The sequence below is a fragment of the Populus alba genome, chromosome 2, assembly GCF_005239225.2.
Source record: "Populus alba chromosome 2, ASM523922v2, whole genome shotgun sequence".
Lineage (NCBI taxonomy): Eukaryota > Viridiplantae > Streptophyta > Magnoliopsida > Malpighiales > Salicaceae > Populus > Populus alba.
In genome coordinates this window covers 18,489,355-18,633,533 of record NC_133285.1, presented here as the reverse complement: position 1 = coordinate 18,633,533, position 144,179 = coordinate 18,489,355, and the positions used below count along the sequence as shown (strand labels likewise).

At 31.8% G+C, this 144,179-nt stretch overlaps 11 protein-coding genes across 18 annotated transcripts in view; 6 read left to right on the top strand and 5 right to left on the bottom strand.

Annotated features, from left to right (window-relative positions):
* LOC118044127 (mediator of RNA polymerase II transcription subunit 33B) overlaps positions 1-6,425 on the bottom strand; it is an 11,033-nt gene extending 4,608 nt beyond the window's left edge. For 2 of the 3 annotated variants that reach the window (XM_035052284.2, XM_035052285.2), the window contains exons 1-7: positions 6,019-6,425; positions 5,819-5,929; positions 4,481-4,825; positions 3,950-4,269; positions 3,757-3,848; positions 1,446-1,794; positions 708-915 (exon numbers count right to left, since the gene is read on the bottom strand). In XM_035052284.2, the coding sequence (XP_034908175.1) occupies positions 708-915; positions 1,446-1,794; positions 3,757-3,848; positions 3,950-4,269; positions 4,481-4,825; positions 5,819-5,929; positions 6,019-6,290 (1,697 nt within the window). In that variant the 5' untranslated portion in view covers positions 6,291-6,425. The remainder of the gene's footprint in view (positions 1-707; positions 916-1,445; positions 1,795-3,756; positions 3,849-3,949; positions 4,270-4,480; positions 4,826-5,818; positions 5,930-6,018) is intronic. The other variant, XM_035052283.2, reaches the window with a different exon arrangement.
* Positions 6,426-12,318: 5,893 nt separating this feature from the next.
* On the bottom strand, positions 12,319-15,689 carry LOC118044129 (RNA exonuclease 4). Of its 2 annotated transcripts, XM_035052287.2 has the most exons (8): positions 15,499-15,689; positions 15,151-15,302; positions 14,928-15,061; positions 14,585-14,790; positions 14,259-14,465; positions 13,464-13,544; positions 13,064-13,135; positions 12,705-12,841 (listed from the first exon to the last, which is right to left on the bottom strand). In XM_035052287.2, coding segments are annotated over exons 1-8 (897 nt in total). In that variant the 5' UTR covers positions 15,543-15,689; the 3' UTR covers positions 12,705-12,840. The 2 variants fall into 2 exon arrangements, with proteins under 2 accessions (XP_034908177.1, XP_034908178.1); XM_035052286.2 differs by lacking the exon at positions 13,064-13,135 and having other exon boundaries at positions 12,319-12,841; positions 15,499-15,684.
* A 26,913-nt stretch (positions 15,690-42,602) lies between these two features.
* On the top strand, positions 42,603-46,338 carry LOC118044130 (uncharacterized). The gene is made up of 3 exons (XM_035052288.2): positions 42,603-43,010; positions 44,914-44,994; positions 45,498-46,338. The coding sequence occupies exons 1-3, from the start codon at positions 42,676-42,678 to the stop codon at positions 45,988-45,990; spliced, it is 909 nt and encodes a 302-aa protein (XP_034908179.2). The 5' UTR covers positions 42,603-42,675; the 3' UTR covers positions 45,991-46,338.
* A 1,826-nt stretch (positions 46,339-48,164) lies between these two features.
* Positions 48,165-52,847, bottom strand: LOC118044131 (elongation factor Tu, mitochondrial). The gene is made up of 12 exons (XM_035052290.2): positions 52,553-52,847; positions 52,144-52,219; positions 51,967-52,059; positions 51,672-51,746; positions 51,097-51,201; positions 50,906-50,996; positions 50,595-50,800; positions 50,091-50,174; positions 49,809-49,874; positions 49,651-49,713; positions 49,054-49,294; positions 48,165-48,632 (listed from the first exon to the last, which is right to left on the bottom strand). Exons 1-12 carry the CDS (start codon positions 52,723-52,725, stop codon positions 48,562-48,564), a joined length of 1,344 nt encoding a protein of 447 aa, XP_034908181.1. The 5' UTR covers positions 52,726-52,847; the 3' UTR covers positions 48,165-48,561.
* A 2,317-nt stretch (positions 52,848-55,164) lies between these two features.
* LOC118044132 (GDSL esterase/lipase At1g54790) lies at positions 55,165-57,068 on the top strand. Its single transcript, XM_035052291.2, has 5 exons — positions 55,165-55,449; positions 55,529-55,729; positions 55,810-55,976; positions 56,386-56,656; positions 56,747-57,068. Exons 1-5 carry the CDS (start codon positions 55,209-55,211, stop codon positions 57,034-57,036), a joined length of 1,170 nt encoding a protein of 389 aa, XP_034908182.1. The 5' UTR covers positions 55,165-55,208; the 3' UTR covers positions 57,037-57,068.
* Positions 57,069-59,510: 2,442 nt separating this feature from the next.
* LOC118044133 (protoheme IX farnesyltransferase, mitochondrial) lies at positions 59,511-64,079 on the top strand. Its single transcript, XM_035052292.2, has 7 exons — positions 59,511-59,941; positions 60,284-60,416; positions 61,008-61,145; positions 61,236-61,369; positions 62,082-62,207; positions 62,550-62,653; positions 63,470-64,079. The coding sequence occupies exons 1-7, from the start codon at positions 59,604-59,606 to the stop codon at positions 63,841-63,843; spliced, it is 1,347 nt and encodes a 448-aa protein (XP_034908183.1). The 5' UTR covers positions 59,511-59,603; the 3' UTR covers positions 63,844-64,079.
* Positions 64,080-66,465: 2,386 nt separating this feature from the next.
* Positions 66,466-69,114, bottom strand: LOC118044134 (histone-binding protein MSI1). The gene is made up of 6 exons (XM_035052293.2): positions 68,559-69,114; positions 68,124-68,450; positions 67,845-67,997; positions 67,327-67,451; positions 67,052-67,147; positions 66,466-66,887 (listed from the first exon to the last, which is right to left on the bottom strand). Exons 1-6 carry the CDS (start codon positions 68,901-68,903, stop codon positions 66,659-66,661), a joined length of 1,275 nt encoding a protein of 424 aa, XP_034908184.1. The 5' UTR covers positions 68,904-69,114; the 3' UTR covers positions 66,466-66,658.
* Positions 69,115-88,608: 19,494 nt separating this feature from the next.
* LOC118044135 (3-ketoacyl CoA thiolase 1, peroxisomal) lies at positions 88,609-93,214 on the top strand. The gene is made up of 14 exons (XM_035052294.2): positions 88,609-88,856; positions 88,949-89,025; positions 89,166-89,250; positions 89,462-89,588; positions 89,754-89,852; positions 89,931-89,998; positions 90,080-90,187; positions 90,270-90,347; positions 90,440-90,572; positions 90,679-90,775; positions 91,610-91,733; positions 91,819-91,927; positions 92,192-92,275; positions 92,881-93,214. The coding sequence occupies exons 1-14, from the start codon at positions 88,782-88,784 to the stop codon at positions 92,988-92,990; spliced, it is 1,374 nt and encodes a 457-aa protein (XP_034908185.1). The 5' UTR covers positions 88,609-88,781; the 3' UTR covers positions 92,991-93,214.
* A 12,367-nt stretch (positions 93,215-105,581) lies between these two features.
* On the top strand, positions 105,582-110,366 carry LOC118044137 (uncharacterized). Of its 5 annotated transcripts, none has more exons than XM_035052299.2 (4): positions 105,582-105,735; positions 106,869-107,089; positions 108,899-110,023; positions 110,152-110,366. In XM_035052299.2, the coding sequence occupies exon 3, from the start codon at positions 108,909-108,911 to the stop codon at positions 110,001-110,003; it is 1,095 nt and encodes a 364-aa protein (XP_034908190.1). In that variant the 5' UTR covers positions 105,582-105,735; positions 106,869-107,089; positions 108,899-108,908; the 3' UTR covers positions 110,004-110,023; positions 110,152-110,366. The 5 variants fall into 5 exon arrangements, with proteins under 5 accessions (XP_034908190.1, XP_034908188.1, XP_034908187.1 ...); XM_035052297.2 differs by having other exon boundaries at positions 110,118-110,366; XM_035052296.2 differs by having other exon boundaries at positions 108,899-110,366.
* Positions 110,367-110,510: 144 nt separating this feature from the next.
* Positions 110,511-114,542, top strand: LOC118044136 (disease resistance protein RPM1). Its single transcript, XM_035052295.2, has one exon. It carries the CDS (start codon positions 111,455-111,457, stop codon positions 114,206-114,208), a length of 2,754 nt encoding a protein of 917 aa, XP_034908186.1. The 5' UTR covers positions 110,511-111,454; the 3' UTR covers positions 114,209-114,542.
* A 5,703-nt stretch (positions 114,543-120,245) lies between these two features.
* LOC118044139 (uncharacterized) lies at positions 120,246-124,422 on the bottom strand. The gene is made up of 6 exons (XM_035052300.2): positions 124,021-124,422; positions 122,513-122,770; positions 122,404-122,452; positions 121,739-122,024; positions 121,251-121,329; positions 120,246-120,612 (listed from the first exon to the last, which is right to left on the bottom strand). The coding sequence occupies exons 1-6, from the start codon at positions 124,363-124,365 to the stop codon at positions 120,430-120,432; spliced, it is 1,200 nt and encodes a 399-aa protein (XP_034908191.1). The 5' UTR covers positions 124,366-124,422; the 3' UTR covers positions 120,246-120,429.
* Positions 124,423-144,179: the final 19,757 nt, after the last annotated feature.

Here is a 144,179-nt window from a genome sequence, read left to right as displayed (position 1 = left end):
AAACCCTGGAAAATAAAGGGGAAAAGGAACAGATTAGTCCATCTACTTCTGATGTCTCTCAATTACACCTCTGATTGGCTTCAAACTTTCAATTTTGTTTAATTTTTCTCCTGACAAACTTCAATTTCAGCCCCAAATTTCAACGCCTTCTTTATTTTGGTCCTTGATCTCAGATTTTTTCAATTTAACCCCTAATTGCCATTAAACTTTCAAATCTCTTCAATTTCACCCCTGATTTCAATCAATTTGAGTCCCTAAAGTTTGATGCCTTTTACAAAATAATCCTTGATTGTGAATTTCTTCAATTGAACCCTTAATTGACCCCAAAACTTTTATTTTCTTTCAATTTGACTCCTGATTTGAATCAATTGACTTGGTAAAAATTAAATTTGTGTTGGTGTTTTGGGGCATGTTTCCATTGTGTTACACTTTTATCAGACCTATTTCGATTTTTCGGGATCAGATCTCAATCTTGATTGTGGGTTGCGTGACGACGTGATCATAAGGTTCGCATCAAGGGTTTAAATTGAATCAGTTTGGTTTGATTTGTTTGATAAGATTGAAATCAACCCTGAATAGAAACAAAAAATTTTGGGGATTTTTAATTGGTTTTTTCTCAATTTTATTTTTTTGGTTAATTTTTTTCAATTGTCTTGGTTTTTTAATTGTTCAGATACAGTTTTTAAACAATACCACTGGCAGCATACCTGGAAGCTGGAGTTGAAACCAAAATGTTTATCATTGAGTGGGTTAAAGGTGACCCGTTCATCAATGACGACCAGCCAAGTGTTTGACTGGGAACACTCCTAGGTACTTGGTTGGCAAGAGTCACATAGCCTGGCCATAAATATGCTGATGTGTCCAACATATTTCTTGCAATACAAGCCTCAACAATCAGGTGCCTCAAGTTTCCAGCTGGAAAGTAATAAAATGAAAAACAAGACTAGAATTCAGAGCCATGGAAAAACAATAAATACTGGCATCCAGGGCCAACAGGTTGAGAACAAAGAAAATAAAAGAAAACAATAAACCTAAAAGAGAAGTGGATAGATAACCATATTTTGAGAAGACAACAGATACAGGCCTACTGTAAAAATAAAGGAGAAAAAATAGTTCAAATTCTAGCGAGAACTACTATTTTGTTGTTTTTGTCACCCTCTAAAGTCTGAAATGAGGAAAAGGAAACAGTGATAGCAATTGAAAGGACTGATGTTAGAAAACAAATAAAGGTTCAATTAGCTCATCTAATAATTGTTTTTTTAAGAAACCCCCTATATACAAGGGAACTTTCTAAAATGTACAGAAACCTGCCGATTCATGTTATAACATTTTGGTAGCAGGGGAAATTGAACCTGTTTAGCAACATCATTGGAATTATATTGTTTCCACACCAAACACAACCTTTGATAATATGAACTGCAATGTTAAGGAATGAAATCACTTACAACAGTTGACTGGCATGTCATTTATACTCATGCTATAACCATTACTGACAGTGAGACCTGAGATAAACATTGTAGCTTTTGCGGCAGCTTGATTAGCTACTGAGCTAACAGGCTGAGGCGGAGTCAACAACCCCTCATAATCACCCAATAGCTGCAGGGAAGTAATTAGACCCTTTCGACGTTTCCCCTGTTTTTCTTTTCTTTGATTGGTAGGGCTCTGTAGCGTTTCATCAATCAATTCACTTTCCTCTTCCTCAATAATATTAGCCACTACAAGGGTTGTAATAGACAATAACATGGACAAGCATGTATCAAGGCGAGGTACTGGACCCTCACTAGGATTTCTTTCCTGAAATAACACAAATAGGTTATGTACTGAAAGATGCATAAATCATTAAAAGTCAAAGAAGGTTTGTGCAAAACTTACCAAAATAAGGGGAAAAAAAAACATGCAATTCTTTTGGAAGAAAAAGAATAATGCTTCCAGAAAATTGATTTCAGTTGATTCTCTAATTCAAGCTAGTACATTAAAAAGGTTTCAATTGTCTAGGACCACTTTGTATACTTTATTCTTAAATTTATCACTACAGAATCATTTTTTCTCTGCTCTAATCGAAAACATGTATTCTGTCTCATCCCTAAAATCCTGCTTTATTAATGCTTTGCATAACTTTAAATGAATACCACCAACTGTGTTTTTTTCTGGAGCTTAATGAAACCTACATGAACAACACATGAGAAATAATAAATAATGAAGCTTGTTTAAGAAGCTATATAATCTATATTCTTCAAAGAATAGCTATTCTATGACAAAAGCAAAAATGACTGATGGACGAACCAAAAATGATATAGAATATATCTATGGGAAAATTTAGAAATCTGGTTGTTAACTGGATTACATTTTGCAGTTTAGATATTAACTTTTATTTCTAGTCAATTGTCAAAAGTAGTTTTTAGGTATAAACTTTATTCTACTACCTACTTGGTAATTGGCTTTGGTGCCCATTAACTCAAGTTTAGCATCACAATTCCTTTCTAATTTTATCGTTCCATTGACTTCATCCCTTTCTTCGTATTTACACCGCATGTTATATCTCATTCTTGTGGGAGTGCTTTGTCAAGTATATACTCATTTGGTTTGTGAAAGGCATTAAACATTTCAGAAGCACTAGTTTAAGCCCTTGTTCAGTGTCAAATATACCAAATTGTTGTTTATGAAAGAAGATATATAAAAATTAGTGCCCTAGGGACTCAAACCTTTCTCTACTTTCATAACATAGGGTAGTAAAAGATTATTAAGAAAAATAAATTAAGGAACTGTGAAACTACTCTTTGCACAATCCAATAAAAATTTGAAAAATAAAAAATTTCATTGTTGAAGACATGAAAGACCGGTTTGCGTACATCAAAGTCAAGGGAAGCTAATATCCAGTGTTAGAATTTGAAGCAGCAGATTCTAATAGGAAGAGGTTGAGGAAAATGAAAGAGTGTCGAAGACAACATAAGTTGGAAGGAGAAAGATAACTAAAACATGAGAACAACACGGAAAACTAATTCAAGAAATTTTATACTTAACCATTACAAAGCACAAGACCAAGTTTTCTCCGACTACACTTGAATGATGATATATAAATTTCTATTCAAAAGTAAAATAATAGAGAATCTTTATATTCTTTTGTATTCATATTCATTTATTTAAGATAGAAAAAACACCTATCATCCATATCAAGTCAGTCTCATGTTGTTAAATAAAATTTATATTTGTAACTCCCTTCTTATAGTTCTTCTTTTTTCCTCCCTATCCCACCCATCCTCCCTTAATTTTTCTTCTCTTCCTTTACAATATTCTGTTTCCTATCCATTCTTCTCAAATGTTTTCTACCCAACATTCAGGCTCATAAAAATATAAGGGTGAGTTTACTTTCAGAATGTTTTTGTAATTCTCTACTTGATGTTTAGTTCCTTCTTATGACCATGGGGAAAAAAAAAAAGGAAGTTTACTAACTACTAGTTTTCTGAAACAGGAAAGGAAGATATTGTTTAGCTTGTCTTTAAAATAACTAGAGATCAAATAAGAAACAGGTGAACCAAACATGGCACTTTTTTTTTTTTGGCAAAGTAGAAAATATGGAGAAGTACTTGCTTTTAAGAAAACTTAAAAAAAGAAAACACACTTTTCCAAGGAAACTATTTTTATTTTAAATTTGTTCATTTTCTCCACTTTTTTATTCACTGAAAAGTTTTCTAGAAAACTGCAAAATTTTCCACATGACACCCATGGATTTTTTATCAAATTAGAACAAGCACCCACCCTTTGAACTAGCCGTAAAGCTGCAATCCATAAGCCTAGAAAAGTATCATGCCAAGTGGTGCGATTAACTGCTTGCAGAGCTTTGACCAAACCTGCAACATAAAATTGGAACAATAAATTTTCATTTATCACCTACAGTCCTACTCTATAGGTTTGTAAAATATTTCAGCATAAAACAAGAGATGAATCATACTGATAAGATTTTCTATAGCACTAGTTGTCGTCACTTGTGACCCATCCATAGTGTCTTCTAGAAATAGATCAATAGGTAACCAAACTGCAGACTGACTTGCCCCGCGGCATTGACCAACAGAAGATTTTAGAGACCCTGAAAACATGACTGCATGAAACTCATGTTGTGATATTGTTTTGCACTTTCGAGACAAAACCCTTCGGGTGTCAGATGTCAACTGCAGAAAAGCATCTGGAGTTATGTGTTTTGAGTTCCTCAAAGCTGCAGAATGCACAACAAGCAGTTGCAATTGCTCGATGAAGCCTCCCCAATGTGAAGGCCTAAAAGGATAAGAGAACATCTTTATTAATCGTGTTTCATTCATTAAATTTCTCCAATATCTAGTAGTAACCACCCTACAGTAAAGTTCAGAAGACCATGCCAGGTTAGGCATCATTTAGGTTGAGCATGGCAAACCACTTTAATGGCTTGTTCCCCACTTCTTCTTATAAAACACAAGTAAAACCAATCATGACACTATATATATCTTACATGTTTTGACGTGCCAAGTAAAGTAGCCTCGAGGTTAATTTATTTTTTAGAAACTCTCCAATTAGCTCGATAGCCATTGTAGTATTTACTTTGTGCAACTCGTGGTGCTCATTTCTCTTCTCACTAAAGTTCTCATGAGCATCTATTTCCATACCCTCCGGTCTGCATAGCCATCTAGAATTCTTTTCTGCACCTAGTTCAAGCAACCCTTCATCATCCAAGGAAGCATCAAGTAACTGCCACACGATTGAAACGACAAATTCAACCAGAAGAAGGCCAGGTTCACACAATTGCACGCCAAATATTTGGGAAAGATGAGCAACATCATCTATTGATTTCATGATCCTGTAATTGCAACTAAAAGATGTTAATATCTATAATAGAAGTTTAAAAGTACATCAAAAAAAAAAAAAAAAATGGCAGGATTCAGATTGTCTTTCAGGATTTTTGTTAGTCCTTAAGCAGGCAAAGAAAGATTCTTTATTGCAATAGTTATTTCTGCAGATTCTGTCAGAGAAAAAATAAAAAAGACAACTTTTAAATTCCACGGATGAGGCAATCACAATTGGCAGGATTGCTAGGACCTAAGAGTGTCCAAATTGAATGCATTCAAAGTCTGGATCCAAAAGTAAACATTAATGAAGCATCCGTTTAACAACATAAGCACAGAACAATCCCAATACTACAATTTTCTACATAATTGTTTCTGTATAGCATCCTAAATGTTTACATCATTGCATTGTGTTACAGTTTTAAGAGATACATCCACAAAGCGACCCATGCACATAGTTTGGTATAAAAAACAAGGAGCAACAGTATTTTTCAGCTTAAAACTGCAGTTAGTTCTTTGAGTTGCAGCCTTATAACCATCCATGGTCATGAAGAAGGTGAAAACACCAGTGCAACATCTGAGCAAAGGCTGTAAGATTGAATGAAACTACCACTGTCCACACAATCACCCAAGTCAGCCAACTCCTTGTGAAAGAGAATGGCTTAGAAACAACTCTTATTCCCATTTTCCATATTTTAACCCAAATGAGAGATAAAACCAAGCATAATGGTGATGATCCAACACGGCGCCTACTATTACTAAATCTCCTATTATTCCGTCTCGTCATCGTCTCTCTTTCAACATTCAATTTTTGTTTTATCCAGAAAAAGAAAAGAAGCCACCATGCATAACTAGAAAATTAAGACTTGCTATATCTGCCTATTCCAAACAACAATACCAAGTTTTAAGGAAAAAGGTCAGCATTTGCAAAATCATACAATTAATTAGCAGAAACAAGTAACGAAATCAGGCTAATGTCGTTATTCATAGAAATCCAAAACACTCACAATTGATAATTTGGGGCAGCGATTAGAGCTGAAAAGGAAAAGGCGTGTCTCTTTACGAGTTCCATATACAGCCTATATGCAGACGGGTGGAGCTGTCGATTCGGAACAACCCTGTAAATAAATAAAATTAAAATTAAATAAAATAAAATAACCCTTTTTGGCATAAAATTGAGATAATATCAATGAAGGTGATGGCCTGCCTGGTAGAGAGGAGAGCGAGGACGAGCAAAGGAGGGACCAGGTTGAAGGAGAGGGCCTTCTCGAGGAACTTCCACGTGATGGGCATGTGATTATCGAAGCAGATATGAGAGACTAATAGGTGAGCCAGCTCCATTGAGGGCAAATCAACGCGGGCAGAGTTGAGATTGGAGCTGAGTTGGATCGCCCACAGTTGCGGGTCGCAGTTCTTGACCTGAGCTGACTTGGTGAGTTCAAGTACCGAGTCCCATACAGTACAACTCACCGCCGCCATATCTCAACTCAATTCCTTTTAGGAAATTGGATTTGGATTCCCTGTTTGTTCGCGTTGCTTTGGACTCTGCTGCTGGAAAAGAAGGGAAAAAAAAACAGTGAAGGACCAAGGAAGGCTGGACTCAGACTCATACTCATACTCGAGAAGGCGGGCATGGCATAAAAAAATAATTATTTATTGATTTTTAAAATATTTTTTTATTTAAAATAATATTTTTTTATTTTAAAAAAATATTTTTAATATTAATACATCAAAATAATCTAAAAACATCCAAAAAATAATTTTAAAGTAGAAATAATTTTAAAAAATATGGTTGAACTACAATACCAAATATAGCCAAAGTGTAATATAAGTTTTGGGATTTTTACTTCTATTTTTCTTTTTAATTGACTTGAAGATGAAAGAAATAATAAATTATGTGTTTTTTTTTTTTAACTTTTACCATGTTGGTATTTACACTATATTGTGGGTTGTATTAATTTTTTTAATATAAAAAATAAAATAAAAAATTAATTTGAATTTTTAAAAAAAAAAATCATGATGACTAAAAATACTTGAAAAAACAAATATTAATAAACCAAAATGAAACATATCAAGACTACTAATTTAAAACATACCAAATACTTTAAAACAATTTTAACGTAGCATCTTTTTATAAAACTTATTAGGACGATAATATATTAGATTTAAGTTTAAATTTTATAATTTAATTCATCAAATCTACATTTCATATCATGAACTTCATTGAGTTTAATTTATTTTTTTACCTAAATATATGATAAAAATAAAAGAAAAAAAATTAAATGATGAAATTAAAAGAAAAGGTAAAGGGAAAAAAACTCAAGATAACATTTTTTTATATAGAAAAACTGAAATGGCTAAATCTGCAATCCATGTCTTAGATTTCATTAGGATAAATAACTTTGTTTTTAAAATTTATTTTTTACCTAAAAATAAAATAAAATAAATAAATGATGAAATTAAAAAAAATAAATAAATAACCACAGAAAAATAAACAAACAAGGTTGATGCAAGCTTGGTAGTGGCTCATCTCGGCATTAAAAAAAAAAAACTCATGTTATTGGGCCTTTTAGCCCTATTTTTTTTTTTAAGAGGACATGTTGTCTTTCCCTTAAAAATACAAAACATAAGATGGAGAGTACGTTGTCAACTGAGACAAATGATGTGTTATTTATTTATCTAGATTTCAACCACCACTATGGTGATTTGAAAATCAAGAAAGGGTTTTTTTCCCATTGAAATCTATTTTTCAACCCATTTGGACATAAAAACATTTAATAAACACTCTTAAAACATGAAAAAACTAATTTATCAACCAAACATATAAAAAAAAGATCTAAAAATCCAAAATCAAATTGAGTTAAAATATTATTTCTTGGCCTTCATATATTTTCTAAACAATATTGAAGTTAAAAACAACCTCCAGCAAACTTTTCTTATTACATGAAACTTGTAAACACCAAGTTTTACCATTTTAGTTGTTGGAATCGACCACAACTAATGACTTTCTATCTTCTCATTATAATTCAGTAACTTTCTCTCTCCTCTCTCAAATTCAAGGACTGAAAAATAGAAAAAAAAAATTGGACTAAAATTGAATTTTATAAAATTACAAATTGATGGTGATTGTGTTTGAATTTTAAAAGTAAGAGGATTAAAAAGAATATTTCATCCAAAATTCTATATTGGTCATAAGTATTCTCTGTGTTTAATACTTTGGTCCCCTATCATTTTTGTTTTTGTAAAGAAAAAAAAAAAAAACAAGACAAGCAACATGTCATTTGTTTACCTGGATTCTAGCTACCATTACGGTAGGCTGAAAATCGAGGTAGCTTTTATGTCTTAAAACCTATTTTTTCAACTCATATAGATCTTAAAAAAAAAAAAAAATCTAAGAAGCACCATTAGAACATGAAAAAACTAATTATCAACTTAGAAAACCCAAAAAAAGGTTAAAAATCCAAAATCAAACCAAGTTAAATTTTCCTTTCTCAACCTTGATATGTATTTTAGGCAATATTAAGATTCAGAACAGCCACCATCAAACTCTTCTAATTGAATGGAACTCATGGACACCAAATTTGACCTTTTTAGTGGTCAAAATTAACCTCAACCAATGACTTTCTCTCTCCTTGCTGAAATTCAATGATTTTCTTTATTCTCTCTCAAACTTAAGGATTAAAAATTAAGAAAATTAAATTTTATAAAATTACAATACTGTAAAAGTTGAAATTTGAAAGCAGGAAGATTAAAATAAATATTCCATCCAAAATTCTTGAGTGGCCATAAGTTTTCTTCGTGTTTAACACTTTGGTACCTATCATTGAATGTATATTTCATTAACAAGTTTTGACAATTTTTCCATCAAATTGGGCGTAGAAGGTTATAATAATAGTAATAATAATAATAAAAAGAAGTTTGCGGACAATGACAATTTTTTTTTCAATTTTACTATTCATTGCTACAGTGAAAACTTAAGACATTTTAGTATGTACTAGATTTGTGATCCATGTTATGCTAGTAACCGGTTCAAATTTTCCTAACTTCAAAAAAAAAAATTGTTCAAGCAATGCCAACATTTTAAAAGCAATAAGAAAAATTTTGAGACCCAGGTCATTAACTTGACTAAGTTAAATAAGTTTGGCCAATTTGATAATATAATTATAAAAAAAGGCATCAACAATAAATAAAGAAAAAAAATTAACAATATTTAAATACAAAAAATGAGTTGACAATATCATACTTAGGGAAGAAGACAATAAAAAAGCTTGTTAGAAACTCATGACGCTATGTTATGGACTCCGTCTCGCCACTAGGAAAAACTCACTGAGATGGTTCTAACATCACTACAAAAGGATGCGTGATGACAACAAAAAGACCTCACGTGTCGTAGGAGAAATGACCTAGAAAGCAAACCAAATAAATATATCATAAAGTGAGCATCTCATGATTATCCTTAATCAATTAATTTAATTTAATTCAAAAACAAATAACAAGAGCTTAAAAAAAGGCAAAAAAAAAAACAAAGAATGACAAATAAAAAGACTCGATATGATCCAAGTTATTTTTAAAATTAGTGAAGAATCCTATAGAAAAAATAAAAAGCAATAATGGAGCTTAATCTCAAATTAAATAAATATTAAAGGATGAAACTAAAAAAAAAAAAAGCTTATAAAAACAAAAAACAAAACAAGTAAACGTAAAGGAATCTCCTTAACTTGGGTTAATCTCCCAAACTTGCAATCTGTGAAATTCTAGACCTAAACTAAATCAAGAAGCTCAATTCTCAAGAAGATGAAATCAAGAAAAAAAATAAAAAAATATTAAGGTACAAAAAATAGCAATCAAAAGATTAGAAATTAAATTTAAAAGGAAAAAAAGACTGAAGGAAGATGAAGTGGTAAAAAAAATTCAATTTTAAAAATTATCTCAACTAAAAAATAAATAGCAATTAAAATAATTAAGATCAAATCTGATAGATAAAAAAAAATTAAAGAAGGGTAAAATTAAAAAAAAATTGAGTTTCATAAATCATTTAAAAAAAAGAAACAATAATAATAATAATAAAAAAAAAAAAACAAGAACCAAATATGAAAGAAGAACAAATTGAATAGTTGCTTTGAAAATTTGGACAGTTAGACGCGAAAATCAATAAGAAAAAGAAAAGAAAAGAAAAGAAAAAAGGTTATTAGCGCTAAACCATAGCTCTATTTGCCACATGCTCCCGCCGAGAATGGATAAGCCGCCAAGACAATTCCAATGACGCCCTAAAGCCATCTTTCAGTTGCTGAAACCCCCCTCATATGTTGCCCAAATGGCAGGACCATAACCTATAAGCTGATACTAGTAATGCACGAGTTAACCATGTTTTTAAAATAATATTTATATTTATCAAATTACCAAATTGCCTCTTAATTAATTTGATTCTAACAAAAAAAACAAATAGAATGAAAAAATATTAAAAAAAAAAACCATGAATCGTTAGTCTAGTAATTTTTTGCCCTCTCTGTTATCTTGAATCTAATAAAAACAATGAGGATGAAACTATGAAAAAGTCCCTGAATGATAATTTAATAATTTTTTGTTTTAAGAATAATTTAGTTATTTTATTATTTTTTTAAAAAAAATAAGAAAACAAAAAACCCCTTGAACATCACTTTAATTTTTTTTTTTTGCTGAATGTACCCATGAAAAGAACATATTAATTAATTTTGTTTGGGAAGGGCATTCAAAATTATACTGGTATGTGTCTTGATATTATTGAGCCTTTTTAATTTTTTTTTATTAATTAATATACATCTAAGGAATAAAATAAAATAAATAAAATCATGAATAGGATGAACCCTTTTGTTACCATAATTATTTAGCGGGTATAATCTCTATGTATATAGATCTCTCTCTCAAGAACTCTAATAAAATCAAATTAAAAATATTTGAAACAAAGAAGAGCAACTTGAAAACAAATATATGAATTATGTTTATTTTTATATTTTTAAAACATTTTTTAAAAAATTAATATTTTTATTTTTTTTATTTTAAATTAATATTTTTATAATACATTAATATCAAAAATAAATTTTTTAAAATATAAAATATAATTTTAATATAAATGTTGTTTTAAAAAATAATTATTATTGCATTTTCAAACACAATGATTGAGAATCATTGACGGTGACTGATTGAAGTTTTTGTTTGCCTATTAAATTGACCCTAATTTTCAAATATATATAATATATATATATATATATATAATATATATATATAATATATATATATATATATATATATATATTTCTAAGTGTGTAGAATAAAACCATCTTTTTCTATACCGTCCCCACAACACAAATCCTTTCTTTTCTCTTCCAGCATAAAATGTCTTCTTATTAAAAAGGAAGAACAAGATGGTCAACATTGATGGGCCCGATGGCGTATCTGTCAAGCATCTCTAATTCCAAGCCAGGTTTAAAAAAAGGAAAAGAAAAGGGTTCCAAGTTCACGGGAATTATATCGACCTACCTCCTCCTTCCATCTTCTGGTGGGTTGGTATCATGCCATTACCAGAATAGAGGATCTTGAAGATTTTCGTACGTGTCACGCTTGATAAAATATTAGAAACCCTCCCGTTTGCTTTAGATTTCAAGAAATATAAGCAAATATATTTCCATGTTTGTTTTTTGAAAAGTATTTTTTGAGAAACTATTTTTTAAATTTTTCTATGTTTGTTTATCATTAGAAAAATTGATCTACGGAAAACACTTTCTAATCAACCGGAAAACATTTTCCAGTCTACGGAAAATATTTCAATCAAAGAAAAATTTGGCTTGATTTTCAGGAAAGTATTTTCTTTTAGCTGTGTTTTTTCCAGAAAGTGGTTTCCAGGAAATCACTTTCCAAACTTTCTTGTGTTTGTTTGCCTTTAGAAAAGTTGGTTAATAGAAAACACATTCCAGTAAAAGGAAAATTTAGCTTGGTTTTCAGGAAAGTGTTTTCCTGAAAAATTTGGATGGAAAAACACTTTTCTGGAAGTTGTGAAAAATTTAGAAATATCATTATTTGCTGATTATATCAAATTTGATCCTCAAACTTTTAATTGTTATATATTTTTTGTTTTAAATATTTATTTTTCAATTTCATCTCTTAAAAAATTTATTTTTATATTAACTTTGATCTTTATTTTTATAATTGCTATTTGTTTTTTCCTTATTATTTTTTTATTGAAATTTTTTATATATCAAATTTGATCCTCATTCTTTTGATTGTTACTTATTTTATTTGAAATAATTTATGAAATGTTGATTATTATTATTTTAATTTCTTCATCTTTCTTTTTTTTTTTTTAATTTTTTAGATTTGATCTCTATTATTTTGATTATTATTTATTTTATTTGAGATAATTTATAATTTTTTTTTTCAATTTCATTCTCATTTAATTTGCTCCTCATTATTTTAATAAACTCGAGAAAAATAAAATATTAATAAGTTATTTTCTAGCTCATTTTCTATGACATAACCAAACACTAGAAAGTATTTTCCAACTTATTTTTCATTACACTACCAAATACTGGAAAATATTTTTTTGGAATTCACTTTTCCAGAATTCATTTTAAAAAAAAAAAACTACTTTCTTGCAAACAAACGGGCCTATTCTTCACTTTGCATTACAGCAAAAACTGTACACGAATCCTTCAAACCTAGCAGCACATCACGTCATTCCTATTTCTTTGAGCAGCAAAACATTGTCCCGCTGAGTGCACAAAGATCAACAGATGAGAAACTAAAAATCAGCTGTTAAGCCCTGCTGCTGTACTTAATCTAGACACCAACATTTGTAGTCTGACTTTGAGATCTGGTATAGCTCATCCGGGGTCATGTTCTCGAGTTCCTCTGCTTTCTGGGACTCAAAACCGCTGTCTGAATTTGGAGTTCCAATTCCTTTAACTTGATGATCTTGAGCACGCATTCTCTTGTACAGTCTCATAACAGAGACACAATCCACGTATGGATCATGTTCCCCTGTCTGGATATCATACCTGTGATGCAAAAAACTTCAGAGAGAGTAATTTCAACTAGCAAATACTGCCCATTAATATGAAGTGCCCGGTGATCATTCCAAAAACTAGAAAAACAGATCAACAAAAGGTTAAATGTTTGTTAAACTCTCCACAATGACCTATTATTTGTGAACCAATAATGACTTTCAAAAACAGTGTTTGCTGAAAGTAGTATCTGAGTTCTGGAAAGCCACAACATACTAGGCACAAAGAAGATATCTTCTTTCCCAAATCCTCTTTGACGAACATGATGAGAAATTCCAGTCTTTTCTGCTGTGAATTGAGGAAGAAATAGTTATCAACTATGTTTTGAGAAATATAGCGTTCGAGCATTGTAAATCCAAGTGTAATGAAATTGTCAAAATAAAAAAATCTTTTAACTTGGGAATTGATTTGCATAATTTTTAATTACATCTGAGTTGCATTTTACTTGAAAAAAAAAAAAGACAAGATAACACAAAAGCATCATTTCTTGTTCAAGTATTGGTTACTAATTAAAATAGTTAAACATATAAGGATTCAGCCATCGTACATGCAGGAGGGAAGATCCAATCACTATTAAGACATCACGAAAGAAACAAGAAAAGAAAGAGCAACTTGCCCAAGATATGTTTTGGTGAGGTACTTGAGCGAGTGGCTAACCAGGTTAGTTTTCAACAATGGTCGGTATTTTGCAGTATCCCTGCTCAAATCAAAATCAAAGTGCATTGTAACTATAAAATAAGGAAAGATGAGAACAAGAAGAACATGCACACAACATTTCAAATTACACGATCTCCAGAACAAGAAAAAAAAAAACTATTTGACTTGTTTTCTCAATTACCTAACATAATTTGGGCCAGTCCCCGAGGTTCTGTCTTGGCCTGTAGGGGGGGTCACTCCTAATATGGATACCAAGACAAGATTTGCCAGCAGTTGAAGATATACTACGGCACTCCTAGCATGGGGAAGGGAGTTTAAGACGAGGTAAACCTCACCACTATCTGGTCTTATGTTCATTTAGAATGTGTTCGGATACATCCCATGAAAGGCCAGAATGTTGCAAAACAACAGTAAAGTCACAAGAAAACTTACCAAACCTTCAATTATTATCAGTACTCAATGTGCAGCAAAAAGCTCCTATTAATATGAAGATTTGTTGGTTTATTCCAAGACACGTCAAAATGACCACCAAGTGTCATTCTTCCATCAGCAATTAGTAGTATTTTAGGATTTGCTTCACCTAGAAGTAGACTACATGGCGGATTAGTGGTATTATTCAATTATTCAAAGGTCAGATTTGTAAAGCAGTGATGCGGCTCAGTAATGTTTTTCAAGCCTGAATCATAGGTGTTGTTACAAACTGTAATGTTCCATCCCAAATTCCAATTTCAACCATCAGAAGAGTTTAATCTACCTCAGCAAGTGACCAGGATAGTTTATCCTCAAGCAATCCAAACCACGCTTCAACTCATGACCCACAAGCAGTCTAGCCTTTCCACTGTCTGACATTAGTCTCCTAGCAGATTCTCCATTGTACAAAATTTCCAGAATTCTGTCTTGTACTTCCTTATGAGACTTCGAATTTGTTAGATGCTCTTCAGTTAATCCAGTTATTTCATATCTGAAAACATGTGTATAAGTTTCAATTAAAAAAAAAAAGACTTTCCTAAATATATTCCCCCTCCCCTCCCCCTCATTGCTCTTTAAATAAAACCAAGGATTGTGTCAACACAGAAGTACCTATAATCAGTAACAGCACTTTGAGGTTGAACATATGCATGGAAAATAATATTTTCATCTTCATCAACCAGACACACCCTTGCGCAAAGATCAAGTGATCCATCGGTTCCACCACCAACTAATCCACAGTTGATAGCAATGGCTTTGGCACCTTTGGAGGTGTACTTTTCATCCACAGATCCAGCAGAAGGCAATATCTTTGTTCCCTGTGAAAAGAAAGAGGGAAATGGGTGACTTGAATTTTAGTAATTAATCATTTAAAATGTACAATAAATAAAATGAAAAGCACTACAAGATAGACAAGTTCCATTTTTGCATAAGAATTTACGAATCAACAACTTACAAGGGAAGCAGGAGCAGATAGGTGGCATATTTCTCTATGCTTGCCAAGAGAGCTGGGGCTATCATAGAGTTTCAAGCAGAGATCACAACCTTGGGCAGAGAAAGTCCTTGAACAACTAGCCCTTGATAATGGGCCTAAATAATTGGAGGAAAACATGAAAAAAAAAAAAAGCAGCAGTAAACTTTAACAGATAAAGCAATCAGAACATGGAATAGAATGATACCAGTAAGGTGATTCCTCAGAGATTCAAAAGATTTGCAGTGCTTTTGGCAGACCCCACATTTAGGCTGATGAGGTGTGTGGTAGGAAATCTTCATGTGCTCAACAAGGTGTTCTTTTTTCTTGAATTGCTTGTAGCATGCAAAGCACTTGTGCCTGCTTCCATGAAACAACATGAGGAATTAAACAATTTCATATACATGGAATGGACTTGGAGTTTCTGAAGAAGACAGCCCGAATTCATTATCAAGAAAAAGAAACCAATTATAAGAATAAATTATTGACAAATATGAAAGCGAGAATAAAAAAAAAATGATGCAGAATACAGCGAGAAAGAGGGAGCGAGAGAGACCTTTCGGTTCGCGATCTTGCTGGTGGGTCAGCTTCAGCATCCATGGCGATTCTTCTTAGGATCGGGCGTCACAGAGCCAGAAGAGGAGAAGGGGTTAGGATGGGTTTTTGATTATAGTATATTTAAAAAAAAAAAAAAAATAGATGAACAAATCGGAGTGCATTTCTTCACTGTTTAACTGGTTGATGAAGTTGCAAAAATCAAACTAGTCTTGAAATATAACTTTCAAGTTCGATGATTGGATAATTAATTAATTTTTATAATTTCATTTATTTCCTCTAGGCAATGTTAAGAGGTTAATGTAGTTAATAGTTTATACTTGTTATTTGGTAAGTTAAAAATATAGCTAATACTTGTAAAAAAAATTTATTTGATGAAGGTGAGAACTTTTCATGTTAAAAAAAAAAATTTTTTACAAAGAAAAAATACAAGAATATTTTAAAAAAGAGACACTTTTGAAAATATATATGTAGTAGATAATAAAGATTGTGAATTTTTGTTTTGAAAGTTTGATTGTGTAGTTATAACCCATGAGTTTTATCATTTTATGAAGAAAGGGTCTGAAGTGTACCTTCATAACATTTAAGAGCATCTCCAACGCATAAACCAGCCAAATACTAAATAATGTACTTTTAACTTTTACTTTTTCATTTCTTCACTCCAATAGAGTACCCAAACAAATAGCTATTTTAGCTATTTCTTCGCTGGCCAGCCATTTCTACATTTCCTTATAGAAATGGCTAAAACAAATAACTATTGGCCAATGGCTATTTTTATAGCCGTTGGCCAACAACTATTTTTTTTTCTTTAAATGCAAGAGGAAAGAACTTGTAGTTTTAAAATTTTATATTGTGCCTTACCCTTCTCTTAAATTTAGAAAAACAAGAATCAATTATTCTCCGATTAATTAATAACATCGATTTATGTTAATTAGTTGAAATTAAAAGGTATACTTGTTTAAAAAGTTTTTTCTATTTTTTCTTTTATATCTCTTGATTTTTTTAGATCTTTTGTTGTTAATTTAATATTTTGTGATGATTTTTATTTCTTTATTATTTTATGTTTTTAATATGGGTTAAGGAAGACAATTTTTATTTATTTATGTTGTTATCTTTGATAAAATTGACAGGAATTAATAATGGTAGTTGATATTGATAAAAAGATAAAGTGACATATTTAAAATTTATTTTTTATTGTCTGTTTTAATTTGAGGTCAATTATATTTTGTCTTGTTGAAAATGCAATTAAACTAGTATATCAATTCTCTTTTAGTTCCAAAAAAATGATCAAATTGTTATGTTAGGACAAGTAGGAGGCAATGCTTATTATTAATTTGCATGTATGGAAACTACAAAATTGCTAGACATTGAATGTGAGCTTCTTTTACACTCTCTTATAAGGTTTTAACTTGAGGTTTTGTTTTTTTTTTTTTTAATGTAGATGGATTCAGATTTTCCGAGCTCTTTTACCAATTTTCTTATGAGTGAGTCAGAAAATATTCTGTCTTAACCAAGTGATTCTAATCAATTAATTGATGACTTAACATACTCGAATTTAAATGTCCATTCGGCAAAAAAAGCACAAAGAAGTAAAAATTTCTCACCAGAGAAAGATTGTTTACTTATCTCTACATGACTAAATACAAGCAAGGATCCAATTAGAGGAGTTGAACAACAAATAAAACAATTCTGGGCTCGCGTAACATGCTTACTTTGTAGAGAATGGAGGAAACTTGAATAATTGTTCCCAAATAAGCATCTCAAGTAGATGACAAGTGATTAGTACTTAAAAGTGCATGTTTATCAAGGTTTTATTTCATCATTTTGCACTTGAAGTATCAATAACTCCTTAACTAAAGCATGTTTTATAATAACAACTTTGATATTATAAGATACCTTAATTTATGGTAAATGTTCATCTTAAATGCAGGCCGATCACATAAATAAAAGGATTGATTGATGAGTTTAAGTATTGAAAGTTAAAGGACAAAGAGATGGCCAAACTTAGAAAAGAGATGTCGGTGCAGTCCAAACCGGAACATTGCTCGGTAATTGGATCATATCTGGAGCTTTAGATCTCGGATTTAGGTCCATTTTATATGGATGGAAAGGTAAGACAAAGGCCTACAACGTTCATGAGGAGCCCAAGATCTAAGAAGGCCGTTTTGAAGTCCAAATTGAAGGAACAACGAAGAAGTCCGAAGCTGTCCTGCAGCCCAGACACTATTTAGTGTTCAGCCCATATCTTGAGTTCTAGAAGTCCAAATGACCTCATTTTTTTTTTTGTTGGAAAGCTGAGACAATTTCCTAGAACATTCATGAGGATTCTGGGCAAATTATGATGTTAGCAATGAAGTTTTGTTCAGACAAGAAGATAAGGATTGTCACCAAAGTCAAGATGTGGCCACCCACTAATCAATTAGTCAACAAATCAATAGTTCCAAATTTTGGCCTATAAAAGGAGGCACTTACCATGTATTTAGGGGCTTGGTTGTTCAGATCAAGTTCATGCTCTTTATTTCTCTCTTTATATTTTTTTGTAATTCTTAAGTTTTGCTTTCATTAATTTCTTGTTTATGCTTTTCATTTCCTTTCCTTTCCTTAGTTAACTTGTATTTTATTTATGTTTTTATTTTGTTTATTTATGTTTATTTTCTTCATTATGTTTGGCTAAGTTTATTATGTCAAGGTGAAAAGGTTACACTAATGGTGTAAGAACAAGTATGGTGTAAACTCAATATGGACCTTAATGTTTAATATTAACATGTCTTATCTTTTTATCTTACTAATTCTTAATACCTTGCTTGTTAAATGGTTAATCTAAATTTGTGTTGTATAATACTTGGTACAACAAATGCTTGGCACTCTCATAACCCAACCGTATGGTATTACCTACACCTGTGGCTATGAAAGGTACTTGATTTGTTGTTAACATCACTTAACATCATGAATTCCTGATAATATTTAAAAGTTTGGTGTTATGTAAATGAGATAATTAATATGATCATGTTAATAATTTATAATGAGCTATTAATGACAAATCATCTGATTGGAACCTCCCTCGTGTGTGGTTTCCAAATTGAGTAATAAGAGTTTATATTATACTTATTTGAAATACCATTGGTGGATCCTCTAACCTTGACATTTGTTTTTTATTATTGTTTAATCCTTACATTAATCTTCCATCTCAAAGTTCTCATTAATTTCTTCCTCCTCTTTTTATTATTATTGTTGTTGTTGTTGTTGTTGTTGTTGTTGTTGTTGTTATTGTTATTACTATTATTATTGTTATTATTTACATTCTGTTTATATTATATAATATATCTTTTTCATCTTTTCATAAATTCAGTATATAGGCTGGAAACCTGTGACCCGATCTTTAGATCATTCTCAGTTATAACAACGCCACGTACTGATTATTTATTGTCTGAAGTACTTGGCCGGTATTACCGCCTCTTGTTTATTTTATTTTGTATTATTATTATTATTATTGTTATTATTATTGTAAATTCTTGTTATTATTGTCTGAAGTACTTGGCCGGTATTACCGCCCTCTTGTTTATTTTATTTTGTATTATTATTATTGTTGTTGTTATTATTGTAAATTCTTGTTATTATTGTCTGAAGTACTTGGCCGGTATTACCGCCTCTTGTTTATTTTATTTTGTATTATTATTATTGTTGTTGTTGTTGTTTTAGTATTGTTATTTATAATTTGTACAATTAACCTCTCAGTGGTTCGACCCCGGTCTTGCCGGGTTATTTATTACTTCGACACTCCTGCACTTGGGAGAAGACATCAATATTTTCGTCGTGTCAAGTTTTTGGCGCCGTTGCCGGGGAGGTAATTTCTTGTACAAATCATAGTATTTATTTTGTTTTCTCTTTTCACTTTTCTTGTATTTAACTTTGTTTCTTTTTTTTTTTTTTTCTTTTTTGTTTCTTTTTCTTTTGTTTTCTTCTTCCTTTTATTCTCTTTCTACACGTGCATGAGTGTTTGGTCACGTACATTAAGTGGTAGACTTTCTAGGATATCCTCATCATTTTCAGAAAATATGGCCGAAGAAGATAACTAGTCACTTCATAATGAGAATAATGAGAATAATGAGAATAATGAGAATAACCGTGTTAGGACACTTAGAGACCACATGAATCCTACAAGAACAAGTGTACCCTCATGCATAGTTTTCCCTCCTGATGCATCCCATTTTAATTTTAAGCCAGGCATTATTCAACTTTTACCTTCTTTTCATGGCTTAGATCTAGAAAATCCATACTTGCATTTGAGAGAATTTGAAGAAGTTTGTAACACCTATAATAACTTAAATTGTAGCATGAACACCATTCGATTAAAGCTTTTTCCTTTTTCATTAAAAGATAAAGCTAAAACATGGCTACAAAATCTTAGGTCAGGATCCATTCGTGCTTGGGATGAAATGCAACAACAATTTTTAAAGAAGTTTTTTCCATCTCACAGAACCAATTCTTTCAAAAGACAAATCACCACTTTCACTCAAAAACCAAGTGAAACATTTTACCAATGTTGGGATAGGTATCGAGACTTGCTTAATACTTGCCCTCATCATGGTTTTGAAACATGGAGATTGGTTTCACAATTTTATGAAGGATTAACACCTAAAGATAGGCAAATGGTTGAATTGATGTGCAATGGAACTTTCGAAGATAAAGACCCTAATGAAGCAATGGAGTACCTAGACTTGCTAGCCGAAAATGCTCAAAATTGGGACACCACAGGTACTTATGAGGCACCAAATAAAACTCAACCTCATACATCTAGTGGAGGTATGCACAACCTTAGGGAAGATCATGACCTCCAAGCCAAGTTTGCATCTTTAGCTAGAAAAGTCGAAGCACTTGAATTGAAAAAAAGTGGTCAATTAAAATCTGTTCAAGATATTGTGTGTCAAATCTGTGAAACCAATGAACATTCAACAAATGATTGTCCAACTTTGCCTTCTTTTAAGGAATGCCTCCATGAACAAGCCCATGCTTTAAACAGTTTCCAAAGACCCAACCATAACCCATACTCCCAAACGTACAACCCTGGTTGGAGAAATCACCCAAATTTCAGTTGGAAGAGTGATAGAAATAATGCACAAACTTCACAGCCACCGTTTCAAGCACCTCATAATTTTCAAAATTCTCATGGATATGCACCTCCTTATGCTCCACCTCCTAGAAAAAATTTTGAGGAAACATTGCATGCATTTATTGAAAAGCAGGAGACAATCAACACTCAACTTGCTCAAAGCATGACAGATTTTAAAGATGCTCTTGCAAAATTAACATCTGCTCTCAGTTTCCAAGAGAAAGGTAAGTTTCCATCCCAACCACAACAAAATCCAAAAGGGCAATACAATGCAAATGCCAGTAGTTCTGGAAGCCAACACATGGATCAAGTCAAATCAGTCATCACTCTTCGTAGTGGTAAGGTTATTGAAAAACCCATTCTTGAACCTTGTGAGAAAGATGATGAGTCTATCTCTGAGGGTAAGGAAGGGGTTGAACCTGAACATTGCAAAGAGAAGGCTGATTCCTCGCCAGCACTTCCATTTCCTCATGCCATGACCAAACAAAGGAAAGTCAATCACAACTCTGAAATCTTTGAAATTTTCAAACAGGTAAGGATCAATATACCTTTGTTGGATGCTATTAAACAGGTACCTTCCTATGCTAAATTTTTGAAAGATCTGTGCACTGTGAAGAGAAAACTGAATGTGAAAAAGAAAGCCTTTTTAGCTGAACAAGTAAGTGCCATTCTTCAAAACAATAATGCTTTGAAATATAAAGACCCTGGTTGTCCTACAATTTCTTGCTTTATTGGAGAACATAAAATTGAAAGAGCCTTACTTGATCTTGGAGCTAGTGTGAATTTACTTCCATATTCAGTCTTTCAAAGTCTCAATCTAGGTGAGTTAAAACCAACCTCTATAACTCTTTTACTTGCTGATAGATCTGTAAAAGTGCCTAGAGGAATAGTTGAAGATGTGTTAGTACAAGTCGATAAATTCATTTACCCTGTAGATTTTGTTGTCTTGGATACACAACCTGTTGAAGCATGTAATTCAATTCCTGTCATTTTAGGACGTCCATTTCTTGCCACTTCTAATGCATTGATTAATTGTAGGAATGGACTGATGAAGCTATCATTTGGAAACATGACATTGGAGATGAATATTTTCAACATTTACAAGCAACTTGAAGATGATAATGATTTACAGGAAGTGGACTTTATTGAAAAATTAGTTCATGATCAATTTCAAACCACTTCCAGTGAAACTGAGATTGATGAATCTGATGATTTGCAAATGGTCTACTTTCAGGAATCAAAGGCATGCAATTGGAGACCACAAATTGAAGAATTGCCATCACGATCAATTGAGTCTATACCTTCAAGTGTTCAACCACCAAAACTTGATTTGAAGCCGTTACCAGTCAATCTCAAATACTCATTTTTGGGAGAAAATGAAACTTTTCCGGTAATAATCTCTTCCAAACTTAATGCACATCAAGAAGGTAAGTTATTAGAAACTCTGAAAATGCACAAAAATGCATTAGGATGGACCATAGCTGACATAAAAGGAATTAGTCCTTTGATTTGCACACACAGGATTTATTTGGAGGAAAATGCTAAACCATCTAGAGAAATGCAACGAAGACTTAATCCTAATATGAAAGAAGTAGTGAAAAATGAAGTCATTAAGCTTCTAGATAATGGAATCATTTATTCTATTTCTGACAGCAAATGGGTAAGTCCTACCCAAGTTGTACCCAAAAAGTCTGGAGTCACTGTGATAACAAATGAGAAAAATGAGTTAATTCCAACTCGGACTATTACTGGTTGGCGCATGTGCATTGACTATAGGAAAATTAATTCAATGACTAGAAAAGATCATTTCCCTTTACCTTTCATGGATCAAATCCTCGAAAGAGTTGCAGGTCATGAATTTTATTGTTTCCTAGATGGCTATTCAGGTTACAATCAAATTGAAATTGCATTGGAAGATCAAGAGAAGACTACTTTCACATGTCCATTTGGTACTTTTGCATATCGAAGGATGCCTTTTGGATTATGTAATGCACCAGCCACGTTTCAAAGATGCATGCTTAGCATATTCAGTGATATGGTTGAACGTTTTCTTGAAATTTTTATGGATGATTTTTCTGTTTTTGGTGATTCATTTGATGATTGTTTGACTAACTTAGAAAAGGTTTTGAGCAGGTGTGAAGAGAAGAATCTTGTATTGAATTGGGAAAAATGTCACTTTATGGTAACAAATGGCATTGTACTTGGTCCCATTGTTTCATCGAAAGGAATTGAGGTTGACAAATCTAAAATCGAGTTAATTGCCAACTTACCAACACCAAAATCTGTTAAAGATGTTAGATCATTCTTAGGACATGCTGGTTTTTACAGAAGGTTTATCAAAGATTTTAGTGTAATATCTAAGCCCTTGAGTAACCTTCTAACAAAGGATAATATTTTTGAATGGACTGAACATTGTGAAGAAGCCTTTGTTAATCTTAAAAACTTGCTTACTTCTGCTCCTGTCATTCAACCTCCTGATTGGTCATTACCTTTTGAAATAATGTGTGACGCTAGTGATTATGCCGTGGGTGCTGTCTTGGGACAAAGAAAAGATAAGAAACCTTATGTGATTTACTATGCAAGTAAAACTTTAAATAGTGCTCAAATGAATTACACCACCACTGAAAAAGAATTACTTGCAGTAGTATTTGCTTGTGATAAATTCAGATCTTATCTTGTTGGCTCACCTGTTGTTGTTTTTAGTGATCATGCAGCATTGAAATATCTTCTTTCTAAGAAAGATTCTAAGGCTAGATTGGTGCGGTGGATTTTGTTACTTCAAGAATTTGATATCACAATCAAAGACAAGAAAGGCACCGAAAATGTTGTTGCAGATCATTTGTCAAGATTAACAACAGATTCGAAATCTGACATCACACCAATCGATGACTACTTTCCCGATGAGTCTTTATTTTTCGTTTTTACGATGCCTTGGTTTGCTAATATTGTTAATTTTCTTGTTTCAGGACAATTGCCAGCTCATTGGAGTACCCAAGACAAAAGAAAGTTCTTGAACGAAGTGAAGAACTTTTATTGGGATGACCCTTATTTATTCAAATATTGTCCTGATCAAATATTTCGAAGATGCATTCCTGACAATGAGGTAAGTAGTGTCATTAAATTTTGTCATTCTGAGGCATGTGGGGGTCATTTCTCATCAAGAAAGACAACTGCAAAAATCTTACAAAGTGGATTTTACTGGCCCACCATGTTCAAAGACTCACATGCATTCTGCAAGACTTGTGAAAATTGTCAAAAGTTGGGATCTATTTCAAAACGTCACATGATGCCTTTAAATCCTATTCTTGTCATTGAGATCTTTGATTGTTGGGGTATAGATTTTATGGGTCCATTTCCTCCATCATTTGGTTTCTTGTATATATTGGTCGCAGTAGATTATGTTTCAAAATGGATATAGGCAATTCCAAGTAGAACCAATGATCACAAAACAGTGATAAAATTTTTGAAAGAAAACATTTTAAGTCGATTCGGAATCCCTCGAGCCATGATAAGTGATGGTGGAACACATTTCTGCAACAAGCCATTTGAATCTTTAATGAAGAAATATGGAATCACACACAAAGTTGCCACCCCTTATCACCCTCAGACAAGTGGACAGGTAGAACTTGCTAATAGGGAGATCAAACAAATCTTGGAGAAAACGGTGAACCCTAATCGGAAAGACTGGTCTTTAAGACTTAATGATGCACTTTGGGCTTATCGAACTGCATATAAAACATCATTAGGTATGTCACCTTATAGACTAGTCTATGAAAAACCTTGTCACTTGCCTGTGGAAATTGAACATAAAGCTTATTGGGCTATCAAAGCTTTCAATTCAAACATTGATGATGCTAGTCAGCTGCGAAAATTGCAAATAAATGAGCTTGAGGAAATAAGAAATGATGCATATGACAATTCAAGAATTCATAAAGCAAGAATCAAAGAGTTTCATGACAAGAAAACTGAGAAAAACATTCAATGTTGGTCAAAAAGTCTTGCTTTATAATTCTCGACTCCATTTATTTCCTGGAAAACTAAGATCAAGATGGAGTGGTCCTTTTATTGTGAAATATGTGTATCCATATGGGGCCTGTGATATCGAAAATCCAAAGAATGGCAATGTTTTCAAGGTAAATGAGCATCGGTTGAAAGTTTATTTTGACAATTTTTCAGTTGAAAATGACTCTATTGAATTGAGTGATCCTGTATATAAAGATTGATTCTTTTTCTCATATTGTTTTGTGTTTTGTTTTGGTATATCTTTTGTTTTGCTAGTTTCTCTCACCCCGGTCAAATGGCGGATAACGGTACTCCGTGACTTTTAAGTCGGTTCTTTCAGTTTCCCATGATAACTGATATCTGTGTATATAATTGTGCAATTCTCTGCTCTTTCTTCTTTCTTTGAATCTCTCCCCCAATTCTCAGTTGAAAATGGACACCACTCTTGAAAAATTGAAAAAGTATTTTCCCGCTCTGCCTCAGAATGCGATTACAAAAATTTACCGTGCTAGATGTGCAAGATTGAGGTTGTTAATGAAACATGGAATTCCTGAAGATATTCGCTGGATGATTGAAGCAAAGGTCCGATTATCAGGTGAGTCCTCCAATTCTTTCATTTCATACATGCCTGGAACAGGTAAAAGCACTTTTGCGAAGAAACGTCGTGCAAAACGACTGAAAGTCTGTCACCGATGTGCCAGATGGACTTGTAATGCGACATGTCGTTCTTTAGGAATGGTATCTGTAAACCGTGAAGATAAAATACAATTCATTAAGGATGGCCTGAGTAAGGGGTCTTTAGATAATCTTCTATTGACTCTTGAGACGCACCCTAGTGGAGATGTGCATCGTGCAATTTATGATTTATGGCCCCAATTCCATAAAGAACATGCTCGACTTAGTCTTGGGAATCTGACTAAAAAATACCCTTGCCAGTTTATAAGAAAGCTGGATGGGAAGCCTATCCCCGACCCATAGAGGGCGTTTAAGCCGTTCTTGGACGTAAAACCAAGGGAAGATGTGAGCCATAGTCACAACTACTTGTACATACATATGCTTTTTCAAAATAAATAATTAATAAAGAGAGAGAGAGAGAGTGTGTGTGTGTGTGTGTGTGTGAGAGAGAGACTACAGCTGGCCTACATATAGGTGGTATGATTGCATTTTCAATTTCTCATCTATAAATTCTTCTCTTCCTTCCCTTCATTTCTACTCAACCCATACATTCATCAAATACAGACGTGTGTAGAAATGGCAGGTTCCTCAAGTAATCACATAAACAAAATTTGTGTTTTTGGTGGATCCAGTCCTGGGAAAGAAAAAGAGTTTTTAGAATCAGCAAATCATCTTGGTCAAGTACTAGCTGAGCGAAAGATTCATTTAGTGTATGGAGGAGGCAACCTTGGGTTAATGGGGGGAGTGTCAATAACTGCATCTTTAGGAGGTAGTCAAGTTTTGGGGGTTGTCCCCAAAGCTTTAGCACAAGGGGACATCATTGGAAAAACAATTGGAGAGGAATTACAAGTCCCCACAATGTCTGATCGACTGAATGCAATGTTTAACCATGCTGATGCCTTCATTGCCTTACCAGGTGGTCTGGGCACATTGGAAGAAATCTTTCATATTTCCTCTTGGGCCCAATTGCACATTCACCATAAACCCATAGGTTTGTTTAATGTTAATGGTTTTTATGATAAGTTGTTGTCTTTTCTTGATCATGTTGTGGAACAAGAATTTCTAACATCTTCAGCACGACAAATCATAATCTCTGCTGGTACTGCTGAACAATTGATTGACCAACTACAATCTTTCATCCCTGAAATTAATCCCTCAATGAGTCGCATAAATTGGTCAACTCAGGAAAGCCGTAAAAAGCTTAAATTGGATTTGAGCCTTCGTTTGTAAAAACTTTGTGTCTTTTGGTTTTATTATTGTGTTTTGTTGTTTCTTCTATTTGTTTAAGTGTGTTTCAGGTTTGCCAGTGTTCGTTATTTCAGGTGATGTCTTCTATACTCTATCTTTCTACCTTAAAACATTGAGGACAATGTCTCATTTTGGTTGGGGGGAAAGGGTATATAAAAAAAAAAAAACTGTGTTTTCTATTTCATAAACTATTTGCAAAAACTGTTGTTGCTAGGATGGCAGAGTAAAAGGAGTTCTTTTGTTAAAGTGACTCTTGAGACGCATCTTAGTAAACATTCTTAACAAGGTCTATCATAATACTTCTTGAAATATCTAAGTTTACAAACTCTCATATTGTTAACACTTGATTCTGCTCATATGCTCATTTAACAAGTATTCTTAAATCTTCATTTTCACACACACACGCTTTAACATATGATTGTGGGTTGCACATTGGATTATTACATTATTTATGTTCTTTTGTTAAAGGTAACAACTAAGGGAAAGGGATAGTACATAATTTGCATAAAAAAAAAAGAAAAACAAAAGAAAAAATTTTTTGATAATAATGATGAATAAAAACGTAGATAAGTTTGGTTTCGTAGCCTCCCTAACCTAAGCAATTAAGCCCGAAGGGGTGTTTTAACACTTAATACCCTAAAGTCAACTGACTTGGGAGCTATTGGCCCAAAGCTTGTTACATGGGTTAAGGAGAAAAGCTTAAGGGAATCAAACATTGCACTATCTACGTATCAGTATCTGCAACCCGAGTTGTTAAGCTCGTAGGGGTGTCTCAACACCTAATGCCCTAAGACCAACTGGTCTGGGAGTCATTAGCCTAAAACTCGTTACATGGGTTAAAGATACATTATGTTTTAAGTTGTATGTGTATATAAATAAAATTAAAAAAAAAAAGAGAAAAAGAAAAAGAAAAAAAAAGAGTAATAATAATAATAATCCCAACCCAAGGAAGTTCACCTTAAACATTTGAACATAATATTGTTTTCTTCCAACAAAAGCCCCATCATCTATGTTTTCATATATTGAGCACGTAAAAGAAGGTTTATTAATATCTTGTTTAAGAAGTATGAAGCAGTAATATAAATTTAGTGAGAGTTTGTTTATCTGGATAGATTAATAGAAGTTGAATGATGAATGCCTTGCTTTGTGATACTTGCAAATTGTTTCTCTATTTTAACGCTTTAGATTACTAGGGACTAGTAATAAGCTGGTTGGGGGGTGTGATTAGTACTTAAAAGTGCATGTTTATCAAGGTTTTATATCATCATTTTGCACTTGAAGTATCAATAACTCCTTAACTAAAGCATGTTTTATAATAACAACTTTGATATTATAAGATACCTTAATTTATGGTAAATGCTCATCTTAAATGCAGGCCAATCACATAAATAAAAGGATTGATTGATGAGTTTAAGTATTGAAAGTTAAAGGACAAAGAGATGGCCAAACTTAGAAAAGAGATGTCGGTGCAGTCCAAACCGGAACATTGCTCGGTAATTGGATCATATCTGGAGCTTTAGATCTCGGATTTAGGTCCATTTTATATGGATGGAAATGTAAGACAAAGGCCTACAACTTTCATGAGAAGCCCAAGATCTAAGAAGGCCGTTTTGAAGTCCAAATTGAAGGAACAACGAAGAAGTCCGAAGCTGTCCTACAGCCCAGACACTATTTAGTGTTCAGCCCATATCTTGAGTTCTAGAAGTCCAAATGACCTCATCTTTTTTTTGTTGGAAAGCTGAGACAATTTCCTAGAACATTCCTGAGGATTCTGGGCAAATTATGATGTTAGCAATGAAGTTTTGTTCAGACAAGAAGATAAGGATTGTCACCAAAGTCAAGATGTGGCCACCCACTAATCAATTAGTCAACAAATCAATAGTTCCAAATTTTGGCCTATAAAAGGAGGCACTTACCATGTATTTAGGGGCTTGGTTGTTCAGATCAAGTTCATGCTCTTTATTTCTCTCTTTATATTTTTTGTAATTCTTAAGTTTTGCTTTCATTAATTTCTTGTTTATGCTTTTCATTTCCTTTCCTTTCCTTAGTTAACTTGTATTTTATTTATGTTTTTATTTTGTTTATTTATGTTTCTTTTCTTCATTATGTTTGGCTAAGTTTATTATGTCAAGGTGAAAAGGTTACACTAATGGTGTAAGAACAAGTATGGTGTAAACTCAATATGGACCTTAATGTTTAATATTAACATGTCTTATCTTTTTATCTTACTAATTCTTAATACCTTGCTTGTTAAATGGTTAATCTAAATTTGTGTTGTATAATACTTGGTACAACAAATGCTTGGCACTCTCATAACCCAACCGTATGGTATTACCTACACCTGGGGCTATGAAAGGTACTTGATTTGTTGTTAACATCACTTAACATCATGAATTCCTGATAATATTTAAAAGTTTGGTGTTATGTAAATGAGATAATTAATATGATCATGTTAATAATTTATAATGAGCTATTAATGACAAATCATCTGATTGGAACCTCCCTCGTGTGTGGTTTCCAAATTGAGTAATAAGAGTTTATATTATACTTATTTGAAATACCATTGGTGGATCCTCTAACCTTGACATTTGTTTTTATTATTGTTTAATCCTTACATTAATCTTCCATCTCAAAGTTCTCATTAATTTCTTCCTCCTCTTTTTATTATTATTGTTGTTGTTGTTGTTGTTGTTGTTGTTATTATTATTGTTATTATTTACATTCTGTTTATATTATATAATATATCTTTTTCATCTTTTCATAAATTCAGTATATAGGCTGGAAACCTGTGACCCGATCTTTAGATCATTCTCAGGTATAACAACGCCACGTACTGATTATTTATTGTCTGAAGTACTTGGCCGGTATTACCGCCTCTTGTTTATTTTATTTTGTATTATTATTATTGTTGTTGTTATTATTGTAAATTCTTGTTATTATTGTCTGAAGTACTTGGCCGGTATTACCGCCTCTTGTTTATTTTATTTTGTATTATTATTATTGTTGTTGTTGTTGTTTTAGTATTGTTATTTATAATTTGTACAATTAACCTCTCTGTGGTTCAACCCCGGTCTTGCCGGGTTATTTATTACTTCGACACTCCTGCACTTGGGAGAAGACATCAATATTTTCGTCGTGTCAACAAGAAATAAATAGAGAAGTCGGTAAATTTATTGGATTTGTTACTCAAATTGAAAATCGTCAGCAAAGTGGAATGACCAAAAAATCAAGGGTAATTTTAATATTCATTTCTATGTTAAATTGTTTAACACATATTTTAACATTATTTTATTTATTTATTTATTTACCAGATTAATGATGCTCGGCAAATGTATGCTTCTTATGTTGGCAAACGATTTCAACTAGAACATTGTTGGGTTATCTTAAGAAAAGAACCCAAATGACAATTTGAGTGTGCAAGTTAACATCAAGGTTAAAAAAGAAACAAAAAAATCATGTCAATGTAAGTCCGGCTTCATCAACTCCATCTACCCCTGATTCTGTTAGTTTAGGAGAAGATAGTGAACCATTGATTTATCAAGATAGACCAATCGGTCAGAAGGCTGCAAAGGAATGACTTAAACGTAGACAAGGAAAAGATAAAGTTGGGGAGGTATCTGTAACGAATCTCTTACAACAATTCAGGGATACTCTAGTTGAAATTGAGGATCAGAAGAAACAAGACAGGAAAATTATGTTAGAGCAACAAGCCATGATGATTCAACAAAGTCAAGAGAAACAAGAATTGGACAGGATTGAGAAAGAAGAACAAATTATGAAAATGGATATTTCTAATTTGGATCCAATTTTTGTAGCGTATTTTCAAAATAGAAAGTTAGAAATTATGCAAAAGAGGGGTTTTAATTTTTAATTAACTTTGATTGATTTATTGTAATGTAATGCATTTTTAATTAAATATGTAGAAAATTCTTGGTTATTTTAAATATATTGTTATGAAATTGATATCAATTCATAATACTTTTTTGAAGTTCCTCTAACACTTAACAATAATAAGTAGGATTAATTAACTTAAAAGATAACAACCATAATGAAAAAAAAAACATATAAAACTTGAAAATTATGATAACATAAGAAGTTCAAATCTAAATATTCTACTTGTTGCCATATTGTTCCCACAAATGTTCAATCAAATCTTCTTGTAGTTGAGAGCTAGTTGCTCTATCCTTAATTCGATTATGAGTTTGAAGAAAATCATGTAGTTCTGGTATTTCACCATGTGACACTAAAATTTCCTTGAAGGGTAAGAGAAAAACATTGGGAAAGAGCTTGTACTTAGAAATATTTCTAAGTGTCTCGTGGAAATCCAAAAAAAGTGAATCCATGTTTAGAAATTTCTAAGTAATTATAGGCTCTTTGGAGAGTATGAGCTTGTAGCTTTCCCAACCTTGTTATAGGGCTTAAGAGCCCCACACTAAAAGTGATGATTACATGATATTATTATTTGTACTAGAAAGACCAAGTCCATCATTTGGAGAGTGGTGCATATAGTATTGGGGAGATTACCTCTATCCCTTAAAGATTGATGCATATAATACTAAGAAGATCACATTTATTCCTTAGAGAGTGGTGCATATAGCATTAGGAAGACTACGTCCTTCCCATAAAGATTGATGCATATAGCATCGGGGAGATCACATTTATCCCTATGAGAGTGGTGCATATAGCATTAAGGTGATTTCATCCATCCTATAAAGATAGGCGCATATAGCACTGGAACAATCTCATCTATCCTTTGGAGATGATGCATATAGCATTGGAGAGACTACCTTTATTCTTTGGAGATGGTGCATATAACATTGGAAAGACTACCTTTATTCTTTGGAGATTGATGCATATAGCACCGGAGATCATATCTATCCCTTAGAGAGTGGTACATATAGCACTGGGGAGACTACGTTCATCCCATAGATATTGGTGCACATAGCATCAGGGAGACTACATCCATCCTATAGAGATTGATGCATATTGCACTGGAGAGACTTCGTCCATCCTTTAGATAATGGTGCATATAGCACTGGGAAGACTATGTTCATCCTTTGGAGATTGTTGGGGCTACTGCCTTTAAGGATCACTTGGAAAAAAAAAAGTTATTTTGAACAAGTTATTCATATTTAACAAACTTATATTTTTATAAAGAATTATACATCCTAAGGTAATTTGAGTGATAAGTATAAGAAAGGCTTCTTAAGAGGAAACATATCATGGATTTGGCACTAAAATGTTGGCTTTGGATACCTTGATTATTTCGCCTGGAAAATCATTAATGTTAGTTGTCCTTGTAAAAACAATGAGATTCATAAAGAAGTAAATGGGCTTCTTCAACTCGTATATGATTTTTCATGAATTGTTTACTTTAGATAAGCCTCTATTTAGTAAAACATAAAGTTTTCTCTAGAGGGCATGCTTCTTAACTTCTCTTATTAAAGCTTCTAAGGCTATTGACTTAATCAATTCTTCCACCTTGAACATCTCCGTATTGAATCTCCTCAAATATGCTTGTGTAGACTTGCTTTTTTATTAGGCAACATTGAAAAGCTTTATAGAGGTTTTTTGATGGGTATGCTAGTGTTAAAACATGTCTCTAGCTTGACACATAGGTCATTGAAACCTTTAATAAAGTTTGGTTTTTGGTTGTTATACCAAGCATGCACAGATCTTTTGAAGGCTGTAGGGAATAACTTGCACATTGAGTCATGGTCTTGGATGATCAACTCCAAGCTATTACGCGTATTTTTCATATGCTCCTTTAGGTTGGTCAAGTCATCATAGTTGCCCAAACTTATATTCATAGAAAGGTAGTCCTTAAGGATTTAAGTGTTCAATATATGTATGGACAAGGGAGAAACCCTCCACTAATGGACGCTATGAACATTCCCCTAGGTATGTTCATTTTCATGGGCGTGCTCGTGCACAAACTGTTTCCTAACCTTTTTTTTTTTTTTTTTCTGTTGGGCTCTTGGGAGCCTAGAGGGCTTGGTGTAGAATGACGATTACGATCACCAATGTCCATCCTATAATAACTAAGGGGAGTGTGTTTAGAGTGTTTGCTTTATGCATGAGTGTGGCAGTGGCATGAGTGATCCCTTGATGAGCTTTTATGAATAGTATTATATTCAATCTCCTCTAAGTAGTGTTATCGTCTGTGGGCTCTTTGTGCAACTAGTGGCCTTGGTGTTGAGGCATTATGAGTTGTTGAGGGTGTTAAGACTTGCTGAAGTGGCAAGGTTTGATTTTGCCTTTGGGTTGTCAACACTGTCAAGGTGAGAAATTGCACTTGACTAGTGAGTTGTTAAAGCTCTTGCTGGGTAGGAGTGTCCGGGGTAACAAGTTGATTTGTTCCACTTTTTAGCCCTAAGGGGCATTGGTTTTGTGCTAGGAAATGCCATAGAAATGCTAAAGACAAGTTTTAGGAAGAAATTAATAGCTTTTTGATTAGTTTCCTATAGACAACACCAATAATGAAGTCCTAGAAATCCAATTAGCTTAGGAATAAAGCTTTCAGGTTGGATGATCAGTTAATTAATTGAATCCAATTAGCTTAGGAATAGAGCTTTCGGGTTGGATGATCAGTTAATTAATTGATTCTAGCAATCTCATCCATTCTCTCTAGCCAAGGTAGTTGACAGCTTATACTTAGCGCTTGGTAGGCTAATTTAGCTTGTGACTGGTACCTGCAAAAGGTCTCTTTTGGTGAAGGTGGAGACTCTATGATGCTTAAAAAAATTATCTTTTTAAAAAGAGAAAATAAAATAATATTCTAAATAGAGACTCTCTAAAAATATATATTCAATAGATAATGAAGATTGTGAACCTTTATCTTGAAGTTCTTATGATGTATTTATAGCCCATGTGTCTTATTTTTTTGTGACGAGGAGGGTCTGGAGTGCCAAGAGAGGATAGTCATTCCCTTAGATGTACTAAGGAATGATGGTCATTCCATTGAGTGTGCCTAAGAAAAGGTTATCGTTACCTTGGACTTGGCTAACTGTCAAGTCCAAGTGCTTGAGTCTAACATGTTTGCTAGACCCATGTTACCTTAAACTTGATTGACTGCCAAGTCTAAGTGCCTTTAGTTTAGCATGTTTGTCAGACCCATATTATCTTATGCTCTTGAGTGTGCCAAATGAGGGTGGTCATTCCCTTGAGCTTTCTAAGGGAGGATGTGCATTCCCATGGGCATGCCAAAGACTTGGTATACTACCAAACCTGGCCTGCCTGGGGCTTGGCACACTATCAAGCTTAAAAGCTTCTGGGTGTTGTTGGCACTAGACCTAGCGTTCCCAGGGCTTGGCACGTTGTTAAGCCCCCACTCAGGACATGCTTATTATTTTTTTTTTTTGCATGTCCAAAGAAGGAGGGTCACAAGAGTTTTTTAGACCCGTTAAAAATAGGTTTATCATTAGTTAATAAACTGTGAGCATGCCTATCATAATATTCATATTATATCATTAATACCAATAAAGAAACTAGAACACGATGAACATTCATGGTAGTTCTCTTAGTGTAGAAATGATAGTGTTGAACTTTTGTTGAAGTTTTAGACTTCGTTTAATGTTTTGTTTTTATCGATTTTGATTGCTAGTGTTGAAATTGTTGGAATTTTGCAGAAGTTTAAGGTTTGTGACTCTCTTCTAAAGCATCTTTAATTCTTATTTTTTTAGGCTAAATAATATTTTTGTTAGTCTTCTCTTGTTACTATATGTTTAGTAATACAATATATTATGTTTTTAAATAATTATTTTAATATTTTTTTTATTTTTGATATCAGCATATCAAAACTATAACATATATAATATATATAATATTAATTTATTGTTTTCATATGAAAAGTATTTAAAAAAAACATGTTGATGCCTTATACATTTTTTTAGGTTGTGTTTTTAATATTAATAGTTATTAAGTGTGTTTTCAAGGTTATTTGTTTTGGTATCACCTTTTGAAATATGTCTAAATGGATAATTGTATTTTCTTAATCTTTTTGTACATGTTTTTAGTGTTATTTATATAATAATAAGACTGAGTTTTTTTATGCCTTATCCATTTCTTTATGCGTTAGTTATGAATATTTTTGTGGTTTGTTTGTGTTTTTATTTTAGGGGTTAGGTTATTAGTTTTTGTAGTTGTAGAGCTTTCAATTATATGATTTGCTTGATTGCATTTTCTTAATCATTGCGTATTAAATGTGCTATACTATTTTCAGTATCCAACCAATTATGGTTTTATTTTTAAAAAAAATGTGCTATTTTTTTTTACAAAGTGGTTGGTGTTTACTTGTTTTTAGTTATTGGTAACATTATTTCTTTGCCACCACAATTCTTTTCTTTATGTTCTCTCTCTTCAAGTGAGAAATCACCACCACCATAACTTTCCTCTTATACCAATTTTCCATCTCCATTAAACAAAAAACCCTTAAGCCCCTAATATTCATCACCATACCCATCACCCCTCCTTTGTTAGAAAAGGTTTGTACCTTTATAAAACACGCAATTTAAGAGTTAAGTAAAAAAAAAAAAAAAAAACTCCATTACACGATAATTTGAATTAAAAATTTTTTTATATAAGATTTCAGCTAAAGGAGGTTTAGGTGAAAAAATTGTATCCTCGAGTTTGGGTTATTGTGCTTTATGTAACTATTTTTTTGTTTTGTTTTCCTGACTTATTCATTTATAATTAGACTCTTAGAGTTATTATGGATGGTTTTTCAATTTATTTATGGCTGAAAATTTATATTGACTTGTATCAATCAACAATTGTTTGAAAAAAAAGGCAACACCACATGTAGTATTGCAACCTCACCTATGTTGTCAAAGCCCCTATACAAATTCAAAGCAACACAACCTATAGTATTGCAGCCCTACCTGTGTTATCATAGCTTCTATACAAATTCAAAGCAAATCCTTCTCCAATCTTGTAAATTAAACATCAAATTACATGAGCTTGAAGATAAAATTAAGATTGTCAAGTTACCATCTATATATATGTAGATGGTAACTTGGCAATCTTATATATATATTAAACTAATTAATTAATTTTCAGCTTTTTTTAGCAAAAAAAAACTTTTTTTTCTTATAATAAAACTACTAAAATAGGCTTACGAAGTGTTTGTCAAACACACCTTTAAATCAAAAGACCTTTAACTAAAAAACATGGCAAATCAAACAAGGTTTTAAACCATTGACTCAATTTTGACCCTACTAAGTCGCCCTGAAATTTTTGTTTCAGCCCTGAAATTTTTGTTTCAGCCATAAACCAAACCCAAAATCATGGTTTGGCCAAAAAACAATCTAAAAACAAAACCAAAGCCAAAAACGATTAAACTCCACAAAAAATACAAAAACTCAAAAATTCTTGAACAAAATAGATCATACAAAATATTGAAGAACATGAAGAATAATGAAACCTAAAACATGAAACCCAAATTAAACTAGTTATAGTCAAAACAAAGGCACATAAATCTAGAAAATCATGCAATGATTAATAATCTAGTATTCATTAACTTCAATTATCACTTAAAAATCACAATTTTGTCAAAATAAGTTTCAATTCAAAACCAAAATCGTAGGATTAAAAACCATCAAAACTTGTTATTGATGCAAATAAACTCTAGATTATTTACCAATCAAGCATAAAAAAGGGTTATGTGCAAAGAAATGGACCAAAACTGATCTGAATCAAGGGTCTAAGATAATATTCTTCCTAAGAACATGAAGAACATGCCCCAACCCAACAAGATGAAGTCCAAATTAGACCACATTGGTCAAACAAAAGGCACTTATATGTTAAAAATCATGCAAGGATCAATAATCTAATATCCATTCACTTCAATTATCAAAGAAATGTCATGATTTGGTCAAAATAGGTTTCAATTCAAAACCAAAATTTTAGGTTTAAATTCCATCAAAAACTTGTTATTCATACAAATAAACCTTTGATTATCTATTAACCAAGTATAACGAAGTTGTCTGTGTTAAGAAATAGACCAAAACTAGTTTGGTTTATGGGGTTAAGACAATGTTCTTCTGAAGAACACGAATAACATTGCCTAGAAAACCCAACAACATGCCTATAAAAGTCAGCCACTAGCAAGCCCTATAAATTGGTATTTTTGACCTCTAAAACATGCTTTCTTCGCTCCAACAGGTTACACTATCATTAATAAAAATGTTTAAATTAAAAAAAAAATAACAAATAACATCAAAAAAAAAAAAAAAACTACCAACTTAAAAAAGACTAGATGTTCATGCAATATGGATTCAAAATTGGTTTTTTAAACTAATTTTGGTCATGTACAACACAACCATGAAAAACATCCTTACTTAAACATGCATTGCTTAAATTAAAAAACAACTAAAACAACAATATATATATATATATATATATATATATATATATATATATTGCATAAACATCTAGTCTTTTTTAAGTTGGTAGTTTTTATTTTAATGTTATTTGTTAGTTTTTTTATTTAAACATTTTTATGAATGATAGTGTGACTTGTTGGAGTGAACATATATATATAACTTAAACAATAACATTATTATATAAAAAAAAAACATAAGAAAACTTAAAACTCAATATAAAAAAAAAACAACATTAAAGAGATGAATACACAATTATTTATTGAGTATTTGAAACCTCTTTTCTATAAAACAAAAACAATAAAAAAAACACCTCATGTAGGCAACAAAGATCTTTTTTGGATTAGAAAATATACCTAGAACAACTACTCTCTATTTTGCTTTTTTTTTGGAAAGTTTTGCTTCTCACCAACCTACTATCCTTTCAAAACTTAGGAAAAGTTTTTATATTAGGCTCCTGAACCTTTACACATAGATTTCTTATGAATATTTTCCCATCCCCCCCTTCACTTCTTCTTAGCTCTCTTCTTAAAGGGGTATTTATAAGATTTTGTTAAGATTTTAGGAGGTCTTGAATCTATTTCTAACCTTTTAATCTTGAGGTAGATGTTGTAAACCCTTGATAAGAACCCATTTAGGAGCCTTTGTGTATGAATACACAAAAAAAAAAATTTAATTTTTGCACAATTGCATTTCAATCATAGCTAATTGAGTTGTCCACTTTCAAGACCTCATTAGAGTAATTCTGACTTCATTTGTCACCTACGACCACTTAAAGTTGATAGAGGGGATTCACACCTTTCATTTGGATCCAACCTTGTGTAATTTAAAGGTCTGTAGCTCCACATTAATTCATTTAAAGTTTCCAACTTGATGAGCCAAAACTATCAAAACAAAGGTCAATCTACCGTTATATCCTTGTATCATTATACCCTTCTAATGATATCCTATTCTATTTGTATCATTATACCCTTCTAATGAGATTAATTTCTCATTCACCTATAATTTATTTATTTAAAACAAATTTCCAACAATCCCCTACATGAATGAAAACTATCTCACTAGTTTGAAAATGACTCAAAGATTTGTTGAGAGATACTGATTTAGTGGATTACTACATCAGGATAGGTAGCTTTTGGTTTTAAACATTCCTTAGTGAAATACTATCATGTTTACTCGACTAAATAATGAACACGATGTCTTAAACTATTCAGCTTTTTATATAAACCAAGATAATAGTACTCATGTAATTCCTTACCTAGAGATTTCATTTGGTTCTCACCATTATATTTATTTTAACTTTGAACAACTTTTGGATTCATCAGTGCTTTAGAGGATTCAACTTTTATCAAAATTCTTAAAAAAAAACGACCACATTTCTCACTCATATAGGTGATATTTCATTAAGAGTATTTTTCTATTTTCTATTTGGTGTACTAAGATATGAAAATCATTAATGTTATTACGTTTATGATGTATATATTTAGACTTACCATTATACATATTAATTTATGCCCTTCTAATTTGTTGAATGACTATTCTAATGGACATAAATGGTTGGCACTAATTTTTTCCTATATGGAATATCTTCTAAGAAATTCCAAATCCATTTAGTTTCCTTTATAACTTTATCAATAGTAATAAACTCTGGTTCTATCACAGATCTAGTGATACATATTTGTTTTATGAGTTTTTATGACACACCTAATCCACCAAGTGTAAAGACATATCCACTTGTGGATTTCAAATATTTAGTGTATGATATCCTATTCTATTTGTATCATTATACCCTTCTAATATTTTTAGGCAACCAATATAGTGTAGCTCATAATCAATGATGTACCTCAAATATTTAAGTACCTTTCATATTGCTTTTTAATGATCCATAGTTGGATTACTTAAAAATCTACTCAGTTTTCTAATTAAGTAAGCAATATCAAGTCTTGTGTAGTTCATAGCATGCATCAAGCTCCTAATTATTCAAGAATATTCTATTTTGTTTATTCCCTCGCCTTTATTTTTGGTTAGATAGACACTTATATCCATTGGTGTTTTCATAATGTTATTGTCACCTTTAGAAAATTATCAATAACTTTGTTATATGCGCGCGCGCAACGTGGTGAGATGTCATGATCGAGAAGTCATAACCTAGTTGTTTGGTTCAGAGTCACTAGAAGACCCAAATAGACTGGTCTTATATGAAATTCTAGGGTAAGGAACTGATTATTATTAAAGAAGATATTAGCATCTCTAACACACCTTACCTGAAGTAAATTGTTTGATATCATAATATCATGGATTCCCATCCATTTTTCCCTCGACTAAGTAGTTGTGGGTTAGAGAATTCATGACTTCAATACTTATATGTTGCCCTTTATTCCCATAATCGATTTTGTCGATGAAAGCTAAAGTGGTTAGAGCATCAACAAATTGGTTTTATTCTTGATATGACCTTAGCTTCTCATCTTTTGTTTGTCATTTTCTTTTTATTTAGCAAATTATCAGCATTGAATATCTATAGACATGAAGTTTCTTTTATCTTTAACGCTAATGCATCTTCTAATCCAAGGATGCAAGCTTCATACTCAACTATATTATTGGTGCACTCAAACTGCAACTTGATCAATACAGGATATTGCTTTCTGTTAGGAGAAATTATCACAACTTCTGCCCCATTGTCATATATATTTACTGCTCCGTTAAAATACATTGTCCACCAATCTAGTTATTCTTATTTTTCTACTACCAGCACGTCGTCTTCATCTGGGAAATTAAAATTTAAAGTCTCATAATATTCGATTGTATTGTCTACCAAATGATCAGCGATAACACTTTCTTTTACGGCTTTTCTTATCATGTGTACTATGTCATAATCAGCCAATATTACTTGCCATCTTACTATTCTGTTTGATAAATAATGTTTTTGAAAAATATATTTGAGAGAATCCAATTTCAAACTCAGCAATATAGTGTAATACAACATGTACTGTCAAAGTCGTTTGGAGCCCATACAAGCGCATAACAAAGATTATTTACCATTATGTATCTGGATTCATAATCTGTGAACTTCTTACTTAGATAATAGATTATTTTCCACCAAATTCATCATGTTGTTTGAGTACACATCTCATTGCTTTTTTTGTTGTTGTCAAATATAGAATCAATGGTCTGCCAAGCATGAGAGGCACCAACAAAGGTGGATTTTGTAAATATTGCTTGATTTTATTGAAAGTTTCTTGGCATTTCTCGTTCCATACCTCAGGATTTTTCTTTTGAAGGAGTCGGAAGATTGGCTCTCAAGTTGCTATCATTTGAGATATGAACTGAGCAATGTAATTCAAACGATTCTAGAACCCTTTTACTTTTTTTTTTTGTTCTAGAAGCTGGCATGGTCTGAATTACTTTTACTTTACCAGGGTTGACTTTAATATCTTAGCCACTCACCACAAATCCTAGCAGCTTTCTAGATTTTATCTTAAATAAGCATTTTATAAGTTCAGCTTCAACTGATACATTCTCAATTTTTTAAATAGTATTTTTAGATTTTAACAATATATTTTTTTTTTTTTTTTTTGGATTTAGAAATTATATAGCCCATATATACTTCAAATTTTTTATGTATTCTACTGTGGAACTGAGTTATCATTGTCTTATTAATAAATGGTTTCAATGTATTCTGAATGACATCATGTTAAAGCAAAAGGTTTCTTATGGAGTAATGAAAGTTATCTTAGCAACTTTGGATTTGCTTTACAAGTTGATACATGAAATTTATAATTTGAAACTTTATTTGGATCGAGTTTAGTTTTAAATTGAAAAATAGTTGATTAAAGGAATTGACTCATCCCATCATAACTAATCATACTAAAATAGAGGTAAATATCAGAGAATATTTTTTTTTATATATAAAAATAAAACGTCTATCGCGTCAATAAAAAAATATTATGAGGTTGACTAATAACCGAATTTTTATAAGTGATCCTAAATTAACTTCACAATTTAATAATCCGAATTTTTTTCCGGGATAGACCACTTGCCGACGGTGACTGACAACTATGGTTGTGTCTCTCTCTACCACGAATTCTTGACCCAGAAAATTTTTCCATCCAATTAAGTCCCACGAAAATGTATTTTCATCTGAGGGATGTCTTTTTATTTATTTGTGGGCAGGGGTGCTGCTCAAAAAAAAAAAAAGTGAGGAGAAGTCTATGGTGCTGTGAACTCTCAAAGGATAGTTATGGTTAAGCTTTGTTCGTCGGGCTTCTCACGTGCATACCTCCTGGTCTTGCTATTGTTTTTTCCCCAAGATCAGAAAAGGGTTATTCAAGGTATGATTGTTGCGTATAGCGCCGTTGTTGCTTCGTTTTATCAGATTATTGCTGTCTGTCCTTGTTTCTTGAATTAAGAAAAAGAAATATGTTGTGCAGATTGTGATTCATGCACGATGAATTAAGTAAAACACACACTAACTCGTACACACCCACACACCACAAGGACACCAGAGAGGAGCTTTTACTAGGTGGAGGAAGAGATCAACATCTGGACCTCTCGCCTCCGCCATGGGGTTCCATAAGAATCTGCCATCTATAATCAAATTGAATCCTCAAATTATGTTGTACCAAAATTGCCTCTTTTCTTTCATTTTCATCAGATTTATTTCAGTTGTCTGCGACTCAAAAATATCCTTTTCTTTTTATTGTTAATTTTAGTGCAAATATAAATCAATATAGTGATACCTGTTAGTTTACTCAAGGTTTTTGATTATTGACATATTCATGTGTGTTTCTGGCGAGGTTATAGTTGTGTAATAGTGTAGATGTCGTAGTGTCCTCTACAACCCCCATCTAATCCTTCCCGGATTCTATAAAAACTAAAATTATTATATTTAGATTGATATATTATCTAGGAAAACATTCTAGTGGGCTATTGCTATGATAAACCAATGCTTTTGTTCTGTGTTTTTGTTCCATCTCATGATTAGTGTTCTTCAACAATAGATGATAGCTAATGTTTCGTTGATGCAGGATTTTCAGCCCTATTTACCTAGTTGGGGAGCAAGACATGAGATAACAAGATCAAGTTCTCTTATGCTGAAATTACCTCAGCATGAACAACCATGGAGACCCATGAATAGGATCTACCCGTCTAATCAGTTTGCCGAGATTGGATTCAACAGTGGAAAAAATACCTATACTCATGATGTGTCAACGGTTTGCAACATTTTGGGCTCTTTTGCTGGATGGGATAATATGTAACATCATTTTCATGTCCTTTTGTGTCTTTCTTGTCTTCCTTTCTTTGAAGAGTTTGGTATTTGGGTTATTTTTCTTTCCTGTTTTTTCCTTTGTAAAAGATTCATGTCAGACCGAGCAAAAAGGTAAATCCATGCAGCAGACCTACTAGTTTGGTATTGAGGCTTAGTTTAGTTGAGTAGTTTTAGTAATAGTACCATCAGAACTTCTATTTATTAACTTACTATTTCTACTATTTTTATTATTATTGGAATATGAAACTTAAGCAACAAAAGCAATGAAAGGTTATGTAATTCTGTAACAGTTAATGGGATAAAATGGCATGTGAGTTATATGTTGTCCTTTCTTATGGACCGTTGAGCTAACTGTGTATGATATTGTTGCACAACACTCAAGTATTCCAAGGTAGCTTTTTTTTTTTTTGTTCCAGGAGTGCTTCGCCAGACTCTGTCCTTTTTATCATTGGGATTGTTGAAAAATGTACAAGACATGAGAAAGTCTTGCAGTTTCTTATGTCCAAGTCAAATAAATTAGAAAGAGATGGATTAGATTTATCTTTTCTATCTGAGTTGACTGGGCTACAAGCAGTGATGTTTGATGCACATCAGCAGTCACATTCTCCTCTTATTTACCCAAGTGACCAATTTGATTCCCTGAAATCTCTGGTGGACTTTCTGGGAGATATGGCCCACAGTTCAAAACTTATAGTTCTTCCAAATGGTCGGGTATCACTAACTGGTAGTGGGACGGAGATGAAGGATATCCTCTCTACAATTGCTGAATTTTACTTGTCTAGAAACTCAACCACGTGGAGAAAACAATCAATGCTCGTCCCCCATGTGAGCAGGTATGGATATTTAGACCTGGTTCTGTTTACTCAGAAGCATATGGCAGCTTTTTTTCTTGTTATGCTATTGAAAAATTCACCAAGTTCAACTTGAGTCCATTCCTTGTTCTCCCTTTCATTTTAATATTTTAAGTGTACTCCTCAATTGACTGTGTAATCTATGTTCTTGACATATTGACTCGATTATAGAACTTGCTGGTTGCTTCTAGAGTCTAGGTTGGCCAAAATAAAAGACACATCTTTTGAAGTGCATATTGAGAATGAAAAACTCGTTCCTGCAAAGGCTGCCATACACAATGGTAATCTTTCTCTTATATACATAAGGATTAACATCCTTGTTAGAAACCATTAGTTTTTTACCTAGACATCTTCCCAAATCTAAAGCTCAACACATCCAAAGCCCTGCCAATTACTTTAAACAAAAAAGATAGCATTATTGATGAAATGCAATAATCCCACTAGGATTGATATTAATGTCTTCTAAACCACCTCTTTATTGATCATCCCTCTCGATTATTCTAACACCTTTGTGAGTAAAAATGGAGATAATGGATCGCTATGACAAAACCTTGTTGCAGAAAGTACGAACTCAAGATCCCATGTTCAAAGTTGTTGACAATGCAATAAACACGGCCAAACTTTAATCCACTACGTCCACTTAATACCAAATTTCTTCTCTACACAATAGTTGAGAACACTCAATCATCCATAGTATGTCTTCTCAAAGTCCAATTTAAACACAATAAGCATGTTGCCTCTCCTCCCAGCATCTTCTACCATCTTATGTGACAGCAGGGAGATATCAAGTTTATACAACCCAGACTACTAATAAGGCAGTCTGAGAACGAAAGAGATTTTCCATGCACCACTGGTTTACTAGACTACCTTGGCCAATGCATAGTACCAACACGCTTGTCACCAAACTAATAGACATGAAATCCTTTACTCTGATTTGCATATACTTAATATGTATCAATTTAACTGTAGGCTTCATAATTCTCTTCACCACTTAATTACATTGAAACTCACAAAACACGTCCATCCATTTGTCCATAATAACTTCCCAACATCCACTGATAAATGCCAGAAAAAACAATCCAAGCCTAGGGCTTAATCTTTTGCCATTTCCACATTGTTTTTCACACTTTCCTCTCATCAAACCTCTTTTCCAAGTGTATTTTTTATTGTAAGAAGATGAAATTGTAAGAGTTAGTTCTAAATTCACTCATCGAGTCTCTTGAAGATTTGCAAGTTCTAAGAAGAAACCTTATGTAGGAGCTTTTGGAAGAATTAGATAATTGCCCCTAAGGATAAAGATTTTGGCCTGGAACAAATTTAAATAGGCCGCTTAGGTTATTCTACAGAACATGTTTTACCTTTGTATCAATCAATTTATGCTTTAGATATTTCTCTACACGCCCTAAGTATTTGTCTCTTGTTCCAATTTTAATATGCTTCAAATTTTAGCCATAATATTGCTGTTTAACATTGATTTCTCTTCACACCACATGCCAAATTCTTTCATGGTTTGCTGGGTTTATCTTGTGCAACTCCTGGCCTTTTTGTTCTATTATATCCCAGATCTTCGATATTTTGTCATTCCTTCATTTTCAGGAAGTTGGATTTAGGCAATTGTAATACAAATCTTATTCTTCACCATTGTTTTCTAGTTTCCCTTCTTTATTCTAGTTAAGTTTTTAGGTAAAAAATGTCTTGTGACACTTCTGTTGTGGACCTTTTTGTTTAAAGCTGCTGAAATTGACACAGAAACTCAATTTTTGCAACAAGATTCACCGTTGCTAATTTATTTTTTCAAGCTATTTTATAGCTGTTTTATATTCACTTCTAAATATCATCAAGCTATGGCTATAATACTTCTCTCTGCAATCATTTGATTGACCAGGCTTGATACAAGTAAAGTAGATGCTAACATTACGGGGTCTTCTTCCAAGGTCAGAGATGTGACAGCTGCTGCTTTGAAGAGGTATGAATCCATACATTGCAAAAACACTTCATTTGTCATTTCCTTTTTGCCAATCTCTTATGACAAGTCAACATGAAGTTGCCCATAATGAGAGCCTTTGTTCTGATTTTTGCTATCTCAAATTATATTGCTTTCTATCAACTATTAGTCTTGCATTTGAGGGTTTGAAATATTTAGGCGTGGATTGGGAGTGCTTTTGGGAGGGTTTTAGGTGGGTGAAGTGAGGCTAGATTCTTTGGATATGCAATGTTTGCATTACACTTTTGCATTTTGATAGATTGAAAATTCAATAATGTTTCAAGATGAGCATTTATCATTAAGATGATTACAGAGTTACACAAGTCCTCCACTTTCATAACATGGACTTCCTACAAGGTTACAACAGTACTGTTATTTACTTGTGCATACGCATAACATGCATCGTCTTCTGTAAATGTGGTGTTCTAGATGCCTACTTTACTTGTTTACATTCTTATTTAATACAGTATTATTTATTTTTGCAGTCCTGTGAAAATCAAGCCATCCCGAAAAAGGAAGAATACTAGAAAGGGAGGTAGAGAGAGTGATCTCTACAAAAGGAACTACTTCAATGCATGTGAGAGCCTTCTATCTTTGATGATGGACAGGCGACATGAGAAAACAGCAGCCTTGTCTCTGAAGAAATCTGGCCCTGAACTTCCTTTGCTTCTGAACCAGCTCTCTGTTGGCATTGCTGGGACAGGCCTTGCTCTTCTTTTTTCTGTCATCTGCAAGGTAGCTTGCAGGAGAGCACCCTTCAGTGCATGTAGGCTGTTCTGCACAGGCATCGGTTTCGGGCTGGTCTGGCTCTCTTGGGCTGTGAATAAATTGAAGGACACGGTTGTTTACGTTAGCAAACATGCAAGCAAGGTGGGTCTGAAGGATAAGGAAATAATTAGGATTGTGGATAAAAGTTTTCATGACATATACTTCAGAGCTGTAACAGTGATGGCAGTAGTAGTGCTGAGGCTTGTATGAGCATCAAGTGGTGAAGTTGTGAAACATGCTGCCATGGAAATGCCTAATGGTTTGGATAATATGATGGGTAGAGAGTGTAACTGCAAATTCTGTAGCAAGTGATGATTAAAGGGGCTCAGGTTTATTGCCATTGCACGTCAGTCTGCTGTTGCGTTTCAGCTTGAGCAATAAATACAGGGATGGGTCTGCCATGAACGGAGCTCATAATATGGATCGCTCTTCTAGTAGATTTTGTGATCGATTTTGTAAATGAAGGAGAAGTGAAGTGTAAGTCTGTATCAGAAAAACCTTAAAAAGCCACTGTAGAAATTTGTTAATAGAATTAAAGAGGTCCTATTTAACGTTGTTGTGTTAGATATATTAAGTTCAGTGCAAGTGTTGGGTAAAGAGGATCCCCTGGAACGTGGACTCAAGTAGCTGATGTTAGGTTTTTTGAAATACATAAACGTAGCGAAAAATACATGAACGATAGTGGAAATAAGAATTTTAAATATTTTTAGGAGTTTAAGATTTTTATTAAACAAATTTAAAATTGTTTAGAATTTATATTAAGATTATTTGAAAATTATAATTTATTCAAAATTAAATTGTGATAAATTATAAATTGTTTAAGTGTCCGGTAATTAATGATAATTTATACAAATTATTAGTGATAAATCTTATAAATCTTTTTAAAATAGAGATTATTATATTGTGTTAGGTTTTTTTTTTTTTGTATTATAATGTTTACATGTTGTACTTTTATCATTATTTTTTAGAAAATAATAGGCATAACATTTTATTTATAAGAAAACTTAAAAATTTTATAAATGATAAAATATCAATTTGCTCTTTAAATAATATCACATATATTATTTTATGAAAAAAATTAGAAATTTATTTAATCAAATTTCTATTTGATTTTTCTAGATCTAATATTATAATTCTTGTATTATTACAATCTAGTTTTTAATTTCTAAAATTTATTTATAATTAAATGAACATTTAATTAATTATTTAATTTTAATTTTTGAACAATAGTTCTATATGTATGACCTATTATGTTTCTAATAAGTGGATCCAAGTATAAGTTATAATTCTAAATAAAATAAGATTAAATAAATTAAACAATTTAATTTATTATCAATTTAATAATTGATTTATATTTAAAGATCAAGTGCAATTTCTAGCAACATATCATGAACTTTTAAATATTATGAAAGTCATAAGTAGTTTAACTTAATATTTTAGTGATTAATTTTTCGATGTAATTATAACATTAAGTATATATGCTTTGTCAAACCATATTAATTCTTAACAATTATAATTATTGATTATTTGAATTAGATTTTGAAATTCTTTTCAAAATTCATTCAATACTAGTTAAGGATTTCACAACTAATACTATTTAAGAATAGATAAAATATTTTCTCTAATTCATATAAGATAATGAATTCTCTCTTGATTACTTAAATGTTTTTATATAGTTTTAAGCTATACTCAATATCTACAAGTTTGTTATTCTCGATTAGAATAATGTGTGGTCAATATCAAATCATAACACTCTTTATATAAAATAACTTAGTGATCTCAACTCTAAGAATCACTTATACAATCACTTACACAATTATCATGAGATTCTTTTTATAGATATAATATGACCTCTTCATATAAAAAAAATTTATAGATAAGTTCAGTGCACATGTCATCTGATAAGCACCTGCATATTAATTTCAGAAATGTTTCGTATCTTAATTTATGAGAGGAAAAAATATAATATGTACTGATATCAACAACTCTAATTAATATTCAATTTTAAATTACAAATTTTATGATTATAACTTTATAAAATATTTATCTTATAAACCTTTAGTACCGTGGATTTTATCTTTACTTTCAATTCATTAATTATACATTAAATTCATTAAATAAATATAAATGAATAAAGAAAATTTTTATTAATAATAAATATGTAAATCGGTGATGTGTGAATCATTGCATTTTTTTTAATTCGCCTGATTCAGCTGCTTGCTTTAAGATCTATAGCCGTAAATACGATTTCTGATGCTTTATCATGAACATCTGAATTTTACTGTGAGATTGTTCTTGGCCACATTCTAGTTACGGGCACAAATCTTGAGCTGAACTTTTTACACTCTCAAGTGTCAGAGTAGAAATTGGACTGGACTCGGTAATTTACACTGATTATCACTACATTCAACCACTTCCTGAAACAAACTTTTACAGTCTCAGCCAGCCCTATTCACCCAAAAAATAGAGAGTTTTTCAAAGAAAGGTCAATCATAGGGTATTAGTCTAGAATCATTACTATTTTGACAGGGATATTATTGAAAAAGAAAAAAGAAAAGAAACAAAACAAAATGGTCTAAACATGTCGATTAATTGTCCGCGACTGATGTGGAATTACAGACAACAATCCACCGACTGTATCTTTTTAGCAGCACCTAGAAAAACATTGCGCATCGATGCAAGTCCAATAACCAACCACAAGGCTCTTTTTTTATATATATATCAAATAACAATCTCGCCTTCTAACCCGCCCCCTTTAGGATCCACCGTCACCACCACCACTCACTGAAGCACTTTTGAGACAACCCCTGCTCCAACTGTTCTACCTCCTTCCCTCAAGGCAAACCTTTGTCCTGCCATATCAAGAGCATGCAATGTATTCAATGCACAGTGACAAGGCTACAGCCCCTGGTCAGCATCAACAACGGCAATAACAACATATTTGTCGTGTGCAGAATTTCACACAAGCACTTTCAAGTACACAAGTCATTTGAAAAACAGAAATAAAATCAGTGCATGGACAAACCACGACTTTCTTTCAGACTTAAGACACAACAAGTTTCTTCATTCAGCCATGCAACAGTAGGTCTGATTGTAATATGTCAATTGCCAATTTCAGATTTGATGTGCCCAAGAATTTAACACAAAAGATAATAACAATCAAATGGAAAATGCCTTTTAAAGTTGCATGGCAGGAGCAGGTTATTGCGTCCAAGGAAGATCAATAGGTAACTTGAACCAGAAAATCAGAATGAGGGTTCTAGTTGAACACACCTTTTTCAAGAGGAACTGGTAAGATTAGCTCAAAGATTGCGGTCACGTTGTCCCCGGGCATGACCATCTTAACATTTTCTGGCAACTCTACTTTTCCAGTGATATCTGCAGTTCGCAAGTAAAACTGAGGTCTGTAGTTGGAGAAAAACGCAGTATGACGCCCTCCTTCATCCTTCGTGAGGGAGTATATTTCTGCCTCAAATCTCTTGTAAGTTTTCACAGTTCCAGGCTTGGCAATAACCTACATAATGAGTGGAAACAAGATAATAAAGGCAAGCCTATATTGATTCCAAACATCAATATACATCATATTTTTAATAAGATTCTTTCATGCGATTAATTCATTGATCAATAATGACCATAATGATGCCAACTGAAGTGGATATTAAATGAGATACCAATTTTACATAGTATCTACCACAAGGATCAGATATTTTTGGTTCAAAATTACACAGATCCAAGTAATAAGAATTTATGCACTTTATAAATTTGATAAAAACGATTCTAGAATGAATTTATAAATTTGATGAAATGAAATCTAGAATAAAATAATAAAACATTGTTTCCATTCTCTCATTAACCTTGCCTGCCACTTACCTGCCCTCGTTGCACATCTTCTCGTTTCAAACCACGAAGGAGAAGACCCACATTGTCTCCAGCCTAATAAGATAAACATACTCACCAGCCATTTAATAACCGCTGTAAAGAAGAATCTGAGGCCTAAATAGTAAATAGTGCTCAGGCTGTTGACTTACCTGTCCTTGATCCAATAATTTCTTGAACATCTCAACACCAGTCACTGTAGTTCTCTTAGGACCTTCCTGCAAATAAAAGTCTCAGTATAAGGAGCACAATAATATGCAGCGCACTCACTCAAATCTCACAGCCAGACTAAACTTAAGCATGACAGCCTCCAGACTTGTTGGTTAATATTCAAGGGAGTCTTACAGTAAATCACAGCTCAATAAATTTATGGATAGAAGTAAATGAGGATGCTTGACAAGCAATAAAAAAAAGAAGGTTAGATGAACTTTTACTTTTGATAGTCCCAAAATTTCAACTTCTTCACCAACTTTGATGGTCCCTTGTTCAACACGTCCAGTCGCAACCGTTCCACGTCCCTTCGATAAATGTAAACATTCAAATTAAAGGAGCAGCATTCCAGAGAGCACATCTTTTTTCATGTACAAGCAAAAAATATTTTACAAGAATATCAATTGAAGAATGAGACAGGCATTATGCCCAGTTTACTGCAAATATGGCATGACATGATGAAGAAAGGACATTCCAAGTCAAAACATCTAAAATAAAAAAACCATGGTGAGAGTTTTGTATGAAGAAAAGAAGGGAATTTACAGCACTATCAATTGGGTTACCTATTTGCTCACCAGCCTATTTCAGATTAGGAAAGAGTTTCCCACACAAACTAAGGAAATGAAATCCCAAAACAATGAAGAAAACACTAAAAGGTGCTGCAGTCATGCAGTTAATTCTTGAGAACAAATAATCTAGACACAATATGCATTATCTGCCTATTTTACCTGAATTGAGAAAACATCTTCTATTGGCATCAAGAAAGGCTTTTCAAGTTGACGCACAGGGTCAGGAATGTATTCATCCACAGCATCCATCAACTTTAAAATGGCTTTCTTGCCTATTTCCTCATTTGTACCCTGTAAAGCAGACAATGCCGATCCTCGAACAATAGGGATTTCATCTCCAGGAAACTTGTAGAAACTAAGTAGTTCTGTGAAAAAAAATGTTAGTGAAGAACTTGTGGCAAAAAGATAAAAAGAAAATCAAACAAAAGCAAGAATAACTTTCCATAAACATCATCTACAAAGGACAATACCTCGGACTTCCATTTCTACAAGCTCTATTAACTCTGGATCTGATACAACATCAACTTTATTCAGAAAGCACACGAGTGATGGTACACCAACCTAGCCAAAGCATTCGGAAAAGTATGTTCAAGGTTGGATCATCAAAAACATGTAGAAGGGAAAACTAAATATGCTTTAGATTCCAACAGAAGATGCCCACCTGGCGAGCCAGCAAAATATGTTCCTTTGTTTGTGGCATGGGCCCATCAGCAGCAGATACAACCAGAATTCCACCATCCATTTGAGCAGCTCCAGTAATCATATTCTGCAAATAATTAGATTCATCACTAGGTAAAGCATTCATAATACAGTTTAAGAGAATTCGATGACTTAACCAGCAAATTCTAAGGAATTGCTCAAAAATCTTGGATTTTTCTGAAAAAATTCAGAGATTGTCAAATCCGAAATAACTTCTCAATCCAAATTTCATAACATGACCAACACTTTCTTCACCGGTATTTCTAATGTATAACTGCCAGCAGTTTACATAGGTCCAGAAACAATAGTCAAAACATTATTCATGGATGTAAGGTTCCTGAAATGAACAAGAAATTATCCTTGTCATGCATTCATCAGTCTTGCTACATATTTCTAGAACCTCCCGCATCTTTAATTCTTTACAAACAATAATTGTGACAATGCAAATTGAGCCTAGCATGTTATGCAGCCAAAGAATCCAAAAATTGAAATGTATCTTCATTTTTCATTCAATAATAAACTAAATTCATGACTTACTTTAACATAATCTGCATGACCAGGGCAGTCCACATGGGCATAGTGACGCTTAGCAGTTTCATACTCCACGTGGGCCTGCAACATCAGATTAAAAGATAAGAACAAAAACCACATATATATGTTAAAAGGAAAAGGCAAGATCACAAAAATAATAATCCATACTTGGCATATCCAAAATGATAAATGCAGCACTAAGTAAAGTGTTATATAAAAATGAATTTAGTATATGAAATGCATGCAGAAAATAAGGTAAGGGAAGGGAAGGGGAGGGGAGGGGACGGCAGGTCATTCCAACCGTTGCAATTGTAATTCCTCTCTTTTTCTCTTCGGGGGCCTTGTCAATTTCATCAAAAGCAATGGCCTTGGCTTTCCCTTCTTCTGCTAGCACCTAAACACAAACAAACACTTAAGGTCCTACCCAATCGAATGTTCCAAACTTTCAGAACCAAGAAAATGCATGAGCAAACCAAACCTTTGTAATAGCAGCAGTCAAGGTAGTCTTGCCATGATCAACATGTCCAATTGTTCCCACATTCACATGAGGTTTACTGTCAGCACAAAAAAACAACAAATTATACAATCAACAATCTATTCAAGTCACTCCTTTTCTTCATTCTTTCACCAGCTACCCCATTCCTTCATCATCATTTTCCCCCTCTATTTCCTCATGGGTTAGCACAAAAATTCATCAATGTTGGCTTTCTCTTTTCACCCAGATAAACTTGAAACAAGGCTAAAAAACCAAAGAAAAAGAAAACAATATCACGAATTTTGTTTTTCTCCCTCGAATCTTTTGTCTACAAAAAGAGAGAATCTTCGGAAGAAAACCGAAAAAATTTCTAGAGAATAATAAAAGGAGGGAGAAAATAACGTAAACTTACGTTCTGGTGAAGGTGGCCATGGATCTCCACCATGGAGAAGAAGAGGTCCTGTCATTTGACGAGAGAAGAGATTCGGTAAGGGAGGATGGCGATCCTCGGCAGCAGCAGTAGAATTGTGAGGAGAATGGTAAAAGTCGCTTCGAATTAGGGTTTCTAAGGGCCAAAGAAGCCATCTGGGTTCTATTCAGAAACGAAATGTCAGAGAGAGAGAGAGAGATTTGCTGTTCCAGTGGCTTGGGGTTTTAGGGGTTTTGGTTCTTCCACTTTTTCATGTGAAAACTATGAGCCCGACCCGATTCTATAATTTTTGGCCCATTTCAGGCAGCCTGAGGCCTCATGCTCTTTGTTTGGGTTTAAAGGAGGTTTGAAAGAGTAGTTGGGATTGCTTAAAAGAATTTTATAATTTATTTTAATGGTTATAATTATTTTTTCAAGTGTTTTTTATTTGAAAATATTAAAATAATATTTTTTTATTTTTAAAAAAATTATTTTTAATATTAGAGTATCAAAATGATCTAAAAATATCAAAACATATTAAAACATTTTTGAAATACAAAAACAAATAGGGCCTTAGTAGATTGATACCCACGCTATGCTAGCATGCTTTAAAAAAAAAGAAGAGAAATTTAATTATTAAGTAATAGTCTCAACTAACTAAATAATTTTTCTTTATTTGAATCATATGGTAAAAAAAAAGGAAAAAATAATAAATAAAACACACACACATATATATATTGATTAATGAGGACCAAAATTTAAAAAACAAATACATTATCAATTTGGATAGACAATAATTTTTTTATAAAAGAGTTAAGAAAAAATCATAAGAGTAAGGATTAAATCGAAAATATCATTACGTGATTAAAAAAAAACTTAAACAAGTAGAATCTTTCAATGTATTTTTTTTACATAAAAAAATGATAAATGTAAAAAAAAAAAATTATGAATGTATTAAATTAAATAAATCATGAACTATTGTGTAGAAAATGAATTAAAAAAGTAATTAAAGATAAATAAAAATATAATTAAAAAAATCAAGAGACTAATGTAAATTAAAATATTTAACATCGTAACATGAGTTATTTATCTAGTTATGTTTAATGATTTTGCTTATAAAAACTAATTTGTAATAGAGATTGACACACATAAAATTTATTGAATAAAATTAAAAAAAAAATATTATGTAAGGTTGCATGTATTAAAAATATTATAAGAAAATAATACTTAATCTATATAAATTATACAAAAACAATTACATATAAATCATACTAAACTATATAAAAATTAAACACACCCAATATAATTAAAAACAAATTGCTATTCAACAAAGGCTAAAAAAAAGGATATTAATTAAAACATAAATTTAAAAATTATTTTCAAAAACACATATGAAAATCTATTAACATAAAAGGAATAATTAAAAAAAAAACAACAATGCTAGGTATTGTTGGGTCTGGTAAGCTAAGCCCGGTGCTTAATCCAATTAAAAAAAGACCTACGCACTAGCCTGCAAGGCCAGATCCAATCACCCAAGCCTTTATTTTTTTAGTTTGATGGTCCTTCGCCCTAGTAGCCTTAAACAAAAACAAATGGCATAATGTTTGGAAATCCCAAAATACAGTCTCTCCCCCCTCCAAAAACTCATAAAATATCTAGAAAACACTATAACAATCTTTTAAAACCAATCAATGTCCTCCAAAACCACAAAAAAAAAAAAAAAAAAAGCCTCAATACCCGAAATTAATCTAAAACTAAAATTTTTCTCTACCTCAAATATGTTTTTTATGTGTTTTCAAGATACAAAAATACCTAATCTTAACCCCTCTCCATTATATGGAATATTTTGACATAAAAATCTATCGTTTTTGTCACCGAAATCTTCCTCAATGACAACTTTTTTTCTTTAAGCCGGAATTCAACGACCTCTTCTCTTTTCTCCACCCAAAAAAGACTAAAAAAAAGAGAAAATTAAAGTTTGGTATCAAAATATATTTTTTAAAAAATATAGAAACTAATTACTTAATAGATTAAAAAAACGAGGAACGAAAATGAACTTTTAAAACAAATTTAAAATCCGTCATCTTTGTTACCCCTTTTTTTCGCTTTAATCCTCTTTTTTTCAACTAAACCTTCCTTCCCTAAAAAAAACATATAATTGGGTGTTGATTTGGGATTAAAAGAGCTTAATTGTGAAAAAGAAAACGTTTAAGGATTAAAATAAAAATTGAGCCTAGCATGACCACTACTTTGAATTTTTTTAGAGAGGCTTTACTCATGCATATTTGTGTGGCGTAGAGTATTTTTTTAAAAATATATATATATATATATATATATATATAATTTTTAATTTTTTTTATATAAGCATTTTAAATTTATAAATTAATAATAATAAAATCAATTTAAAATAAGGTAACATACATTTTTAAAAAAACATCTAAAAACATAAATTATCACGTTTCCAAACACCTACCTCAAGGAAAAAAAAAAAAAAGAGAATGAGGCAAGATATGGGTCATTATATGTATCTTTCACGACAAATTTGCTGTCTTCGCTTTTCAGCAAAGTCTAAGTCGGAGCAATTTGAGTATAATATAATATAAAGATCTGTGCACTTTTCTGATTGGCAATTATAGCTTCTGATCCCTTGCAAATTGCCATGGCTCTTAAGTTTTCTGCCATCTTTACATTAGTGGCCTTCATTTTCTCATTCCTGCCTACTGTTATTATCCCTTTGAAATTCAGCTATCCTGCCGTTTTCAATTTCGGCGATTCAAATTCAGACACCGGTGGTCTAGTTGCCGGTCTTGCCTTTCCCGTTGGGCCTCCCAATGGACAAACCTACTTCCAGCAGCCACAAGGGCGGTTCTGCGACGGCCGGTTGATCATCGATTTTTTAAGTAATGCATTTATCTCATCATCAACTTCTTGCTTCTTACATCTTTAATCCCCTACAATCGCATGCGCTTATTTTTGCAGTGGATGCCATGGACAGACAGTTTCTGAATCCATATTTGGATTCTGTGGGAGCTCCTAACTTTCAGAAGGGGTGTAACTTTGCAACAGGAGGATCTACTATACTTCCTGCAAATGCTGCTTCGACATCTCCCTTTTCACTTGGAGTTCAGGTGGCTCAGTTCGTCCGATTCAGGGACAGAGTTCTTCAATTGCTAGCCGAGGGTACTTTCGAGATCTTTCGACTGATTTTTAGCTTGTGCAGAGAATGCTTTTCGCTAATGGAGATATCTTAATTGTTCTAGACAAGGAATTTCAGAAGTTCCTCCCTCTAGAAGATTGTTTCATGCAAGGCCTTTACATGTTCGACATGGGTCAGAATGATATCGACGGCGCGTTTTATTCGAAATCAGAGGGCCAAGTGATAGCCTCTTTTCCAACCATTTTATCGGAGTTTGAAGCTGGAATCAAGGTTGTAATCCTTCATTCTGTTTGTTTGTTTTTTTTTTTTTTCAAAATAGTACTTGGAAGAATAGCTTATCGCCGCACTAATTTTTTTATCAAAGAACCATCTCAACCTAATAGTTTAAACTGTTAAGTAAGGTTCTAAGATATGATTTATATTATTTTTTAACACATCCCCTTAAGTAAAAGTTCTTTGGTCTTGAAACTTGCACAGGTTTACATTACTTGTGTTTAATTTTTATTAAATAAATAGAGATGGTGAGATTCGAACTCGTAACCGTTTGGTTATTAAAGCTCTGATACCATGTTAAAAAACCATCTCAACCCAATAACTTAAGCTGTTAAATAAGATCCCAAGATATGATTTATATTATTCGCTAACACTTTTATGTTCTGTAATTTTTGGTGTTCTACAGAGACTATATGCCACCGGTGCCCGGAATTTCTGGGTTCATAATATAGGACCTCTTGGCTGCTTGCCTAGAATCATTGCAACATTTGGGAAAAACCCATCAAAGCTTGACCAGCCTGTATGTGTTGATTCACATAACCGAGCAGCTAATGTTTTCAACTCACAACTGCTTGATCTTTGCACAAAGTTTCAGGGGCAATTCCCAGATGCGAATGTCACTTATGTAGACATTTTCTCAATAAAAATGAAACTCATTTCAGATTTTTCACAATATGGTAAGTAATAAGTTGTAGTTGGTTTCACTCAATCTCCCCACAACATTACCTTTTCATGCACTTGCAAAATCTGATGAACAATGCATCCAGGATTCAAACATTCGCTAGCAGCTTGCTGTGGATATGGCGGGCCGCCATTGAATTTTGACAACAGAATTGCTTGCGGTCAAACCAAGGTTCTTAATGGCAGCACAGTGACTGGGAGCCCTTGCAACGACACAGCTGAATATGTTAATTGGGATGGAAATCATTATACAGAAGCTGCAAATCGATATGTTTCGGAGCAAATATTGGCAGGAAATTACTCCAACCAATTGCCTCTCTCAATAAATACTCCTGCTCTTACAACATCCATGTTCGTCGACTCCAAACTATTATAATAAAGGATAATTGCAAAAAAAAAAAAAAAAAACTCCACTAGTTTTTTGAAGAAGACGTTAGTAACTGTAATCTCTGGATGATCTTCATACCCAAGACGACTCCTCCTGTCACAGCATCAATTCTGAAGAGAAGAAGAGAAGTTAGCTAGAGTGATGCTTTGAATTTAAACAAATGACCGTTGCCATGAAAACAAAAATGATGAAATGAATGTACCCTGTGATTCAGGAGATTCCAGCATCTCGTCTCTTCTCTCTCTCTCTCTCTCTCTCTCTCTCTCTCTCTCTCTCTCATGTTATTTTTCATTTTTTCTATCCTTCGGAGGAATACCTTTTCCTTCCACCCAAGTTTCTTCTATAATAGCTCCATCTAACTTTTCTATAGTTCCTCCTGGATTTAATCCAAGTTTGAACTCTAATTATCCAACTCGCTCCAATTGATACCAGAGCAGATCTTTGAACTCATAAGATAGCCTCTGATACAAGGTCCCAAGATCTTAAGAAGTTAGAGGATTCTCTAGAATAAGCTAACAAGGAGCAGTTCCTTAGAAGGTTATGGTCAGAAACTAGAAAACACCAGGTCCAATCTCATTAGGAAACCAGGTTGTTACATGGAATGATTATGTTGAGGCTATATTATAGATTTGGTGGCCAAAAAGATCCTTTAGAAGAGCTCAAAGACTTGAAACATGAGGGTGACTTAGAGACCTATATCCAGGATTTTGATATGCTTTGGAATAGAGCTGAGATTATTGAGAAAACAGGCTTTGGTTTTCTTTTTGTTTTTTTTTTGATTAACCTGGGGTGTTCGGGCCAGCTTGCGCGCACCACGACTAATCCCCAGGGCCTAACTGAACACCCTGCAAGCCCAGAAGGCAGGTAAGTCACCGCGGGAATGGCAGGAAGGTATACAAAGGGGTTCCAACCCGTGCGGTATAGAGAGGGAACAAACGCCTCCCCCACTAGCAGAACCCCCATGTACATGGGTGAGCTTGGGAGTCGAACCCAGGCAACTGAGGAGACTTCTGTCTCCCCAGCCGCTGGGCTGGGACCTCCCGCTCCTTTGGTTTTCTTTTTGGGAGGGTTGGAAGTGGATATAAAAAATTTGGTGAAAATGTTTGACCTCAAGACCTTGTATCAAGCTTACGAGATTAGCTAAAAGATATGAAAACCTGATATTAGCGAGATTAGCTCAATGGTCAAGGATTAAAACAGGAAAAAAAGAATCAGTACAAAAAACTCCAAAAAAAAATAAGCATCAGCAAACCAACCTTCTAACCTTGCGGGCCAAATCGTACAAACATGATAACGAAGGGAAATAAAAAAAATTATAAAAGTTAATTTTTAAACAAATTAAATATTAAAGGATAAAAAAAAAATCTCAAAGATATGACCTAAAATAAAAGATTCAATTTAATTTGGGCTAATTCGTCAAGCGTGTGGTCGTGTGGTCTAAGTTATAAGGTCAGGAAAATTTTATAACAAAAAAAACAAAATAAAACTCAATTTTTTAAATTCAAATCTAAAGTTTGGGTGAACAAGCAATATGACTTTAAAGAAAAACCATTGTTATACAAAATACATTCACCCTAGTCCCAACAATCCAATTGTTTTAATTAAAAAATAATATAAAGAAACAAAATAAATTCGGGTTAATCTTTAAAACTTGTATTCTAGATATGAGATCAAGATGAACTCAATAAAAAAACAAGCCTGAAAAAACTTATGAAGTTAAATCCCTAGTCAACAAAATATAGAAAGATAAAATAAAAAAATCATTGAAAAAAAAGGATAAAAAAATAAATAGTAATATAAAAAATAAAGATCAAATTTGACATAGAAATAAACTAAAACTAAAAGTTGATGGATACAATTAAAAAATAATTTCAATTAAAAAAAGATAAAAAAAAAATAAGAATTAAATTTGATATAAAAGCTAAATAAAATATAATACTAATAAATAAAATTAAAAAAAATCAATAAAAAAAAAATTAAACTGAAAAATTGCAACGAGCCTATTCCAATGCTTTCGTGAAAGCCACTTGGTGTTCCAATAATGCATCACGTGCTGCCTGAAAAGCACACATGCATCAGCTTATTTGCCATGCTAATATACTCTTGTACTTATATTTTTTTTAATTTCACTTTTAGTCTTTTTAACACTTAATTATTTTAATCCAGCCTAATTTTGTTTTTTTTAACAAATCCAAGCATCAATCGATTGCTAAAATTTTCCGTTGATATTTTTTTATGTTTTTTAATTTTAATTTTGCAGTATAATGCAATGCAATGGAGTCCAGTTTTGTAGAACATGAGAAATTTTGTAAACACCGCAGATCATGTGAACAAATTATTTTCTACAGGGGCTTATTTGCAGAGTTTGTGGAAACAGAGGGGGTCAAATTTGAGGGTAAGGAAAGAATTAAACGACATGTCGTTTGGGAAAGAACGAGCTTTTCCTTGGTGTATTCAAGCGATGAATCTTCTCGCCAATTTGTTGTTACAGAAGACAGCAGCTGGTTTTCCAAAAGAGAAAGAAAAGTCAGTCCCAACATTCCCCATCTGCCAAGATGTGGAGAAATACCTGCAAGCTGTTATCAAACCCTAATTATAATCATAATCATAATCATCTGAAATCCTCCTATTATTCCTCATCCAATTTCAATGCTGTCTTTGGATGGGCACCATCACTAGCAACTCACTATTGCTCATACCCATCCTCAGCCACTTCTGGTCCCTTAAAATTAGGGATTTCAAGTCACAAATCCGATGGAATTCGATCCTTTTCCTCAAGTTCTGCTGCCGGCCCTGCAGTTGTTGATCATCTGTCCCCGTCTCTGGCTTCGGCCGTGCAGTTGGGTCGCCACTACACTCGATGCTATTGGGAGCTCTCCAAAGCTCGCCTGAGGTCAGCTCTCTCTTTGCATGTTATATATGCCCAATTAATAATATTGTTCTACAACACATGTTTTAGGTTTAATCCATGTAATATTATCACATTCATGGGTTGGTGGTTTAGTCCACAGCAGTGATATTTGAAGATCCAATCTTACTAATATATATCACGAAGGTGAAGTTATTGTAAAATCCATTCTATAAATTCTAAAAGTTGATAATTTCTTAAGCCATGTCAAACCTTTTTTTTTTTTTTTTTGGGGGGGGGCGGCGGCGGTTTATATATAAATTTCTGTATCTAAATTGATAATGACCTCAACTCAAGCATGTATTTTACAAAATTTTGAGGCGACAGCATGTTAGTTGTGGCGACTTCTGGAACGGGATATGTCCTGGGGAGTGCTGGGAGTGCCGTTGATTTGGCTGGACTTTGTTGGACTTGTGCTGGTACTATGATGGTTGCTTCATCTGCTAATTCTCTTAATCAGGTTCTTTTTTCGCTACTTTCTCTTCAAATTTCTGCTTTCATCATTCATTTTGATGCCATTTTTTTTTTAATTTAGATTATCAAAATCGAAATTAATTATATCAGAAGCAATTAAAGCCCAACTAATACTATAGGGTATGGAGTGGTTCATGAAAGAAAGAAAGTGAGGCTCTTTTTTTTTTTGGTGACTTCTGTTAATTAGAGCATTCAGTATTACATGCCTGGCATATATAAAGTTTAACACCCAATTTGCTAAACCATTTCTGTTTGTGATCTTCTTTTCCTTCCTTTCTTTCTTTCTTTATTGGGATTAGGGTTTGGAGTTTGCCGTCATTTTTCTTAGTTGTCCTAGTGTAGGAAAGGGGAGGAAAAAAAAGAACTAAAAGAGAATTGTTTAAATTATGGGGTTAGTAAGAGCTCAACTGGAAGTGAAAGTGTACTGACTATATTAACCCATTTCCTTGGTTAATCTTGTATGGAGACTTAGTGTTGATTGCTGATAACATCATGGAACTTTAGCTCTCTTTTCACGTTTCAGCTAGACATTATTTTTTATAATCCTGCTAAGCTATTTTGTCTTTCATGGTGACAGGTTTTTGAGAAGAATAACGATGCCAAAATGAAAAGAACAAGGCTAAGACCATTACCTTCAAGGCGCTTGACAATACCTCATGCCCTCACCTGGGCATCTTCTGTTGGGGTAGCTGGCGCTGCTATACTAGCTTGCAAGGTGGCCACATAGATACACTTACCTACCCTTATGTAATTTCCTTTGAGAATAGTAACTAATGTTGCAGCTTCCATGACAAGGTTGTTGCAGGCTAATATGTTGGCAGCTGGGCTTGGAGTTTCCAATCTCATCCTCTATGCATTTGTCTATACACCACTGAAGCAGATTCACCCAGTCAACACATGGGTTGGGGCTGTTGTTGGTGCTATTCCACCACTTCTAGGGTAATTTTGTCCTCTTGTTTTTAATTTTCTTTTTCAAAGCATGTGGTTCTCTCAGAAACTTTTATAAGCACCTTTATTGATGGCTCCAAAAGTCTATGGCTTCCTCAATTTCTATATAAATGCTGTTGTCTGAGTAAATTTCCATATCTATTGTTGAAGCCTAAGACTGGGCTTCACCTAATCCATCAGGATTGCTCCCATAGCCTGGGCTGCATCCATAAGGATAACTAGGTCATTTGTTGACTGCATCAGGCTCAGCCTTAAGCCTCAGGGATCTGGGAAGTTCTAAAGATGGAGTCTAGTCATAGGCACTTATAAGCACTGCTTTTAGCAGAGAATCTTGGTTATGATTTAGAACATATGCAGCCTCTAATAGACTATGCTTTGAGTCTAGTTGCCTTGGTAATGATCTCATAACAATCCAAAATGAATAAGTCGCTTGAAATGAAACACACCTTGATGTTGCCCATAAGTGAAGAAATAATAAACAAGTTTTTTCTGTGAATATGCCTGAGGCAAGCAGCTAATTGGAACACATTCTAAGATGAAAGGGAAGAGATTGGACAGTTGTGGAAAGAGTTGCCAATCAGTAGTGGAGCTTCTCTCCTATCACCCCTAGGAAGATACAGAGAGAGATTGTTATTTATAAATGGAAAACACCTCAGTATTTTTATCTCCACTGAGAATATTGATTTCTTTTCTGATTTTTCAGGTGGGCTGCAGCTTCTGGCGAGGTTTCACTAAACTCCATGATTCTCCCTGCTGCTCTGTATTTTTGGCAAATACCCCATTTTATGGCCCTCGCATATCTTTGTCGCAGTGATTATGCTGCTGGAGGGTATGCTCCATGATCTTAAAGTACTTGTCTATGAAAGCAATCTATTGCCAATTTTAGTATAAAACCGCAGATGAAACTGTTCCCGGATCCATAATTTTCAACTTTCCTGCACTTTTGTGATTTTGATTTTGTAACTTGCAACTTGTCACTGCACATACCAAGTTTTAGAAAGAAATAGCTGTTGGGGATGTAGAAATTGTTTACACAGGAGTTGTCAAGATGGATTATTTAGGGGAAGATGGGTCCTTTGGGCTTGTGACTGGTGGTCCCAGACTCTTCGATGACATTTACTTGTCTTTTCCCTTATTTCCTCAATTTGTTTTCCATTTGTGGCATTTTCAGGTTCAAGATGTTCTCTCTTGCTGATGCTTCTGGTCGGAGAACTGCTGCAGTAGCACTGAGGAACTGCCTGTATCTGGTTCCATTGGGTTTTTTAGCCTGTGATTGTAAGTTCTAGTCAACTGAAGTGAAAAGACTTGTCTTCCCTTTTTGGTTGTGTCTTCTTATGTTCCTCCATTAAAAGATTCCCTAATGTTTGCAAGTGTAATGCAATCTTTCACATCAGTCATCAATGATTTTCTTTTCATTGTTTAACCTTTTAACTTCAAGTTTTTCCATCTTTTGTGATATCACTAGCATATTGAGAGTTATTTGGTTGACTGACTGTCAGGTTCATCCTATAACCCGATTTATGACTTTCTATGGTTATCATGTATCAAAATGCATGTTGGTGAACTTCATGGGATAGTTAGATATGTGATATCTTCAGGTTTCATGGTTTACGTTGAGGTTTACTTAAAGAGTGGGTATTGTTATAATGTTCACATAATACATAGTATTGAATTGGTTGTTCTATATGCCCAATCACATGCAAGGGGCAAATGGCTGTTTGTGGTAACAGCTGTCCTCAGAGAACTTTACATGTGGTTGATGTTGCATGACTTATTTTATGATTTCAGATATGCACAGTTGTTGACCATATTAACCATGTATACAGATGAATTTTAAGGTTCTATCCGTAATAGAATCAACTGCGCTAATGTGATTTTAAAGTTAACTTGGGATGCTTAATGAGTTTTGCCTAAAGTTTTCTTCCTTGACTTGTGCTGCATTACTGCATTGTTGAATAAATTTTATCCATTGAGTTTGGTTGCCAAGGACTGGCTTTCTGTTCTACCACTGTGGTGTGAATTAATGTATTTTTGTGGAGCATGTTTGGATACTGCCTGGGGATTTGAACTAATAATTGAACATGTTCGCAGGGGGTGTGACGTCCAGTTGGTTTTGTCTTGAATCATCACTTCTTACTCTAGCAATAAGTGCCCTAGCATTTTCATTCTATCTGAATCGAACAACACAGAATGCAAGGAGGATGTTTCATGCCAGCCTTTTGTACCTTCCTGTATTCATGTCCGGGCTACTTTTCCACCGTGTCTCCGATAATCAACAATGCATTTCCGAAGACAGTTTAGGTAGGATTACTGAGCTGGAACCTGTAGTGCAGGGCAGGGAAAACCTCAAGCATGGGAACCAGGAAACAAATTCCGCAATTGGCAAGCAAGCACGTGCACCTGTAGCATATGCTTCCGCAGCACCATTTCCTTTTCTTCCTGCACCTTCATACGCAACTTCCTAAGTTGTGGGTTTTGTGGATTTTGTATTAATTCAATAATAAGCAGGAAGGCAACCGGAAAGGTTTTATCCTGCGTCTGCTTCAGCATTCTTTTGAGTTGATTTCCTCTTCTTTAATGTGGGATTTTTGTATTTTGCTTTTTTCTCATCCTTTTAGTGGGTGGATTATTTTAAATTTTATGTTCAAAGTTAGGATCCATTCATTTGAAAGAATTGATTAAATATATCTTTTTATGTACCTATAGCTGTTTTATTGGATTTGAATTCATATCAATCCATATTGATTGTCTGCCTCCATTCATAATCTTTCTAGCAAATGTCTTTTTTTTTTTTTTTTTTTGGTTGGTTATAGAGCTTCCAAATCTTTTTTGCAGTAGATCTAGACCCTTTCCTTTCTTTCTTGTTTCACGGCATTTGTTGCCTTGGAACAGGAGAGTATAGGTGTGGACCAGCGTTTTTGGCGTGACGCCAGGCCTAGTTTTTTTTTTTTTTTTTTTTTTATTATTATTAAGAAAAAGGATTTCTATTAAGGTGCCACAAAAACATTTTAGAAAAGAAAAAAAAATTGACTCGGTTATAAACTCAACTGGATTAAATAAGTTGATTTTATTTTAATTAGAATAACAAAATAAACAATGACAATAAATATATCAATTTTTGGAAAAAAATAATCAAGATAACTTAAGGAAATTTTTTTTTAAAAAAATAAATAAATAATGGAGCTTAGTTCTCATCATGAAAAGATGAAATGAGATAAAAAAAAAATCTAAAAAATCAACTTTGATCAACCCAAGTTAGTATAATAAATTTATAACCACAGTAATCAGAGTCAAGCCAGTCTTGATTATCTTGTCAAACTCGCGGTTCAGACCATGAGATCGGACTAACTCAATAAAAAAAATTAAAATCACAATGCCCATTTTTCTTAAAAAAAATTGTTTGTTCACATCAACTTTTCAAATTTGTAACCTGAATCATTAGACCTGAAGCACTCAATTTGCAAAAACTATAAAGTTCAATTCTAATCAATCAAATATTAAAGGTTGAAATTGAAAAAAATAATTGCAATTATACAAAAGGATTAAAAACAAAACAAAAAATAAGGAGAATAAATATCAAAATTAAAATACAAAATAAACTTTATATTTAAACAAATGCTAAAATAGAAAAGAAAAATAACTTTCAAAAAAAAAAATCAAAAGAATGAGAATCAAATTAGTATTAATAATATACTATAAATTTAGATTGAATGATGAAATTGAAAACAAATAAAATTTTTATGAAAGGACCAAGAAAAAAAAATAGAAATCAAAAGAATATGAATCAAATTATTAAAAAATAATGTCGGATTGAAATTGAAGGATGAAATTAATAACAAATAAAACTTTTACAAAAAAATCAAGAAGAAAAAATTAGAAATCAAAATAATAAGGACTTAAATTGAAATACTAATAATAAAATGACAAAACTATCCACCCACCGCTAACACGTAATGCCCCCAAAAAAGAGGACACAACAATGCTTCCAATGACATAGTGAAATGTAGGTTTTGGCTATCAAGAAATTCCACATGTGCTTGTTGAAACACGCAGGGCGTCCCACATTGGCACGTGTTGTGCACACACTAGCCACCTTTTACTTTTTTATTTTTTATATTTGATTAAATATCAAATTACCTCCAACTAACCTGAAAAAAGTGAAAATAACCATTTTAAAAATATAAAAAAGCCCCTCGAGATCATTTTTATTTTTATTTATTTTAATGACATTTTGGTCATTTCACTATGTATTTTTTTTATTATTATTTTTATATTTAGTCAAATACTAAATTGTCTCTTAGCTTATCTAATAATTACAAAAAACCACTATGAAAAGATAATAATAAAAAAAAAAACCTCACTAAGGGCATTTTTACCTTTTTTTTTTTTTAAGCCTTTTAGTTTTTTTACTATATTAAAAAAAAAATCCCGGATGAATCATTTAATAACTAGTGAGTCACGTTAAAAAATCTAAATAGTATCAATATCAAGGTATTTGATTGTTTTTTTTTTTTTGTTTGAACGAAGATACCATTGTAGTATTGTACTGTTTGAATGAACAGTATGTGTCTATGGTATTTTTCAATCAATGAACAATTAGCTTTTGTTAATGGGCTTCCACTTCGGGTTCTGATCTCAAAACCACCCACAGCAGCATCAGACTCCCCAGAGCACCGGTGGTCGGCTTCTCAACAGAGAGCAGTTCGATTCAAACCATCACACATGAAGATTCAGCACAAAATTTCGGTCACAGCAGCTTCCAAATATGCACGGTGTTCGTTTTGTGTACTATTATTAGATTTAAGCTGAAGAAAGATGTTCATGTTGTAGTCATTGTGCCAAAGCAGAACTCAAAAGGCTTTTTTTCCAGGACCTGAGAAGAAGGTTCAAACTTAGTTTCCAGTATTAAGAACTTAAGTCGATGGAAAATGGAGTCTTTAACATAATTCACATGAAGAGACTAGAAAGAACAGCTGATTGACTGGAACTCCCAAGGTTAAATGATTTTCTCCAGCAGTAGCTTCATTTTTAAAACCAGATGACCTGGCGCAAAACTGCAGCAAACCATCCTCCAAACTCCACAAACAGAGCAAAAATTTTCTAAGATAATAATGCTATAAATGGGTCATTACACATCAGTTCGGCATCTTCAAAAGAGAGCATACACAGACGATCTATTGGAGGCCAACCAAATAAAGAGAAAAAGTCTAAAATACCAAAAGACCCTACAAGTACACCCCTTGTGTGATTGATAATATACTCTGAAAGCCTGGAAATACACTAGGAATCTTTAGTAGATTCATCTGCTGGTATATCATCTTCATCATGGTAGATATTCTCTGCCATCTGCCATATTTGAAGAATGTTATCTTCAGCTACACTAGCAATAACCCAATCATCACATGGGTTCCACGAAAAATCTGATATTTTACTCGTGTGACCACCATGAATGAAAAGCAATTCTGGTGGGCCATCTTCAGCATCCTCAGGTGTCTGCTCAATATCAATCCTGCAAAGGAAGCCTCACGTCAAATAAAGTTGATGTAGCTCAAAACAATCCTCACTTAGTCTTGTCTTATCAAAAAAATGCTCAAAGCAATCCTCAAATCTGGCAATCAGTAAACTTAAGAAATATCTCAATTAGCAGGTCACTGGGTTTCTTCATGGACAAACCTGCTAAGATCCCAGATCATGAGCCTTCTTCCAAGGCAACAAGAAGCTAAGATAGTCTCATTCTTGGGATTCCATCCGACTTGGAAAACCTCCTCCCTGTAGTCCATCACAGAAAAAATAAAGTACAGAAGATATTAAATAGTAAGTGTTTAGGTGAACAAGATGTAAATGCATCCATGCTGCATGTGAGGGTACTTGTACACATTACACACACTACACACTGATAAATGCCCAGAAGAGAATTGAAGAATGCCCCAGATGGGGAAGATGCTTACTTGTGACAGTTAAAGGTGTGAAGTGCAGTATTGATCTTCCGTATGTCAAATAACTTGACAGTCTTATCAGTAGATCCCGTGGCAACAATCCATTCATTGAAAGGATTAAAAGCCAAGCAGTTAACCTAAGACAACATCACGGAGTAAAACTTATCAATTAAACTAAAAAAGAAATATAAACTTCGTGCCATGTCAACACTGGAACAAAGCATGGTTTTTATAGTAAAAAACAAGTACTCGTCAGCTTTCTAAGCAACAAAAACATGCATACGTAGGAGAAATCTTTGTGAGAAACATGAGGTCACCTACAACATGTCATATGAAACCTTCTGATTATTGTAAGACGCAAGTCAAGATTTTTTAGCAATCAATAGGACGATTAGACACATCACTTCACATGGAACATGTCAAGTCAACAGGCTTCAGATGGTAGATGGATAAGGAAAAAAGCCAAGTCTCAGCCACTGAACAATGAGTGTATTAGTTCTCTGAGGAATCACAAAACAGTTATCGAATACCTCACTCTGGTGAGCAACAACAGAATGGACAGGCTTGGTCACAGACGGAGTTCGGAGATCCCATATAAGCAGGTATTGATCATCCCCAACAGAACCAAACAAGTGTTCATGTCTCAAATGCCATGCTACATCTTCTACAACACCTTCATGAACCTATTAGACCGCAGTAAGCTTTTTAATCATCATATATATATAAGAACTTAAGCTTTATTTGTCAATAAATTTTGAATTGCACAAGTGGAAACATTACACAGTGAGCAAATGGGCATGTATACCAACCTTAAAGATTTGCGTAGCATCAAGGGACTTGTTCTTGGGAGTGGCATTAATGTCCCACAGGCAAATCTGGGCATCATCAGAACCACTAAGCAAATAACCTTCTTTAAACTTACTCCAAGACAAACCATAGCCTTCAGTGTTGTGACCCCTCAATCTCAAATCGGGGGTGCATGCACCATCAAGAGGAGGCTTAGATGGGTGCTTGCTATAGTCAAAGACATAAACTTCAGCACTAACAGTCTTGGTAGCTATCATAAATGGGTTTTGTGGCATATACCGTGCCCTATTCACCTCCCCATCATGATTTATTTGCTGAATTATTTGCACCTTCAGAATTAAAAATTAAACACACCAACCAGTAACTAAATTAATTAATTAATTAATTCTGAGAAAGAAATAAGAAATAAATAAAATTGAAAACCAAAAGGAGAGAACCTTGCCATTGGCGGCGCCAAAGCCACCAAAATCGGAGCGGTCGTCGTCGTAGTGGCGGGCGTCGTTCTCGGCATCATCGAGAGGAAGCTGGACCTGGGCGAGCATAAGATAGTTAGGCTCGTTTTCGGAGGTGTGGGTACCAAGAATCATCTTTTGGACGGAGTAGTCCTTGCCAGGGGGCTCATCACGGTCTGGAAGCCATTCGACGGTGAGAGAAGGCCATTCGAGGGCATGAGTGATGACAAGATCGTAGAGGAAAGGAGTGTTCTTTTTCCATATCTTGTACTCTTCGTTTATCAATCGTTCCTCTATCTCTCCCCTCATTTCCTCTTCGTCTTTTCCCATCACCCCCTTCGATTCGGATTTGATTCACTCCTCTTTCTAGGGTTTCTTTCGTTTTGATTTAGGGATTTCTTTCTTTCTTTCTTTTCTGAGGGGGGGGGTGGTAACTTAATTCATTCCCGCCAAAAGATTATCTATATAGCAAAAGAAAAACAAACCCTAGCGCCAAGCCCGGGAGGTTTATAAGAGTACACGAGTGAGCGGTGAGCGAATGACTAACAGAATCGATTGATTACCTCGAAATTGTTGGGTGTACGTAACTGCTATACTATTTCTTTTTTATACATTAAAACAAAAACAACTAAATCAGCTGATTCTTTCACTTTCACCGCAGTATAAAAATGAAATTATTCTTATTAAAATAACTTTTTAAACATGTAGTTAGGTAAGATTTTTTTTTATGAGATATATTTGGCATTAAAAAAATAATTTGGGACAAAATAATTTTAGGCTGTCCTTCAGGGCATAAAATTTTGACATTTGAATTGGAGTTTTCTTTTATCTTTTCAAAAATAAATAAATAGTGAAGATGTAATCATGCTCCTAAAGGAAAATATAATTGTGTTTAGAGGCTTCTCCATCCTTTTTTTTTATTGAAACAGTGAAAATACAAAATTACCCTAAGTTTTAACAAAAAACAAAGCTACATGTAGATGTGTTTTTGTTTTTTCATATGATTTTATTGTAAATATTAGATGAGGTCAAAGGTAATTGGGTATTTATATGTATATAAAGTATTATTTATATTCTGAAATGGTTGATGCGTGCTGAGCACGTGCCAACAAGTGGGTGTCACTCTTGCCCTTTAGGTGACGCGTGCGATCCTAAAACATAATCAAACGCTACCTTCCAGGGCGGCGTTCAATACGCCTCACTGCCCCAGGTATAGAGATGAGACACGTGTGCCGAGGTGGCTTATAGAGGAGCTCTGGTCGATGGTTTTTCTCTCCCTCCCTCTCTCCCATCTTTCCTCTTAGAAAATCATGTTGCTCATTGCTAAAAAAGAAAGAAAAAAAAAAACCAAGAAGGTTTGGATGTTTTTCTATTAAGTTAACTTTGGTTCTTATTTTTTTTATTGTAATGTATTTAGCCTTCATTTGTTTGTTGAGTTAATTTTTTTTTTAATTTAATCTCTTTACAATTGATTTTTGTATCAGATTTCATCATCATTCTTTTAATTATAGTGTATCTAGTCTTAAATCATTTATCAAGTTTTTTTTTTTCAATTTTAACCATTTGCACTTGGTTTCTATATTAGATTTAGTCATTATTCTTTTAATTATAATGTATTTGGTCTTGAATCCTTTATTGAATTGATTTGTCTTTGAATTTCATCCCTTAACATTTTATTTTTATATCAAATATCGTCCTTATTTTTTGTGTTGTTATTTTTAGTTGTTCTTATCCTTTTCTACATTGAAATTGTTTTTCAATTTCATTTCTTATGATTTAGTTTTATTTTATTTTTGAAATTTAGTTCTCTTTCTTTTTAAATCTATATTTTTTAAATTGTTCTTTTAAAATTTACATTTTTAAAATCATTTTTTTATAATTATTTTTTCAAGTTCATCTCTAATTATTTTGGTTGGTTATGAGTTTTACATTGTTATTTTTTTCAGGTTTGACTTTTATGTTGTGATCCGGTCTCATGATCCATATTATAAAATTCTAAAGGTTGGACCAGGTTAGCTTCAATTATTTTTCATTATTTTTTTTTAAAAAAATCATTCACCATCATCGTGTTTGTTGGAAATTGATATTCTTTGTTTTTGTTTTTTGTTTTGTTTTGGATTCATTTGTTAATTTGAATTTTTTTCAATTTTGACCTTCAATTCAAGATTTTTATTTGTCTTCTTAATTTTTATCTTTGCAGATGAGGTCTTTATTTTCTTAGTTGCTATTTCTTTATCCTTCATTTTTTTATTTCACCATTCGACATTTTCAATTACTGGGATTTGATCTTCTAGGTTTTTCCCATTGTTTATAAGCCCTGCCCAGGAGTCAATTCAGGACAATGATCGGGTGACGAGTCAAACGGGTTGACTCGATTTAACCTAAGCCAATCAAACCTTTTTGTTTTATAAGAAAAAAAAATAATAATCAAAATGATACCATTTTGAAAACAAAAATGAAAATAGTTAATGGTTTTTTACCCTGTTTTGATTGGATTTTTCTCGACCTAACTGAATCATGGGTCAACCTGGGTTTTTGATAAGCTTACACTTGGTCAATTTTCCCCTAATTTCTTTTGAAGCTCGGCCCGATCACGGGTCAAGCTGTTGGGTCGAGCCAAGTTTTAAAATAGTTTTTTTCTGGATGTGATGCTTTTAGTTTAGTTAGTGCTTAAGGCCATGAGTTTGAAAAGTTTACATGGGTTGATATCATTTTCTTTCCCAATTATATCATTCACAGTTATTTGTTTTTAAAAAGGATCTTTGTTTATCCGGATGGCCTAGGTTTCTTAGATTTTAAGAAAATACATTTTGGTACCTAACTTCATTTTTCTTTTCTTTTTTTAGCCTTTTTTAAAGGAGAGAGAGGGAGTTGTTAGATTCCGACTTAGATAGAGAAAATTACCATTGGAAAAGATTACGACAACCAAAATGGTTGTTTTTTCTTTTTGTGTTAAAAGGTTCCATATGATAAAGGGTTACATTTAGGTGTTTTTTTTTACCTTAAAAACACGTAAAAAAATATATCTGAGCTTGGGAATAATTTTTGTTTCAAGTGGATTTCAGGTTTTGAGGTGGTTTTTTGGGTTTTTGATGGGATTGGTTTAACAAGGTCTTTATGGTGTTTTCTAGGTGTTTTTGGTCCAAATAGGTTGAAAATGGGTTTTTGGGTGAAAAAATAAAAGACCCTGTTTTTCCGACCATTGGATTGCACAAGGGATTTGTCGTCTACTAATGTGTGTTAGACATGTTTGTCATACCTAAATAACGTGGATCTGGTATATTTGCTATACCCAAGTAACGTGGATTGGTTTATTAGGTCTGACATGTTTGCTATACCCAAGACACCTAGACTTAGTGTCAGCCAAGTACAAAGTAACATAAGTGTGACATGTTTTCCAGACCTCAAACGCCTAGACTTGGCGATAGCAAAGTCCAAATTGCATGGACTTGGCAGGCAACCAAGTCCACATAACATGGATCTAGGATGTTCGTTATACCCAAAACACCTAGACTTGGTGCTAGCCAAGTCCAAAATGCATGGACTTAGTCAATTAGTCAAGTCCATAGTAATGTGGATCTAATATATTTGCCAAACCTAAGTTTACGTAGGTTAGACATGTTTGCCAAACCTAAGGAACCAAGCCAAGTCTAAAGTATGAACTTAACAATCAACTAAGTCCACATGATATGGGTCTGACATGGTTGCCAAACCCAAAGCTCCTGGACTTAGTGCACAAACAAGTCCACAATGTGTGGACTTGGCAAGACAACCAAGTCCAAAGTATATGGACTTGCAGTCAGCCAAGTCCACATGACATGGGTCTAGCATGCTTGCTAGATTCAAGGCCTATTGACTTGGCAGACAGCCAAGTCCAGATTGTGTAGCCTTGGTAGTCAGCTAAGTTTAAGTAGTATGGGTCTGACATGTTTATCAGACCTAAGATGTCTAGATTTGGCGATAATCCAAGTTTAAAGTGCATGGACTTGGCAGTCAACCAAGCACAAAGCAACATAGGTCTAGCATGCATGCTAACCTAAGGTGTCTGAACTTGGCAATCAACAAAGTCCAAAGTAACGCGGGTCTAGCATGTTTGCCACGCTTAGAGTTTCTGGACTCGGCAAACAACGTGGATCTTGCATATTTGTCAAACCTAAAATGCTTGGACTTAGCAGACTGTCAAATCCAAAGTAACGTGGGTCTGGCATGTTCACCAGACCCAAGATGTGTGGACTTGGTGGCCAGCCAATTCCAAAGTTCGTGGACTTGGTAATTAGCCAAGTCCAAAGTTCGTGGGTCTAGCATGTTCGTTAAACCAAAGATGATTGGACTTGGTGAACTGTCAAGTACAAAATATATGGACTTGATGTTCAGCGAAGTCCAGATTAACGTGGTTCTAACATGTTTGTCAAATTCAAGTAACACATAAGTCATGCATGTTTACTAGACCTAAGATGTCTGCCAGGTCCAAAATACATGAACTTGGTAATTAGCCAAGTCCATATGACATGGGTATAGCATATTTTCCAGACCCAAAACACCTGGACTTGGTGCACATATAAGTCTAAAGTGCATGGACTTGGCATGACAACCAAGTCCTTAAAAACACCTAAAAAACATATCTTAGGAAGAATTTTTGTTTTGGTTGGATTTCAAGTTTTGGGTGGTTTATTTGGTTTTTAGCCGTCATGGATTGGTTTAACAAGGTCTATGGGTGTTTTTCTAGGTGTTTTGGGTTAAAAATAGGTTGAAAATTAGTTTTCAGTGAAAAAAATAAAAGACCATGTTTTCCTACTACCGTAGTGGCCGAATTCTAGGTTATGCAAGCAACACATCATCTACTAATATAGGTCTGACATATTTGCCAGACCAAAGTAACGTGGATTGGTTTATTGGGTCTGGAATGTTTGGCAGGCCCAAGTAACGTGGGCCTATTATGTTTTCCAAACCCAAGGTGTCTGAACTTGGTGCCTATCAAGTTTAAAGTAACATGGGTGTGACATGTTTGTCATACCTAAGGCGCCTGCACTTAGCATCTGCCAAGTCCAAAGTAAACATGTTAGACCCGGGATGTCTGGACTTGGCGATTAGCCAATTCCAAAGTGTATGCCAAGTCCACATAATATGGGTCTAGTATGTTCACCGAACTCAAAACGCTTGAACTTGGCAGACCATCAAGTCCAAAGTATGTGGACTTGGGCGATAAACTAAGTCCATAGTAATGTGGACCTGACATGTTTGTCAAACCCAAGTAGCGTGGATTTGGCACGTTTTTCATACCCATATAACGTGGGTTGTACATGTTAGCCAGATCCAAGTAACGTGGGTCTGACATGTTTATTAGACCCAAGGTGTCTTGATTTGTGGATTTGATGTCAGCCAAGTCCAAAGTAACATAGATTTAACATGTTTGCTAGTCCTAAGATATTTGGACTTGGCAGACAGCCAAGTCTAAAGTTTGTGGACTTGGCAGTCTGTCAAGTCCAAATAATATAGGTGTGGCATGTTTACTAAACCTAATGTGCCTCGACTTGGAGAATAGCCAAGTCCAAAGTATATGGACTTGGTAAACAGTCATGTCATATTGCTTTCCATGTTTACATAAATTTACTTGATAATGGCTAATTTTTTATAGCAAATTAAAGTGACTAGCATGTTATAGTTACCTTTCATTAACTTTGGTTTCGATACTATTAGTTTCTTCAATCTTAGAAGATTTTTTTTTCCACTAATGTTTATTAATTTTTTTTTATTGCAAATGCCTGCTATACTACACAACTCAGTAAATACTAGTATATTAGCCCGTGCTCTACTGCGGGTTGAATCATTAAAAAAAAATATTAAAAGCTCAAAGAATTGTTTTAATAGTGTTATTAAACCTAAACAAATTGGTTAATTTTGAAACCTTCTGACTCAACTCTTTATCTAACTCAAGTTTTTAATTAAATTGTGTAAGAGCTTGCTTGACTTAAATCGATCAATTTTATAGATTCAAATGCAACCTTGATAATCGATAAAAACATGACTTAACTTTTTTAAAAAAGTTCAAGATGATAATTGTTTTAAATTTTTTTTGAGACAATGACAAATTGGATCGACCTCGCCCCCCCTCCCTCTCTTGACTTGGGTCATGGACTCTATTGGGTTTAATAAATTTTTGTATAATTTTTTTATTTAATTATATAATAAAAATAGATTCTCACAAATTGAGCACTAACATAACAATAGACATTTCTTTGATACAATTATCCCTAGAAATGCAAACAAAAATCAATAACGCAATCCATTTCCCAACTAATCCAATATTAAATGATGAAATTGGAAATTTTTTAAGAAAAATTAAAAGATCAAAAAAAGAAGAAACATATCCTTTCAGTGGGTAAACTCGTCAAACTTGTGAATGGGGTAAGTCGGGCTATCACGTCAAACCTGTGAACTGAGTTATAGATTCCACTAAGAATATAATTTGTTTTTTTTTTACAATCTATTTTTTATTCAACTATATGATAACTAAAATAGATGATTGTGATATTAAACAATAACTCAATATAGAGATTTTTTTTAGATCACAATAACCTCATAAAAGACGAAACAAAACTAATTATGAAACTAAATTCTCAATTAACCCAGTATCTAAGGATAAAAGTAAACTAATTTTAAAAGGTTGAACTTGTCAGACCCGCGAACCAAGTCAACCAGCCAAATCTATGAATAGGTGCATGGACTTTATATGGTTTAATAACATAACTTCTTTTTAAAACTATTTTTTTTAACTATATAAGAAAAAAAATAGACAATAAAAAATTCAAGTTTAAATAGTAAAAACAGACACCTAATTGAACTCATGAACCAGGGCAACTCGAGTTACACTAGCAAACCCACAAACCATGCAAACCTTATAAAAAGGTAAAATAAAAGGAAATAAATTATGAAGTCAAATTCTCAACCATCCCAACATTAAAAGATGAAATTGACAAAAACAAATTTTAAAAAAAATCATAACAAAAATTTAAAAACATAATAATAATAATAATAATAAAAACAAAGAAAGAAAGCATAACATTGTGGATTACTATTGTCATTCATAAAGCAATATGTGTATGTGAACAACAATATGTCTGAATAACATGACTTTTCTCTAAAACAATTTTTTTTAACTATATGAGAAAAAAACAAGCTATAAAAAAATTCAAGTTCAATTAAAAAAAAAAACAACCTACCAAACTCGTAAATTAGGACAACTTGGGTTACCTTGGCAAACTAGTAAACCATGCTAACCTCATATAAAGACAAAAAAAAAAAAAAGCAAATTACAAAACTAAATTCTCAACAATCTCAATTTTAAAAGATGAAATCGACAAAAAAAAAATTAGAACAAAAATTCAAAAACTTTATCATAATGCCAATAATTGGAGCTCAAACAAGAGCAATATGATCATTGTAGGCATCAAGTAGGAGTTTGGCTCCTCAACAGTTATTATGTTAAAGTTTTAATGTTAAATTACTTTAATTTTCATTAAATTTCGTAGTGTTTGTTTTGTCATAACCCAATTCTAGGTTGTTCACTAAAAAATCACTTTTTTAAATAAAAATAAAATAAAAAATAAAAGCTAACAACATAAGAAAAACAGACCAAGGAGAATTCCAAACAAAATACATAAAAAATAAGTTGTAATTCTGGAGGCAATTTGAGACCTAATTATACCTTATTGTACCCAAAAATGGAGGAAAAAAAATGCAAATTCAAGGTTAGATTAAATGATTATTAGATGAATTTGCTTAAAAATTAAGTTCAAAAATATAATTAATTTTATATAGGTCAATTTGATTTAATCATGGGCTAAATTGAATTTTAATTATGTTTAAGAATTAATTTGGGTCCAATTGAAGAATATAATTAAGTGTAAGGACTTAGAGAACGTTTGGAAATGCAGGCCAACCCGTGTTTCCAAAAAGTTCAATTTGTTTTTTTGCTAAAATTCAATTTTTTTATGTTTTGAATTGTTTTGATACGCTGATCTAAAAAATATTTTTAAAAAAATAAAAAAATATCATTTTGATGCATTTCAAAATGAAAAGGCACTTTGAAAAGCACCCACAACTACACTCCTAAACAGGCTCGTAATTACACTTTAAATAGATCAAATTAATTTAACCCCCAATTTGGGCTTAATTGAAAGATTGAAATTTTAAGAAACCATATTTACCAAGTTAATAGATTGAAATCAGGGGCAAAATCGCAAGAAAATTAAAGTTTTAGGGTCACTTAGAGATTAAATTGAAGAAATTCGTAGTTAATGACCAATTTGTAAAAAACATCAAACTATGAGGGTTTAATTGACAAAAATCAAGGGTGAAATTGAAAAAAGTGAAAGTTTAATGGTCAATTAAGGATTAAATTGGATAAATCCAATACCAAGGACTAAAGTGCAAAAGTCACGTAAATACAAGGTTCAAATTGAAGTTTGGCAGGGGTTGAATTGCATTAAATCAAAATTTTAAGGTCAATTAAGGGTACAATCAAACAAAATTAAAAGCTAAAGGACTAGATTGAAGTTGGATAAAAATCCCTAATTTAATCCTAAGCGGCGTCGTTTTGCATAAAAAAAGACTAGACGACGTGTCGTCTATTCACTATTCATTATCTTTTGTTGATTTTTAACCAAAAAGCTGTCTGGGTGGCTACTTTTTTCATGCATTTAATGCCTTATATATCCATCAAATAGGACAACACCTAAACTACAATGAGCACCTAACACCCCTCTACAACCAGGTATGACCCATTCAAGCCAATTAACACCACAACAGCCCCGGGGCCGACCTAAAATGGCCAACTCAGACAACCTTGAACTGTCAGATTTGATAGTTCATGGTGTCTACTTTGAACCAATAATTAGGATCCTTTCCAATCGAATCAAGGGCCAAAAGTTTTTCTCAGTGAAGACAAGACTACCATTTTCCAACTCCTATAAATATAGGTGGATTCCATGGCCTAAAGATGAAGAAAATTAGGTCAAAAAATCACAAAAAAAAAAAACCTTCCTTCTCAATTTCTGCCACCTTTTCTCTCTCTCCTCTTTCTCCCTCCACTATGGCTATTGGCCACCACCACCCTTATCACTAGTCTGTTCACCACCATCTCCACTACAAGAAGTCGTCTGACCACCTCATGTGGTGGTTGCACTACCTCTCTCTCTTCTTTATAAACTGATTTCTTCTTCGTCTTCTTCTTTTTCTCTTTTTCTCTCCTTTTAGTTTGCATCCAACCTCTATCATTTTTATCTTTAACCTCATGTCGTCCTCTTACGCTACCCAGACATCGTCGCCATGCCAGGTGGTCCTCTCCCCTTTCCCTTCTTTTCTTCACTTTCTTCTCCACGCAGTTCCACAGTCTTGAACACTGGAAAATGAATTATAATTCATGTCCATTGTTCATACTGGAACAGCGGACGTGAATTATATAATTCACGTCCCCTGTTCCAGTTCGTCTAGTGTTCTAGTGGACTTTAGGCCGAACCAGTTTTGGCCCAGACCAAATGGTTGGGTTAGGCCTAACCTAAACCAGAAAGAAAAAAAAAAAAAAAACAAATAAACATTTTGGGTCTAAATCAGCTCAACCCTTTCTTGGGTTGAGCCCGACCAAGCTCATATATATATATATATATATATATATATATAACAAAAATAAAAAATATGATTTTCTCGCATGTTTTTCTATCAATTTTATTTAATATTGGGTTTGTATTTTTACACTATAAGATAGAAATCTAGTATTAAAACACTCTGTTTTCTATAAAATATTTCTAAACAATTTTTAAAAAAAAATCTCAAAACTTTTAAATTAATCTTCCTTTTAAAAAATAAAAGAAACAAAAAAATACTTTGTTTTCATACATACGGTCAAATCCTAAATTTTTTTCAACCATACTTTCTCAAAAAGACAAAAATTACATCTTTCTCATGTTTTAAAAATTCAAAAATGAATATCGTAACTAGTTTATGATTATCAATTAGGATCTGACCAAAATATCAAAAACACTATACTAGTTGTTTTTTATGGTTTAGATGTAGACTTTAGTATCTTTGGAGTGTAAAACTACATAATAGAGTATACCATCAATATACAAGGTATAAAATAAATACGATGCTAAAATTCAGACTTTAGAACTGTTAGAATTTGACCCGGTAAGGTGGAGACTTTCTCATGAAGAGAGATCTACCCTCAAATGTAGATGAAACCAACGAATAGAAAGTCGATCTAGAAAAGCAATCAAACAACAATGTAGCTTACTTTAGGTAGGGTGCACCAGGGGTGATGCGTCTTCCCCTTGCACAACTAGTCCCTTACCCAGATTCTCACAAACCATAGGTTCTTAACGACTATAATACTAGGTGGAGACTCTTAAACCTTAGTTATATTTTTATAATTAAATCCAAAAACTCTTCCCAATAATACACCTCTCCTTAGGAGGCATGATAAAAACCCAATTGTTGTTGACAACATCATGGCACACCCTACGACGTATGTGTGTGTGTGTGTAATGAAATGAACATTGAAATTTTTTTTTGAAATTTGAATAGTACCTAAAGAGGTACTAAAGGCATCAGTTAATCTGAAGACTAAGAGTTTGAAAATGACTAGTACCTAGAGAGGTACTAGAGGTGTCAGTTGACCTGACAACTAGGAACTTAAATTTTGACAAATGCTAAGAGAGATACTAAAGGTGTCGGTTGATTTGACAACTAGGAACTTTGATTTTGATTGGTACGTAGATAGGTACTAGAGATGTCAAAAATTTGATGATCAGGAATTTAGAATTTGACTATTACTATGATAATTCTAAAGGCGTCAGTTGATCTGACAACTAGAAGTTTAAAAGTGAAAAATACCTAAAGAGTTACTTGAGGTGTCGGTTGATTTGACAATCAAGAACTTGAATTTTAACTAGTGCCTAGAGAGGTACTAGAGGTGTTAATTGATTTGACAACTAAGAACTTAAATTTTAACTAGTAACTAGATAGGTATTAGAGGTGTTAGAAAATTTGACGATCATGAATCTAGGATTTGACTAATACCAGGATAGTATTAGAGCTTTCAGTTGATATGATGACTGGGAAGTTTAAAATTTGATTATTCCCTTATAATAAGACTAGAGGTATTGATTGATTGAATGGCCAGAATGATTGCTCGCCTTTAAATTCCTTAATCAATTGTTTATGACATAGAAACTTGTTAGAAAGTGATTATCTTAATATGTTAACTATTACCTTATTTCTCTTAAAATATAAATTAAATTGTTTTCAGGATCTTTACATATTTGAAATGTACGGTAAACTACATTAGGCTGCATCTATTAGTTGTTAATACTGTTGTTAGGATTGATGTAAACTCTTATATAATTTTGGAAAACATCTTTTGTTATGTAATTAAATTTAATGTCTTAGTTATGACTATAAAACTATAAAATGTTCTTCACTTTTACTAATTAACTTAGAATGTAAGAGATTTAACATTTTATCTTTTTATTTTTCATTTATGTTAAGTTCTATGGTGTGGGCATGACATAATTATTAACATGTATGTGATGATGAGTTTAAGAGTTAAATGCGATCTATCCTTGATTGTGTGATATGTGAAAACAGTTCAGAATGATTGGAGACTTGATGAATTGAGATTTTGTGGAAAAGTTTTATGATGCTGACACTTAGGAAGATTCTGTTACCAAAGAGATTTTACTGAAATTTTGACAAGATCTTAACACATTAAAGAACATGAATAAAAAAATTACCCTAATATTTAAGTTAAATATGTTGAATTGAATTGTAATAAGTTGGGTTGTTGCATACACAACTCTTGATTTTAGAAATTACATAAAGGCTATTAGGGATGTAAATATTGGTGCTTTTAGTTGGTTGAATAACATCCCTCTTGAGCATTGGTTTAGGCATATGTTTGACTATTAAGTGAAAGTAAAAATATAGCATGGTTCTTTAATAGTTAGATTGATAAATATAAAAGTTTGTCAATTGTTATGTTATTAAAGAAAATTATAATGAAACGTATGACTAGGTTTCATGATAGATTTGTTTAGGCTTCAACTTGAGAATCAAAGAGCACCTTTTTTTTCAAGAAGTTGTTGGATAATTATATTGAGAAGACAATAAATATGAGAATGATTCCATCTAGTTATGATAAGTATCAAGTTTATTAGGGCCAAACTAGGCTTTGTGTTTATTTAAAGAAAGAATAATATTAAATAATGAGTTAATGCTGACTAGAATTTCATGCAAACATGTGGTGTCTTATGTGCATCATAAAAGAATTGAATTTGAAGATGTTTGTCTTATATAATACAACATTGACACATTTAGAAAAGTATACTTTGAGGTTATACATCTTTTTTCCAAAAGTTGGTTTCTACCTAAAAAAAAAGATGTCATTGTTTTTTCCTCTTAACTTAAAAATGAGTATTGGAGACCAAGAAAAGAGAGAGAGAGAGAGAGAGAGAGAGAAGATGGTAATGGTTGTACAATAAAGAAAAGGGATTCCACACTTAAATGTATCAATTACAAATGATATGGTTATAATTCAAGAACAAGCCAAAAGGATAATGCCAAATAGATTTCAGTTGGTATTGGTGGTAGAACTGAGAGGGAGTCCAATATTGATGTTAAGAAGGGCTTAAAAGAAGGTAGAAATGAGAAAAGATCGAGTAGTAGTGATAAGAAGGGCTTAGAAAGTGGCAGAGGTTATGCTAGTGCATCCTTCTGGTAGCCTTTAACCTAAACACGAGTGATTTCAATTTCAATAATACATAAATTGTATTAGTTTAAAATGAATATCTACTTTGACTAATCTATTTCATCTTTTAAATACAGACGAGTAAATTAAGATCCAACAACACTCAACCCAAAGTAGTTGGTTTAAAGATCTACTTATTTTAAGTAAACCATAGTCTATTTAATTATTAAAATATCATAAAACTTATGTTATTTATATGGATCGGTGCTACTAATAATGTTGTTATGTGTAACTATTGATGCTATATTTAAAGGATTTTGCACTATAAATGTTGTGTTGTTATAAAGCATAATTGGCTAAATACCTTATTTCATTAGTTTGAAATATCATACAAACTAGATTTGTTACCAGTAAAAATTTGACATTTATGAAACTAGACTCCATATTATGATTCTTGATCAAAACTCTACGTAATTCATATTTTATTCTCTTTAATTTATCAAGTATTCACTCGACATCATGAGCACCTACTCCACCTATTGTGGTTAATTATATCCTATTTATAAGTTTGCACAAATCAATAATTTGTTTTTGCATAGCCTATCAACACATCTATAGAAAAGCTTGTCTCACTAGTTTTTGTTTCCAATATCTTTACGGTCGTTGTTTTTCACATTTCATGCCCTTTTTACTTTTTTAACTAGAGTCTATCCAAAATGTTTCAATTTTTTTTGGTTAATGTTAGCTCTTACTTTTCAAATTTTTTTAACAATAACTATACCATTATTTTGTAATAGTAATCTTTTATATATGATAACATGCACATTATGATGCGAATCTCGTGATCACATGATCACGCAACCCACACGTAAAGACAACAATTCCCGGAAAGCCAATTAAATCAGGTTTGACAGGAGTGTGACACAAAAATAACTTGTACCTAGGCACCAACATTATTGGAAACGAAGACCCCCATCCAACGAATATTGATTCGTGAATGAGAAGTATAAGGACGACACCACGAAGACAATTGTTCTTCAATAAGTAGTTTTTCAGTTCTTTAGAGAACCATGGAAGGGAGATTATCTCACCAACACACACACACACACACACAAAGTGCGGCAAACAAGAAGTTTTATTAATCTGCATTGTCTAACCTTACATATCTGGTTATGCCCTTATTTATAGTGACTCCAAACTAAAATAAACCCTAATGGACACCTTATGTGTACTTATATGATGCCCACTTATAATTAAACCCAAAACTAAGAAGAAAATAATAATAATAAAATAAATAAATCTGAATTTAATATCCTAAATATGATAGGATCAGATTTATTGCCTTTTAGAAGTTTCATATAAGCTAAGGAGAATCAAATATGAATGTAGAATTAGTTCTGAAATCTTCTTTTCTTTTTTGTAGCTATGATGAACAAGGAATCCTTGTAAGAAAAGGATTCTAAACATTTATGAATCATTGCCACACTTAGAAACTATGTTACAATCCATTAAAGATCTTTGTAGAATTAAGAAATTTTCAAAATAAACTGCCACATCCTTTTAGAAAAAGAATCTTAGCCAAATAGGAACTTCACAAGTCAAAAGGAAGTAAATAATAAAACTTGTACAACCTTTGTTGACCCGTGTTTGAATGCTTTGCCGAACTCTGATTGACATTATATTTCAACCCAAAGTATGATAAAATGTCAGGAGACTCCATATAAAATTTTCAGCCCGATCCAATGGTAGGATTGAGAATTATGATTGTTGCCATAAAACTGGATAATTGCATATTTTACGTCAAAATTCGAAATTTGACTTACCTGGATCGTATCACATCAAAACATATCTCAATAGATAAAACCATGAACATAATTATTAAGGATAAAATAATACTAATGATGATGATTGAAGCGTGAAGAATAAAGACATTAGTCTAATGTAAGAGGATCAAAATTAAACTAACAATAAAATACTTTTTTTTAATTTAATTATAATATTAAGGTTGTTGGCAATTATTTAATTGAGAGTTTTTTTTCAAAGTAAAGTCAATTACTATTATCCTAGAAACTGGAAAATAGGTTGGTGGATGGATGATTTAAGAACGAAGATTCAGTTCATCTAATTTTTCTCTCCCTAGTTTTTTTTTTTTTTTTTTTTTAAAGCCCCCTGCCAGATTATGAAAAATATGGATCAACGTACATTCATTTCCATCCATTATTGCACTCTTTTTTCTTTTTTCTTTTATTATAATAAATGCGTCTCAAGAATAAAATTTTTTAAAAAAATTATTATTTTGATAAGTTTAGAGTTTGTTCGGTAGTGTGATTATAATTGTTTTTTAAAATATTTTTTATTAAAAAATATATTATAAAAATTTTTTTAAAAAAATTATTTTTAGCACATCAAAATAATTTGAAAACATCAAAAAATATTAATTTAAAGTAAAAATATTTTAATTTTTTAAAAATATTTTTAAAATATAGAAACAAATAAGTTATTACACTACAACTTTTATTTTTCCATTTATTTATTTATTTATTAAATTTGACAATATTCCCAATTTAAAAACACACCAGCTTATTATGCCATGTTTGTTTCCCGGAAAGTAGTTTCCGGAAAACCATTTTCCAAACTTTCCTGTGTTTGTTTGTCATTAGAAAAGTTGGTCAACGGAAAACACTTTCTAGTCAACGGAAAATACTTTCTGGTCAACGAAAAACACTTTCCAGTCAATTTCAGTCAAAGAAAAATTTGACTTGGAGTGTTTTTCCTTTAGCTGTGTTTGTTTTCCGGAAAGTGGTTTCCGGGAAATCAATTTCCAAACTTTCTTGTGTTTGTTTGCCAGTAGGAAAGTTGGTCAATGAAAAACACTTTCCAGTAAAAGAAAAATTTGGCTTGGTTTTCAGGAAAGTGTTTTCCTGAAAAATTTAGGGGGAAAACACTTTCCGGAAGTTGTGAAAAAATTAGAAATGTCATTATTTGCTAATTATATTAAATTTAATTGTCAAACTTTTGATTGGTATATATATTTTGTTTTGAATATTTATTTTTCAATTTCATCTTTTAAAATTTTATTTTTATATTAACTTTGATCCTTATTTTTATAATTGCTATTTGCTTTTTCCTTATCATATTTTTATTAAAAAAAATTTTATCTATCAAATTTGGTTCTCATTCTTTTGATTGTTACTTATTTTATTTGAAATAATTTATGAAATGTTGATTATTATTATTTTAATTTCTTCATCTTTCATTTTTTTAAAAATTTTTTAGATTTGATCTCTATTATTTTGATTATTATTTATTTTATTTGAGATAATTTATGAAATTATATATTTTTTTTTCAATTTCATTCTCATTCAACTTTTTAATTTGTAAAATTTGTTCCTCATTATTTTAATAAGCTATGTATGAATATATGATATAATAAAAAAAATTCATCATTATAAATACTTTTTAGATTTCATTTTTTTTTTATTGTAAGTGATTAAATATTTTATATATATATTAGATAAACTTGAAAAAAAAATTAATTCATTAATAAATTATTTTCCAGTTCATTTTACCATAACACAACCAAATACTGGAAAGTATTTTCCAGTTTATTTTTCATAACACTGCCAAACATCAAAAAATACTTTCTCGAAATTCACTTTTCAGAAAATTAGTTTGCCTGAAATTCACTTTTCAAAAGGAAACTACTTTTCTAAAAAAAAAAACGGAGCACTGTTCCTTTTTTTCTTTTATATTTTCTAATATACAAGCCAGTTTTCAGGCTCACCTACTCCCTACCTACCATGGTTCTGTCGCCTCAGCACCACCGGTACAATTTTTTATGCTGCCGGCCCCCACCACCCGTCAGCCTCGAACCCTCTCAACCACCCCGTTTGTGGATTTTAGTCGGGCATGATTTCGGTTTTCGAGGTTCTTCATTGTGTTGAATATTAAAAGTATTAATTTATAAAATTATCCATGCATTAAAATTATTAAGAAATATTAAAATAATTAATTTAATATTTTTTAAAATAAATATATTTAATGAAAAAAACACCAAGGAAACAAAACGGTCAGTCATCGGTGGGACTCGGTAAACACAGTATAAAGACAAGCAAGCGTCTGGTACGAGCGCGTGAATTACATTTCTGGTTGAGTTGACTCCAAAAGGTGATGTCATGTTGTCTTTAACACATGATTAATTGTCGTATTACTTTAATTTATATTTATTTTAAAATGATATTATTTTATATATATATATATATATATATATATATATATATAAGAAGATTAAATGGTGTTATTTTAAAATAAATTTGTAAAAACATCTACAGCAACATCTTTGAACAAAACTAAAATATAAATGTTGGAATTTATCCAATTGAATCTCATTCTATTTGGATGAGTTATAAATTACTTAAATAATAAATTAGAAAAAAAAAATTAAGCTCTAAATCACTAAGAACTAGTTGCGCAAAATAATTGTCAGAATTGATCAAGTTAAGAGCCTGTTTGAGAGTATATTTGTGGTTGCTTTTTAAAATACTTTTCATGCTAAAATACAACAAATTATTTTTTTATTATTTTTTAAAAAATTATTTTTAAAATCAACAATCAAAATAATTCAAAAAATATAAAACAAATTTAATTTTTAGCAAAAAAATAAAATTTTTATGGAAATATAATTTACATCACGTTTTTTTAAAAAGTACCTACTCATCATATTTGGATGAGTTAATTGGATGATGGAATGAGTCCTCAAATTACTTTAAAAAATAAGTTGGAAAAAAAAAACCTAACCTAACTAAAGATCTAAATCATCAATAACTAGTTGCGTAAATAAGTATCATATCAATACATACCCAAATGATATTAGATTACCGTGTACACATGGATTAGCTTAAAAAATTAATATATCTTTATAGAAGAAATTAATTATGTGGAAATGCCATCCGTAATTAAAAAAAAAAAAACAATGAGAGGATTCGAACCTAATATATTTATCATCCAAGCCAACCCCCCAGAGGCATTAGGTTATACTTTTGAATAAAATTATATCTGTCATTTTTATAAAAAAAAAATAAAAAAAAATAAACTTAGTTTTGTCATTAACAATGCCCAATTGCCTCGTAAAAAGTCGTCGCCATCAACATTAAAAAATGGTGTGTATAATTCGGGCAGTCACTGGGTTTTGCAATTCTTTGAATAGAATAGGAAAGCGTCTGAAAACACTTACTCTTGTTTGAAAACATGGTTGTTGTACCTGTATTTTAAAAAAATAATTTTTTTTATTAAAATTAATTATTTTATATTTTAAATTGTATTAATGTACTGATCTAAAAAATAATTTTTTTAAAAAAATAAAAAAAATATATAATTTTAATACATTTTGACACAAAAAGTAATTATACTTTTAAAAATACCCTAAACTATTATTGTATCCGTCATTCATCGTTGGTTGGATTCAAATTATTTCAATTCAAAAAAGAAAAGGTAGCATAGTTTATTAACCAAAATATGAAAGAAATTCAACCAAAAATAGTTGTGGTAACTATAATATCTTAACTTTATTTTTACATAATATTCATGACTACAAGTATAAAGATATTTTTATATAGCAAGTTCACATTGAATAATTAACAAAATAATTGCCAATATCATAAAAAAGAAGAAGCAAGAGTCTCATTCGAAAATAAAATATGAAATTGATTGGTATTTAATGGAATAAAATCTTAAATATAATAGTATTTATTCAGATATAATTAATTTTGATTAAATCTTAGGGGGCAAAAAAACAATGGTGAAGGACATAACAAAAGACCTCCAGCTACAATTTAAAAAAAAAAATTCATAAATAATCCTAGCAATTTTATTTATATGAAATTCAAGCGAAAAATCTATTGAGTGATCGGAAAATGCTATATTATTCAAAATCTTGAGCACATGCAATTCTGTTTGTTTTTTTATTTTAAAAATATTTTTTAAAAAAAAATTGATTTTTTTAATTTTAAATTAATATTTTTTTTATTGTTTTTAAATGATTTTATGTGTTAATGTTAAAAATAATTTTTAAAAGATAAAAAAATTATTATTTTAATATATTTTTAAATAAAAAATATTGTAAACCACGCTTCCTTACAAAGGACACCACGTAAAGGACTGAAAGGGCAGGTCCTCCTCTTAAAGTGAAAGGTAGCGAGAGCATTGAACAGCCAACAAATCGTATTTTTCTTACCAACAAAAGATGGATTGGCATTACAGTCCAACCTGTTTTTTATAAAATTAATTTTTTTTTTATTAAAATTAAGTACGGTTTGTATTTTCTGGATCGTTTTGATGTTCTGATATTAAAAATAAAAAAATATTATTGACATGCTTTTCAGCACGAAAAACTATTTAAAAAACAACCGCTACCACACTCTCAAAAACCCTCTAGTCAATGCTCGCAGAGATCTCAAAGCTTGCCTGAATCCTTATAATTTCATTTCCTATTTTATCTCCCTGTCAAGCGAGACCTTTCCTTCCGGTTTCTTATTGTTTTGAAAACGAAATAAACAAAAACGATGAGTCAGAATAGACGAGTGGGCCACCATCTCTTAATGTACGCAAAACATTAGTAGTATTATATATCTAGCGTAACTAAAAACTTATATAATTATTAATTTTAATTTTATAAAATTAATTAAGATATATAAAAATTAATTTAAATATTTATATTAATAAAAAAACATTAATTAAACATTGTTTTTAAAGAAAAACATGTAAAAACAAACATATATGTATAATAAATCTCATGCATTTTAATAAATTGTAGGTATATATCTTTTTTTTTCTTACTATTTTTATGAATTTTTTTAATTAATATAAGTGTCTAGGTCAGTTTGCGTGTACCTCAACTAATTTCATGGACCCTGAAATTAATAATTATATAAGTCTCAATGGTTTTGAGAGGATTCAAACTCATAATCATTAAGAAGTAAATTTAAAATTTAACCAGTTAAATTACCTCTCATAATTGATTTATTTTAATTCTAACGCTACTAAATAGGAGAAATAAATCTATAATTACATGGTTATATTTTTCTTCTGAATTCCAACATATTTAAATTTTGTGTCTTATAAGAAGTCTTCCTTTTATTTTATTTTATTTTTATTTAAATTTCTCACTTTGAATGAGTTCTTACTTCATAATCTTAAGAAAGCAGTATTGTATTTTAATTCTAGCAATCAAGCAAATTTCACCCACTATGTATTATTATTATTATTTTAATTCTACAGCGAGCAAATGACAGCAGCACCACTACGGATGGAGTAGCTCTCCCTCTCTCCTTTTCTCTCTCTGAATAACCCAATCAAATCAACAGCTGCTCGGTTATATATATCACCAACTTCTTCTCGGTTTATGTCATTCGTTGTCCTGAGAGAGAGAAAAGAGAACTTCTTGAAAAACACACAAAATAAAAATAAAAATGGAGAAAGCATTTAACAGACAAAAAGTTCTTCTTGCTCATCTGCAACCCACTTCTCCTTCTCCTCTTCTCTCTGTAAGTTTATTTTCCTTCCTTGCAGTTTTTTTTTTCTTAATGGACTAAATTGAAGGTGAAAATGGATTTCATTAATCTTTTCTTGTTGCCAGGCTTCAATTTGTGCTGCTGGGGACAGTGCTGCATATCACCGGACAGCTGCTTTTGGTGATGATATTGTGATTGTGGCGTAAGTTTCTTGATTTCTCTTTGAAAAAAGAGAGAGCATATAATCTTAACCAATTTTTGCATATATGTTTCGATGTGTATTTTCATTTTGTCCCTTGTTTATCTTGATGATCTTCATTAAACTTGTTGGATGACAAGCAGTGCGTACCGTACTGCTATTTGCAAAGCCAGGCGTGGTGGGTTCAAGGATACCTTTCCCGATGATCTACTTGGATTTGTATTAAAGGTTAGCTCTTCCCCCTCTATTATGAAAATGATTTGTTTTCTGGAAGGTTTGAAAAGGACCATTTAATATAGACCACAGTCTTTGGATCTTTCTATTTGATAAAAGTTTGGACGTATACGTATGTTTCTGTGCTGCTACTGCTACAATTATGGTAATTAAGTATTAGCCATGTTCATCTCTTGAGTTGACCAATTGTAAAACTTGATTGTAGGCAGTGGTAGAAAAAACAAATGTGAATCCAAGTGAAGTAGGGGACATCGTCGTTGGAACCGTTCTGGCTCCTGGTTCAGAAAGAGCAATTGAGTGCAGGATGGCAGCGTTTTATGCTGGTTTCCCTGGTATAGTTTTGGTTAAACCCTTCTGCATTAGCCCTTCATATTTTTCGTTGGCATTTGAGTCCAATTTTATTCAGATTTGGACGCACAATTTTCTTATGATTGACTTCATTACCAGAATTTTGATGTCGGTTGAAAAGATCTTACTGACTCGTTTGTTCCAACCAGATACGGTGCCCCTCAGAACAGTCAACAGGCAATGCTCATCTGGCCTCCAGGCAGTTGCTGATGTTGCTGCATCCATAAAAGCAGGATATTATGACATTGGTCAGGGTGATTCTAGAATATGTATTGTTTGTGGATGACCCTCTTTTTGCTAAACTTCATTTTGTCTTTTCAACGCAGGTATTGCAGCTGGGTTGGAGTGCATGACAGTGAACGGCATTAGGACTGTTCCCAAAGTTAACCCAAGAGTAAATTCCCAACTATATTTTTATGAAGAAATCATAAATTTTTGAAATGTTATCGTTGAACTTGAGTTGTGTTGTTAACAGGTAGAGGCCTTTCAACAAGCCCGAGATTGTCTTCTTCCTATGGGTATGACTTCTGAAAATGTTGCTCAGCGTTATGGCGTGACACGACAAGACCAAGATCAGGCTGCTGTGAGTTCCACAGATCATTCGAGGTTGTGTGATTTTTCAATGTAATTGTGTGATAGTCTTGACACCTTATCTTTTTTAACAGGTTGATTCTCATAGAAAAGCTGCAGCTGCAAGAGCATCTGGTAAATTCAAAGATGAAATTATCCCAGTTACTACAAAGGTAAATAAAACAATGAATAGTCAAGAGGCTCGCATTCTTGAATATTATTGTTGTTGCTATCATGTCTTCTAACCAATGATTTTTATAAAAAGATTGTGGACCCAGAAACTGGTATACAGAAGGTTATCACAATTTCAGAGGATGATGGCATTCGACCAAACTCAAACCTGGCAGACCTGTCCAGGCTGAAACCTGCATTCAAAAAGGATGGATCCACCACTGCTGGTACTCATGATACACATTACCATTAAGGATCTTGTCAAAATGTATTCAATCTATCTTGATCAGCATATATCATCAAATCTCATTTGAGTGCAAACTGTATAAATAGGCAATGCTAGCCAAGTCAGTGATGGTGCTGGAGCTGTACTTCTTATGAAAAGAAGCCTTGCTGCACAGAAGGGACTTCCAATTCTTGGAGTGTTCAGGTACTAGTGTTTTCTTGCAAAGAGATGCTACCTTTAGCAGTATCACACATGGCTCTTTACATGTAAACCATGTCTTACCACAAGTACAAACCTTGAATGCTGATATTGGGTGAGCTAGTTGATTCCAGAACTATTTTGTTTGGCAAATCTTTTATTACATTTTTTCTTAAAAAAAATTAATCAAAGCTAGGGAATTTTCCGGGTCATTGGAAGTGTTCTATTGCCTTGGAATACAGATATGCTAAAGAATCTTCTGAAAGCAAAGTTGAGTCTACTTTTTTTTCTCAGTATTGTTGCCGCATTATGCAAATTTTGAAGAAATTTCATGGATGGGTCAGTTATGGCATAAAATTCTTGGAAGAGTTTCCTAGGAAGAGTTTCCTAGAATAGAGAGATTCATAAAGCTAAGAAAAATGTCCTCGTAGTTTTTTTAGTGAGACTACTCTAAGACCTTGTATTGAAAGAAGCCAATAACATCCATGAACATGGTTCAGAATTTCATCTGGCATTTACTTCTGCGGGAAGAGAAACTTTCACCTTCTCTATATTTTTTTCTACTTTCTGTATCTTCCTCTGAGTATGAACATACTGCTTTATTCTGTTATTGAAAGTTTTCAAATGAATGCAACTCTTGGAAACATAGCATTTTTTATCCAAGAATAAGCAGGAATTTGGTGCAGAAGTTCACAAGTGATTATCAGTGAAAACCTCCAATCTAGGAAGGAACTGAAAGTTCAGTAGAGGTTGTCATGATGAGTAAATGACATGTTGATGTGGAGTCGGGATTTCAAAAACATCTCATGCTCTAATCTTAGTCATATGCTTTTCCTGCAGGAGTTTTGCTGCTGTTGGTGTAGATCCTGCTGTAATGGGTGTAGGCCCAGCTGCTGCAATTCCAGCGGCAGTGAAAGCTGCTGGACTTGAGCTTAATGATATTGACCTGTTTGAAATAAATGAGGTAGCAAGCTCAACAACCCCCCCCCCCCCGAAATCTTTAAGAGTGAGAGTTTTTTGAGTTAAGGAACCTGTTGGTCTCTCTTCAGGCATTTGCATCACAATATGTTTATTGTATAAAGAAGCTGGAGCTTGACCCTGAGAAAGTTAATGTGAATGGCGGTGCAATTGCTCTTGGGCATCCTTTAGGAGCTACAGGTATTCACACTGACACTTTTTTGTGAGACCGAGCTTGTGTTTTAAATGCTTATGATTGTTTCTCAAGCTAACTTCATGAAAAGGCATACGTGGACACTTGTATGCCTTTTGAAGTAAATGATTAGCTTTAAAATTAGTTCCTAAAAAAATAACACAACATAAACAAATAATGTAGCATTCGATCTGAGAAGCTTAGCTTGGTGTTGATTTCTTTTAATGTCAGTTGAGCACACTTGTAAGCCACTTACTGCTACTTTTTGCTAGGTGCCCGCTGTGTTGGAACTCTTCTGAATGAGATGAAGCGTCGTGGGAAAGATAGTCGCTTTGGAGTGATCTCAATGTGCATAGGTCCCCCCCTCTCCCTCTCTATATTCAACTACACACTTAACATGACAAGATATTACTACAAACGACTTCATTCAATTCTTGATCTCTTGTAAATGTTTAGAAAATATATGTAGGCAACATCAAATATTGCATTTCTGTCTAGAAAGCAAAATGTGACTAGTCAATGGGATTTCATTATCTGGTCTGGTCCCTTTCGTATGCTTTCTTGGTCCGATATTAAACAGAACTTCATAAAAAGTAGTTTATATCAAATTGAATTGTTATAGTTGCCGTTCTTCTGTTTTTCTAGCAGATTTTGTGTTGGTTTCTTTTTTTGGCAATAGTAGATCATTAGACAATATTAGTTCACAGGATGTACCAAAGCAAGTAATAGGGCCACATTTTTTTGGATCATCTCCTTGCAACAAGAGTGGTTTCACTACAACTAGTTGGATGGTTTTTTGTAGCAGTTGAAAAACAGTGAATTCAGAAGTAGGGTTAATAGAGCATATAAAGATGCACAAATGTTATGCAAGTTTAGAGGAAACAGAAAGATTAGAATTCACCATGCTTGTTTCTATTTTCTGGATTTCCTTCTGACCTCAGAAGTGCGGCTATATTTGCAGGGTCTGGCATGGGGGCTGCTGCTGTTTTCGAGAGAGGAGACTGTGTCGACGCACTATGCAATGTTCAAAAGGTGGAAAGCAACGACCTTCTGTCAAAAGATGCTCGTTAGATACATTAATTTCATCATACTGAATTCATTTTGTTACAACTTGGGAGATTACCAAAATAATCGTATGTGAAAATTGCAAGTTGGAACATAAAGCTAATCTTTATATGGATTAAGTGTGATGACCAGCTGCACCACAGGTCTGCTGATGAATGATTTTCATCTTTTAATAATCTCCTCCGCATTGTAATTTATCAGTTTTTGAGTATAGCGATTTGTTTCTATTATTTTGAGGTTCATGATTCTCGGTTCAAAAGGAAGTTACTATATTTTACAGGTAGCTTTTCTGGTACAGTTCATAGTCCTTTTGCCTGAATGTCACTTTTATTTTCAAGGCAGCATTTGATAAACAAATCATCCAGCTTGCACATTAAAAAAAAATACATATAGTTTTTTAATTAATTGTTTTTGGTTTTTTAATCGTTTTTACATTATTGATATTAAAAATATTTTTATTTTCAAGTGAAAAAATATATTATTACAATAATAATTAAACTCCAAAAAAATAAAATCGAGTACTTATTTCTCCGAACGGCAACTTATGGAAGTCATCGACTTTAACAAATTCATAAAAAGTTTTACTTTGATTTCTCGATTTCAACAATCTATCAAGCAGCAAAAGACATCTAAACAAGATGAAAAATGGTGGACAAGGATCAACGAATACTAGAGAAATCTGTCTATGATAAGAGGCTACTATAATTTACAGTGTTGAGGAAAACTTTCCTCTCTGTTAGAACATTAGAGTGGCAGGATAATGCAAGTATAGAAATTATTTCTAATGTATATATCCTCTAGTTAATCGATTGATTGTGTTGGTATTGATGTTGTTCATATAAATATATTTAACTATTAATGAAAACTTATTTATCATTAATATTTATCAAATATGTAACTAATAAATTTAGAGTTGGATAAAATCATAGTGATAAAAATATTTTGCAAATAAAATTATAAAATCATTATAATTATGAGATTCTTATTGTATCAAAACATTATTCCTAAATATTCTTGGTTAATACTCTATTAAGATTGAATATTAATTAGAGTTATTGAGACCGATACATCTTATGTTCTTTCATTTATGAAAGAAAACAGTTATTCTCATAAGCTGAGGCATGATAAATATCTAGAACTAATAAGTAGGTGCTTGTCGGATGATATGTACACTAAACTAATCTACATGAGAATTCTATACGGAAAGATTATATGTGTTTATGAAAATGCTCACAGAACATTTGTGTAAGTAATCTTTAAACTTGAGATCACTAAGTTATCTTATATAATGAATGTTATGTTTTAATCATGCTACACATTATTCTAATCAAGGGTAATAAATGAGCAGATATTGGGTATAACAAGAATTATATGAAGATATTTGAGTAATTAAAAGAGGTTTCATCACGTTAGGTGAATTAGAAAAAATGTTACATATGTTATCAAATAATATTGATTGAAAATTCTTGTGTAAAGTGGAATGAGATTTGAAAAGATTTTCAAATCTTATTCAAAAAATGAATGACTATAGTGTTGTAAATAAACATGATTTGACAAAGTAGACACACTTCATGCTATAATGTCTAAATCAGAACATTGTTGATGAATGAATAATAATTGCACTAAAAAACTAGTAACTGAAAGATTAAATCAAATCACTTATGACTTAATATTTGGGGGATTATAACAGGTTGTTGGACATTATACATCTTTAAATATAAATCAATCAATTGTTGAATTGATAATAGATTAATTTATTTAATACTATTTTATTTATGATTGTGCTTTATATTTGGGTCAACTTATTAGGAAATCTAATGGGTTAAACATATAAGAACTATTGTCCCAAAATTAAAATGAGATGATTAATTAAATGTGACTTTATTGTAGATAAATTTTAGAAATTAAGAAGTAGATTGTAATTTATATAGGGAATTATAATTTTAGACCTAGAAAAATCAAGTAGGGACCTGTTTGAATAAATTTTTAAAATTCTCATGAAATAATATATGTGATATTATTCAGGGGTAAATTAGTATTTTATTTATAAGGTTTTCAGGTTTTTTATAAATAGAATATTGTGCCTTTTATTTTTTGTGTAGAAACTAAGTTACAAAACACTTAAAAACATAAAAGAAAAGAGCTAGCACTTAAAGACATATAAATCATTCTCTTTTAAAAGGGTTTAGGAGATTTTTTATTGGTGGTTTGTGTAGATTACCATTAGAGGTCAAACACTTGGACGACTTCTGGTTTGTGACAACCCAGGATTAAAGCAATTATTCAGAGCAAAAAATATCACTTGATCTTCAGGTGATCTTTATATAAACCTAAACAACTCTAAGTCTATCTAACATGATCCTTGAGACTCTCAATTTTTTTTTTAAATTTATCATTTCCGTTATGTATATATACTCCGCGAAACCCAATTGTGCTGGCGAAAATTTCATTAAACAATTAGGATTGTTAATTGCATGTTTTAATTATTATTGACATTAATTGTTAATTAAATTTATGTACAAAACATATTTTTTCAAAAAGTAATTTCTCTGATGATTTTTTTAAAATAAATAAATTCAACCACTGTTCGAGTGGCTAGAATACACCATTGAAATAATAATAATAAAAAATTAATTTTAATAACCACAATGCTACCAGCGTTGCTGGTGAGCAACAACAGCTTGCCATGGCTGCGTCAGCGGCCACGACACTGCTAATAGTGTTGTGCAACAACCTTACATTACAAGTGATGCATTACGAGGGTTGTTACCCCGCACTTCACCAAGAACTACGGCAACATTGCTGTCACAGCTAGAGGCTACAGCCTAGCATGGGCAGCCCGTGCCAGCAACAACAACTTTTGTAACAGTTGTTAGCCCTCTACTAGCAATAAGCAAGAAGAAAAAGGAGCATGATTTACAATTCTTTCCTTGGAGCTTTCTTTAGGATTTTTGGTGGTAGAATTACAATTCTACCTCAATACCTAATAACTTATTACAATAGGGTTTTTGGGGTGTAATTTTCAAATTTACCCCTGCAATTTATTCCTTGTTACAATATGGTATATATGATCGAATTATGATTATACACCTCTATATATAAAATGTTGATTTTATATTTTAAAATTGAAACCGAAATTAAATAGATAAGTAATTTCTCTAATAGGATTATGATTGAATTAAAATGTTTAATTCAAGTTTTTTGAGTTTTGTAATATTCTATAGGATTAGGATTTAATTAAAAGATTTAAGAAAAAAAATTAGGAAAATGGTTTTTCTAAATAAAGATAGTTTTTAAACCAGTAAGTTTTATATAATAGATTCAAAAATAGTTTAGGATGCTATTAAGAATTTTAATATGATTATTTTTCTTATTAAATTTGAAAAAACAATCAATGAAAATTTGTATTAAATAAAATTTATTATGTTTAGGAAATTATCAAATTAGTTTTGATTTAATATTTCTAAGTGTTAAGAAATATTATTTTAAAATTACATATAAAGCCAATAATTAAAATTAAAGTATGCAATATATTTATTTATGTATATTAATGTGTTAGTATGCATGATTGATGATTATAGACATTAAAAGACCAATGTGATTGTGTTTTTAATTGTTGAATGATTGTAATATTAAATATAGCTTGTATTTTTCCTTTTTTCTAATTTTATTATGGGTTGTAAAATTACTTTTTTATCTAATTCCCTTCGAATGTAACTCGATGTTTCTTATATAATTACATAAATGTAATGTAATTTAAAAATGTAGGAATTTAGATAGAAAATTCTATTTTGTAATCTAAGATGAAGAAATAATGGTAGAAAAGGCTACAAACATGATGCTCATAAAGGAAAAGATTTGTAATGGCTTCCTAGGTTTTGACCACCTAGTTCCCTTCAATGGATTGAGGGAATTAGTTTAGATATGTCCAAAATCATCCAATTAGAATGACATGCTAATGACATATATTTATATATAATTGATATGCATGATATATTAGTAAAGTCATGGAATGAGAATTAATTAAAATAAAAAAATCTATTATTAATATATTAAGTACATTTTGAGAACATGATTTGTTCCTTTCTAATTTTATATTCATAAAACTATAATTCTATTCATGGATAACTTGTTGATCTATCAAAATTACTGTTAATCGAATATGTTTAATGCGATAAAACTGGATCCTACTTAACTAACTTATATGATTTGGATAAGTTATAATTATATAAAATTAGAGACAATAGTAGGTGAAACATATATGATATGTTTTGACAAAGAGTTGTCACCTAATTGGTTTGGGAGTTACATAAAGATGTCAATGTTAAGCTATGTTATCTACCTAATTTAATTTAATTTATTTTAATTTGTTGAGTTACTCAAGATCATATAAATTAAATAAGATTCTAGCCTACTAAAAGATCTAAGCGTGATTTCTTGAATTTATAGTAAGGGTTATTAATTTGCAGAAAAATAGTGAGAGATCAAATTATAATTAAAAACCTTATTTGAATTTAGTTATAAATATTTATGTATGAAACTGATACTCACTATCTTTACATGAATAACTTGATAGATTGGCATGGGTAAAAATAAATATATCCCTGTATAGCATATTTGACTTGATCAAACTTTTCAGATTGGTACCAGAATGTGATAATTATTCATAAACAAGAAAGAAGCTTGTATGTTCTTGAAAATATAATTTCTCATGTTCTTAATGATGATACTAATAACAGAGTTATGATTGATTATTGATGTCATATTGATGACAATGAGCAAGTTATATATGTTATGTTAACTTGAACTTCAAACATAACATGAGAATTTGGATGCTTATATAATAATTATACATATCAAAGAGTTATTAGATGCCAACTAGTAGGATTGAAAGGTATAAGACCTCACAAAAATTGTTCATCTATAAGATAATAGAGGATTCCTCGATAAACACTCATGTGTTGAGGATGATTGACTATTTTAGGAATGAGTCCAATTGGGCTTTGTCATGGACCATGAGTTAAGCATTGACTTAGTCTTATAATCTAAGCATGGAACTTACTTTATACATTAAAAAAGATAGAGGTAAGGAAAACCAATATAGAAGAAACTACAAAGATTATCTTGCAACAATGAAAGCTAAAAAGCTTATTAAAACTTTTACTTTAAGTGTGTTTAAGATTGAATAAAGGTAAAGTTGATCTACAAGTTGATAATGAAACAAGGGTTGCTGCATTAACTTTGCCAAGTGAGTTGATACTATAATTTAATAATTGTTATTTAATTCTAGTATTTTCTAGAAACATTGTATCTATTTTTGAATGTATTTAAATTTACTATTAAGAAAAAATATTGTTCTTTTTATAAAAATAATATTTATTATCGATTTGATATTTATTCAAATGGTTTGTACACACTTGATTTTAAAATTCTCAGGTTTAATATAAATAACAAGAGGAACAAATTAGATAATCAATATTCATATTATTTATGACATTGTAAATAATATCATATCAATAAAATAAGAATCATTAAGAAGTATATTTGATCTTTTTAATTATGAATCATATAAAACTTGTAAAACTTGTTTATCGAGTAAGATGATCGAAACACTTTTTAATGAAAGAGTAGATCTAATGAATTATTAGGTCTAATATATATAGATGTATATGGACTAATAATGATTCGTGTTGCATATGAATATACATATTTTATCATTGATAACCATATTAGATATGGTAATGTGTACTTGATGAAAGTCTAAATCATTTAAAAGGTTCAAAATATTCAAAAATAAAGTTTAAAAAAAAAAACTATAACGAATATTAATATATTTTAATTTGATCAAGGTGGTGAATACTTGAGTCAATATTTTCATGATTATATAAAAGAGAATGAGATTCTCTTAGAATAGACACCTCCTAAAACACCACAATATAATGAAGTTTCTAAAAGGAGAAATTATATTTTATTGGATATGATACAGTCTATGATAAGTTAAAGAAACCTTTCACCTTCTTTTTAGGGCTATGCCCTACAAATAAATATGTTCCTTTTAAATAGAATTCCATTAAAATTCATTGATAAGACTTTATATGAGATATAGAATGGTAAAAGACCAATATTTCCACACTTAAAAAATTTGAGATGTGATGTTTATATGAACCATACTGTATCTGAAAAAGCTGAGAATTAAGTCAAATAAATATAAATTTATAGGATATCCAAAAGGAATTATTGATATTATTTACACCATCTCGTTGAGAAAAAAATATTTTTCTTAATATATACTACTTTTTTAAAGAAAAAATTTGTTCTTGAAAGGAGCAATGGGGGGGAATAGAACTTGATAAAGTTCAAGAACCACAAATTGAAATTTAAATGGTACCTAAGCCTAAGGGTTTAACATTAGACATTCAACCTTAAGCTTAATAAACTTAACTCTGTAAATTTAGTAGGACGAGTTATGCACCAATGAGATATGAACTTCTCAAGAAAGTTGAAACTAATGAGTTGCTTATACTTGATAAGCCTATCAATTATATGAAACTATATCTAATATTGATTCTAAGAAATATATTAAGGCCAAGGTTATCAAAATCGAGTTTTGACTCGTAAAATCGTACGATTTTACGAGTCAAAACATATAAAACGTGCAAAATCGGGTTTAAAACTCGAAAATCAATAAAATCGGTCAAACTCGGTAAAACTCGTATAAAATCGGTCCAACTCGTAAAAAACATTAAACCTGGACCGATTTCATGATTTCACGTGAAATATAAAAGGGCTGTAGCAGCTGCTGACTTCCTCGCTCGACACTCCACGTCTCCACCCTTTCCCTTTCCCCTTTTCCCTTCCCCAGTTCCCCCTTTCCCCAAATCGCCAGCAGCAGAGTAAGAAATCCCCAATCTCCACTCCCTAGTTCCCAGTTTCCCTTTTCCTGAAATCTCCACTCTTCACTCTCTCAGCGCCTCTGATTTTGCTTGCTATCGAGAATAAGGTAAGAATTTATTCCCAAGCTTTCCCTTTCCCCTTCCCCTTTTCCTGAAATTATGACTGCTTCTTGTTTTTATTTTTCACAAGTAATGCCTAACATTTTATTCTTCTTTCTACTTGACAACTTTCACTTTTGAACTCAGCTCTTTTGGTTTTAGTAAGTAACTGGGAATACACCAGCTCTTCTTGTGAAGTTTTCTATGAGTTGATGATCACTTACTAATTGAGTTATAGGAACACTACGCAAAGACAAAGGTAGTCAAAACTAGCCTTGCTTCATATTTTGCTGATGGGACATCCCTTATTGGATAAAGCAAGTCAGCAGAGTTTTATCTTGCCTTTTTCCACCTAGAGTTGTTTCTCAATGAACATTTTGACTTCATAGTTCACATTAAAAAAATTCATATTTCTTTGAGGCTATCAGTTACAAGGTACCTAGTATTTATGTGGTCGTAGATTAACTTTCTTATCTAGTTCAGCATCTGTTCGAACAATGAGAAATTTTCTGCATAGCTAATTGAAATCTGGTTTTACCCAAATTAAGATATTAGTATTAGTTTTAGTACATATGAATTGTTGATTGAAAAGAGTAGGAAACTTTGGACGTAAGATTATTTCTTGTCCTGCCATGCTTTTATGTTCTATGTTCACATATAAGAGAAATATACAACGAAGAAAGAAATGGACTACCCTAGGCTAAATGCTTCCAATGTAACAGGTTACTGTTTTTTTTTTTTTTTTTGTGAATTCTTTGGGTGGACTTAGATGAATTGGAAGAGATTTCAATCCTCTAAAAACATGATGGCGATTATTTATTGTGCCTATCCTGCTATCCAGCTGACTGGATTCAGCCAAATAACCATTTTGTCACCCTTAATCTCTTTATATTCTGCTTACTCCAGGTAATACAGAATTTAGAGCAACTGTATCCAAATTGATTTCTTAGATGGTTCACTAGACCAGCAACTGATTGACAACTTTGAGCAATTGAAGGAACAATTGCTTTTTTCTTTTAAACCATGCATCTTACTAGCTTTCTGTTTGTGTGAAAGCCTTTTTTAAGTATTGCTCATTATCATAATATGTTTTGTTGATAAAACGTATTTGATTCCCTCATCTATAGCAATGCCAACATGGAGCATGGCAAAAAGAGGAAGATTTCAAAGATATACCGAGCATTAGTGAATGGGATACTGAATCAGGATAAAGTAACACCTTGGCTCAACCACTGCCTTTTGCTTCCTTTTCTGTTTATAGCATTTGTACACTCCAGGTTATGCTGTGATTTCTCCTCTGGTTGTCTCCAATTAAGAATTTATTTTGATTGTGTTATATTATTATTTACTACTTGACTAGATTTTGCAATGTAATTAAAATATTTTACTTACGATTTTTTTATTTCAGTTAAAATATTTTACTTGCAATTTTACGATTTTACAATTCGAGTTTATATTATATGTTCCGTGTCGTGTTAAAAAAATATTTTTGACAACCTTGATTAAGGCCATTAAATTTGAAATGAATTTCATGTACAACAATAAGGTACAAACCTAGGTTGATTTACTTGAACGGAAAAAACCTATCGGATGTAAGTGAGTCTTTAAGAGAAAGACTGATATGGATGACAATGTACAAATGTAGAAAGATAAACTAACTATCAAATGTTATAAATAAAGACATAAATATTGACTTTAATGAAACCTTCTTACCAGTAACTATGTTAAAATCTATAAGGATCTTACTTCTTATAATTGCTTACTATAATTATAAGATTTGACAAATGGATGTCAAAACTATATTTTTGAATGAGAATCTTCAAGAAGATGTTCATGTGACACAATTTGAAAGATTTAAATCTAAGGAATTTGCTAATAAAGTATGCAAGATATAAAAAATCTATTTATGGACTTAAACAAGCTTGGCTTCAAGAGTTAAAAATAATCCATTTTGATGAGATAATCAAGTAGTTTGATTTCATAAAAAATATGGATAAGCCTTGTATTTATAAAAGGTTAGTAGGAATTGAGTCGTTTTTCTAATATTATATGTAGATGTTTGATTATTAATAGAAAATGACATTTCTTTACTCTAGTTAGTAAAAATCTGGTTGTCTAAGAATTTCTCCACGAAGGATATAAGAGACAATAACCTATATACTATAAATTAAAATCTATAGAGATAGATCTAAAAAGTTATTTGTATTGTCCCAATCCATTTACATGGACAAGATGTTAAAATGGTTTAGCATGAAAGAATACAAAGAGGATACTTACTTATTTTGCATAAAATACATCTTTCCAAGAATATGTGCTCTAAAACACAAATTAAGATAGATATGATTCCATATACTTTGGACATAAGATCTATAATATATGCCTATGTATAAAACTAGATGCATCTTATGGTTTGAGCATAACCAATCTAATATAGGTGAAGGTCAATAAAAGATAGTTAAAAAACATTTTTAAGTAATTGAAAAAACTACGAATGTTTTTTTTTTTTTTCTATAAAGGAGATGGACTATTAGTTCATGGTTATTTGGATGCTAGTTTTCAATCAAATATTGAAAATAAAAAATCCAGACTGGCTATATTTGACTCTAAATAATAGTGTTGAGTTGGAAAAGTTTTAAATAAGAAATCAAAGTAGATTCTACAACTAAAATTGAATACACCTCTACATTTGAAGAATAAAAAAAGTTGTTTGGATTAAGAAGTTCATCACTGAACTAGGTGTGGTTCCTAACATTGTTGATCTAGTCGCCATATGTTATGATAACAATGGAATCATTGCACAAGCAAAGAAATCGAGTTCCTATTAATTATCTTAAAATATACTTAGATAATTTCATTTTATTAGAGAATCACATAAAGAAAAAAATATTAAAATAGAATGAGTATCTACTAAAGAGAATCTTGTAAATTCTCTTACTAAGCCACTGTCCTAGTAAAAACATTACTATCAAGTAGAAAAATATGATATTTGATACATGAGTGATTGAATTTAGTGTAAGTGAGAGATTGTTAGTGTATATGCTTAGTAGCCAATCAATTAGTTATACGTGGCATTAACTTTGTTAATGTAAATATATTTAATTATTAATAAAGGCTTATTTATTTTTAATATTCATCAAATATTTAATTAATGAATCTTGAGTAAAGATAGTCTTAGGGCAAAAAATGCTTTACAAATGGATTTATAACTATAGGATTTCTATTGCATCAAAACATTATTTATAAATGTTCATAGTCAATGCTCTATTAAGATTGCGTATTAATTAGAGATGTTGAGACCGATACATATTATTATTTTTTTCATTTATAAAAGGATACGATTGTTATCATAAGCTGAGGTATAAGAGATATCTAAAACTAATAATTAGGTGCTTGTCGGATGACATATATACTGAACTGACCTGCATGAGAATTACATATGAAAAGATTATATGTATCTATAGAAAGGCTCACATGATGGATATGTAAGTAATCTTTAGATTTGATATCACTAACTTACGTGACAAAAGTGTAAGTGATTCTTAAACTTGAAATCACTAAGTTATTTTATATAAAAAATGTTATGTTTTGATCCTGCTACACATTGTCCTAATCAAGGGTAACAAACGAGTTCATATTGAGTATAACAAGAACTATAATAAGGTATTTGATCAATTAAGAGAGGGTTTATCACCCTATATGAATTAGAAAAAATGTTCTATGTATTCTCAAATAATATTGATTTTAAATCCTTGCGCATGATGGAATGAGATTTAAAAAGAGTTTCAAATCTTATTCAATGAATCAATTACTATGGTGTTGAGAACACACATGATTTAACAGAGTTGACACACTATATGCTATAATGTCTAAATAAGAATATTATTGATTAATATATAATAATTATACTGAGAAACTGATCACTAAAAAGTTAAGTCAAATCACCTATAGCTTTCTTAATATTTAGGGAATCATGACAAGTTGCTAAATATTATACATGGTCTTCAAATATATATATATATATATATATATATATATATATATATATCAATCAATTATTGAATTGATAATAATTAATTTATCTAATTTATTTAATCCTATTTTCTTTATGGATTGCGATTTATATTTGAGCTAATTTATTAGAAAACCTAATGGGTTATACACATAAGATCCATTGATAAAAAAAATTAAAATGGAATGGTTAATCAAGTGTGTTTTGATTGTAAATAAGTTTTAGAAATTAATGACCAAAGTGTAATTTATATAGGAAATTATAATTCTAGATCTAGAAAAATCAAGTAGCAACTTGATTGAATAAATTTCTAAAATTATCCTGAAATAATAAATATGATATTATACAGGCAACCGATTGATATTTTCTTATTTATAAGGTATTTTAGGTTTCCTTATAAATAAAATGTTATCCCTTTTATTTTCTGTGTATAAACTATATAAGTTTAAAAAAAATACCTGAAAAACACAAAAGAAAAGAATCAACACTCAAAGACATATTAATCTCTCTCTCTCCTAAAAAGGTGTATGGTATTTTCATTGGTGGTTCGTATGGATTAGCATTAGAGGTCGGACATTTGGATGACTCATAGTTTGTAACAACTTAGCCTTAAAGCAATTATTTAAAATCAATAAGAACATCTAATCTCCAGGTAATCTTCAATTAAACTCTAAGCAACTCTAGATCTGTCTAACAAGATCTTTAAATCTTAAAAAAACATTTAAATTTAACATTTTTACTACGTGCACGCACACATATTTCAGGAAACCTAACAGTTATTTACATTAAAACAAAGTCTAGGCTTTTCATTATAACAATCCATAATAATTACAATTTTTTAATTGCAACCTTAGGTTCAATTTCATTAACAATTTGTCAAATTTTTACCAAGAAAACACAAAAACCTTAGTAATTCTTTCTTTTTAGGCTAAAATTGCTAACCCGAATTCATATTTTATCTTTTAATGATGACCTTTCCATTTGAATATTGTAATGATAAACTTTTTAATTAGGATCTGAATTACTGTTTTGTTATTTTTTTTATTCAAATTATTTTTTGATGTTTTTTTTAATATGTTAATATTAAAAATAAATTTTTAAAAAATATATTATTTTAATATATTTTCAAATTAAAAATAATTTAAAATATAATCTTTATCACACTTCTAAACAATCATTCAATCTAATTTCAAAATCAACTTAAGTTATGTCTAAGTTAGCCTATTTAATAATATTGTTTTCAATCTCATTAACTCATCAACCATTAATTTAATTAATTTTTTAAGAAAATCAAAATATACCTCAAAAAAATTATCATGGTACACCCAAACTATTTTTATATTAAGTTTATCATCAATAATTTAATTTTTTTGAGTAAGGACATCATATAACTTCATTTTTTTTTTTTTATGAAAAATATATAATTTGGATATAAATTTAGATGAAAAGCTTTTATAATATGAAAATCCTTAATCGAGATTTTCTAAAAATTTTAGGATAAAATTGTATAATGGTAAAATTGAGAATATTTGGATAATATTTTTGAGATTTACGGTAATTAAAAAAAAATCCCTTTTCTTTACCAATATAAATAGCACAGCTTCTATGCCGATTACTTTTCTTTTTTTCATTTTAATTTCGACTCCCTTTCTTGCGCTTTTCTACCTACCTATCTTTGATTCTTTATAACCGGGAGTTCTTAACGCAACCTCCCCAACAGATAGATCATCATCAGGAATTCGATTGCCTTGTAATTCCTCTACTTTTTTTTTGTTAATTAAACTTAGATGACCCGTCATTGTTAATTACAATTATGTTGATTGATTTGTATTTGGATCGATCTATGTTTGGCTACGATTTTCATCTGTTACTTTAGTTAATTAATTCATTAATTAATGCTAAAATGGTTTTGTATAGTTTTGATTCCGTGTAAATTAAAGAAAATTTTTTTTATGGGTACTTATAAATTTTGGAATTGCCATGGTTGGAAGTCCACTTATATGTGTGTTGTTAATTTATTTATGGGAAATGATAAATCCATGGATTATGTTTCGGAAATTGTTATGAATTAATTTTCTTTTCAATTCTGGTCTTAGTTTCTGCTGCACTTTGTTGGATTTTCTTTATTTTGGTATAGTAATCGCACTTGTAGGAATGATGCTAGTTCCATTGTTGCTTCTAGTCTCGTTTGGTTTTCGTTTTGAAACCCTCACTAACTACCTTCCCCGGGAAAAATTCTCAAATCCTCAGCATATCACTAAGATTTATGTGCAATTTTACTGTTTTAGATGATTAACGGGGTTGGTGCATTTCATTGATCTAGAAACATCATGTGGGATTGTCAAGTGATGGTGTAAGCTGGAATTTCGGTGCTTGATTATATATAGTATATACTGAAAATAGCAACACTAAGTCTCTGCCTTTTCTATTGATGAATCGATATTGGACAGGATTAAGGTAGTAGTGGATGGACTTTTCTTCTTTTGATAATGCCATTTTATCCTTATACTGGCCGACATGTTAGCTGCTCATTTAGTTCAGGGATTTTATGCAACATTGGGGTACATAATGTTTAGAGGGCGTTTTTTTTGTTCTTCCTCTCTGTGTGGAACTGTTTTGATCATCTCCATTGATATGTCATTAGAACTGCGTGTTTCTCCTTGTATCTGGGATCAAGGGTTTTATTAGATAGAAATTTAAATCCAAGAATTACCATATTCTGACATGCATTTCATTTCTTATTTAAATTGTTTCTATCCAAAACTCTTCTTGAAGCTTTCCTGTTCTTATATATGCTTGTTCCTTTTCTTCTCTAGTGACTCATGAAACCTTCATCAAGCTTTTTGATTATGAGCTCATGTATTCTTTTCTGGCATTCTACAGGTTTTGTGACTAATTATAACTTAGTGGCTTGAGAAGTAATTAGTGTAAGTTATTGAAGGTTGTATCAAGTCTTTAGGAGTAAGGATTACTGAAATAATTATGGCACTCGTTGGAGCTTTGTAGGGGCTTGCCTTGTGTTTAAGTATGTAGTTTTCAATTTGTTATATACGTGGGCACTCAGAAGCTTCCAGTGGGTAATTTCAGTACAGTACCTTCTTATGGTAAGTATAAAATGCAGTTGAACTTGCTTTTGTAAGTTTACGTCTTGCCTTCTCATTACAGAGATATATTTTTCTAATGTAGATTTTTATTTTATTTTAGATTATATTCCTTGAACTGTTACGTGCCAACCAGTTTTTAAGGTTCCTTGCTTACAAGATTTATGAAAAAAAGAAAGTTATATTATGAAGAGTGCTTAACTTTTTGGCTCATGAAAAAAATGATAGGAGTAACACCAATTATACTTAAATGTCTTTCCACAGAGTAATCTCTTTATGTAAATGGTTAAGCAGACGTCATTTACTTCTAAAACTAAGTCTTAGTGGGAGAGAGGTTTCATTTATTTTTCCGCAATGAAATTAGAGAATTTATGATGGGGAACTTTGGAGTTGAATACCGTTATCTGATATCCCCATTTTTAGCTGTATCTTGGATAGAAGCCATCAAAGATATGAACTTTTCCATGCCAGTTTATTTCTCAAAAAATAAAAAAAATAAAAGAGAAAGAGAACTTGTAGAATACATTCCACAATTCTGATGTGATAATGATACATGACTGTTATATTGAAAGAACTAGTAGAGATCTTAACTACTCTACTTGAACTACCAGTCAAATTATCTGCTTTCTTGGATATGGATGCCAAACTTTGTTGTGTGGGCATGGATGTTTTCTTACTCTCTTGTGTTCCATATAACTCCAAGAATTCTCGTTTTCAAATAACTTGCTTCTTTTGGGAGGATAAAACTGTCTGGTTATATCCCTTGAAGCTGTGGTTATTTTTTGGAGTCATATGTCCTTTTTGGCATCTTATGGGCAATTCCGTCTGCTGTGTTGTGGATTCCACAATTGTATTCTCTTCATGAAATATGATGTTGGGAGTGTATCGTCCTATTTCTGATTGTATGGCACTTGGTTCACAATTCAGAATTTGCCATACTTGGTGTCTGCATTCAGAAACCCTTTTCCAGGTTATATCAAAGTTTTTTATTGGTTGGTCAGCAATCAAATAAGGTATGCATGTGACGTATGGAGGTTAAAATAGACAAGCGGCAATAAGATAAAGGATAGTCTAAGAAACAATCATGTCTCTGAGATGTTAGGAAAGCTAATTGTGGACAAGGTAAAGGAAAGCATGCATGAGCTTCAAAATGAAGAATAGGAATATGCTTTAGTTTTGCCAAAAAAAAAAGAAAATTACTCTAAACAGAAATAATGTGCTCAAGTGGACTTCTGGCGATGGGAATAGGTGACTGGTGTCCAAAGACTATATCGAGTTTTGTTTGTTTTTTAATGTTGCGACCACTAGTATAGCTGCCAAATTTTAGTTTTTTTTTTTTTAACAACTTTTACGTGCACTGTTATTGGACTTCAATTGCCAAATATAATTTACAAAATACTGGTTAGCAAACATTATTCCAATCAGTTCCTGTTTCCTTTTTGTCTAAAATTGTGGGTTATATCTAAGATATGATTCTACTGTAAAGACAAATAAAGAAGATAAGGAAAAAGTTTTTTTTTTTTTTTTTACCTTTTGGAATGGAAGTTGAGTTGATTTTGGTTTTCCCTGTTAACGACTTTCACTTCTTGAAGCCATATTGGGTGTTCTCTGATCTACCAGTAGTGCTTTGCTAATTGTTTTCTTGAGTGATACAAGTGAAATATCGCCTAGGTACATTAGCATGATGCTATAATTAGTTAGTGGGAAAGTTATTAGTTCTTCTGTCAATATTATTGGTATGTTAATTTGTACTGCTCCATTTTCATTATTATTGGTGTCTGATGGGTTCAAGTGTTGAGTAACTTATTACAGTGAATTCAAGATGGCTGCTTTGAAACGAAGACTTAATACTGATTCAGATATTCATGCCCTGCACAAAGAATTGGATGAGGTATCATGTCCTATCTGCTTGGACCGTCCTCATAATGCTGTTCTACTCCTGTGCAGCTCAAATGAGAAGGGCTGCAAATCTTACATTTGTGATACGAGTTACAGGCACTCAAATTGCCTGGACCAGTTCAAAAAATCGAGGGGCAATTCTAGGAGCAATGCTACCTTGCAAAGTTCAATACCCATCAACTCAGTCAGTTCTAGTACCACTACTGATACAAGCGTGACTTTGAGAACTCATGCCATTGATGGTAATGAAAATCACAATCTAAATGAGATCAGCAATGTCACTTTTATCAGACTGCCTGAAGAACTAGTAGATTCTGAGTCTGTTCAGGAAATGATTGAACATGAAGGGGTTAATGCAAACTCACCAGAGTTAAGTTTGAGTCCCGGTTGCCCTTTATGCCGAGGAACCATACTAGGCTGGGAGGTGGTAGATGAGGCTAGAAAATATCTGAACTTGAAGAAGCGAAGTTGCTCCCGGGAATCTTGCTCATTCTCTGGAAACTACCAAGAATTGCGTAGACATGCCAGGAGAGTTCACCCAACTATCCGGCCCTGTGACATTGATCCATCTAGGGAACGAGCTTGGAGATGCCTTGAGCACCAGAGAGAATATGGTGATATTGTCAGTGCTGTCCATTCAGCTATGCCAGGTGCTGTTGTGGTTGGTGATTACATAATTGAAAATGGAGATAGATTATCAGTTGAAAGGGAAAGCAGGACAAATGAAGTCAATGCACCATGGTGGACTACTTTCTTTTTTTTCCAGATGATTGGTTCAATTGATGGTGCAGCTGAATCAAGGACCTGGTCAAGGGCTTGGACTAGGCATCGCCAATCTGCTGAAAATTTAGCTGACCGCCGGTTCCTTTGGGGTGAGAATTTGTTGGGTCTCCATGACAATGACGACGACGACGATGACGGTTATTTGCATGTATTAGGCAATCCTGGTGAAGATGCATCTCCAATCCCAAGAAGGCGCCGGCGTTTGACTCGGTCAAGGTCCAATGATCATTCATGAGAAGCGATGACATATTTCTGGTAAATCTCCAGTTTGTTGACAATTTTGATATCTACTGGAATTGTGTCACTGGTTGCCTTCAGCTGACACAATTGGTATGCCCTACTGTTCCAGTAATGTGCAGAAAACTGTCTTTTAATGCATGCAGCGCCATTTGTTGATTAAGAATCAAAATGTTGGAAACCTGCTAGTGGAGTGATGGTTAAGCTGGAAAAGCTTGTTCAACAATTCATAAATTTGAGTTGGATTCTGCGCTCACCTTCTTCGATGGTATATTTCTGTTTGATTTAGAATTGGATTTCATGCTTTGTAATTTATATGATGGATTGTTCTTGCACTGTATAAAACACATGGATTGTTTCATCTCCCGCTCTCTCCCCAGTATCATACATTTTGTCGTTTGATAGTGCTTGCGGGTTTTAAACAAATGGATATTGTCGTGCTTGTTCGTGCTTCCAAATATGGCGGGTGTTGCAGCTCAAGGATAGCAGTCTACAGGGTGCTTACGTCAGAAATGCACCGTAATTTGTAATGGGTAAATTAAGTGGATTGCAACTGCTACCATTTTTGTGTTGCAAGGGTTGTTTTCTTTTTTCTTTTTTCGCTGTGGTTTTGCAGGTGCGTGCAGTATGTGATGAGAATTATTACAACTGGTGTAATGAAGCCCTTAACCATTCTTCTCAAAGACATAAAAGAGGAGAATATCGGATTATGATTAGTACCGCTCACGGTATCAAAATAAGATTTTATGGTTTCTATCATCAAACCTTGGAAAATTTCCTCATAAATTTTTCATCTCTATTTCCCCCCTTCCTCTCTTGTCTCCATCCAAACAAAATAAGCAGATCAATGCTTTCAATGACAACCCAAGATTTTCTGGAAAAACCCCCCCGCTCCCTCTCATTTTCGATCTATCCGAACACGCACCCACACACTATATAGCTTGTGTCTGTTGCAACTTTGGTGTCGGATGAAATTTTGCACACTCAGTAAAAAAAACCTGCAACAAAAGGCAAGCTGCAAAAACAAACTGAAAACCAAAGGAGATGAGGCAAGCACATCTGATATGGGAACCAAAAATAGCATAACTACAATCAGAGACGGCGTGGAGAGACCAGATCCAATTGGTTAAGACCCCTAAATATGGTACAATCATCTTATATCTTATTAAAGAAAGAGGTGTCAATACTCTTATTATTTTTATTTATTTCTATAGTTTTTAATACCTTTGAAGAGGTCTTCGTGTGTGTGCTGTTACTCGCAATTGCCACGGTCTTGACTTGTACAAAGTCTTCCTGGAGATTTACTTTATCAGGCCATGTGTATTAAATTCATACAAACTGTTTTTCCTGCTCATTTCCTCTCACCTTCCTCTCACCATCCCTGTAAACGGCAATGAAGGAAAGAGAGGAAAACAGTTAGTGAAGCAGAAGTAGATTTGTGAGTGAAAGATGGCAGATGGTGCTGTGAGTTTCTTACTTGATAAACTAACTACAATCCTTCTGCAAAAAGCATCACTGCTGGGAGATGCTCGTGATAAAATAGAAGAAATCAAACTTGAGCTAGAGAGCATGAAATCATTCTTAAGAGATGCAGAAAGAAGTAAGGAAAAGAGTGATTCAGTGGAAACATGGGTGAGGCAAGTAAGAGAGGTGGCGTATGAAGTCGAGGATATAATAGATGAGTTCATGCATCACAAATATAAGGAAACTCTTAAGAATGGATTCAAGGGTATCGTCGAAGGCGTGGTCAAATTCCCCAAGAACATAACTTCAAGGCATCGAATTTCTTCAAAACTACAAAAGGTCATAGCTAAGGTTCACGAGGTTTCAGAGAGAAGCAAGCGATATGGTTTTGATCCGATTGATGAGGAGGCTACAAGAAATGTTGCTGGCGATAGGTGGCAGCATTATGGAGAATCGGCAACGTTTGTAGATGAGGATGATATAGTGGGAATGGAAGAGAGCACGGAGCAGCTGCTTGGATGGTTAATGGAGGATGAACCTCGCCGGACTGTCATTTCAATTGTGGGAATGGGTGGTCTTGGTAAGACCACTCTAGTCACAAGAGTCTACAACAATCATATAATCAAGAGAGGCTTTGATTGTTGGGCATGGATATCTGTGTCTCAAACATGTGGGACTGGCGAGCTGTTGAGAAGCATCGTCAAGGAGCTATTTGGTGCGACATCAGTGGTGATACCAAACAACCTGGGTTCAATGAACTACAGACAGCTTGTGGGTATGCTTATTGATTATTTGCACCAGAAAAGGTATGTTATTGTCCTAGATGATGTATGGAGCATAGATCTTTGGAGTATAATAAGAACTGCATTTCCCAATAATAGATATGGAAGCAGAATTATCCTCACAACTAGGAACAAGAATGTAGCTACCTCTGTCGGAATTGGAAGCCGTGTCCATCAGCTTGCGCCTCTTCAAGAGAAAGATGCTTGGGCCCTCTTCTGCAAAAAGACATTTTGGAATGACATAGATCACCTTTGTCCCAAAGAGCTTAAGCATTTAGCCAAGGCCATTTTGAAGAAATGTGAGGGCTTGCCACTTGCAATAGTAGCAGTCGGAGGCCTCATGTGTTCAAGAAGCAAGACGGTCGTGGAATGGAAGAAGGTCTTTGAAAGCCTCAATTGGCAACTAAGCAACAATCCCATGCTGGAACAAGTGAAGGGAATATTGCTGTTGAGCTTCAATGATTTACCATTCTACCTCAAGTATTGTTTCTTATTCTGCTGTGTTTTCCGCGATGGTTACCCAATTAGGAGGAAGAAGCTAATTAGGCTATGGATAGCAGAAGGGTTCATCCGAGAAAGAAAAGGTATGACCTTGGAAGAGATAGCAGAGGAGTACCTCACAGAACTTGTCCTCCGAAGCCTGATTCAAGTTACAGAGACTAATGATGCTGGGAGGGTGAAGATATGTCGAGTACAAGATGTCATGCGTGAACTCGCCATGACAATATCTGAAAAGGAGAATTTCTGCACAGCGTATGATGGTTACCCATCAAAGCTAGAAGGAAAAATCCACAGGTTATCAGTTAATAGTACTGGTGAAAGCATCCGATTGGGCAGTGCCATGTCACACCATCTTCGCTCTTTCTTTGTGTTTCCAACAGATACGTGCTCTTCGTTCTCTCTAGCTGTTGTGTCATCAAAATTCAAATTTCTAAGGGTTCTTGATCTCGAGGGTGTTCCCATTGAGACCATGCCAGGAACACTGGTTGAGTTGTTCAATCTAAGGTACTTGAACTTGAGAGATACAGATATAAGGGAGCTTCCCAAATCGATGGAAAGGCTTAACAAGTTAGAAACATTGGATGTATGGAATACCTATATAGAAAGGCTACCAAGTGGAATATCAAAACTATCTAATTTGAGGCATCTGTTTATGCTCCACAAGAACGGTCAGAACTCTCAAACAACAGATGCTCTCCAGGCTCCGGGGGGGATATGGAACATCCGCAGTTTGCAGACTCTTGCATGTATTGAAGCAGAGAAAGAGCTAATCCAGCAGGTAGGGAACTTGACTGGTCTCAAACGTTTGGAGATTGCAAAATTGAGAGCTGCTGATGGACCAAAGTTGTGCGATTCAATTCAAAAGTTGACAGGTCTCCTCCGTTTAGGTGTGATGGCAACCAATACAGAAGAGGAACTTCAATTGGAAGCATTACCTTTGACTCCATTATTTCTTCAGAAACTAACCCTGATCGGTCATTTGAATAGGTTGCCTCCCTGGATTGGGTCCTTGGAAAATCTAACGCATTTGTATTTGGGTTATTCTCGTCTCCAAGAAGATATACTTTCTTCTATCCATGTACTTTCCAGTCTAGTGTTCCTCGAGCTCAAGAAAGCATATGATGGCAGGGCCTTACACTTCAAGGAAGGATGGTTCCCTAGACTGAACAAACTGAATCTTGTAGAGCTTGTGCATTTGGATAGCCTGAAACTGGAGGAGAATTCGCTGCCAAGCATCCGGGAATTGTATCTAATTCGCTGTCAAGCGATGACAGCGTTGCCTCAGGGGATTGAGCATCTTAATGGCCTTCAGAAGTTGCATCTGGAGGATATGCACGAGCAATTGTTGCAGAGGTTCCGCAGTGGCATCATTGAAGATCAACAGAAGGTACAGCACATACCAACAATCAAACTCGTCTATATAACAGAACAAACTCGAGTAGTTGAAACACTATGAGTGATTCTAATACCGTCTCACCTCCTAAAGGGAAAAGCTAGCGAAAGTTGAGCTCTTACATTAACAGATTCTTGCAGCCCTGCAGAGTGTGCACTGTTTATTCAAACAGGAATTTTTGGCAATGGAAGCAATTGAGTTATGTCTCGTACATTTATTTTACTAAAAATTCAAAAACATTGTACTAGCTCGGAAGTAGTCACTTCAAAGAGCAAGATCATCATTTTGTTATTTATATTTGGCTGATAGTATGCGTGCGTGCACACACACATGTATATTGCAAAATCAAACAGAGCAGAAAGAGATCCAGAAATTTACAACTTTTTACCATTGATGATCCAGTAGAATTAGAAGCGTTACTTACATCCATGTAGTATATTTGCAGTCGTTGTCATTTCATAGAGACATTTAACAAAGGAAACTGTCCACTTGCTGAGAAATTTCAGTACCATCTAAAATTTCGGTAGTTGTATCTTAGATTTTTATGATATTTTAAAAGGTGAGCCCAAGGTATAATATATGCCCTCCTAACTAGTAATTGTTAAACCCATATGATAAAAGTATTAAAAAGCAATTAGTGGCTTTACCCACACTTATCAACAATGTAAACCTGACATTTTGTTTTCACAACCCAATCAAAATTGCTCACGTATTTTTTTTTCCCGCCTCTTAATATGTAGCCCAAACAAAGACAACCTAAGAATGATAATAACGTCTTATTCACATTAAAAAATCATCAGCGCTAGTAATTCAACTAACCATCTAAAACTGTTTTTTTTTTTTTTTGTCAAAGTGAATTCAACACGCTTGCAATCATCATCAGTCTCATCTCAACATGCAGTAATGGCAACAATATTCACCCTAAAAAAAACATTAAAAACTCTCAGACCCTTATCTTTGTTAAGAATGCGCAGAACAAAGCAACCACCAACTTAAATTCCAAGTTCTAAATGCAACAATCCTTCTGTTTATTTTGTTTTTCAACCACCAAACCACAATTCAAATAGCACTTGTTTGGCCATTGAAGTGTTTTTCAATAGAATCTACAATATTTATTTACCTAGGTGAACCTGCAACCATTTTTTTTTCTTTTGTCCAAAAAGGAACAAACCAAAGCTTATCATACTAAGTTAAAAATAAACCAAACAAAAAATTTGAATTACTTATAGGCTTACAGTAGCAAATACCAACTTAATTAATCTAGCAACTTAAAAAGGCTGGCCTAAAATGCTTATTGACTTCTAAATTGTTTTTTATAAAAGGAAATGTGTGCAACTAAACATCAATTCAAATGAAACTTGTGTGATCAATAAAGTATTTTTTTAACAGAACCTAGAATATTTACTTTCATGAGTGGACATGTAGCAATTTTTTTTCTTTTTTTGAAAGGAAAGCAAATCAAAGTTTATCACACTTAATTAAGAAAGAAATAAAAAAAAATTGAATTAGGTACCAGAGTCATCACTGTTATTATGCCGACGGCAAAAACCAAGTTAATTAATCTACCAACTTAAAAAGGCTGGCCTAATATGCTCATGGACTTCTAAATCATTTATTATAAGAGGAAACATGTGCAAATAAGCATCCAAGTGATGGTAACAATAAACGCTCAAAGGATTGGTCAAAGTGAAGAGATTTTAAGGTACCTAAACTGCAATCTTGATGAGTAGGGGTATAACAAAATGTTTAACTTGACCAACCAATTATTTAAAGCAATGCACTAAACTTAAAAAACATCCATGTTGCACTAAATGAATGGCTAGAATCAAAAGGGTCGGCCATGAAAAGAACAAACGTAAATTGCAACATGAATCGGCCAAATAAATAAAGATGGGAATTTAAAGCACAAATTTGACGGTCATCAAATAGGAAGAAAATAGAGGACAAACATTTTTTAAAACAAACTCCTAGCAAGCAATGCCTTTGCTAGCTAGTTAAAAAGCATATGAAAAAACAGAGAAGCTGATAACAGGGTCCAACAAAGCAAGAAAGAGACAACCATTAATCTTACAGGCCATAAATACTTACACATACAAGTAGAGTAAGACAAGCAAGTCCTGATCTCAACAAAGCAACCTAACCAAAAAAAAGGTTAGAAAAGCTCAACAAATTTGCTGATAAAAGATGCACCACACAAATTAATTGTGGTGAGAATAGAATGCAAATAGGGAAAAAAGAACAAACCAAAATAAATAGAGCAATGTATACAGTTAAAAGCACAATGAAACACAAGGAAAGACAAAAATAAGGTTGGGCACCTTGCAAACAATAAAAGAAACATGCAGCTAAGAAAGAACCAACATTGATGCACAAGTTGTGCATGAAAAGCATTGTGATAGGAATGTTAAAAATAACCAAGCAAAAGAATGGCACAAACATCAGCTAACCTCAGTAAAAGAAACAATCTAACAGTAGCGAAGGGCAACAAGTTCAATGCAAAATATGCCACACATGCAACACCTAAAAACCAATAGAATCTGAATGAAGCAATACCCCCCAAAAAATGCATCAGAAAACAAACTAAACAAATATAGCATGAGAGGTAATGGAGAGGAAAAAAAATAAAGACTAAACTAATAATACAACATCCGGTGGCCAAAGAATAATGCACATACTTGAATCTAAGTGAAACAAAAAAAATGAATAGCCTTCTATAAACCTCGGAACCCACCCGCAAGAAAAACCCTTATTATAATGACTCTCAAGAACTGACATTTCACCAGCTAAAAAACAGTAGAAAGAAAAATCTAAAAACAGCCCTAGTAGAAGTCCATCACATGCATTCAGATTGGCAAACCAAAAGAAAAAGCACTTGTCTGTAAACTAAAAAAGAATAGGGAATTTTCAATTTCTGTTCAGACAAAAAAGAGAGCACGATTTGCTACACAATGAGATCACATGCAAAGAGTGCAAAACCTTATTTCAAACAAATTTGGTATTATTCCCCAAGCAAACCACGATAGCTCTTTCAATATTATAGAAAGACCTGTTGTGAAAGCAAATAAGTGTCATTAATGATGTCACTATCCCCACTTATTTAATGCATAAATTGACAGCGAACAACACTTTCTATAGCATAACTAACCTTAAAAAATAGCAAAAGAAAGGATAGTCAAGCCAAACCTTACACATGTTAGTAAAAACATTAGAGAACCAAGCAAATCCCCAATAAACTCAGCCAAAGTCTGCAATAACCAACCCAGTCGTGAACTTGAAGAAAAAAAACACTAAAAGGGTATACGGGCTCAAAGGACTGTTCCAATCCACAGTCACATGAGTTTGAATGAACAGTATTTTTACAACATGATTTAGCTTTTTTGTTAATTGGGTGTTTGACAATAATTTTGTTTCTATTTTTAGGTATTTTTTGCTTGAAAAGGCATTAATTTGATTGTTTTTTAGAGTTTTTTAATGTGTCGATTTCAAATATAAAAAAATATGAAAAATTTAAATTATTTTAATGTATTTTCAAGAAAAAAAAAACTGTTTTAAAAGCACTATATATCATAATTTCAAATACCCTCAAATTTGTCCTGCTAAAAAGATTTCATATCTATATTTTTACTTTTAGCATGAGGTGAAAATTCTTAAGTAGAGAAGATTTAAGGGGAAATATTAAAGATATAAAAAATGTTAAAAAGAAAAAGTTTCAGAAAAGAAATTTTTTTAAGAATATTTAATAAGAGTTGAAAAATCATGTATAATGATTTGTCTCGATATAATAAAAGTAATTATAAATTGAATATAATTAAAAATAATAATAAATAACATTCATTTGTGGTTTTAAATTAAAAAAGAGAGGGGGGTAAAAAATAAAAGAATTTCATCCTTGAAAATTCCTTTACTCTGTTTATATTTATTCTTATTTTTTAAATTAAATGTTAACCTCCTTTGTTTTATTTTTTAGATTAATTTTGTAAATGGGCTAGTTTAGTCAACCATAATAGATTCATTAGGTTTATTTTCTAAGAGTATTTAGACTCTTTGTAAGCCTAAAATTTGATAGATATTGAATAATATCATTCTGAATTTCTGACTTGTGTGTAAAAGTGACTTTTTCATTCTTTAATTCTTGAAAGAACTAAACTGATTTATTAAAGATTAACTGATTTTGTGACGTCATTTAATTTAATTCTAATAATGTTCGTATCTTGGGACAAATCTTCATTGTGTTACACTCCTATCAGACCTCTTTCGACTTTCCATGATCAAATTTCAATTTTAATTATGGGTTACATGAGTACATGATCACAAGGTCTGCACCATTTTCCTTCCAATAAAAAATGAGATGCAAGTTTTTTTTTTGGGGTAGTTTGGTTTTTTCGGATGACCTATTAGTCATTAAAAAATTTCACTAAGGGTGCATGTGACTTTTTCACTATTTTAGAAATAGTAAAACAACTTAATTACCCTTAAAGTTGAAATTTTTAAATTGTTGATAGAGAATATTTTAGTCCTTTCACTTAAAAATAGTAAAAGATAATTATGCCATTAGAATCAGGAAAAAATAAAGCATAAGTCCAGTGGCCTTTTAGTCTTTTCACACAGGTTTTCTTTGTTAATTCTTCAACCATTAAGGGTAATTTGATCTATTTAAGTTAATTAATTAATATTTAAATGAAAAAAATTGTTGGCGAGTGGGAGACGCTCCCACACTTTGAACAGCATGTGCGATGTCTTTCAATGGTAGACAGTGCCCTTCAACCATGTCGTTGGAAATATTGTTGCGTCCTCTTCCTCCTAATACGACTTATTTCGATGATGGTTGACCGGTGTGTCTCAAGTCGGCCTTTTTGTTTTCTTTTCTCTCTCCATCCTTGAAAATTACAAGTTGTTCTTTTTGTTTTCTTTTTTTAAATCAATTTCATCACTCTACTCTTTTTTATTTTTATTGAGAATTTTGCTCGATTGTTTTCTTAGGTTTGCTTTTTATGCATCAATCGATCCTAGCCTCATGAACGCGGTCACCAGTTTTGAAGGTTCACACGAGTTTACTTTGGTCTTTTTAGGTATTTTTTCAAATTTGATTTTTTTTTTTAATTTAATCATTCAGCATTTAATTTATTGAAAAATGATTTTCATGCCTCTTCTTTTTCACTTTTAAAATTAAATATCTTAATCTTAGTTATGTTATCTCTTGATCAAATATTGATTTATTTTATTAGATGTGTATATAATCATTTTGATTTATGATTAAAAAAAATTATTATCCAAAAATACAAAAGAAAAACCAATAAATTTATGTTTTTACCGAAAAAAAATATTTGACCTACGATGAAACGCAAATAACATAGCTAATATTACCTATAATATAAAATGCATGGTTATTTTATTGTAGACATATATACTATTACCCCTCACATTTCATTGCGAATTGTATAGTGAAATTTTTGAAAATTTTTAATTTCATCCTCCAAACTTTTCATTTGCACAATTAAACCTTTTAAAGCCCAAATTGAAGCCCAATTGCATAATTGTTTTAGAGATAAGGGTTGAATTAGAAGACAAGATATTGTTGTGAAAAATACGGGTAACATAGGTAACAGCTTTGAAATTTATTTTAAAATTCCCCCATCCTTTTTAAATATTGGGTAACTAATCCCTATAATTATAAAAAAAAAATATTTTTTTATACCAAATTTTATTTTTCTATTTTTTTAGTCCTTTTTTAAATAGAAAAGATGGTTGAATTTTGGCTTGAAGAGAGTTATTATTAGAGAAGATTTAAACCACCAATATTAAAAGGTTTCACACATTAAAAAAAGATTAAAATTAGATGTTTTTTTATGTTGGAAACACCTAAACAAACATACACAAGCTTGAAAAGTTTCTTAGTTTTAGGTTAATTTCAGTTTTTAGATGTTTTTTTTTTTTTTTTTTTATCATCTTTTAAAGTTATTGTTTGGCTTAACAAGATTTCTGGGTGTTTTTTAAATGGTTTGGGTAAAAATAAAATAGTTTAAATAGATTTTTGGGTTAAAAAAGAAACCTTGTTTTTACAGCACACCAGTGACTGAATTTTAAAATTAACAAACAGGTGTGACTGAATTTTAAAATTAACAAACGACACCCCGTCTGCTATACAAAACTAATGCCCCCTTTGAAACACCTAAATGGCTAAACAAGGGAGGTTAATTTCGTTTTTCCCATCACGTGTCATTTAGTTTCGGGAAGCTTCTCCTTTACAATGTTGACAGACCTATATACAGTATGCATTCAAGTACCTATGCGACTTGGGATGGCTGCAAGATCTTTCTCTCCTCCATCGCTAGCCTCTTGTGTAATCGCCGTTGATGCTCAGTGAACTCCATGAATAGATCTCTCAGCTGCTTTGCAGTCGCGTATTCCTCAGATCCAGGATAAACAACTTTTAAAGCATGGCCAGTACTTTTATGCTGCCAATTCTCCTGCAAATAATAAAAAAAAAGTGAAATTCAACGATTAAAGAACTTCAACCAACACAAAAGCTTGAACTATTTGGTGGTGAGGCTCACACATCATACTGGGGAGCACCAGTTATTATGATGGTGCAGGATTTAAGTTCTTATCAAACATGAATGGAAAACTGAAGTTTGATTCTTATACTAGCTAATGACTATCATAAGCAACCTGCCAATATAAAAGATGAAACCTGCCAAAATACTCTTTTATTCATTTTCTTTCTTTCTTTCTTTCTTTTTTGATTCACATGGGGTGTCCAGGCTAGCTTGCGTGTACCTCAACTAATCCCCACGGGTCCTGAAATTAATGACCAGGTAAGTCTCTAATGGCTATTAATATTAGCAATCACAAGGCTCGAACCTAAAACTACTAGGGGAACAAACCCCTTGATCCCAAGCTCTTATCAATGGACTATCTACTCGATGGTTCTTTTATTCATTTTCTTGCATACATTCAAGGAGGAAAATGCTGCCCATATGACCATGCAACCTTTAGAACTAAAGGCGGCAGAAACATCTTCACATACCAAAGTATCTGCGACACCCTCTACGTGTACCTAAACCATTTAGTCTAATACAGAAAAAGAAACCTGTGCAAAGCTTGCCTGATATTTATGCATCAAGTTTTGAATTGACACTGCAAATGAATCATACCCAGACAGATTCTCAGTTGCCACCCACGGCCTGCAGTTATGAATTAGGTTATCAACACTAATTGAATAAATGTCTGACAAATAAAGCAAAGATACTGAAACCAAAAAGTCAAAAACTTCAATGAGCTTCTCCATCAAATCTCATATACAGACACGCAATAAAGTAGAAAATCAGGTCAGGTTTTCAATTCAAGTAACATCAGATATCATTATGGAAAGTCAATAACGTAATAATACATGTTGAAACATTTGGTATGCTCAAGATCTGAACAGTTAAAAGCCCTTGTTCATAGCTTGTTAAGATGCAAGGTATAATGTTTCAAAGAACTATTGATGAGGAAAAAAACAAAGACAGAAAAATTAATAACAGCAAACATTTAGTTTAACTCCACTATACAGCAAATTATAAAGTCAATCAGATTACTCATCACAATACATACCTTCCTCTCTTTGACATGATAATATGGTTTTGACAATCTAGAAATTTGGACAATTTCTCAAGATTCTTTCTGCAATTCAACACAATGGCCCCCTGTGTGTACATCTCTGATGACATGCTTGGGAAGACACATGCTTGAACTGAGAGTGAAGTGTGTGAGCGTATGAATTCCACAATTGTTGAAGGAGATATATCTTTATCTAAATTGTCAATCAAAAACACAGAGCTACAGCCTCCGAGGTCATTGTCATCCCTAGACCAATCACTGTGATCGTTACTCTTTGCCTCTAGTGTAAAAAAGAGTAAAAAAAATAGTGAGATGCAGGGGATAACAGAAAAGGAACTAGTGAGTTACATCAAATACAAAGAAGGAAATATTGCATGTGTAGAGTAAAAGTTGATCATGACAAGATGACAAAAATTAAGATTGTTAGTAGTTGATCAGATTCAATCCATGAATGAATTCATAGAAAACATAATGAACATATTAGAGGTGCTATAAAGACGAATGAAATACAGAGAGCAATTGCATAGTTAAAATCACTATCAGAAGCTGAAGTGGTAAGATAATTAAAAGAAAAACTCAAGCAGAGTCCAAGTAGTTAAAGTTAGCACATTGTTCAATTCTAAATGAGTTTCTATAGCAGAAGAGATTAAGAGACAAACCATCAGGTGGATGCTTCTTACAAGGAGACTGCTTGGCACACTTAGTATTCTGCAAAAAAGAAATGCTTAGACATAGTAATTATGAAATATCACAAATAAAATAACTTGCCTGGTTAAGCCATTTAGTGAAGCTTGTGGCTGACTTCTTGTTCTCAAGTACACAAGGTTCATTTTGAAGTCTTTCCTTCACCATCTTCAAGAAAAGCAGTAAATTAGGATCAAGGCAAGCATAGGACTGTACAAGGCAGAGGCTTTCAATTGTTTTGTTAACCAAACACCCAGCAATTGGACCATGCTGCATGATCACGATAAATGTGCACGAACACATTTCTCCTCCCTGTTCAAATGAATGCTCCTTATGAACCACCTACCAAAAAGAGCACCTGTCAACCACTAATAGCTAAAATATTTTTTAGGAGCTACTAGAGCATCTTCCATCTGTATGCCTATATTTTTCCCATTTTTTTCTACAAATTATTAGAAAGCTATTCAGATAGTGAATGAGAAAACCAAAATTCTGAAGCTAATTTTTTTTTTTAGTATTTCTTCATTCATCCAAAAAGGAACCAAGAGGGAACTACCCCAGTAAAATACAATAGAATTGCTACAGCTATAGGAGTAGAACATAAGCAAACTAAATGAACTTATAACAAGAAACACTAATCACGTAAAATTCCACTTGGTACAATAATCTTCTAGACTACAATTACTTCTTGCCTCCTGCAGAATTGTAGAGTTTGCCATTCTGAGATGAACAACCTGGATAATAGCTCTAATGAGGTCTTGACAGTAGGAGTTCCAGTTTGATGCATGCGTCTATTCCTCTCCATCCTGTTTATATAGTCTATTGTTCTATCCACTATCTCACATAATGATTAGATGTCTGTAGTCCATTTTCAAACTCATAGCCAGTTCCCTAGACCCGGAGACTAAATGCAATCATATCATAACACAGGCTTCAGATAGTAGTATGATCATTTCCATGGTGGTGGAAACAGAACATGGGCATTAGTACAGCCACACCATTTACAGTTCCTTTGTCTTCTTCCCCCCTCCCAAGAAGAGAGCAATTCTAATTCGTTTCCATAGAAGCAGATTCATTTGGATAAACTCATTCATCTACAAATTAAAGAGCCTAATTAGATAACCAATGATGATATGAAAATGGCTCATGACACTGATCAATTTAATTTTTCTAATCAAACTCAAGCGCACTATTGTTGGCGTGCAAAAGTGATTAAGAATAATGAAATTAAGCTATTTGAACACTTTATATCCTATTCAATCCATTCCTAATGAAATCAAAATGAACACAAATTTGATTTCTTCAAATGTTAATCGTAGCATAGAAGAGATGCAAATTTATACTAGTAAAGATGAACGTGGGAAAAAGAGCAAGACTTTTATTTAAGAATATCAAAAGATTCTCTTCTCTCTCTCATAGTATAAAAAGTAAAATACCAAATCCTGACCAGAAAAACAATCTTCAAATCTAATTAAACATGGTATTAACTCAGCAACCACACACACACAAACACAAATTATATCAACTAATAAATCCCTTTTTTTTCAAATTATATAAAAAAAAAACGCACTTCGAAAATTAAGAGCACTCACATCGTCGACGACAGCGTCGTAAAAGCGGTTGTCAGAGCCATCGAAGGAATGCGAGGCGCAAACAACGACACCTCCGACCACTTTGTGGCACTCGTTGTCCTGCAATTGAGCAGAAATAGGGCGGAACCGGTCCTTCAACCTCTCTACTTCCTCCAAAGTTTTGAAATTCTTCACCTCGAAAATGCAGTCGTCGTCGTCACTGAAATTTTGGTACTTGAGAGTGAGTTTCTCGCCGTCGAGAACCGTGCAAACACTGTACCAGGCGTCGTCTGATAAGCTACGAAACTCGACGTCGTAGTCGGGTGGGGGAGGCACAGAGGCAGCTTTGGGGTTCGCCACCGACATTTTTTTTTTTTGGTTTCGGTTTTGGCTTATGGGACAGTTTGGAGAGAATTTTTTTAATACAAATATTTTGCTCGATACATAATATAAGAAAGATAGGGAAAATTAAAAAAATAATAATAATTTTAAAATAATTAACAACATTCTTAATCATTTTTAATAAGTTTGGACATGAGAGAAGATGGGTGAGTGACATATTTTTTAAATCTGATCTATGGGTTAATTTGAAATTTGATCAATTCAGGATTGAAAATCAGATTAAATTAAAAAAAAATAAAAAAAAATATAATGTGACTCAGTGATCTAGTTAACCTGATAAAACATGATTGTAACTCGTTAATTTTTATTTTTTACTAAAATAATATTGTTTTAATTTTTTTTTTTAATAATTCAAGTAATTCGATGATTTGATTAAAACTCAAATTCCAGATTTTGAATTGGATAGGATATAAATATTACGGTGAGAAGTTATTAAAAGAAACAAAAATGTTTTTACTAGTGATTTTATGAAACGTGGCACTTTATTTATTCTAATTTGATTAATTAACAATGATATTAATAAGGAAAAATCATTTTGAGGTTTGCATTATATTATATTTTCTTCCCATAGGTTTAAAAATTACACCTTAAATACAAAGTAAATGAAAGTCAATATAAATACCCTTCATGTAAAATATAATACAGACTGAGAAAAAAAGAGAACCATGTACTACACAAAATGAAACCCTTTTTTTTTTTAATTATTACTATTATTATTGAAGGTGTTAATTGATATAGTTAAATCGGGTTTGTATCTATAACTATAACTAATTAAATTTTTAATATTTTATAAAATTATAAACTTTATTCATTTAATTTTATCTTAGATCATAGATTAAATATATTGGACTTGGGTAAATTGTTTATGAATATTACAAATAATTATAGGTTAGATTTATATTTTTAATTTTTATGAATCCTTATTTAAAAGCGGACATAACACCTCCAATATTTAATATAATTTTCATACCTTGAATTACTATTAAATTCTAGTTATTTCATTTTTTTATCTAGCAAAAAAACAAGCTATTTTTATTATGTTGGAGAAATCTAATAAGAAGCTTACGAACAAAAATTTTATAGTTAAAATATTTTTAAATAAAATAAATATAAATATTCAATTCATAAATTATTAAAATATAAAAATATACTAGTTCAATTGAGTTAACTAGATTTTAAAAATATCGACCCGCCACCCCCACCGGTGAAAGAGTTTACTCTGGGTAGGGGTGACGAATTGTTCTTTGATGAAGGAGTTCACAATTATGCTGGTTGCAAGACATCATTACCAAATCTAACTCTAGCTATGGCTGGCCTACTTTCAATGAAGGTTTCCCTACAATCATAAATCGATGTGTAAGTTTTTCTTTTTCTTTGGCATTTTATATGTTGTTGAAAAATGCCTTACTTTTGGGTTATTTTTGAATATTTTGTTAAGTTTCTAAATATTATCCACGCAGTAAAAATAATAAAACAAAATTATTTGAAGTTTTTAGAATTTCATTACATATATCTAGAGTTGTTTAATAATTTATTATTTGAAGATTTAATTTTTTTTATTTTAAATAATTCTTTAAAAGTTAGGTTATCTAACATACAACTATAAAAATATAAGAGGTATAACTTATTATTTATAGAAAAATATAAAAAACCCTATAAATTGGTAAAATATCAATTTACCCCTTGAATAATATCCATATATTAATTTAGAAAGATTTTAGAAATAAACTCAATCAAGTCCTTAATTGATTTTTTTAGGTGGAGAAACGTAATTCATGTATTAATTATATTCTATTCTTTAATTTTTTAAAATATATTTTAATCAAGTCATACTTAATCAAATTATCCCAAATTAATTTATGATTAATGATTCTTAATGTATGTAATTCTTTAGGTTCCTAATATGTTGACCCAAATATAAATTATAATTATAATTAAATAGAATTAAATAAATTCAACAACTAAATTTATTATCAATTCAACAATTGATTAATTTATATTTGAAAATCATGTGCATCATCTAACAATGTGTCATGATTCCCCAGATATTATAAAAGTAATTAGTGGTTTAACTTAACATTTTATTGATCAATTTCTCAGTATAATTAATATTCTTTCATCAATAATATTCTGATTTAACATTAAAGCATGTTGTATGTCTGCCATGTTAAATTTTGTTTGTTCTCTACATCATAATCATTAATCAGTTGAATAAGATTTGAAATTTTTTTCAAATCTCATTCCTTCTTGGCCAAAGATTTCGCAGTCAATATTATTTGAGAATAGATGAGACATTTTCCTTAATGAATGCTCTCTTTATAACTCAAGTATCTTTATATAATTCATTTGGCCTCTCTCATTATCTCAATTAAGATAACATGTAACAAGATCAAAGCATAACATTATTTATATAAGATAAACTAGTGATTTCAAGTCTAAGGGTCATTTACACAACTGTCACGTGAGCATTTCCATATATATAAAGTGATATCTCCATATAGAATTCTTATACATGTTGATTCAATGTTCATATATTATGACAAGCACTTACATATTAATTTTAGGTATCTTTTATACCTTAATTATGAAAACAATTGCTTTTTTTCATAAACAAAAAATGACATAATATGTATCAGTCTCTACAACTCTAATAAATGTTTGGTATTTAAGAGAGCATCAACAAAATACATTTTATGAATAATGCTTTGAAGCAATAGGAATCTCATAATTATAACAACTTTATAATTTTCTTTACAAATCATTTTTTTCCCCATGAACTTTATTTTCACTCTAAATTCATTAATATAATATTATATGAATATAAAAGGTAAATTAAGCCTTTTATTAATAATAAATATGTAATTATATAATATAATAATATCACATATAACTAACCAATTAACTACAAGACATATTAAACTAGCAATCTCCTATTTACACTAAAGCTAACCACTCATATATCTAATATCATATTGCTTTATGTAGCATTAATGCTTCTACATGGATAGTGACTTAGTAAAAGGATCTTCTAGATTCTCTTTGGTGGGTACTCATTCTATTTGTACATTTTTCATTTCATTGATTTATTAAATCTAATAGAATTTTTTAAGTACTTATTTGGAATTTTGGATCATTGATGAGACCTTAGTTCCTTCATTTATACAATGATTCCATAGTTTTCGCAGTATAGGGTAACTAGATTAAACATGCTAGGAACTAACCTAGTTCATTGATGAACTTCTTGAACCAAACAACCTCTTTGTTTTCTCAAACATGGATGTGTACTCTTATTTAATTGTAGAATTAATTTTGCTCTCTTGTTTTGAACTCTTTCAACTAAGAGCACCACTATTTAGAATAAAATATATATTAATTTGTATTCACTATTTTCCCAACATTTCATTGAAAGATTCTTAATTCAAACAATTTTGAGCTTATAGTTTATCTTCTTTATTGATGGATCCTATAGTCAGGTATAACATAACATTTCCATCATATATCTCTCAATTTGTGTCTTAGAAAATATATCTTTGAAGGGAGTTATTCCATACAAAATAGATAGAATCCAATCTTATATTCTTTCATGCTAAGCTATTTAGCATCCAGTATATATGCATGAATTGAGACAATCTAAGTAACCTTTTAGATCTATCTCTGTAGACCTTCATATCCAATATATATGTTGTTTCTTCTAGTTTCTTTATGTATAAATTCTTGAACAACCAAAACTTTACTGATTAAAGTAAAGATATTTTGTTTCATAACAATCATATGTCATTTACATATAATATTAGGAAAACGACACTACTTACACTAACATTTTATAAACACAAGGTTTATCCATATTTTTTATGAAATCGAATTTGTTGATTATACCATCAAAATTAGATCTATTGGGTTTTATCCTTTCAGGTGGATTAATCAAGTTCCAAACTTGGTTAGTACATGAAGTTTACATCTTCAAGTAATTTATTTGAATAAATATCATATATTATTTCTAAATAATTTTTTGGCTCATAAATTATGAGCAACATGTCATTCACAGCTTCCATAAGAGGTCTTTATCCCATTAATGCATGACATGTCTTACTAAATTTACAAAGATTTTGTTTTTTTAAGTTTCAGACTAAAAATCTAATATTTTAGCCTTGAAAATATATTTCATACGGATGTAGTGTTCTAAAAAGTATAGAGAATCTCATTTTTTTTTTTAGATATTTCTTGAAATATTTGGTCAAATATTAACCACTTCGATCCAATTGAAGTTTCTTAATATCTATTCCAATATGTATTTCAATTTTATTGCAGTTTATATCGAACCTGAGCATTTTAAATTTAGGTATATACAAATCATTCGTATAATTACTAGATTCATAAAAATATCATTATTATAAAAGAACAATATTCATCCTCAATAACAAATTTAAATCCATTTAATACTAAATAAAATGGAAACAATGTCTTAAAATATAGGAACAAAATAAAAATTATGAAGATCTAGTATCGGCCTATTAAGCAAAACAAAATAATTAGTTCCTAAAACTAATGCATAACTAGTTCCTAAAGCTAATGCAACAACCCCTACTTCATTACTAGGTCCACTTTACCTTCAACTAATCTTTTAATTTTCTTTAGTTCTTTCATGCAATTGTAAATGTGAAAACCATATTCGATATTCAATACCCAAAAACTACAATGCAAAATAATAAGATAATTTTCAATTATAAACATACCTGAAGTATAAGCTTCATTAAGCTTTTTGCCTTCATGGTTGCAATGTATTCCTTGCAATTCCTCCTCCAATGTCCTTCATTGCCACAATGATGACACGTGCCCTTGTCTTTCTAGATGCCCTTGATAGGTTTATTTGCTTTAGAGACAATACCATTATTTTTCTTATCCTTTTTCTTAGACATTCTAGAAGACTAGACGAGAAGAACTTTGTCTTTTTCCTTCTTAAGAGCCTTTTTAGTAGTCAGAAACATATTAAGCAATTCTAGCAATGTAATGTCTAACTTGTTCATATGATTGTTCATATTGAATTGCGAAAAGCTTTAGGGTAATGACTATAAGACCAAGTCAACATTTAACTCATGGTCTATGACAAAACTCAATTGGCCTAATTTCTCAATATAGCCAATCAATTTCAAACATGGGTGTTCACTAAAGAACTCTATATCATTTTATAGCAGAACAATTCCTTAGAGGTCTTATACCTCTCAGTCCTATTAATCTCATCAAATAATTCTTTGAGATGTATAATCATAGTATGGTCATCTATATGCTCATGCTGCTTTTGAAGTTTAGGTGACATATTAACTAATATCACACAAGTAGCCTGTTCATTGTCATCAATATAACATTGATCTTAATTCATAACTTCTTCTTCAACATCCTCAACAAGGACATTTAGAATTGGATTTTCTAGATAAATAACATATTTTCTTACTTAAAAACAATTCTCACATTTCTGTGTCAATCTCACAAATTTGGTCTAGTCAATTTGTTAGTATTAAGTATTAGTTTCATGCTTACATATTTAAATTCCAAATTCTGATAAGGTTTTTAATTATAATTTGGTTTTCCACTATTTTCTTGCAAATTAATAACCCTCCATATTAATTCAAGAAATCTCACTTAGATTTTCCTAATGGGTTAGGATTCTATTTAATTTATCCGATATTGAGTGACTTAAAAACTCAAAATAAATCAAAATAAAAGTACAATCACATTGGTCTTTAATGTTTATAATCACCCATCATGAATAAAACATTTTAATATGTATAATTAAAAATATATATCCAATCCTATTCTAATTTTTGGCTTTATGTGCAGTTTAAAATAATATTTCTAACACTTAGAAATATTCAATCAAGTCCAATTTGATATTGTCCCAAACAAAAAAAAAATTGACTTAAAAAAACTCTCATTAAATTAGAAAAACTATTTTTCTAATATTTAATTAAACTATTTAATTAAATAAATTCTAATCCTGTTAGGAAAATTATTTATACAATTAATTTACTTTAGGGTATAAAATCTAAATTTTATTTATAGAGGGTAAATTCATAGCTTACCTTAACATCCTAAATTGTCATTATGCATAAATTTTTAGGGTCATATCCACAATATACAAACTTAAAAGCCTAATACTTAAAGTTAAAAAGGGGCAGAGGTAAGGAGGTAATGTCCCAAAACCCTAAAGACCAAGAATTGGTTTTCTTCTTCATCTTGCAGTTGTTGCAAATTTGTAGCGGTTGCTACCCAAGGCTAGGAGCAACCTTTGGTTGCTAGTGTAGCTAGAGCGTGTTGCGACCTTGGGAGGTACATTACTGTAGCAAGCGTGTTAGGGGATGGCGCTGCCACTGACATCATTTCACCCCCCCTTTTTTTAGTTGCTGGAATTTAGGCATAAAATCCAGAATTCAGCCGGATCTAATCTGGCCAGAACAATAATAGTTCAGAGTTTATGTTTTTTTTATTTGATTTAAAAAAGTCATTGAGAGAAAAATCTAACCACTTTTGAAAAAAAATATTTATTTTTTACACTTAAAATTAATTTGTAATTAATTTCAATAACAATTGAATATGTGATTAACAACAATGAAGGCTCCGCTACTATTGTTATATTCTTGAATATCATACACATAGTATAAATAATAAAAAAAATTATTCAAGAGTCCCTATGATCTCGTTAGATAGATCTAGTGTTTTTTAGGGATTTGAATAATTCTTTGAAGACTTGGTTGTTGCAAACTATAAGTTGTCCAATTGTCCGGCCTTCAACGGTAATCCACACGAACCACCAGTGAAAAATCTTATAAATCCCTTTTTATGAGAGAATGATTGTTATACCTAGAGTGCTATCTCTTTATTCTATGATTTACGTAGTTTTTCTGTTTGACAGACAACCACTAGTGATAAGAGGCATAACTTATTATTTATTTATGAGGAAATATGAAAAATCCTATAAATTGGCAAAATATAAATTTGCTTCTTGAATAATATCCATATATTAATATAGGGTAATTTTAGAAATTAGCTCAATCAAATCCTTAATTGATTTTTTCTAAGTCTAGAAATATAATCTATATATAAATTATACTCTATTTCTTAATTTCAAAAATATATTTTTAATTAAATTATTCTTAATTAAATCATCCTAATTTAATTTCTGACTAATAGTTCTTAATGTGTGTGACCCATTAGGTTTCTAATATGGTGGCTCAAATATAAATTATAATTATAATTAAATAAATTAAATAATTTAATTTATTATTAATTCAACAATTGATTAATTTATATTTAAAGATCATGTGCATTATCTAGCAACGTGTCATGATACCTTAAATATTATAAATATTATTAGTGGTTTGACTTAACGTGTTAGTGACTGATTTCTTTGTGTAATTAATATTCTTTCAGCAATAATATTTTGATTTAACATTAAAGCATGAAGTATGTCTACCATGTTAAATCATGTTTGTTCGCTACATGAAAGTCATTGATCTTTTGAATAAGATTTAAAAAAAAAATTCAAATCTCATTCTACCTTAGCCAAGGATTTCTCAGTCAATTTTGTTTGAGAATATAATTAATTTTTTTTTAATTCACCTAGGGTGATGAATCCTCTCTTAATCACTCAAGTATCTTTAATATAGTTCATATTATACCTAATGTCTGCCTCTTCCTTATCTCAATTAAGATAGTATGTAACTGGATCAAAATATAAAATTCTATACAAGGTTGTCAAAAACGCTTTTTTTGACACAACACGGAATATATAATATAAATTTGGATTGTAAAATCATAAGTAAAATATTTTAACTAATTATATATTGACAATTCCAATCAAGTAGTAAATAATAATATAACACAATTAAAATAAAAGTGAAATAAACAATACAAATATTCAAACATCTTAAAATACATGATTCAAATAAAAATTCATACATAGTTTAAATAACTTAACAATACAATATAATACAATTATGTCCATAGAATTTCATTAATTAAAAATTAACAAACCTAAAACAAACAATTTGTTGGTGTGTCATGTAACTAAACATAGCCTCATTACCTTTATTTTCCTCGTTATTCTTAAAATATTCATTAAAATCATTACCACCTAAAAAATTATTATTACTACTATTAATATCAGTATCAATATTGTGAATATTAATGCTACTACTAATATAAAAAACTGATGATGATCCATCTCTCCTTTTATTTTCTATAAAATATCTATTTATATTTAAATTTAACTTGACTTCATCGGTCAATCCAATAACTTATTTATCCATATTATATTTTCTATCGAGTTTTATATTAAATTAGGATGTTAAAGGTTAATTATATTAAAAAAAAAAAATTAGGACATCGAAGAATGTTGAAACGACATTTAAATAATTAAATTAAATCATCATAATTAATAATTATTATTTTTTTAAAAATAAAACTATACAAATTAAAGGCCAAGTGACCTTGGTATAAAAGGAAAGCAAAAATGTAAGGCTTCACTGTTTTCAGCCTTTTTCTTACCAAAATATCCTCCTCTTCATTTCCTCTCTCTCTCTCTCTCATTTGGAATCCAAATAATAAGAATTGACTCCTCACAAAAGGCGAATGGTATAATGAGGGAAGCCTGCCTAGTAAAGCCAAGCTTGGAAAAACCACCTAAAGCTAAGACTACCTTTTGGGTGTTGCTTTTGAGAGAGAGATTAACAGAGTGTGGAAGACTAGAAGTTGTGGTGTTGCTATGGCAAAAGAGGAAGAGGAAAGGGGAGTGGGGACTCAGGAGAGACTCAGGGAGAGTATAGTGTGATCAGTACATTTTGTAAATTATAACTTTTATTAAACTCGTAAACTCGATCCGAGTTGACCGAGTTAACCAAGTTTGACCGAGTTTAATTGAGTTTGTTTATTTTCGAGTTTTTAACCCGATTCTAAACGTTATATATGAGTTGACTCGTAAAATCGTACGATTTTACGAGTCAACTCGCAATTTTAATAACATTGATTCTATATATAAGATAAACTAGTGATATCAAATCTAAGGATCACTTACACAACCATCACGTGAGTCTTTCCATAGATATAAGTGATCTCTTCGTATAGAATTATTATGCGGGTCAGTTTGGGATACATGTCTTATGAAAAACACCTTTATATTAATTCTAGGTATCTCTTATACCACAACTTATGAGAATAACCACTTCCTTTCATAAAGAAAAGAACATAATATGTACCAGTCTCTATGACTCTAATAAATGTACAATATTTAAGAGAGCATCAATTAGGAATATATAAGGAACAATGCTTTAATGTAATAGGAATCTCATAATTATAACAACTTTATAATTTCATTTGCTAAGTATTTTTATCCTATGGATTTTATCCTTACTCTAGATTCATAAATCAAAATTAGATTTCTTAATCTAATATTATATTAATATTAAATATAAATTAAGCCTTTATTAAAATAAATATATATTTATATGAGTATAATAATGCCACGTGTAACCAACTGATTGACTATATGACATATTAAACTAACACTAGTGCCACTTAATGTATAAGTATCTTGTATGGCATAATTACTATTAGATAGTGCCTATTCATAATGGGCCATGATGAAGGGGAAAAGATCAGGAGAGCTACCGACTCAGGGTGACTTTAAATCTGAATTTGAAATAAGGTATTACTCTTAACAACATCATCAAGATAAAAAAAAAAAAAAAAAAAAACAAGGGTTCTTAGCATTGAGGCAGGGTAACATGTTAATATTGAACTATGAGAGGCGGTTCTAAGACCTTTTTATGTTTGTTACTATTATAGTATCGACTAAGCAACATCAGATTAATAGACTGGGAGATGAACTCTAACATGAACTTAGAAATGGACTAATTGCTTTACATCCCAAAACTATAGGGGAGTTAGTTGAGGCGGCTCCATCTTTGAAGGTTGTGTTACAAAGGGAAAATTAGGGTAATTATGATGCGACATCGTCAAGATAAAGAACAGGAGTTCTTAGCACCGAGGCGAGGTAACATGTCAATATTGAACTATGAAAGGCGGTTTTAAGATCTCTCTATGTTTGCTATTACTACAGTATTGACTGAGCAATATCGGATTGATAAACTGGGAGATGGACTCTAACATGAACTTAGAAATGGACTAATTGCTTTATATCCCAAAACTATAAAGGAGTTAGTTGAGGCGGTTCAATCTTTGAAGGTTGTGTTGCAAAGGAAAAGTAGGGTAATTATAATGTGAAACAAATGAGATTTGGGAAAAAATAAAACATGATATTTTCTACTGGGCACCTACCTCTATCTAAGAAAGGAAAGAGTAAATTATTTTTCAAGCAGTTTAATAGAAAATGGGGAAGCTTTGCTATTAGTAGGTTTTTAGTAAAATCAGTACAATCTAGTGGTTAAGGTTTTTCTAGGGTGCCTATTCGTCTAACGACTAATTCAGCTGCAGGTTTTATGAGACAATAAGTGTCATATTTTCCCTTATGTGACAAGTGCAACAAAAAACATCCTGAAGATTGTTCAGTAATAGTGGGCAAGTGTTCTATTTACAGGCATGAAGGGCACAAGTGGAAGGATTACAAACATCTAGGGACAAGTTGTTTATATCATGAAGAGATAAGGCATTTTTAAAAAGAATGCCCTTTAAGGATGATGGGTTATGGTTCTCGATTTCCAGCACAGAGTCATCAACAGTCGGTGACTATGGATAAGGCCTAGGGGACCTACTTAATTAGGGGGCAGTACTACATGGAGATGGCATATAGTATAACAAGAAAAGACTTAAGGGATGGTTTATCATCTAACACATGAGGATGTTGGAATTGCAACTAAGGTGGTGGCAAGTATGATAGAATTAAATTTGCATTTAGTTTATGCTTTGCTTGATCTGGAAGCTATGTATTTTTTTTTTGTAGCACCTAGAAATATGAATAAATTGAACTTATTTAGGTGAGTCGGTAGACATAGAAGATGTATGTAAATGGTGTGTAGTGTCAATTGAGGGAAAAAAGAATGAGGTTAAACTTAATTCCATTAGAGATATTTGATTTTGACATTACACAAGAAATGGATTGGTTGAGTGCATATAGGGCATACATGGATTGTTTTATGAAAGTGTTAACATTTATAGGAGATGATTGCAAGAAGGTGACATTTTAAAGGGGAAATAAGAGTGATACCAAATTGTGTGATATCATTAATGGCTGTTAGCAAGAAAAAGGTGTTAAGCTTATCTAGCTTTCATAATAAAGTCAGGGAAATAGAGTTTTAAGTTGAATAATATTCCTATAATAAGGGAATTTTTAGATGTATTTCTGGAAAAACTATTAGGATTATCTTTAGAAAAAAATAAGTAGAGGTGACTATTGATGCGTTACCTGGGATGACACTTATAGCTTAGTCACATATAGAATGGCTCTATCTGTGTTGCTTGAGTTGAAGGTGTAATTGCAAGAACTTGTGGGTAAGGGTTTTATTTGCCTAAGTAATTCACCTTAAAAAACATCGGTATTGTTTGTGAAAAGGAAGAATAAAATCCTTAGTCAATATATTGATTACCAGTAGTTAAATAGGGTAACTATGAAGAATAAATATCCATTACCTTGGATAGATGATTTGTTTGATTAGTTGAAGGGAGAGATAGTATTTTCTAAAATAGATATAAGGTTGAGGTATTATCAACTAATGATTAAAGAACATGATATTAAAAGATCGCATTTAGGACTCGATATGGTCATTACGAGTTCCTGGTAATGCCTTTTAAGCTGATAAATGCTCTTGTAATGTCTATAAATTTAATGAACAAGGTATTTAGATCATTTTTGGAGTTTGTAGAGGTATTCATATATGATATATTGATTTATTCAAATCGATATAATGAACTTAAGAAACATCTAAAAAGTGTATTATAAGTGTTAAGGGAAAATCGGTTGCATGCTAAATTTGATAAGTGTTAATTTTGGCTAAGAAAGATGGTTTTCTTAGGGCATATCGGTTGAAGTAGATTCTTCTTTTTGATCAATCAAAACCTCTTCCCAAACTATACAAGCTTCTTCCAAAGCATACAGCTTTCTGGGTGTAGATGATGATATCTATACAGATGGATCTTATATATTGTATAATGAAGTTAAGTACTACATAAGTGGATATATAGGAATTAAAATCTGCCGAATCACTCATGTCATGTCAACTGAAGAAATATTGGTGGATTTAAGGAAAGTTAAAGTTGTTTTGAAATGGGAAAGGTCGATGACTATGATGAAAATCCAAAAACATTTTGGCTTGGCTGGGTACTATTAAAGATTTATAGAAGGATTCTCTACCACTTACTTCCCCTTTCACCTATTTGACTTATAAATAATGAAATTTGAGTGAGCCAAAAAAGATGAAGAAAGTTTTAAGGAGTTAAAGAAAAGGCTCCCAACTGCCCTTTATATTGGCTTTTCTTTCGAGAACCAAGGGGTTTGTGGTGTGTAATGATGCACCAAAAAAAGGTTTATGATGTGTGTTGATGCAATATAGAAAGTTTATAGCATATGTATCGAGACAATTAGAAACTCATAAGGTGAATTATGATTAGTACTTAAAAGTACATTTTTATCCAGGTTTTATATCATCATATTGCACTTAAAGTATCATTAAATTCCCTAACTTAAACATGCTTTATAATAATAAGTCTGATAACATGAGATATCTTTAATTTATGGTAAATGCTCATTTTGAATGCAGGCATATCTCATAATTTAAAGGATTGATTGATGTGTTTAACTATTGAAAGTGAAAAGACAAAGAGAAGGCTAAGCTTAAAGAAGAGATGCTGGTTCAATTCAAATTAGAATATTATTTGGGTATTGGATCATAAATGGGGCTTTAGAACATGGATTTAGGTCTGGTTTATATGGATGGAAAGCTAAGACATAAGCCTAAAACTTTCATGAAAAGTCCAAGATTCAAAATGATCATTTTCAAGTTTAAATTATAGCAATAAAAGAGAAATCGAAATCTATCCTGCAGCCTAGACACTATTTAGTGTTCAACCCATATCTCGAGTTCTAGAAGTCTAAATAAGCTCATTCTTAATTTGTTGGAAAGATGAAACAAATGCCCAAAACTTTTATGAAGACTATCTATTCAAATTCTGACGTTAAAAATGATATTTTGTTCAGATAAGAAGATAATGATTGTCACTAAGTCAAGAGGTGGCCACCCACTCACTCAATAATTAGTCATCAAATCAATAGTTCTGAATTTTAGCCTATCAAAGTTGGTATTTTTCATACATTTAGACATTTTGGTTTTCAGATCAAGATCATCATATTCTTGCTTTCTTTCTTTATATTTTTGTAATGTTTAAGTTTTGCTTTCATTAATCTCTTGTTTATGCTTTTCACCATAACTATGTTCTTATCTAGTTTATTTATGTTTCTCTTCTTCAAAATGTTTAGCTAAGTTTATTATGTCAAGGTGAAAAGATTTCACTAATGATGTTAGAATATGTATAATATAAACTCAACATGGACTTCAATGTTTATATCTAAGAAAGTTTGTTGTTAACATGTCTTATCTTTTTATCTTACTAATTCTTAATACCTTGATTGTTAAATGATTAATCTAGATTTATGTTGTACAACTATTAGCACAACAAATACTTGACACTTTCATAGTCTACTGTATGGTATAACCGACACCTGTGCTATGAAAGGAACTTGATTTGTAGTCAACATAAGTTAACATCATGAATTCCTGACAATATTTAAAAGTATGGTGATACTAAAATAAGATAATTAATATGATCATGTTAAAAATTTATAATGAACTATTAAGGATAAAACATCCAATTAAAACCTCATTTGTGTGTGGTTTTCAGTTGATTAATAAAAAAAATTTTATACTATACTTATATATCTAATATTATTAGTGGATCCTCTAACCTTAACAATTGCTTTTATCTTTGATTAATACTCACATCAATATCACATCTCAAAAGTTCTCTTAAACTCCTTTTTATTTGTTGTTTATAATTTTATATAGTTCACCTCCTTATGGTTCGACCCTAGTCTTGCCGAGTTATTTATTACTTTGACACTCCTGCACTTGGGATAAGACATCAATCTTTTGATTGTGTCAAATTACCTAGTGTAAGACTTGGAATTGGAAGCAGTAGTGTTTACCTTACGAGTCTAGAGACATTACTTGTATGACATTCTAGTATAAATGTTTACTTACCATAAGATTCTGAAGCGCCTAATATTGTAGAAGGAACTAAATATACTATTAAGATGTTAGGTAGAGTTGATTAAAAATTATAATTATGTCATTGAGTATCATCCTGAAAAGGCTAATACAATAGCTGGTGCATTAAGTCAGAAGATTATAATGAAAGGTAATAAAAAGATCAAATCAAGAGAAAAAGAGTTAGAGTAATTAAAAGGAATGTATACACAATTGACTTTGGGGTTTGAAGGAATATTGTTATCATAAGTTAATATACGGTTGATACTGAGAGATAAAGTTTTAGAGGCTTAAGAGAAAGATTTGAAGGTAGAGTAAATGAAGAAGGAGATAAATTCGGGTGTATAAAGGCCTTTTCAAGTGTTAAAGAATGGCATAGTGGCCATGATGAAACAAAATTATGTATCAAATGATAAGGCTTTAAAGGAAGAATTGCTTATAAAGGCTTATAAATCTAAATTTGCAATGCACCTTAGAAGCACCAAAATATACAAAGACCTAAAGGGGTTCTATTGGTGGTTAGGGATGAAAAGGAAGTAGTAAAGTTTGTAGCTAATTGTGAGATCTATCAACAAGTGAAGATTAAACATAAAAAACTTGCAAGGAAATTACAACCCCTCTCAAATCTAGAATGGAAGTGAAAAGATATCTCATAGACTTTATTTTAGGGTCTCCAAAAGATACGAAGGGGAATGATATTATTTGGGTGATTGTAATCGATTAACCAAGTCTACATTGTTTTTACCGATGAGAATGATTGATTCGGGTGATAAATTGACAAAGTTATTTGTAGACGAGTTGGTAAGATTATATGGGGTGTTGGTGACAATTGTATTTGACAAAGATCCAAGGTTTACCTCTTAATTATGGCCAAGCATTTAACATGTAATGGGGACAAAATTGAAGCTAAGCATTGCCTTTCACATGCAAATAAACGGATAAACAAAGAGAACTATACAAACTTTTAGGGATTTGTTAAGGGCTTATGTTCTAAAGTTTAGAGGGAAGTGGAAAGATCACTTACCTTTGGTGAAATTCACATACAATAATAGCTATTAAGCTATAATAAGAATGGCTTTTTTAAAAAAAACTTTATACAAGAGGAAATATCTAACCCTAGTGTGCTATAAAGAAATAGTAGATAAGAAGTTATTAAGGCCTAAGTTAGTATAGATTATCACCAACAAGGTAAAGGTGATCAAAGAAAGATTGAAAATGGGTCAAGATAAACAAAAGAGCTATGTTGATAATAGAAAGAGACCCTTAAAGTTTGAGGTGCATGATCTAGTATTTCTATAGGTCACACTATGGAAGAATACCATACAGTTTAAGATGAAGGGTAAGTTAACACCAATGTATATAGGCCTATACAAAGTCTTAAAGAAAATTGGACCAATAGCTTATTAGTTGTAATTACCACTAATGATTCAAAGGTGTGCGATGTGTTCCATGTGTCATTATTTTAGAAGTCTATGGTAGATTCCTCATGGATATTGCCACAAGTTCTAATGGAGATTCAAGAAGATTTAACAGTAGAAATGAAATCGATAAGGATTATGGATATAATAAAAAATGAGTTAAAGAACAAGAAAGTTCGTTTGGTAAGGGTGTTATAGAGAAACTCACATGTTGAGGAAAACATGGGAGAGAGAGGATGAGATGAAAAGAAAATACCCAAGCTTGTTTAACGACTAAGGTAAGAAAATTAATTTCAAGGATAAAATTTCTGTTAGGAGGGGAGAATGTAAAATCCTAATATTTTATTATAAGAAAAATAATACAATTTAAATTGTGTTTTCTTTAAAGGGTTTAGAAAAAACAAAAAGTAGGAAAGCCCAAAATTCCTAAAGAAAAGAGGATTAAGGCAAAATGTGAGAGATGAAAATTAAAATAGTGGGTAAAATGAATTGAAGGAAAGTAAGGGATAGAATAATAAAAAAAAAGTAATGTCCTCTCTTGAAAAAGAGAGGAATCGTCACTTTAAATAAAAAAGAGAAAGGGAGGGAGAACTCTTTTTTACTTTTGTTGATAGAAACATGGAGATAGAATAGTAATAAAATTATTATTTAAGCAATAATTAAAGAAAACTATAGGGAACTCAAGGAAATTAAAGAAAAGTAGAAAGGATTAGAGAAAAAAAGGAAATCATTCAAAAAAGTGATCTTTTGTATATGGAATTGGTTATCTAATAATAGGACTAGTGACTGATAATGGACGATGGAACATATTACCCGGTAATGGGGATAGTACATGGAAATGGGCTAGTAGCATTAGTTTGGTTGATGACTAAAACATATGACTTGGCAATATGGTTTTAATAAGACCATAAAATTGATTGAAAAGATGAATTAGTTGTTTGGAATAGAGCTAGTGGCGTCAGTTGCATTAATGATTAAGATATATATGATTTGGTTAGTGACCCTATAGAGAACAAATAATGTTTATGTTACCGACTCATCGAATTAGTAACGAAATGTTAGAAGAAGCTAGATTGTCAATACAAAAATAATAATATTTTAAGGATTTCAATGATCTATGTTCAACAAGTTGTTTGAAACGTGTTTTAAAAAATTGAGGTTGTGTATACGAAGTTGCTTGTGTGATGATGATGATATCACAATTTGAGACATGTTTTATGCAAGAAATGGCAGGATGAAAGTTGGATGGGGTTTATATATATATATATATAAAAGCTTAGCTGAAATTCCATTAATTAGGAAGGTTTTCATTGGAAATCATAAGTCAAAGTAAAATGTTAGCCTTGAAGCTTTTGCAAATGAGTCAAAATAGTGTGAAGGATAATAATATGAGTTATATATAAAAAAAAATGAGACGATGAAACATGATAATGATAAGTATAAATTTCGAGAGGTCAAACTAAGCAGTTAACCACATAAAAAGTTGAAAAGAAAAATTATATGTTAAGATAACACATGTATTTGAATAGAATAAATTGAACATTTCAAAAACTAAAATGGCATATATATGTTGTGAAATGAAATATGACACAATTTAAATGTATTACGAATTGAAACAATGATACAAATCAAATATGATTACGAGATATATGTTAAATTTAAATGTAATATTAATTGAAACAATGGTGTGAACCAGATATCATCATGAAATGTGCATATAAAATTGTATGAATTAAAAGGGTTTTGAGGAAACAATTCATAGTATGAATCAAATGTGTTATGAATAAGAATTTTCATGATGTGACTGTGATAGTTAAATGAGTACAATAATGAAATAAAAGTTCATCAAAAGATGAATAAAAATGTATTAAATTGGAATTTGGCATAGATTGATTTTTATACAAAAGTTAGTGAAAATTGGGTTACTTATGTCATCGATATGTGTGTGTGTGTTTAATAAGTATTTGTTGCCATATGTTCTAGTGTTATAATAATAAATTGTTTTTAGGTTTATCATAGACTCGGACAAAATAGTAGATCTTACATAGCATTTCTTTTATTTAGCTGATAATGATGTAATTTTGAATATATTGGCTATCTTTTCACACTGTAAATTTGAGAAAAACTTAGATATAAATGAAACAAAAACTAAGAATATTCCTAACTTAATTATTAATCTTCTTTTATTGGGTTTGTAATATGATATTGAACCTACCCTAGGTTTATTAAATGAATATTGTATGTAATTAGTTTATAATGTTCTTATATTTTATTCATGTAACTTGTTGTAAATAATACATGCTACAATTAAATGTAAATTGTGCAAAGGAGAGTTTGGAAGGATAGATGGATTCTATTCTTGACTGGAAATATGATTAATTAAGGTCTAGAAAATTTGAACAATATCGAGATTGTGACAATATATATATATATATATATATATATATATATATATATATATATAAGAGTCAATAACTTGAGAATGATTTATAGTACATGAATTTCTGTTAAAATTTCAATAGAATCTTAAATGATATAAAAATTAAAACATGATACTAATATGTAAAAAAAAAAACTCATTTTATTTTCTGAGTTCAAGGTTAAGGAAGTTCAAAAAGTTAATAAAATACCAAGATGTTACTATTACATTAATCACCTTCATCTTATTCCTTTGAATATCTTAAAAAAAAAACAAGTGGGTATTTGGGGAAGTAAGTTTTAATATATTTTTTTAGTATACTAAATTAGAGGGTTGACCTCTAATTTACTCTTGTACCATTTTTAGAGATTGAACTCCATTTAAAATTTAATTATTGATACTTAAAGTGATTTCAAACATGAGATTTCATTCAAAAACAAATTCAATTTAAATGGTTCAAACTTGCTAATAAGGTTATTCTTTTTCAATAATATTAGTAGGAACTAATAAAAAGAAAGAAAAACAATGTTGTAAAAATAATATATTTGAAAGAAATAGGTATAATAAAGAATATATTGAAATGTCCTATAAAATATACAAATCTAAAAAATACATAAAAATATTATATCCAACAAATAAATAAAAATAAGCATATAAGTTTTTAATTTAGATAATAATTATAATAATTATTTGTGTTAAGTTGTGGTTTCTTTTACTTCGCATCAATGAATAATATTATTTAATTTTAAAAATTTGCAATAAAAGAAATTGGTGTATGTGGACAAATCAATTTCTTTAATTTATATAGAAACTTTATCATGATATATGAAGCATAAATTATTTTCATAACAAAGTTGAGAGTAATATCTCTCACATGAAAAAGATTTTTTTCTTCAAGAAACTCTAGAAACACAATTGTGTTAGACATGCCATTTTTTTTTTCTATGAATCACTTAAAAAAGTTTCTTTACCTAAAAACTACTTCTTTATTTATGTATTTATATATATATATATATATAAATTTATTTATTTTATGAATAGCATGGTTTTTTTTTAATAAAAACTTATCATGATTTGAAAAGTAAGTTCAAATAAAAAAAACATAAAATAATGCTTTGAATATTTAATTTGAGATACTTGTGTAAAAAATTCAAAAAAAAAAAAAATAGACAATTTATTCCCAATGAATATCCATGAGGAATTTGATTTTAAAAATTATACATATTAGTTTTTTATACAATCATTCATAAAGTAATTGCTAAAATTACAATTAAAAATTTCTAATCTTATTTGAAAAATATGATATCATCATATGATTTTTGAAATTTCATTATAATTGTTTTATTTAAAAATATTTTATTTTAAAAACATTAAAAACAAAAACCTCATCTTTTGTTTGAGTTTGTTTCATACAAATGAATAATACAAGGTCTACTGCAATAAATTTCAACCACATGAGGTGACTAGAAAATTAAAATTTTTATAATTTGAATCTCAAAATTCAAATTTTAACCTATTTTTCATATAAAAACACATTTAAAATAATTTTTTAAAAACCTTAATATCCCAATTTCTATTCGCAAAACATCCAAAACTATGCATCTTAGAATTGGTTAATTCTGTAATGTGGATGTAGTATAGCAATATGCAATGCATGCGTGTCTAATTACTATA

Bases quoted from the DNA above. Each gene is read 5' to 3' on its own strand.
- LOC118044130 (XM_035052288.2), top strand. From the start codon at position 42,676: ATGTCCAAGTCAAATAAATTAGAAAGAGATGGATTAGATTTATCTTTT. The intron at 43,011-44,913 runs GTATGGATATTT...TTGATTGACCAG, and splicing joins CTCGTCCCCCATGTGAGCAG to GCTTGATACAAGTAAAGTAG. The intron at 44,995-45,497 runs GTATGAATCCAT...TTATTTTTGCAG, and splicing joins ACAGCTGCTGCTTTGAAGAG to TCCTGTGAAAATCAAGCCAT.
- LOC118044135 (XM_035052294.2), top strand. From the start codon at position 88,782: ATGGAGAAAGCATTTAACAGACAAAAAGTTCTTCTTGCTCATCTGCAA. The intron at 90,776-91,609 runs GTACTAGTGTTT...CTTTTCCTGCAG, and splicing joins CCAATTCTTGGAGTGTTCAG to GAGTTTTGCTGCTGTTGGTG. The intron at 92,276-92,880 runs GTCCCCCCCTCT...CTATATTTGCAG, and splicing joins AGTGATCTCAATGTGCATAG to GGTCTGGCATGGGGGCTGCT.
- LOC118044136 (XM_035052295.2), top strand. From the start codon at position 111,455: ATGGCAGATGGTGCTGTGAGTTTCTTACTTGATAAACTAACTACAATC.
- LOC118044129 (XM_035052286.2), bottom strand. From the start codon at position 15,542: ATGGATGCTGAAGCTGACCCACCAGCAAGATCGCGAACCGAAAG. The intron at 14,791-14,927 runs GTAAGTTGTTGA...TTCTTTTCACAG, and splicing joins TATCTGCTCCTGCTTCCCTT to GGAACAAAGATATTGCCTTC. The intron at 12,842-13,463 runs GCAAGTTGCTCT...TTTGCATCACAG, and splicing joins CTCACCAAAACATATCTTGG to GTATGATATCCAGACAGGGG.
- LOC118044139 (XM_035052300.2), bottom strand. From the start codon at position 124,365: ATGTCGGTGGCGAACCCCAAAGCTGCCTCTGTGCCTCCCCCACCCGAC. The intron at 122,453-122,512 runs GCAAGTTATTTT...TCTTTTTTGCAG, and splicing joins TCACTAAATGGCTTAACCAG to AATACTAAGTGTGCCAAGCA. The intron at 122,025-122,403 runs GTTTGTCTCTTA...TTTTTACACTAG, and splicing joins TAAGAAGCATCCACCTGATG to AGGCAAAGAGTAACGATCAC.
- LOC118044133 (XM_035052292.2), top strand. From the start codon at position 59,604: ATGTGGAGAAATACCTGCAAGCTGTTATCAAACCCTAATTATAATCAT. The intron at 62,208-62,549 runs GTATGCTCCATG...TGGCATTTTCAG, and splicing joins AGTGATTATGCTGCTGGAGG to GTTCAAGATGTTCTCTCTTG. The intron at 62,654-63,469 runs GTAAGTTCTAGT...ACATGTTCGCAG, and splicing joins GGGTTTTTTAGCCTGTGATT to GGGGTGTGACGTCCAGTTGG.
- LOC118044131 (XM_035052290.2), bottom strand. From the start codon at position 52,725: ATGGCTTCTTTGGCCCTTAGAAACCCTAATTCGAAGCGACTTTTACCA. The intron at 52,060-52,143 runs GTTTGGTTTGCT...GTTTGTGTTTAG, and splicing joins TGACTGCTGCTATTACAAAG to GTGCTAGCAGAAGAAGGGAA. The intron at 50,997-51,096 runs GTGGGCATCTTC...TGCTTTGGCTAG, and splicing joins ATATTTTGCTGGCTCGCCAG to GTTGGTGTACCATCACTCGT.
- LOC118044132 (XM_035052291.2), top strand. From the start codon at position 55,209: ATGGCTCTTAAGTTTTCTGCCATCTTTACATTAGTGGCCTTCATTTTC. The intron at 55,450-55,528 runs GTAATGCATTTA...TTATTTTTGCAG, and splicing joins GTTGATCATCGATTTTTTAA to TGGATGCCATGGACAGACAG. The intron at 55,730-55,809 runs GTACTTTCGAGA...TAATTGTTCTAG, and splicing joins TCTTCAATTGCTAGCCGAGG to ACAAGGAATTTCAGAAGTTC.
- LOC118044134 (XM_035052293.2), bottom strand. From the start codon at position 68,903: ATGGGAAAAGACGAAGAGGAAATGAGGGGAGAGATAGAGGAACGATTG. The intron at 67,148-67,326 runs GTAAGCATCTTC...GATGGACTACAG, and splicing joins CACACCTTTAACTGTCACAA to GGAGGAGGTTTTCCAAGTCG. The intron at 66,888-67,051 runs GTTTGTCCATGA...CTTCCTTTGCAG, and splicing joins ATGATCTGGGATCTTAGCAG to GATTGATATTGAGCAGACAC.
- LOC118044137 (XM_035052299.2), top strand. From the start codon at position 108,909: ATGGCTGCTTTGAAACGAAGACTTAATACTGATTCAGATATTCATGCC.